This window comes from Diceros bicornis, chromosome 31 (genome assembly GCF_020826845.1).
Source record: "Diceros bicornis minor isolate mBicDic1 chromosome 31, mDicBic1.mat.cur, whole genome shotgun sequence".
NCBI classification, from domain to species: Eukaryota; Metazoa; Chordata; class Mammalia; order Perissodactyla; family Rhinocerotidae; genus Diceros; species Diceros bicornis.
The window spans coordinates 34,486,755-34,605,213 of NC_080770.1; the positions used below are offsets into that span (position 1 = coordinate 34,486,755).

A 118,459-nucleotide genomic window follows, 5' to 3' on the forward strand; every position below is an offset into this window, starting at 1 on the left:
TGTAGTATATTTTGAAATCAGGGAGTGTGATACCTCCAGCTTTGTTCTTTTTTCTCAGGATTTCTGTGGGTATTTGGGTCTTTTGTTGTTGCATATAAATTTTGCAATTCTTTGTTCTATTTCTGTTTAAAATGTTGTTGGAACTTTGATAGGGATTGCATTGAATCTATAGATTGCTTTAGGTAGTATGGACATATTAACTATGTTAATTCTTCCAATCCAAGAGCATGGACTATCTCTCCATTCCTTTGTGTCTTCTATTTCTTTCAACACTGTTTTACAGTTTTCAGTGTACAGGTCTTTCACCTCTTTGGTTAGGTTTATTCCTAGGTATTTTTTTCTTTTTGTTGTAATTGTAAATGGGATTGTATTCTTAATTTCTCTTTCTGCTACTTCGCTGTTAGTGTATAGAAACGCAACTGATTTTTGTATGTTGATTTTGTATCCTGCAAATTTAGCGTATTCGTTTATTACTTCTAAAAGTTTTTTGGTGGATTCTTTAGGGTTTTCTCTACATAAAATCATGTCATCTGCAAATAGTGACAGTTTCACTTCTTCCTTTCCAATTTAGATCTCTTTTATTTCTTTTTCTTGCCTGATTTCTCTGGCTAGGACTTCCAATACTATGTTAAAAAAGTGGGCATCCTTGTCTGGTTCCTGTTCTTAGGGGGATAGCTTTCAGGTTTTCTCCATTGAGAATGATATTAGCTGTGGGTTTGTCATACATGGCCTTTATTATGTTGAGGTACTTTCCTTCTATACCCATTTTATTCAGACTTTTTATCATAAATGGATGCTGTATCTTGTCAAACGCTTTCTCTGCATCTATTGAGATGATCATGTAATTTTTATTCTTCATTTTGTTAATGTGGTATACCACGTTGATTGATTGAACCATCCCTGCATCCCTGGCATAAATCCTACTTGATCAAGGTGTATGATCCAATTGCCTCACTTTTAAGCCAAAGAATAAAAGATGATGTGTAAGATCCTAGGCACTCTTTATGTCCTCCGGTGGCAACTGAAGGAGGCATGAGTTTCAGATGGTGTACCAACAAGATCATGGGGTCTCCATCAGCCTTGCCCCATGTGACTTGTTAAGCAATGTTCCCTTCACCCCAGTGATCAATGTTTGATGTAAATCTGAGAAGAAATACATCTTTACTCAAGAAATTCTTAATTATTGCATTTAATTTATTACCAGAGCATTACCTAAGTTATCCTAGAGATTACCATGACCTACCCTCTCAGATTGTCTAAAAGATAATTCTTCCAGAACAGAATTTGCCTAATCTCAGGTTGCTATGCTCGGAAGTAATGTCTCCTGATTGCTGCTTTTCACAGATCGGGTCCCTGGAAAGAGACTCGGAGGGGGAGTGTTCCATGTGGCAAGTCTGTGGGAGTGTTCTGGAGACATGTGCCTGTGGGAGGTTAGCAAGGCAGGGATGGTTGTAGGAGAAGCTGACCCACAAAGCAGTCGCCATGGAGTCTCGGCCACCGTCGGCGTCTCTGGAGCTGGGATGGCCCTCCGGTGTCATCCCAAATTGGGACAAGGGAACCAGGCTTCTTATTCCCTTATCTGGCAGACATGGGCCTCTGGCTGTCCCTTGAGAGGGCTGTATCCTCGGGGTAGGCGGTTCCCTATGCTGTGGGCATGCCCTGTGAGGTAAAGAGCTGTGAGTTGTCATCAGCCACTATTCCCTGTAGCTGTGGGATGGAGGCATTGGCCTCAAGCATGACTCTGGCCTGAGCTTCAATGTTTCAACTGCACTTCTCCTTCACCATCGTCTTCCTTCTCGCCCCAGGTAATAATCTCACAATCTGAGGAAGTCTGGGATGGCGTATGTCCAGCTTCTGCCTTTCCCTATGATTGGGTAAGAGAAAGGCTTTGAGGAAGACCAGATCTCTCTCCAGAACTCAGACCCTCTTACCTGGGGGCTTTTGTAGAGCTCCAGAAGTGTTCCAATCTCGGGTGAAAATGCTAAAGTTGTTCCTGTAACAGTGGCCACAGATTTGCTCAGAGTCTGGCGGTTGTAGTTAGGGACAGTCTGATTGCCCCAGAGAGCCAAAACAGGGTGCTCTCCGAGGTCTTGTGGACACTGGGACAGGCACTTAGAGACTGAAACCCAAGGACAGGATGGGGAGTCGAGGGGGGCTCTTGTTGGTCTCCTCAATGGTGAAGGCAAGGCAGTACATCTTGGTACTTCTTCAAGAGCCACCTAAAGCGAGGGGACAGCATTTGGGAGAATGGTCAAGTCATGTAACTCAGGGACAAATCCTAAGCCAAGCCAACGGAAAGGCAGGGTTTTAGACTCTGGTTTCCTAGTCAGAGATTCTCCTCTCTTGGCATATAGAGGTGGTGTGAATATGGTTCCCAGGGCTCTGGAAGACCCTGGCGTGGCTCTCTCACTGTGACGAGGCAAATTGTGTCCAGATCACCAAGAGAGGTTTGCAGGGCTCTGTGAACGGGGTGAGGTGGCATTTAGCTGGTGGTATAGCTGTCAGCTGGACAGATTTTTTGTTAGCCCCTAGAAATGGAAGATGCATCAATGTCTGGACCAAATGGCAGGACACTCTCTGAGTGAGTAAGGAGTGCAAACGCCACCTCATAAACCATTGGGAAAGACTCAATTGAATCCCAACGCGATCTTGTTTCCACTTGCGCTGGAAGCCAAGGCGCAAGCGTCTGTCCCCCTCAGCCCGAGTGGTTTAAAAGCACCTGACTTCTCAGCTCCTCACACACTTTTAGGATTTCTTCCTGACGCCATATTCGCCTGAGGCATTTCAAGGGACTTACACTATTATTTTCTCCTCTAATTAGTCAGCTCTTAGGAAGCCAGTTTTGGTAACTTCTATTTTCCTTGAAAAATAAACATTTCATCCAGACTTTCTAATTTCTTTACTCATGGACTTCAGCAAACTGTTTCCAGTTTGGAAACCCAAAGGTGCAATAGATTGTCCCTTCTCTGCCACAGCTGTACCCACAGGCCTTATTCAATGTTGCTACACGCTGGGTCAGCTCTCAGGAGCATCACAGTCCTGCAGGAGACACTCTTCGGACTCCTGTGCCTTTGTCCCAGCCCTGGACTAGCCCTGGGACCTGCCATTTCTCTTTCTTTTTGGAGGGAAAGTACAGCCTTCCCAACCTTCCATTGGCAAGTCACTTTCCTGGATGGCTGCGTAGTGTCAGGAAGGGCCTGGGCTGCCGGGAACCAGGATTTGTCCTCAGCTGCTGGCTGTCCTGAGAAGGCCTCCCTGACAGAGTCCAGCCTGTGTGTCTGGGTGACACTTGCAGCCATCAGAAAGGAGGGGATAACTCAGAAGTGTCAGCAGTTCATCTGGCCCTTGTCTCACAGGATGTTTCCAGGGGATGAGGTTCAAAAGGCTGGGTGGTAACCCCTTAGCTCCTGGTTATGGGGCAGGTTCTCAGCTTGAGCTCAGAGCAGTGTCTGTTTACCAGCCAGATGGGAAGCATTTCAGTATTTTACTTGGTAAGGCTGTGTCTATGCACATCCATGGATCATAAGTTTGGTGGAATTCCCTGTGGGACCCTCCCCACACCCTTCTTATGCCTCATCTTTCAAAGCTCCCAAAAGCAAAGGTTCACACTTCCATGATATAACCATAGCACAAGATTGTGGAAAAGAACACAGCCATCCCAGGGGCTCCATGCTTCATGAGCTCGGGCCCAGCTACCACTTTAGGAAAATTCAGTAAAAATACAACAGAATGTGTAAACTCTGATTGTCCGAGACCATGGACCTCAGAACCACACAGGCCCAGATGTCACCCTGGGCAGCAAGGGAGCCTGTGGGGTCATTTGCTGGTCAGGATTCTGGTCTGTTATCCTGGCAAACCAGAGCTCACCTGGGATCCATCAGGGCCAGCCAGGGAGGAGCGGCCACGACGTACCTGACAGAGAGGCGGGGGGCATCTAGGGAACTTCTACCCTAAGAAAGAATTGTGTGAAGAAGCGCAAGGTGCTGGAAATCCTAGTTCACAGGGAGCATCGTGTTTATGGAGGGAGGCCCAGCTGTGGCCTTAAAAGCTGCAGCACCAATCTTTCCCTTTGGATAGAAAACAAGCAGGAAAAGGACTCCCAAGTCATGGACCGGAATCCCAGGAGGATTCAAGTCTAGGTCAGGGGTGAACACGGAGCCCCTAGAGGAGTCTGAGGAGGGAAAGTCCTGCCTGCCCTTAGTCCACCTGCACAGGACCTTCCTTGGGCCTTGTCCTCTCCACACGCACATTTTGAGCTTTTTACTTGATTGGCCCCAGTTAGAGCTGATGCAATTCCAGAGACTGAATCAGAAAACTAATCTTTGCTCAAGAGAAACCTGGAAAATGTTCCCTCTTCCTCCAGAGAATAGAAAGGCAGCCACTGTCCTGGGCAGGACATGGTCCTGGCAAGTGCTAGTTTTAAAGACACCCCCGTCTCAGTGGCTGTTGCTCTGCCTGAGAAAGTCCCTCCAACCTCTCAATCCCGAGAGATCTGAGGGCCCGTCTCTGCCCCCGGACCGGGGGAACCACACTGCAATGAACCTGTCCTCTGAGTGAGGGGAACTCAGGGGTGTCCTTCAGCAGCCAAGGAGGGGACTGGCCCTTCTCCCTTCTCCATATACACTGAGCTGATGACTCTGCGAGGTCTCTAAATTCAAGGAGGAAATGTGAGACTCTGTGTCTCATTTCCATGAGCACAGGGAGTGAAGGAAGCACACCACCACACCCAGGCCGTGAAAGAAACAGGAATTTAACATAATATTCAAATGTAGCATTTACCATTGACAACAAAAAATATGTTCCCTCCAAATAGGTGCCGGGGAAAAGGTGTGAGGGAGATGGGGCGGTCGTCCCCTCTCTTCAGAGGACCCCAGGAAAATGATCACGAAGTTCTCCTTGTCATCAGAATGGGAGGAGGTGGCCCAGTGGACCCTGAGTGTCCCAGCTGCGTCCCCACTGCTGAGGAAGAGGCTGTAGTTCCACTGGTTCCAGGAGGGTCATCTGCCACTGCCACTGGGCTCCTTGTTGGGGGCCTCGTGTCTGGATAAACAGAGGCATTACCTTGGGGGCCTCCCCCAGAATCACAGCCCACCCTCCCCTCCCTGCCCCCACTGCACTCTGTGCTCCAGTCCCTGTGCTGAGTGCTCAGTCAGCCAACAGCACCCCATTTGTCCCTGACATGGGAGCTGTCACTTAGTATCACCCACTTCACAGAGGAGGAAACCAGTCCCAGAAAGGTGAGGGGAATCGCCCATGACAGGACTGCTCAGCAGTGGAGCTGGGACCCCAGCACCAGCTGTCCGACTCCCCAGGCCCACACTTTGCCTGAATCTTTACTGAACCCCTGGATTCAGCCACTGCTGGTCCGGACACTCACCCAGCCCTGAGCGGGAAGATGACCAGTTCTTCTCGTCCTTGAAGAAGAGCTGAATCTATCTGGCCCCCCGGAACCGGGGCTCAGCTGGCAGGACAGGCTGTAGCTACAGGAGAGAGTGGAGCTGTGAGCCACCAGGAGCCACTCCTCAGGTGTCCCTCCCAGAGCCTGCCAGCAGCTGGAGTCCCAGTGCCCAAGCAGTCACCATGCAGCAAGACCTGGGGCTGACCATGGAGCCACAGCCACGGGCTCTGGACTGGCCATCAGAGAGAGTCTGCCCTGCCCTCACCCAACTCCTGCTCCGCCTCACCGCTCATCCTCGCTAAGGGGCTCCATGGCCTGGAACCAGGCCTCAAACGCTGCAGGTTGTACGGATTTGCAGCCTCCTGGAGCAGCTTGGTCTCCTCCATTAGTCTGAATTCCTGGGACAGAGGAAGGACAGGATGCAGACAGGGCCTGGGTGGGGGATCCTGCAGGGGTCTTGTAGGGGGTGAGGAGAGGAGGAAGGAGCCGGTCTGGGGTCTTTGCCCACTTGGGAACCCCCCTTCCCTCCAATTCCAGTCAGGACTTGCCTGCTCTCACACTTGGGTTGAAATAGCTCCTCCTCCAGGGAGGTGTCCTTGATGCCAGCCCTTCCCCCACCCGCCAATGTGATGGGATCCCCAACTCCGTGTATCAAACTTTCCAAATAATTGTAAGACCCAAGGGATTGGGCTAGAGGGGATTTTGCCTGGCGGGGGGGTCTCTGATTCCCACACCCCCACCCTAACCACAGTGGGGCCGCTGCTGCTTACCTCATTCCATTTCCAAAAGTTGACCACATTCCCCCGGAAGGCAGACAGCCAAAGTCCATCAGAAACAGCCCCTTTAACCCATAACTAGCCCCCATCCCCACCCCTTCTCATGTTGCACTACCACCAGCGGGCAGGCACTTCTAGAAACAAGACTTGGACCTGGGCCAGGCTCTGGGCTCCAGAGTAGGGGGACAGAGGAGCTGAGGCCAGAGACCTTGTAGCCCAGCCCTCTGATGACAGATGGGGAGACTGAGGCCTCAGGCAGGAAGGGACAGCTCAGCCTCTGAAGTGCTTCCTGACTTGGAGGGGCCTGGCTTCTCTCCCGCCATGGGCAGGGCCTGAGGGAGAGGCTCAGGCCAGCGCAGACACAACCTCCTGCAGCTCTGCAGTCAGGCAGCGCTGAGCCTCACCAGCCCAGGGTACCTGGACGGCAGCTTATGCAGAGCCTCCGTGCACTCATCACTGAGATGGGCCTGACGCCCCGGCTCCCAGGGGAGACTGGGAGGTTCTCCCGAGAGGAGATTTGCCCAGTGCTGAGAGCTCAGGGCTCAGCGTGGGGCTCTCTTCTCCCAAACCTCAGGATCCTGATCCCCTGGCCTCACATCCAGGCTCACTCACCTCCAGATAATCCTCCAGTGCAGTGTCCAGCAGCTGCAGGTAACTGAAGTAGGTGCCAAGGAAGGAGATGACACCCTGTGCCATCAAGGAAGGGGTGGTGATGAGCTCCTGCTCTCAGGTGCCCCCAAACACCCTCCCCTGACACCCCTCACCCCAGCATCCTGCCCACCCCAGGCTCCCACATAAGTCAACCTAGGACCCTTAGGGGCCCCCACCACACACAACTCCCTCCTCCCCTCCCCTTAGGAACACCAAACTCCACCAGCCACTTCCCAGGGCTGGCTTTCAGCCATCCCCAGGGTGTGTGGTGTCTGCTCCCCCCCCACCCCAAACCCATCCTGCTCCCAGCACTTCCAGGCCTGCCTCTGCTCACTCCCAATGTAGACACTTCAGGCTCTGTGGCCCCAGGAGCTGGGCTGGAGGAAGAAGGCCCCTCTCCTGGTGGAGGCCTCCAGCTGGGAGGGGGGAGCCCCCTCTTCTCTGACTCCTGGGCCCCTCCGCCACAGGCACCCTCACCTGCTGCTGCTGCCTCTCCTGTGCTCCCTGGGGGATCTATCTGCAGGGTGGCCAACACAGAGGTCGCCTCCTGTTGGTGCCGAGGACAGCATCAGTGAGGCCACACTCCCTCTATGTGTCCCCCAAGGCCCCTGACCTCAGGCTGGACATCTGGCTCCATCACCTGGTGCCTATCCTGCTCCCACCTCCAGGGTGCTCTGATTCTAGATCACTCCCAGCTTCCACTCTCCCTCCTGTGAGACCTCACGCCTGTCCAGGCCTCTCTGAGCCTCTTTCCTCGTCTGGAAAGTGTGAGGAGAACTTCACCGGCCTCCAGGGTCTCCTGAGGACTCAGTGTCATCTGACTGTCATCACTGCTCTCCCCTCACCTCTCCAGGAGGAGCCGGCACACATCTCCCGCACATTCCTCTCCTGCCTTGAACCGCATCACCCCCTGTGAGGCCCGCACCACAGATCATCTCCCTCCATTTCCCAGAGGAGGAGACCGAGGCCCACAGAGGGGCAGTGACTTGCTCAGGGACCCACCAAGGAGAGGCTGCTCCCCCTCCCAGCCAGACCCACCCTGTCCCCCAGCCTTTACCCCACCCCCAGCCCCACCACTGAACAAGGTCCCGGCCTCTGGACTCTCAGAGTGCATCCAGGCCCCCAGCCAGGCTGAGACATGGAGGGAAAGGGACAGGGTGTCTGGGGGCGCCTGGCGGAGTGGCTCCTGCCTGCCCCACCCTCACAGGGGTCTCTGACCCCAGGCTGGGCCTGTGGCCTTGCCATAGGCCTCACCTCCTAGGATCCCCTCAGGATGTTCCCCTCTCCTCTCCCTCTCCCCTCCATCCAGATCTCCAGCCTCCATGTTACCTTCACGAGTAGAGTTTGGGAACTCTCCCTGAGGAGAGGGGAAAGTAAGAAAGAAAAACTGTGGGGTGATTGAAGGGCAAATCCCTTTTGTTTGAGAACCCAGAAGGTCCAAACAGCCTGTGGCCTGGATGAGGGTTTTCACTGGGTTCCTCTCAGACCTGAGGTCCCCCGGGGACTGGGGAGGGGCTCTCCTGTTGTCACTTGGGGCCTCCATTCCCATATCTACTGAGCAGATCTGATTTGAACAGTGTTGGCTTCAACTGGATAGAGAGTTCTGCTGCTGCAAAGGAAACACTTGAAAATCTCCAACTGGGCTCAAGCCAGGATCTGATATTTAAGGAAATGAATTCTTGAAGCAGAACTGCTGGCCTAAGGACCCAGAGAGACTCAGAGACCCAGCAACCAGATCAGTCCATGTCTCTGGGGTTCGCTGTCTTCCAGGTGGTCCCAGCTGACTGAGGGGACATGCTAGCCCTATGCAGGCTGCCTGGTCCACCCTCATGGTGCTTGGATGGAGAGCAGCCTACCCACCTGGAAAAGTGTCCCCATGTCTTTTTCAGACAGTGAATTGTGGGGCTTTACAGAGCAGAAAGGACGGCATGGAGGGAAGAGAAGCTTCCTAGGCCTCAGCACTCCTGGGGAAGGGAAGAGAGTGAGCTGTGAGGGGGAGCTGGAGCCCTGCTTCCTCTGGCTTCTGTCCCCTCATGGACTTCTCCTGTCCTGGATGGGACAGATGCCCAGGGAACCCAGGGAGGGCACACCTGGGACCCGGTAAGTAACACTGTCAGGTACAAGGATTTTTAGCAACACAAGGAAGGAGCCCAGGAAGGAAGTGAACTTGCTACCACTGGGACCTCAAGTCAAGGTCAGAGTGGGCCTGGCAGGAGGGCCCTAGGGACAGTGCAGGGGATCAGAGCACAGACTTCAATCCTGAGAGCTGAGAAAGGAGAGGCAGTTCCCACGGATACAGAGAGGGCCTCCCTGGGCCCCCACGACTCACCTCGGCCACCTGGATCCAGAGCTCCACCCACCTTGCCCTGTCCTGGGCTGTCATGCTTGGGTCCCCGAGGCAGGTGGCGATGACACAGTTGGCCTCAGTGATGGTGTGTGTCACAGTGTCATGGACGGCGGGTGCCAGGTACTCGTGGTCCCTGTCGTCACATTGGGACCAGATGGAACCAAGGCAGTGGTCGGGCATCAACTTCTTGAACAGCTCCTCAGGAAGTGTGGGAAAGGAGTGTGACCCGGCCCTGCCACACCCCAACTCGGTGTCCACAGTCCCCCACAGTCCCAAGCAGGGTCAGTGGCGAGAGCTGGAGCTCAGGAAGCAGAGCATGTGGTCTGAGGCTCGTGGGAGTCCCTGGGGCTTGTCTATGTCCACTGGGGGCACCCAGCACAGGATGACGTAGGACACAATGCTGTGGGCAAGGGAGGTGGCACTTGCTCCCAGTCCAGCCTCACTTCCTCCAAGCACCAGAACGCAGCTCACACCTGCCCATCTCAAGGAGCACCTTCCACCCATTCTGATCACCTTCGGGTCCCACAACCCATTTCGATGCACATTCCCCCGAGGCAGGGACGACCACCGGCCTTGTTTGTCTCCCCTGTAGTCAATACACATAGGGTGCCCAATAACTGCTGAGGCTGTCAAGGCCACCTGGGCAGACGGGGGATGGACCCAAGGACCTGGCCGCACTTCAGTGAGCTCCCCTCCCCCACCAAAAGGCAGACTCTGCCCAATTTCCTCTCTGTTCCACCTCATTCATCTGTACAGACACTACTCAGTGGGTGCTCTTAGCGTCCATCTCTACTGTCCACGTGGGGACAGCAAAGCCTTGGGGGTTAAGAAAGTTGCCCAGGTCATAGTCTTGGTAAGTGGGGGAGCCGGGATGTGGACCCAGATCATCAGATTCCTATCAGGGAGTGGCAGGCCTGGGGAGCTGATGGCACAGGGAAGGCTGGCCCCACCCGCCCTGAGAGCCCCGCTGCTCACCGCATCTATCACTCAGCTGCTCTGCCACCAGCTGGAGAGGGAACTCCAAGAGGCTTAGCTTCTCCTCCCTCAGCAGGGTCCTGGTGGTCACAGCCCAGGGGCAGGCGGGCTCTGGGGCTGGATCTGGTGTGCTCGTTATTCGTGCAGATGAAGCTGGAAATCTCACCAGAGCCCGTGGTCCAGCTGGCTCCAGCATAGGAGCTGGCACTGGGGCTGAAGTTAACGGTGGTGCTTGCTCCGGCCCTGGAGGGGCTGACGGAGGTGAGGTTGTCTCCAGCTCTACAGCATCTGGTGGAACTTGAGCTAGAGCTGGCTCTAGCCCAGGAGCTCACCCTTGCTCTGGCTCTGGAAGTGGCAAGAGCTCTGGAGCTGGATAAAGAAGACGTTTCACCCACATACCCGACTTGCCCTGTGCCTTTCCAAAGACAGGAAAGACTCCCAGAAATCCTGCCCTCGGTCCAGCCAGGTTCCCACTATAGAAGAGACAGCACTGGGAGGAGGCAGATGGGCCGCAGAGTCAGAGGCCCAGCTTTTCCTTCCACACTGCCCTCCCAAGGGAATTTGGTTGGATCTGGGCCCTTGTGCCTGCCCCTTCCCATCCAGGGGAGAGCCCCATCCCAGCCCTAAACCCTGTGAGGCTGTCCTGGCAGTGGCAGGCCTGCTCATCCAGCAGGTTGAACAGAGTCTGTGTGAGTTTCTTGTTCCCACTGACACTCTTCTCCCAAAGGGCCTGGACACAGCCCACACCAGCCCTCCATGCACGTGGGCAACTGGACTGAGGACTGCGGCAGATTTGTGAGCAGCTTGCTCATGCATCTCCTGTTCTGGACCTGGTGGTGGTGGTCAAAAGGGGTGGATGTGGAGAAAGGGAGGCAGAGTGAGATGGGACTCTGTGGGGATGGTTTCTAGGGGACAACTTAGCCCAGCCTCCCCTCTGGTTCCCAGGGGGCCAGGGACCCATCCACAGCTCTCTCTGACTTCTGTCCTCCTGGAGTTGAAGCCACCAGACCTTAGCCTTCCCATGGGAATCAAAAGATAAGTGAGATGGAGGGTTCTCCCAGGCCCGCTCCAGCCACAGCCCCCATACTCTCCCTCCACCTTGTTCTCTAGAGACAGGAGGCCCTCCTTCTGGACACAAAGACCACTCACTTTTTTAGGTGGCCCTGTGGTCCATCATCCCGCTCACAATGTGGGAAGATGCCTCCAGATGTCCAAGAGGGTATGAGAGCATCACACCAGATGTCTGGTGGACAGGACCTGCAAATGACGTCAAGTGTGACGGTCTGACTCTCAGACTAGAACTGAGGCCCAGGGATGGTGTCTGCTTCATTCACTGAGTTATGCTAAGTGTCTCCCAAAGTCCCGCATGGAGTAGGTGCTTAACAGACATTGTTGAATGAACTCCAACCAGAACCATCCCAAATACCTGAGTAGGCCTGGGCCCCTCTGCTGCCCCAGAGAGCCCTAATGGCCACACAAGGACAAGGAGCAGGACCAGCTGGACGGAATCTCAAGCTCCTTGACAGGGTGCTCCCCATGTGCTTTTCCAAACTCGGAAAAGTCACAAGCGCGTGATGGGAGAGGAAGACTACTTTTCATGGGGGACAGAGAAATGATAACGGTGAACAACCACAGCACATCCAGTAGCCCTTTCTGTAGAGCCAGGTACCAGGGAAGCACCTGCCATGGCTGATCCTCTTAGTCCCTAAGAGAACCCTATGAAGTTGGTCCTCTCCCGCCCCACTTTTCAGAGGAGCAAACTGAGGCTCAGAGAGATGTGGTGGTATTCTCAAGACACTCAGCTGGCAGTGGGCAGAGTGTCCACTGTGCTGAGGAGGGCACGGGCACTCACCTAGTGAACAGCTGGTCCAGGACCTTTTGGGATGTGTTGAAGGCTGAGTAGTCGAACATGAAGGTGGGGACATTGCAGATGTTTCTACCTGGGAAGGCTGGGATCATCGACTCCGTCAGCTTCTCCATCTTGGCTGCCTGGAGGGTGCGCACCCTGCAGGCTCACTTAGATAGCCGGTGGACTCATCTTCACTCTGGGCAGGATGAGGAGGGACGTACAGTCAGTGGCACTATCGTGAACCACCAGGAGGATGGAGATCTGGAGCTCACCCAGGAGCTCCCAGGAACCAGCACCCTGGGGCTGTGGATTGGCCTTTTCTGGGTAACCGACCTCTCACTGGTTTTCCTGTCGTCGACATTCTGGCTTCACAGCGGCACTGCTGACTCTTACTATTCACTTAATTCCCTGTAAATTCAAAGAGGACCTTAGCAAAGGCTGGAGTGAAATATACACCTAAAGCAACATGGGTTATAAAGGGGGTGTGAAGTTACAGAGATCATAGGATCCACACAGGAGGTAAACTTGATTCAAGATCCCTGAAATCCATAGGAAGTTTCTGCTACCTTGGTCCAGCCCAAAAGAAACCCAGCAGGGAAGCAGCAGGCATTGTGGGCCAGCCTGCCTGGGTTCATGCCCCAGTTCTGACAGCTGTGTGACCTTTGGCAAAGATCTAATCTTGGGGGCTGCAGTTCATAAAACATAAAAATCATGTTTTATGTTTTAAATCATAAACACTTGGTGCCCACAGTGTAGGGTTCTGACCGGGATTAGGCAAATTCACCTACATAAAGCTCTTACAACAGTCTTTGGCTCATGGCAGGTGTTTAGGTAAGCTTTGACTTTTGTTACTATTATTAAGGACATGTCAATGTGACTAAAGGGAGAGACGAGATGGAGCCCACCTGGGAGATCAGGCAAGGAGGCAGGGATGAGATGGGGGACAAGCACCAGACCCAGGAGATGGACGCGCGAGAAGAATGGAGAAATGAGAGAAAAATGAAACATGGGGTGGGACGGGGTGGGGCGGAGGAGACTTCCAGGTAAGTGAGACAGGAAAAGAGGCAATGCGGCCTTTACACACCAGCAAGAGACTGCACTTTCCAGAGCCTGGCTCTGGCTCCCTTCTAGACTCACCATCCTTCCCACTGGGTAAGAAACCCTGGGCGCCAAGGGATGTGCTCCCTAGTCTCCCGTGTGTGTCCCCCTTCTGGCTGCTTAGGACTCTGGAATTTCCTGTCCAAACCGCAGGAACCCCACTGCAGGGCGCTGCCCTCTTGTGGCCGCACCATCCCAAAGGTACAGACTTCCCAGGTGAGCACACTCCGAGGGGCAGCGGTGGCCAAGGGGTAGCTGTCTGCAAGAGGGGGTGGACAGACCTTTAACGGGGGGCTGAAGTGTCCACACTTGCGCTTTGGGGGCCCCTTAGGGTGCTGGATGGAGCTGGGGGGGCGGGGTGTCCTTGTGGAAGGGAGGGGTCTTCCGGTGGGAGAGGATGGTCCTTCCTCTTCTTTTGAGGTCTTTTCTGACGACCTTCGCGCTAACCGCCAGGTCGTGCTCCTTCCCTGTCAATGTTCCTGTGCGACCCTGCTCCTGAACCTCCCCGTTAACCCGCGGCGCCGCTAAGAAGGGCCGGACTCTTGGACAGCTCGGGAAAGCTAAGGGAAACGAATGTGGAGAAAACCAAAATACATGTAATCCAATTTCCAAGGCACAGTTTGCTCTCTGCGGCTGGGTTTCCGCCAGGTGTCCGCGGGTACAGGTGTCGAGGCCGCCCCGAAGAGAGGTGCTGGGGACGTCGCTCCGGGCCCACCAGCCCCCTCCCACCCTGTAAGACTGCCGGCTTACGGGGTCCCCACTGTGAGCCCCCCTTTCCGAGGGAACACCGAGGCCGTAACCTCGCCCGGGGGCACAAGGATGGACGACTGTATGCGCCCGGCTCTTGGGGGGCGCAGAGGGGGAGCTGCGGGGTCCCCACGGCGTGGCGCGGCAGGCGAGCCGGGCGGCACTGGGCAGGCAGAGCGGGGCCGGAACGCGCCCAAACGGCGCCGGGTCTCCGAGTGCGTCCAGCGCCACCGTCGGGATGTCGCCGGTCACTTTGTCACGGGCGAAGGTGAGGAAAGAGGGACAGGAGGGCGCAGGGGTTGCAGCAACAAGAGAGCCTGGCTTGATATCTGGGAGAGACTCGGGGAGAGGGGTGGTGATATTGGATGGTGCCCGGGGGGCGCCTCTCCAGGACCTCGCCGGGCCCGGGGGCCGGGTTTCGCCAGGTGGCTGCTCGGGAATCCTCCAACCCCGGGGGGGAGCACGGGATCCAGCCAGCCCCGCAGCGCAGCGGGAGAGCTGCGTTTCCAGGTGGAACGCAGAGAGGGACTTGTTCTCTGCAAGAGGTAGCGTTTGGGGACCGGGTACCCCCTCCCCCACCCTGACCCTAACCCCAGAGGATCTGGAAAAAGGCTCTCAGAGCTGCAGGTGCCCAAGAGCAGGTGGGTTGTATGGAGTGGGGGCTCACTGTCCTCTGTCTTCTATGCGGCAGGTTCACACCCTTCCCCACAGACTCCCTTGCCCCAGCAGTGAGGCTGAGGGCCAGGTGCTGGCCTAGTCATGTTCTGCTCTGTGTCCCCAAGATGGGGAGAGAAGTCCTGTCCTCCCGATAACTGGATCTGCCCTTCTGTCCCCCCAGGGCTTCCATCAGTGACTGACCAGCAGAGAGGTCCTGGAGGGCAAGCCCCCTTGAAGTGCTGGGCTTTCAGTTTCTATCTCCAGAGCAGAGCATGTCACTGCCCCAGCTTTGGGCTGAGGAGCCAGAGCACTGCAGGAATCTGGGGCCACTCTGCCCAGCGGGTGGGAGTGCCAGATCCCCCATGGGGAGAAGTGGAGACAAACCTGCTACAGGGACGCTATGATCTTCTGTGAGGAAGTAGGGGGTCCTGAAGTTGGCTCTCCCCTGGTAGGATCAGGGGCAAGGCGGGTGTCAGGATAGGAGTCTTGTGGGTTCAGTGTAAAGTCAAGTCCCATTTCAGGGTGACCCCAAGAACAGTGCTGTCCTTGTTGCTGTAGATGTTGCTGCTGGTTTGTCTGATGATTCGAGTTGAGCAGAACAAAAGGCAAATGCAGAAGGTAGAGGGGGAAGCATACCATGCTGGGAATGGGGAGGAAAGGGGCTCAGAGCCCTCAGTCTCTCCTCAGCAAAGCATCCAGAGAGAGACACAGTGTGTTAACTTGTGGTCTTTAATACCTTCCTCCACTAAAGTGAATCAGGGCTCCATGGAGAAAGGGTTTAGAATTTGGAGAGTTGGAATTCTGTGGAGTGTAGAGATAATACAATTGTTTCACTGTTTGCTAACAATGCAAACTGGGCAAATAAAGTCTGATATTGGCTACACTTCAAGCAGTGGGGAAATCTGCTGTCAATGTAACATGAGTCAGGGTCACAAGTGGTAGGGGAACTGAGTTGGTTGCTTCACTCAACAAAAACGGGCATGCCTCGTTTTATTGTGCTTCGCTTTATCACATTTTTTATAAGACCCTCCACCAACAAAAAGATTACAACTTGCTCAGATGATGGTTAGCATTTTTTAGCAATGAAGTATTTTTTAACTGAGGTATTACATTATATTTTTAGACATAATGCTATTGCACACTTAATAGACTACAGTATAGTGTAAACATAACTTTTATATGCACCAGGAAACCAAAAAATTTGTGTGACTCCCTTTATTGCAATATTCGCTTTATTGCAATGGTCTAGAACTGAACCCGCAACATCTCCAAGGTATGCTGTATTTCTTGAGTACCTATTAGAACAGTACCAGGCAGTGTTCTAGGTACTGAGAATGCAACAATAGATAATGGAGACAAAAGTCCCTGTTGTATTTATCTAACATGTATTTGTGCATGTGTATCTTTGGGATAGAATTCCTAGAAATGAGTCTAAAGGGCAGCTGCATAGGTAGTTTTGCTAAGCAGTGGGAAACATCCCTTCCTAGGTATTGGACCACTTTGAATTCCTATTAGTTGTGAATGAGATGCCTGTTTCCCAAGCCTTGACAAGAGAGTATGTTGTCAAGCTGATAGATGTGAAATTGTATCTCAGTGTAGTTTTAATTTGCATTTCTCTGACTATGAATAAGATTGAGCATCTTGGGCCGGCCCCGTGGCTTAGTGGTTAAGTGCGCGCGCTCCGCTGCTGGCGGCCCGGGTTCGGATCCCAGGCGCGCACCGACGCACCGCTTCTCTGGCCATGCTGAGGCCGCGTCCCACATACAGCAACTAGAAGGATATGCAACTATGACAGACAACTATCTACTGGGGCTTTGGGGGAAAAAATAAATAAATAAAATTATTTAAAAAAAGGGCAAAAAAAAAAAAAAGACTGAGCATCTTTTCATATGTTTATGGGCTTCTTTTTCCATCAACAGTCTGTTCATATCTTTTGACCTTTTTTCTGTTAGGTCCTTGGACACAATCGTGGAAACAAGACAGGAGGCTGTTGCGGTAATTCAGGCCCGAGCTTGTACGGGTCTGGCCCCGGGTGGTAGCACTGGAGAGGGTGGAGAGCGCTCAGACTGATTATATTCTGGAGGTAGAATCAACAGGATTTACGTACGGGGTGTGAAGTAGAGAGAGGAGTCAATAACAAGGTTTTGATCTTGAACCAGATGAGAGGAATTTGCCATGGCTTGGACAGAGAAGACTGGCGGACGCGGTGTGACGGGTAACAGCAGGGTTAGAAACACGTGTTGGGCGTCCCAGTGGAGCAGGCCAGCAGCCAGCAGCTGGATGAGCTTGCTGTCGGGGAAGAGGCCGGGGCTGGTGATGTCCGTCTGGGAATCTACACGTAGTTGGAATTTAAAGCCTGAGACAGGGCGTGAGAGGACAAGAGGTCCAAGGACGATGCCCTGGGGTGCTGCAGGGTTTGAAGGTCCAGGAAAGGAGGAGGAAGCAGCAACAGAGACTTGAGGAGAGGCCAGAGGAGGAGACAACCAAGAGAACATCATCTGGGAGAAGCCAGCAAAGGAAGCGTTTCAAGGAAGAGAGAGTGATCGGCATGTCAAATCTGCTAAGTCAGGGAAGTTGAGGCCTGAGAATTAACCACTGGAATCAGGAGCAGGGAAGTCTTGGGAGGCCTTGATAAATTAGGTAATGTCCTTCCATATTTTCCTTTGCTTATTGAATCATATAATTTTTTTTCTTTTTAACAAACATGATATAATTCAGGTAACCAGTTCTTTTCAGTTAACAATATATTTGTACATTCTCCAAGTCAACATATAAAAACATATCTCTTTCTTACAAATGACAAAATAAAAATAAAGTAAATAAAATGAGGACTTGTCCTGACTGAATTCAGGTCATAAACAGATGACTGGCGTTTAGGGGCGGGGCTGAGGCCAGGGGCGGGGGCGGGGCACGAGGCTGGGGTGCCAGGCCCCACAGCCAGAGCGCATGGAGAAAAGACGCCCCTGTCCCTGTCCTCGCGGGTCCCTCCTGTCATGCCTCACCCTCAACCCGAAGAGGAGGCAGCTGGGCCGGCACCGTCTCTGGGATCTCCCGCCCCCCGCCCTCCGCTCCCCTGCTGCCCCCGCTCGGGTGGGGGTGGCAACGTGGTGCGGGGCGGCTGCCGAGCCCCTGCTCCGCAGAGAGGAGGGCAGCCCGCCGCTGCCGCGGTGCCGCCGGGCGGTCGCCGGTGAGGGTCCCGCTGGCCCTTCCTGAGCCGCAGGAAGGAACTCACTCCGTGGGAATCTGTGGTGAAAAAGACACCGTGCTCAGAGAACACCCAGGATTAGCAGCAGCAGTGGGTGAAATAATTCAGCTTCCCTGTGCTGCAGAGGAAAGGAGGCGGCCAGCGGACCCGAAGACCCGTGTGTTGGCATGGCAAGCCGGGGGCGGCTTCAGACGGGGAGAAAGAAGTGGACCGCCTGACCCCACGTGACCAAACAGGGTCAGGGCCTCACAGAACGTCCTCGCTGGAAGGTCCTCAGGTCGTTAGGCTTGAGAAGGTGTCATCTGTTTAAGAGAACCACAAGAATCCCCCTCCTTCCTGCATTCCCTCCGCAGTGTTAACGAGGGGCTAAGGACGCCTTCCTTCCCGCTGGAACTCAGCCGGCTCCGGTGCGAGTCCCTGTCCAGAACGCGGAGCGGGGTCAGTGGGAGGGGCCATCTGTTCCAGAGCTGGGATGCGTCGTGTCCCGTTCAAGGCCAGCGTTTGCCAGGCGTCCCACACGTGCTAAAGGAAACCCCTGCCATGGGAAGACTAATGTGTCCCCCTCAACTGCCTGTGGTCTGACTGCCCACCCGGCACGCAGCTGAGGCCCAGGCCCGGGCTGCGGTCACTGGCAATGCCGGATGATCGCGGGACACCCTCTCCACGCCATAGTCAGTAGGGGAAGCAGAACTCATGCGGAGAAAACTGGCAGGGCAGCTCGTGACCCTCCAGTCCACGCTGCCTCCGTTTTGGGGGAGGAGACCCTGGCGGTGCCTACTTGCCTCTGAATTACAGGTGGGTCTCTTGGGTTAGTCCCAGACCAGAGGAAACCAGAAATAGAGATCAATGGTGTTTGAAGTGCTCAGGGAGACTGGAAGCTGGGAGGAAGATATTTGTATTTATCTTATCTTTTCTTATCTGTGGCTGGTGGATCCTCTAGCTGCCACAGCAGCAGCCTCAGGCGACCCTCCCCGATCAGGCATTATTGTAAGCCGTTTTCGTGAAGTTTTTTCTCATGAGGGGTGTAGTCTTAGTAGCACAGAGGGGGAAACCGAAGCATCAGTTGGAAGTAGCTTGCCCAAGGTCACCTGGCTGTACCGGGGCGAGCTGGGAACCAATGGCAGGCCTCAGGCTCTGACTCTGGCTACACACCATCAACTGCAGCCACAGGGCTGTAACTGCCAGCAGCACCCAGCCTGTTTGCACTCCTTCCCCTTGCTGGACACGCACTGTCTCACTTCCCCTGCCCTGGGAGAAGGGGAAGGCAAAGACAAACAAGGGGAAGGCATTGGTCAGCCATGGCAGGGACTGTGGCAAATTCTTGTTTCTCTTTGATGTCAGGCGCTCTGTAATCAGAAGTGTTAGATAAGACCGGGCTGGCAGCCAAGGGTAGCTAGATTGGCCAGAGGTGTTCCTGGAGAACCTGGAAGTTAAAATGCATCTCTCCAGGATTCAGCCCAAGTCATCCCACCTTTCCTGGGGGAAGCAGGCGGGTTGAGCCCTCACAGCCTGTGGAGTCTGTTATCTGCTCCACCAAAGCAGACAAGTCAGCCTGGAACCAGCAGGAATGCTGGTCGTGGATGTGTGCTCAGGGCAATGGGTCATCAATGCCTCCGCTAGTCGGGTATCTCAGCAGGCAGAGGCGGGGTGTGCGAGCTGGTGAGACGAGATTTGCAGACCCTGGGTTTTCTGGCTGTTCTGTCATCATTTGCTGGGATGGATGGTGAGCAGTGCCGAGCTCACACTCCCCTCAGTGTGCTCGTAACCCAGGGGACGTGGGCAGCTGAGGGCAGCGCAGGACAGGACACCAGTGCCAGAGTTCAGCCCTTCTTGGTTTTCCGATGATCCTAATTCCCACGGGATCGCAGGATTCTGCAAACTGGGAACGACGGAGCATGCTGCCCCCGCTTTGTGGAGCCTGTGCCGAGCTATGATCTGAGGAATTGGGGGAACTTTTCTGTTGCAGTTGTTTAAGAATAGAGAACTAGCACGACACCGTAGTCAGTTGGATCCAACACCCGTTGACATTTGGAAACGTTTGCCTCAGAGTTCTCCCTCTTGCTTTCTCAGAAGTGACGCACTGCAGATACGGCTCCGGCCGTGTCCGTCCCTGAGAGGAAACACTTTACTGGAGCTGCTGAGTGATCCCATGGGGTTATCCGTTACTCTACAGACAGGAAGCCGACAGATGTATCACAGGACTTTCTGAGATTTCATTCTCATAAAGGGCATCACACTAGGCATATCCCTTTCAGAGCTTCTTACTGAGGCCCTAGGCGCCTTTATTTGTCTGGAATCTATGCCTAAAGTTTTGCAAAGGTAGACGTCAGGGAAGGGTGTGGTAAATGCAGTCACTGTTCCTACAGCAAAAATTTTTTTTCCATGATTTTTGTGCCCCAAGTGCAGTTTGAGTGACAGAAAATCTGAGATTGAGATCTCATTGTCCATAGTCCAGGGGGCCCTTGTGGGATGCTGTGCAACCCGAAGAGCCTAGAAGGGACCAGCCTCACTCTTTGGTAGAGAAGAACAGGCCCAGGGAGGAGAAGTTTCTTGCTCAAGGTCACAAATCAGCCTGTGGGAAAACAGGAACACTCATCCAATCATTCATTAATCATTCACACAAGAAATATTTTATAGAGTGTCCACTGTGTGCCAGGAACACAGGTACCTGAAAACCTCAGGAATTGAAAGAAGGCTATTCCTATTCTTTTTCACTTTCATTCTAGTGGGCAGAAATACACAATAAACCAAAAATATAGTAAATCACTTGATGTTAGAAGGGGTAAATGCTATGGAGAAAAGAAAAAGGAGATCAAGTTCAGGGAGTGTGGCCTGTCAGTGGAGGGGACAGGTTGCAGAATTAAGCAGCATGGTCGGGGTAGGCTTCATGGAGATGGTGAGATCTAAGCAAAGACTTTAAGAAAGTGAGGAAGAGAGAAGAATATTCCAGGCAGAAAGTCCAGCCAGAGCAAAGGCCCTGAGGCAGGAGCTGTAGGAGCAGCAAGGAGGCCAGTGTGGCTGCAGCGGAGTGCCCCAGTGAGGGAGCGAGTGAATGGGAGGAGAGGGGTCAAAGATGTAACCGAGGGCCAGATCTCGTAGGGCCCTGTGGGTCTTGATAAGGACTTCAGTTTTTATTCTGAGTGAAATGGAGAATCCTCATAGGGTTCCAACAGAGGAGTGACTTGATCGCACTTAGGTTTTAATGTGGTCACTTTGGCAGCTGTGTCAAGAAGAAACCAGAGTGGGGTAGGGCATAAGCTGGAGACAGTTGGGAGGTTAGCCTAGCATGTGTGCCAGACACGAGGTGGCCTGAGCTGGGGATGAGCAACGGAAGGGTAAGAAGTGGTGGAGGCTGAGCCGTTGTACCTGCTGTTCCCTTTGCCTTGAGTGCTTTTCCCTGTATATCTGTTGGCTCGTCTTATTCAGGTCTCTGCTCACATAGCAGCTAACCGGAGAGGCCTCTCTGGATCTACCTGTACAAAATAGCAAGGTTGTGCCTATATGTACCCTCCGTTTCCTCCTTAGACTGGTTTTTCTCCATAGCATTTATCACCATCTGGCATATCTCTTTCTCTGCCTTAATTAGCGCCCTCCCTGACTAGAGTAGAAACTCTGTGAGAGTAGAGACTGTGCATTTTGTTCACTGCTGCGTTCCCAGTGCCGGGAGAGTGCCTGGCCTGCAGCAGCAGCTCAGAAGTGTGTTGAATGATGAAGTGAAGGAATGGACCCCATTTTCTGTGTTAGTAACTATTGCTGTGTAACAAATTACCCCAAAATATAGTTGCTTAAAATAAAGAACAGTTATTATCTCACACAGTTTCTGAGGGCCAAGAACCTGAGAGCAGCCCAGCGGATCATTCTGGCTCCGAGTCTCTCATGAGGGGGCAGTCAAGTGGTCAGGCAGGGCTGCAGTCATCCGAAGGCTTGACCGGGGCTGAAGGATTTGCTTCCAGGATGGATGACTCCCATGGTGTGGCTGTGGGCAGAAGACCTCTGCTCCTTGCGTCTTGGGCTGTCTGAGTGTCCCTACTTCTCTCAGAGCCAGGAGAGAGAGAGAGAGAAAAGCCTCAAGGTCTTTTATAACCTAACCTCAAAAGCGACAGACCATCACTTCTGCTATCCTCTCTGGTCACACAGCCCAGCCTTGAGACAGTGTGGAAGGACGCTAGCCAAGGGCACAAACACCACAAGGCTGTGGTCCTGGGGGCCGCCTGGGAGGCTGGACACAGCCTTCCTTTTATTGAGAACTTTGTCCTCCCAGCTGCAACTCTTCGTCTGCAACCCACGCTTAGCAAACGTGTGACCTGCAGCTACACGTGGGGCACATAGGTGTTTTAAAGAAACCATTACCATGTTTTAGGTGATTAGAGTCAGCATTTAAAAATAAGGGGAAAGGTAGGAAGCCACTGTGATGGTCAGGGAGTGAAGGGCAGGTGCTGGACGACAGTTGCAGTTGGAACGAGGAGGCTGTGAAGAATCTGAGAGACAGTTGGAAGGAGCCCTGACCAGCGTGGTGGGGTGTGGGGTAGAGGCTGGGGATGAGGCGAGAGCAAGACTTCACAGGCAGGGAGAAGGGATAAATAACAGTTCCCTGAGCAGAAATTGGGAAATTGGGAAATTGGGAGGGGATATGATCTGAGAGAGAGTTTAATCTGCCTTTCATGTATCTGAGGCAGAGAGAGGCACCACAAGGGCCAGGCCCTGCCACCTGGTAGCACATGGCCTGGTAAAGGAGACGGGCAAGCTCGCAAGACGCCGGCCTGCAAGGCTGGAAGGAATTCACTAGTAAAGCTGAAAATCACATTGCTCACTGCCGGAGAAAGGGGTCTGAAGCAAGCTTGGGGCTCTGATCTTGGGGTGAAGGCAGCCATCAGGAGGAGGTGTTGGGCAAGCTCGGGGTGGGGGGGAGGCAGACTGAGGTGAAAAGAGTCGTTGGAGGGGCTGGAAGCAGCGCTGAGATGGTGCCACATCACTGAAGTTCCGTGGGGGGTGGTTAGGGAGAATGGGGTCAGGATGACAACAGGGAACACCCTGAGCACGTGAGGACATTATTTCATTAATGTTCATGCACCTTTGTGTGGGGAACAGTTATCAGTTCAAGTTTACAGATGAGGAAACCAAGGCTCAGAGAGATGGGAAATGCGTGGTTCAAGGTCACAGACCGGACAGACGTGGGGGTGGAATCTGAGTCCACGTCTGACAGCCCTACGGCCCGTGTGCCCACGCTGCCCTCAGGAGCCTCCAGAGAGGGCAGGGAGACTGAAGACAGGAGGGGCCCTGGGTGTCATGAGGGGAAGGAGCAAGGCGTTGAGCAGAGCTGGGAGAGGAGTGGAAGTGGTGGGGGTAGGGCACCCCTCTGAGAACTTGGCCCAAGAATGAACTGAGGAAAGAGGCGGCAGCTTGGGGGCATGAAAGGGTCATGAGGGGTTTCTTCAGAGCAGGGACACAGGACGTGTTTTCAAGTCGGGAGGAAACGCAGGAGCTGCTGAAGAGGCTGTGAGGTGTGGTTGATGAGAAGGGCCCTTTGGGGTGTGGGAAGGGCCAAAACCAGGGCCACCGCTGAAGGACAAAAGGAAGAAAAGGAGTTTATGGCTGTGCCAGAAGAGCCAGGGGCGGCACCTGTGGGGGCACGCCCAGTCAGGGGACAAGCTGAACCCCGCCTTGAGACACAGGTCTCGGAGCTGGTAGGACACACCCGACGGGGAACCTCAGCATCGGAGCCAGGGCTCGCAGTGGGGCTGGGGTTCTGGGGAGAGAGAGCACGCTGGGTCCCCGCGGGGCTCAGACCAGCCCGTGCTCTGCCCATCCACACCTCGTCCGTCCGGGCTCTCCACGAATTGTTAGAACTACCTGGAGAGTCAAGATTTAACACAACAGAGGTTCTGTCTCCACTGCAGCGGCTCAGTCTGTCGGGGGAGACCGAGAGGTGCGGTACTTATGGGGAAGCGCACGATGCTGGGGGGCACCGAGCGGTCACAGCGCCAAGTGAGGACAGGGCTAAGAGCGGAAGGAAGGCCAGGCGGAGGGTGAAGAAAGCGAGAAGCCGTGGGCAGGGCAGCAGCTTCTGCAAGTGACGGAAGGAGAGCGATACCGTACATTCCAGAAACTAAGTTCACAGCCGCTGGAGCACAGACTGTGGGGCGGGCGAAGCCGCACTTTATTTTAATGAGGCCATTGGGTCATGGGTGTCCCTGAGCAGGGAGAGCCGGGATGGAATTTATTCTGAAAGCTGCCTGTTTCCTCGGTGGACTGGGCACGTGATTGAGGTAGGAGACCCAGTGAAGACTGCGGCCAGCACGCCGGGGAGAGGTGCCCGGCGGTGGTCACGGAGCAGAGCAGAGTGCAGGCTCAGGAATAGTCCCAAGAAGGACTTGGGAGGCTTGGCACTTGTGAGGACGCTGGCGTATCCTTCAGTGCGAGGGGCCTGCTGGTGTTTGTGTGATGGAGGGGGAGAAGCTGTTTTGAAAGTGGGTTTTGGTGCCCACGTGGGACGGCTGGGAGGTCACGCCCAGCACGTGATGGTGGTTTGGAAGAGGTCTGGAAAAGAGCTGATGACTTGGGAGCTGTCAGCACAAAAACGAAGTCCCAAGTCTGGGGACTGTGTGCAGAGTCTCCTCAGCCCCGGGAACGGGAAGGCTGCTCAGCCCTGGAAAATGAGAAGGCCGAAGTTTTGTTTTGTTTTTTAAGGCGGATGAGACTCGAGCTTATGTAGACACTGATGAGAAGGAGCCAGTAGAGAGGGCGAGCGGGATCCCTATGTGGGGGACAGTTAGTGGATGGAGGTGTCCGAGGAGACTAGAGTGGAGCGCAGGGTGACATGTCCCGTCCCGTCCCCTGTCATCGTCCCCCCTCCCTGCAGGAGAGGAGGGGAGGGGCAAGGGCTGAAGATTCCAGGAAAGAGGAGACAGGTTTACACGGCTGTTCTAAAGGCGAGCGACCTGAGCAGAGAAACTGGGAGGGAGCGCCAGGCAGCGCCATGGCTGCGCTGGGCTTGGAGAGCGGCACTGGGTCACTCTGTCACCTGGGGGGGCAGATTTTGTCCACTGAACCCTGCAGCTTAGGTGCAGGGAAGGAAATCGACAGGAAACTGAGGGCTGGCCCGTCCCATACCAAGGGAGGGCCGTGACATCCGCCCTGGGTGGACAGAGAGGTGTGCCTGGAGGAGTGGTGGGACAGCCTGGCAGATGCCCCCTGGGGCTGAGGGGCTCTGGCGGCCCTCTCATGGGGATGTGAGGAGCCTCCTGGGAGAGACTCATCCCGAGGGGCAACAAGGCCGGGTTCTGATCACCGGCCTTTTGACTAGAAGAGCAGAGGAGTACCCGGAGGGTCCCACAGGGCAGCAGCCAAGCTCAGCGAGAGCGGATTTGTGAGAACTCCTGAGATGCTCGTGGGGTGCCCGGGGGAGCAGGGGCTCCAGGTGCCTTTGCAGGAGCAGAGGAGCTGGGGACGTGGAGTGACCGCGGTGCTGGCTCCGCTGCACCCCCGCTGGTGCTGCCTGGTGTGTTCTGTCAACATCTGTGCCCACGGTCACCTTCGACTCAACACTCACACCCCCGAGCAATACCCACCATACGAGGGGCTCCTTATGGACCGGAAGTATTGCCCACAAAGCCCCTCTGTTAATGCTCACAACCTCATGGATGGGGCGCCTTGACACCCATTTTTTAAATGAGGGAAGAGCGGATTGCAGAGGCTAAGTGATTTTTTTCTAAGCTCACGCAGCTCATGTGTGGTGGAATCCACTCTTGGTTCATCCTCATCTCACTTCCTATCCAGAGTGCTTGCTCACATATACCCGCAGCTTCCCACCTTGGGCTTACCTGGCAAGCGGCAACCCAAGTCAGGGGCAGTGCCTTCGGGAGCACAGCTGGAGACGGCTGGAGGAAACCTCCCCGCCCTGACCTTTAACCTCAGGTAGGCCTGGGGGCCTTGGTGCTGTCTGGTCCACCACTCTCCCACTGTCCCTGATGACTAATTGATACCTTCTGCTCTGACCTCGCACCTCCTGAGAACATCCAGGGCCCCAGCCTGCTCGGTGGTTTATGGTGGGAAAGACCCATCTCTAACCAGGAGACTGAGGTCCCATGCCAGCGCAGAGGGCAGCTCCCCGCCCACTGAGTCCATTCAGGGCTGGGCCCGGTACCTGCACTGACCACTCCCCAGCCCAGTCCAGAAGGATCAACTGAGTGAGCAGACTCTCCAGTTTGACGGTAGCTCCTCTGACACTAGTCCACGTAATTAATATGCTCTTGGGAGTGATGGTATTTTGAACAGATGTCCCCTTAATACCGCATTTTTCTCTGAATGTGCAGGGTTTGGGAACCATGACAGCCGCCCTCCACGAGGAAGCCAGTGGTGCCCTGCCCTGCCCTGTCTGTCTGCATCGGAGGAGAAGACTCAGAGCTGCCTCTGGCTCCAAGTGCGCAACCTGGCCGCGTCTCCCCTGGGAGGGGCGAGGTGACTGGGGCCACGTGGGGAGAGGCTCTGTGACTGCGACTTGTCGTGGACACTGCGGGCCAGCGGAGCTGCTGTCTGCTCCTCCCGGTTCTCACGCACCCCTCTGCCAAGAGCGCCTGGCGCCCAGGAGACATGTGGTAACTCGTCTGAGCCTCAGGGCTCGGCCCAGCCCTGTCAAGGTCACAGGGCAGAGAAGTCCAACAGGGCTCCGGTCTCTCCCTCCCCCATGGTCTTGGGCCCTGGTTCACAAGCCTCTTGGTAAACCAATAGTTATTTAAGGAACTTAAAAAAGTATTAGAAAAAAATTATTCAAAAGCATTATAATGTTTTAGAAAAAGACTTCTAATAGCATTCTAGCTCCATAACCACCTAAATGGCTGTGGAAGCAGCTGGGCATTGCCCCCTTAGGCCACAGGTTGAGGTGACCTTGTTTAGTGGTGCATATTGTTTTTTAAAACCACAAATCTCAGAGTTGACTCTGGCAGGTTGAGTGTCCACACAGATGCTAGGCATGGGGATGACACGTCTCTTACCCCAAACAAGAGTCCTTTAAGGGTGAGACCCACCCGGAATCAGAGTTGAAGAAGTGACAGATGTCCATAAGGCCCTCAGTGGAGGAGTTGGTCCAAATGGACGATGTTGGAGTTGGCGTCCTTCTAACAGGAAGACCAGGCTGGGTATTTTGCTGGAAGTGAGCCTGTTGGATCCCCTGGTACCTGTCTGCTTGGCAGCTCTGGGAAACCCCAGTCCACAGGCCCCGAGCCCCAGGAGGTCTGCAGGAAGACGCTGGTGCAGGAGCTGGTAGGCCTGGGTGGGGGATGGTGGAGGAACGGAGATGTGCAGGAAGACCACACCCTGAATTTGTTTCTGAGAGCTAGGACACAGCACCCAGGTTAAAGCGGCCTCCTCAGCAGAGTCACTGTTGAAGGTGCTGGGAAGGGCCCGGAAGGAACAAGGGGAGAGCCGTGTCTCAGCACCGAGACTTTTCTCTCTGAGGTCTCAGACCCTAGCTGCTTGGCCCTCTGCCCTGTCCCTGCCAGGCCAATGCCCCACTTACTTCCTGTCCCAAGGGGCCCTTGCACTCCCCCCGCTGCCGCCCTCGTCACTCCACTCATGGAAGCCTCTCTCGTGAGCCTCCCAAGCACCCTGCTTTCGGAGATCCCGCTGCTTTCCCAAAGCCCCAGAGTCCTGGAGCTTCAGGGACCTGGGAAACGAAGCAGAAGGCTTCTCGAGATACCATGAGCACTGCAGGGGCCAGAGACCGGAGCCCACCCTGCAGACTCCTGGCCCGCCCCTGCCAAGTCTCCTCAGGCCACCTGGCCTGGAGTTTCCAGGATGATGGTAGCAAGCCTGGCTCTCCGCTGAGACTGCTGCCTCTCCGCCTGCTCAAATAAGACAGTGCTGAGGACGAGGAATGTGGGAGGAGCCTTCCCAGGTGAAGGGGGCAGGAGGTGGGGGTGGGGGTGGGAAGGGGGCGCCGCAGATCTGAGGTCCATTTTTTTGCTCACGCTCTGAGATGATCTTCACACCTCTCTCGCTGCTCACACCGCCAACAGCCCTGCCTCTCCTCCCTCTCAGCTGCTACATCACTTCCTGCGTAACCGGGAAGCAGAGACCACCCCTGATTTTGTCCTAGGCGGCTACTCCACGTAAACCCTGGACCCCACCCACTCCCTCCTCAAGCACATGCCTCCTGCTCTTGGCCTCCTTCCACCTGCATCGTGAGTGTTTCCCTCTCGAGGGGATCGTTTTCGAGCAAATGAAGTCCTGCTGGGAGAGGGAACTGTTGACGGACAATTTGGATATAAAATGCACCTGTTGTAAGTGTAAAGTTAAATGGGTTTTGACAAGTGTGTACACCCGTGTAATCACCACCCCGATGTCCAGTTAGAGAATGCTCCCGTCGGCCCCCAAGGTGTGCCGCTGCCGGAAGAGGTCCCTTGTATGGATACAGCGCGATTTGTGCGTGCGCCTGTGGATGTACGTCGGGCCTATTGCTGCTTTTTGGCTATTGTGACTAAGAAGTGCCATGAACGTTCATGTATAAGTCTTGCTGTGGACGTGTGTTATCGTTTCTCGTGAGTGGAATAGCTGGGCCATGTGATAACCTATGTTTCATTTTATTAGAAACTTCCAAACTGTTTTCCAAAGTGGTTGTACCGTTGTACATTCCCCCAGCGGCCTATGGAAGTTCCCGGTGCTGCACTGAGTAGTGTTGGTTTTTCCTCCCTGACTTGAGCCATTCTGTTATGCCCGATGCCCAGCAAGCCACACACTGAGACATTGGTGCTTGGAGATGAGAAAGATTTATTTGAATTGGCCAAAACAAGTAGGTGGGAGCCTGGGTTCGCTCAAATCCACCTCCCCCAGAACAGAAAGCTGGGGGGTTTATAGAGCTAAGGGTTTAGCAGGAGGGGCTTCAGGGAAACAAAGGGGTCACTCCCGATAAGCCCCTGGGCAGTCTGACTTCTGGGCTTCCACAGCTGCTGAGGGCCGGCCTTCCGCCCCGTGATCGGCCATCTCGCCATCTGGTGATAGCAACCTCCCTGAAGGCGTGCTCTTTCTCCTGCAAAACAAGCTCACAAATCTTTGAGACCCCTGAGTCACCCCTCAAGTTAAACAGAAAAATAGCAAATTGGTTTAATATCTACAGAACCCCTCAGGCACCCAGCTTTACTATCACTTCCCCCCTTGAATTACCTTGGCACTTTAATTGAAAACCAATTGATTATATATAATATTATTATATTGTATATTAATTATAATTAATATATTTTATTATATATATATAATAATATACAATTATTAATATAATTAACATATATTAATTATATAATTGTATAATTATAATTAATTAATTATATAATCGTAATTCTTAAATAATATAAAAATTATAATTATATAATTAATAATATATTAAGTATTATAATTAATATGTAATATAATTATTTATCATATATTATTTATAAAATATATAATTGATAATATATTAATTATTATAATTAATATATAATATAATTGTTATTTATTATATATATTTTATTTATATTTATTATTATTTATTTATTTTAAATAATATTTAAATTTATTTTACTTATATATAATAATTATAATAAATAATTAGTTATATAATATATTTCTAGACTATTAGTCCATTGATTTCAATGTCTATACTTAAATCTGCAGTAATCTACTTGATTACTTAATTAAGACTTAAGACTTAATTAAGTCTTAAAATTAGGCAGATTACATCCTTTAGTTTTGTTCTTCTCCAAAATTTTTTTGGCTTTTCTATGACCTTTGAATTTCTATATAAATTTTAACATCAGCTTGTCAACTTGTAAAAAACACCAAAAGTAAGCCTGCTGGGATTTTGATTGGGAATGCGTCAAAAGTGTAACTCAACTTGGGGAAATGCCATCTGACAATACGGAGTCTTCTGACCCGTAAACCTAGTATATATCTCCACTTATTTTCCTCGGCATTGTTTGATAGTTTTCAGGGTACGTGTTTTTCACATATTTCATTCAAATTTCCCTGAGTGTATATTATATTTTTAGATGCTATTGTAAATGATATTTTTAAATCTCCTTTTCCAATTGTTCATTGCTAGAGTATAGAAGTATAATTGATTTTTGTATATTGACGCTGTATTTTGTGACTTAGCTAAATTTACTTAATAGTCTAGTAGATAATTTTTAAAGCTTCCTTAGGATTTTCTATATACATGATCATATCTTCTGCAAATAAAGTGTTGGTCCTTCCTTTCCAATCTGTATGCCTTTTGCACCAGCTGAGACCTCCAGCACAATGTTAAATAAAACCGGGGAGACCAACTTCCATCACCCGTTTCCACTCTAGTTTCCATTACCTAGGAGAAACGCCAGCCTTTCCTGAGGATTATTCAGTAGCTGCTAAGTCTCAATCAAGCGTTCTTAATCATTTCCCCTCATAGAAACATGCACATACACACAAAATTTTGCTTACATTTCAGTTGGTTGACCCTCTTGGAGGCCATATGTGTACCTTATTTGATTCCGTGGACCTCAATTGGATAATCCTTGACTAAGATCAGCCCCTACCTACAGAAATAAGAGGAAGGTAAAAGTGGACTTTTAGCTGCTTTGAGAGAAACGGAAAACAAAGGGGATCCCTCGACCACTGACAGTTATGACCAAACCCCCTGAGCACCAGTCCAGTGCAGTGGACGCCTGCACCCCTTTCTATGAAGATGGCAGGGCGTGGGGCCCCGGGCCGAGTTGAGGACGAGTGTAACTGAAAGACCAGGGGACTAGATCTTCCCTAAGGAAGGAGACAGCGATGATGCCACCTTGAGAAGATGACGTTTTCAAGAGCCGCCAAATCTTCCTAATTAACAAGAGGGCAGACACCAAAGGGAAATATCTGGAACGTGGGAATGCACCAGCTGACTGTGACAGCGTCCCGGGGCGCACAAAGGCTGTCGGTGTCAGTACAGCCTTAAACCCGTGTACGATCATCAAGATGGGTCCTTTATCGGAGTCACTCCCGCATGCTTTATGGCTCTGGTGTTCCCATGTCCTCACCCCACAGCCCACGTTCCAGCGGGAGAAAACAGCTTACCTTCTGGGCGCTGCCTTGGGGGAAAGGACCCCCTTCTCTGTCGGGTTGGCTGGGCAGTGCAGACGGGGTCATTGCTGGGCAGCGGTTTCCTAATAAGGCAGCTCTTTGCCTTGGAAGGTTCCAGTGAACAATGAACGAGATAGCAGACATGATGTTTTGAAAAGTGTGTATTCATTACAAATAAAGGACAGTATCGTTTGGCTCCTTTCCTTGTATCCCCCACCCCATATAAGAATGTGTGACCTGTTAGGACGCTTAGGAGAGAGTTATTAGCCCCCTACTCCTCGGGAGGCCCGGTTGAACAAGGTCTCTTCCAAAACCACCCAGCACTGGGAGAAATGGAGCGTGTACCTAAGTGGTGACCAGATGTCATGGAAGGACAAGGTCACACACCACCGTGCCTTATGGTGTAAATACAGAAGAGGGTTTACGGGGGGCGGAATCCCACGAGCAGAGAAGGGTACACGGCTCCTGAGCTCCTGTTGTCCCTCAGAGAGGTGGGCCAGGCCGGGCAGAACTGGACTGGACAAACCACGGGAAACACTAGAGAAAGCCGGGCCCTCATCTCATAAATCGCCAAAGACATAAGAGGAGGGAGTGGAGGGTTAATGCCGGACTTCTGGAGCTTTCTGGAGATGGGGTTTCTGGGGATCCGCAAGGATCTCCTGACTAGAGGGGAAAGAGGAGGGGAGAGAGGAGGTGCCTCACTCTGAACCCCACTGTCCTGCCCCTCTGGGGTTATGACAGCTCAGACACGCCCGTAAACTGGTCGACTTAGAAGAGCCCCTGCTGCTCACCAAGCTGCGCCCCCGACACTCCGCACCTTTCCTACCACCCGCCCTCGGCCACAGGCCACTGCTGAGGCCGTTCTTCCATCTAAACTTCCATTCCAGTCGGCAGATACTTCCAGGACACTTTCCAAAAGTCACATCTTTTCTAAGTTCTGACCTCGAAAGGCTGACCCTAAGGGAGTTCCCTGGATGGGGCCCCTACACATTCTGCCTCCATCTCTGGTCCTCTAGTCCATCCTGCCCTGAGCGACATCCCTCCAAGGCCCAGCTCACTTGTGTCCCTCCCGGGCTCAAACACTGTCCATGTTTCTTCACCACATCCAGGCTGAAATCCAGAACATTCATGAAAGGCCTCGGTTCCTTGGTTTCTCTATCTGGACATCAAGGTCTGTATCCGTGGGCTGTGCTCCCTTCTCTCTCTGCAGTGTTAGCTCCCGCTGCTCGCCAGGCCTCACCTTGGCCCCACTCATACTGGCTCATGTGGCCGCATCGATCTCATTCTTTATCCTGCTCCTCTGGTTTGAAATGTGGCCCCCACCATCCATGGGCCATTGAAATCCAACCAATCCTCTGCTCCTGCCTCATCTCCAGGAAGCCCTCCTTGACTGCAGCTGCCCTCACCACCTCTCTCACTCCTCTGGATTCCTGGAGCACAGGAGCCCTGAGCCTCAGCACACACAAGGTTGGGATTGCTCTCCACTAAATTTCTGCAGGTCAGTCCTGAATTCTTCCACCAAGGAGGAACTCCTTGAACCAGGGACCACACAGCCCCGAGATCAGAGAGGAGGGGAGGAGTCGTTCCTGGGTGTCCTCTGATGCCAGGCCCAGCTTAAACACGGAAGAGCGTGTGCTATGGAGGAACGAGAGCCTGGGTTCTCGTTCTATCTCGCAGTGATCCCTGAGCCTATTCTTTCTATCTCTGGGCCTCAGTTTCTGAAGCTGTGAAATGGGAGCAGAAGGGCTGGGCGAGTCCTTTAGGGTCCTCAGGATTCCATGTTCTCATTAATGGTTCTTAACGCCCTTTGTGTATCAGAATCACCTGAGAAACTTAAAGACTCACAATACCTGTGCCCCTTTCCCAGAGATACAAGATGCAACTGCCTTGAGGTGGAGCCCAGGCACCCGTGATGCTATCAAAGTTCCGCAGATGATGCTAATGTGCAGACAGGACTGGAGGTCTGAGAGCCACACGTTTGAAGAGTAGCCGCTGTTTAGAAGGACCTGGTTATGTTCAGACAAAGCTATGGTCTCGTGCTGCCCCCTGGTGGTCAGATCGCTCACTACAGGCAGGTTTCTACATCAAAGTGTTTCACCCTGGGGCAGGAAAACATAATTAAGGAGAAAAGGAAGAGGCAGGATAAAGAGAAGAGGAGAGGAAGAGAAAGGAGGAGAAGGAGAAGACCTGGCTTCTCTACGACCTTCCCTTCCCACTTTCCCCTACAACAAATGAAGTACCCTGGAGACTGAGTCCTGGGGGCAGTCATATCTGCCTTATGCGTGAAAAATCTCCCTCGGGGTCCACAGGTTGGGTGCAAGGCGAAGAAGAATTCGGAAGGAAAGCTTCACAGGAGCCCCTGAGACCACAAAGCCAAGCAAGAGACTTGAGATGACGAGATAATGTATGCAAAGGGCCTGGTGTTCACTTCATCTACTTCCCAGTCTCTTAACTTTGGGTAAGATGGTTTCTCTGGGCCTCGGTGACCACTGCCCACCTCACAGCACTCTTCTGAACACCAAATGACACAGGATTCTGCCGATGGCCCCGGAACTTTAACAGGCTCCAGACTGTCCAAACTCCAGGCCCATTTGACATGGACTGAGGCTTCCCAAATGTGCTTGTGAGTATGAAAAATCTAGGGAGTTTTTTTTAAACATAAAATTTTAAAAAATTTTATTACTTAATCATCACAATGTAATCTACATTATATATATATATATATATATATATATTTAACAAAAAAAAAAGCAATTTAAAAAGCCAGTACATCTTGAAGGCTCCAGCTTAATAAGCTTGGGGGGTAGAAGCAAAGAGATGGGCTGCACAGCCCCCAGTGCCTGGAGGCCCAGAGGATCACATGGCGGGTGGGGTGCTTCTGTGGATGAGACCTGGCTGGGCTCAGTACAAAAATTCTGGGGGTCTTTGGCATCAGGCCCCAGACAGGGAGACACTATGTATTGGACACTGGATGATCTCACATGTGACCAAGCTCCTTCCTACCTCTGGTGCCTTCCAACACCAACGGCCAAACCTAGTTAAATCCACCTCATCCTTCAGGTCTCACCTCAAACATGGCCTTCTTAGGGAAGCCTGCCTTCACACCCAGATCGGGTCAGAGGCCCCAGTTTAAATGCTCTCAAAGCATGCTCCATTTCTCCTTGAGGGGTCACAATTTTCATTCATTTTAAGAAGAATTGTTTTGCGTCAATATCCAATGAATATTGGAAATGAGACTTGATGGAGGGACTGCAGAGCCCAGCACAGCGCCTGGCCCATCACAACGGGTGCAGGACATTGTTGAGGGAGTGAGTCCATCCCGAAAATAAACACTGTCTTTTCTTGTTGTTCCAGATCTGTCATCTCAAATTTTCCTACCGTTAATTTAAGTAAAAGTAACTCATTTCAACGTGGTCAGCATAGCTACATTTTATTTATATCAAAAAGAAGACATTGACATCTTAAGCTAAATTGAGAACAGATATCCATACATTAGAAAGAGCAACAAACTTGATACCCTAGCATATTATTGATCTCCGTCTTCTTCCAGAAGTCTCTAGTCTAATCTGCTGCTGCTTGCTGCCATGTGCCCACTAGCTTGCCAGCTTTGTTCTTAGGAGCAAACACATATGCCCACCCCACCCCCTGAATCGTAGTGCACTCACTAAGCAGGCCAAAGGTAATGTCTAGCTTCATGAAATTCCATGCCCGGCCGTAGAAATCCTGGTCAAAGCCCACGGGTAGGAGTTGTGTTCATTTGCCTTCCACAGGCTGGGTGAACAGGACCGTCTGCTCAGAATACGGTCCCAAGACCAGCAACAGTGGCATCACCTCGGAGCTTGTTAGAGATGTGGACTCTCAGCCCTCACCCCAGACCAAAGAATTAGAATGTGTGTTCTAATAAGCTCCTCTGGTGGTACACACGCATGTAAAAGTCCCAGAACTGCTCTTCCAGACTGTGGGATGACCAAGCTGTTCAAAGGTTGTGGACCCCATGAACAGTATTGCGTACTCATTGATCTCCATCTGGTAGAGCCTTTCTCCCACAACTCTTCATGAAATTAAATCTTAACTGAATTTGAAAAGGCTAAAAAAGTTTGTCAATCATTTTCCAAGTCATTATGACTAACAAACGCATACTGCTCACAAAATTTGCATTGGCCCTTTCCTCTGATGAATGTTGCATCCTTGCTTCTCGTTATCTGCTTCACATTTACATCAGTTCAGCAAAGGGGTGTCTGGTCGGTCAGAGTCACTGAGCTGTGGCCACGACGGAGGCTCATTCTAGAAAAATCAGTTACTTTCAATTAACAATTAACTTTCACGGAAAAAAACACCTTTAAACCTTGACCTTTCTGGCTAACACATTCCATGAAGCCACGGAAAACTGGATAAAGGCTAAGGATGAGTAAGCACTAGCACACCCTACAGATGTAGCTTAGTGAAGATAACATCTCTTACATGGGCGATCAGCTCACAAGAGCTTCTCGTGTGAGGACAGCTGGTGGCTGGAATCAGCCACTTGCGAAGTTCTGATTCCTTCCTAACAAGAAACCATGTGAATTTTTTATGGTTGTTGTTGATAGTTTCCACTCCTAGGAAAAAAGTGAATAACTAACTTGTGTTTCTTATCCTTATCATTTTCAGATAAGTTTAGGTATCAAAAACCAGGTTTTGAAGACTTGACTACTATTAAAGAAGATGAAAAAGACTTTATAGATCTAATCCTGTAATGCAGACATATAAGCAAAATCTGAAGGCCACCCTTTCATGTCGAGCCGGCCTCACTGCCCTCCCAACACCGAACGTTACAGACTCCAAACGACTAAGGAAATGTTACAGTTGGCAGAGCTCTAAACAATGTAACACTTGAGTTGAACCATCTTATTGGTTCATATGATACTATGACATTAAGTGACTTGTCCGAGATCACACTTCTTGTTCCTATCAAAGCAAAGACTAGCATCTGGATCCTCTGATGTGGAGTCAAGTGTTAGCATCTATACCAGTCTGCGTGGGAAACGTAGTGCATCTCCTTGTGGAGCAAGAACAGCAGCAACGACACAAACACATGTGGGCAGGGCCCGCGCCTGCTCATCGCCTTATCCAGCATAGCGTAAAATCCTGTGCTTCCTAGCACTCAGGAAATATTTGTTGAATGACTCGCAACAGCTTACAATTTAATGCATACTTGCTGAGTGACCTCCCAGCATATGGGGACGTTTACATCACTAGCTTCATTTTATACTACTCTACTATCACCACCATTACTGTTATTATCAGAGTTGTATCCAGTTTCCACATAAGGTAAAGATAGAGGCCGTTATTTTCTCTCATTTGGGAGAGAAAAAAAAAAGGGCGGTAGAAATGGGTGGATAGTATTTCTTGGAACCTGCAGAAAGAAGGGTTCACCTTAGAGATAACTTGAAAATTGGCCATTTCTGGAGTTTATAAACAATTGTCTTTTTTTCCTGAGTATATTTTCAGAGGATAAATACTGATCTCTGAATTTTGCCCAGCTGATGCAATTCCCAGAGAAATTGGTCACAATTACAGGCAGGAAGTGAAGGCACCCTGTCCATGGGTATTTCCATGGTTAGCTTTTCACTCTTCCTCAGGAGATGGCGCTTATCCGTCCCTTATTTTTCTTTGTTTGCGTTGAACAATCTAGAGTTATGTGAACATAGGAAGAAATGATTTGGAAGACGTAGAAAAGAATGGCAGTTATGTCTAAGGATCTGTGCTGAAGCTGCCTGATCAACATCCTTCAAAAATAGCCCCTTCGGGAGAGGACGGTCTTCCACTGTAGCTCAGGCCTGTCCTAGGGAAGAAATGTAGACAAACTCCTGCCACGTACATCTCCTGCTTTAGCCTGAAGATTCATGTTTACTGTTGAAGCCCTCTGCCTGCCAGAGGCTTAAGTGAAAGAGTAGGTGATATGGAGCAAGACAGAACTCACTGCTACTTAGAGTGGACCCGCCGTGGCGGACGCCACATCAATACCAGCTGTTACCATCAGCACTGCCGGTCTCTCCACGTTACCACTGCGATGGTGGTTCCAGGCCTCCTGCTCCATCTTTGATAGTTTTCCCTGGATCCACACGGATCCATGTGGCTCTACCACATTGACTGCTTCTCCCTAGGTGGGCAAGAAGTCACTTCTGAACTTCTGTGCTTCAGCACTAAACTTCTCATCTAGATTATAAAGGACCTGCTCGGTCTCTTCCTGTCTAGTCAAATTACCAAGAATGATTTTCAGGTTTTTCTTCTAAGACTAATGTAAAATGTTAAAAAAAAAAAATCAACAGCATATGAGACCTGATATGAATACAATACTAATAAATATTACTACAAATAATACAATACTAACAAGTCAGCACGTCTCTTGGAGGCTAGGGCAAGAGACAGACATGAAGGGAGAGAAGGAGTATATCTGCTGCAGACCCCAGAGCAGGCTGCCCTGATCCTGGCTCCAGAGGGGCCAAACCAGCAAAGCCAACCTGTCCTGAGGAACATCTCTCAGCTCCCGAGTGAAGCCTGTGGACCATTTTAGGGTCATTTACGAAAGTCATCAACCCTCTCCACAGAGAAACATTCACACTAATTTTGAATAAACACTAGTGACTGACCTCGAGGTTGATAATGAGACCTGATACGATACCTTGAACCCCATTTTAAGAAAGGCTTGTCTAAGGTTAGCCCCTACCTTTGAAAATAAGAAGACAAAAGTGGGCATTCAGTCTCCTGGGAGAAAAGGGGAAACTAAGGGGTCCGTGGACTGCCACGAGATCAGACCAAACTCTGCGCTGAGGTGAGGAGGGGTGTGAGACAAGAGATGGGGGTCAGCTCTCCCCAGGAAGGAGGAGGTTATGATGCCACTGAGAGGAGGCAGAGCTGCCAGGAGCTGCAGAACCTCCCTCATGCAGGATTCCTACAAACCGAGGTGTGGTTTTTTCCCCTTTTCTTAGAGGAATAAAATTAATAATTCAATCTAGTCAAGTTTTAAGAGTACAGATCATTATCAGCCATACCTATGGCCCACTGTTTATAGAAGTCACCGGTAGGATGCATCTGATCAGGATGTTCGAGGACCCAAGATCATGCATGCCAGTGATGCTGACAGACAAGAGAACAGACACTGACACTAACCATAGCCTTGTGAGCTCTGGTCTCCGGCACACTCAGGAAATTTGGAGCCTCCTTTTACGGAGAGGGAGGGATTAGGGACTAAATCCCAGACCTAGTCCTGGTTCCGCTGGTCCAGTCTGTAATTTTCCTAGAGCCAGTCCAGGTTTTCCTGTTGGACTGGAAGCCTGTCAGTGTTCTTGCCTCCAGGAATAGCGGAATCTACGGCAGGTTTTCCTGTGAGCCCGCAGCCCTGGGCTCTGCGGTGGGCCGCTGCTCTCCGTCCTCTTTGCTTCAGCGCCGCCTCCTTTTTGAGGGCGGGGAGCAGCGTCGCTTCCAGTTTTTCCTTCTGCGACAAATCCACCTCTTCTTCAAATGGCCCACTTGCTTGTGGACTTCCGGGGCTGGCAGAGTCCCTGCTGCCCCTCCACTGCCCTCCCAGATCTCAGAGCAGACCCCAAGCAGCTAGTTGCCTGAACTCTGAGGCCACCTCGCCCGCTCCTGGGCTTGCAGACGCCTGAGGTCCTGGTCACCCAGTCTCCGGCCCTTCCTGAGACCTGACACAACCCCTAAGAAGAGGGGTTTCCCACACCTAAGGTGGCCCAGCTTAAAATGACCAAAAATTAGAGACAGTGTAGATGTGTGCCTTTGTGGTCAGAACCTTCATGAAGAGAACAAGGTCACACCCCACTTGGGCCCCACACAAGTGCCAACAGAGTTCACGGGAACACCGAGGAGCAGAGGAGCAGAACCTACTCCTGCCCCTCAGCTCAGGACACAGAGAGTGTCCAGGAGGGCACTGCGGTAGGGCCTGGCCTGTCTCGCTCTCTCTCTTCCCCGGGACTGGGGAAGGGGGACATTCGGGAGTCCATGTAACAGAGCTTCCTAACTGAGGAAATGGCCTTGCTGGAAAGGAGGCGCCTCTGGAGTCCAGCCAGTCCTTCCTCTGAGAAGGCAGAGTAGGCAAGCCTCTAGGGCTACCTGCGTTGGTCCCTCCTTGATCAAAGAATCGCCTTTCTCACCTCTAGGGTCTTAGAGCACAAACAACATTGCATTCATCTTTGGAGCCCTCTCAACACGAGGAAGTAAAACCCAGCCCTACCATCATCGGGGTGGGATAACAGACCCAGATAGAGACAGCTGCAGAGTGCACAGTGCACAGCATTTCTCCAAGGACACGCTGCGGCTGAAAAGGGCCGTGCAACCACTCCTCAGAGTGAGGAGCTTTCTTACTTTCTTACTGCTTTCTTACTCACTGAGAAAACTTCTGCTAAAATCAAATTGTCAGAAACTTTGCTGTTTAAATTATTTCAGTAAGAAGGAAACCTCTAGCCTTGCCGGGAGGAACGAAGACACTGACACAGAGAAGCAACCTTGATCACAACCCAGGGGCAGAGGTTCAGATAAAGGCGCCTGGACACTATTTATCCTAACTTAGTGGTTTCCAAAGAGATGTGACCCTGTGGCCATTTCGCAGCCCAGACCTAATGATGACCCTTTTATGCTCACCCTGCATTGCTTTATGCACTTTAAAACACTACTTCATTTGAATTTCACCCAGATTCCATCCTTCCTCAAAATTCTGTAGTAATTCTGCTTTTCCCTTTGTTGAGACGCTCCATAGCAACTCTACTGTGTGGTTTTACTCATTGCACTGAGCCAATAAACCTGACTTTGTCAAACCACAGCTTTGTCCCTAGTGGTCTTAGGCTGATGAGGCCGTGACAGCACCAAGCACAGAGACTTGCATGTAATGAGAGACTTTGGATGGATTCGTTCAACAGTCAGTATGGACTGTGAAATAGGTGACGATATGGTGCAGTTATACAGAGACAGGCAGTTTCCATTATACTAAGTGAGTATATTCATTTCTCAAACATTATCCAACTGTTTTCCTGAGAAAATGCAGTAAATGAAAAGTGATAAACTTTGTTTTTAAAGTGTACAGTTCAGTGGTTTTTAGTATAGTCACAGAGTTGTACAATCATAACCACTGTCTAAGTCCAGAATATTTTATCACCCCGAAAGAAACCCTGTACCTGTTAGCAATCACTCTCCAATAGCTCCTCCCGCGTCCTCTGGCAACCACCAGCCTCCTCTCTGCCTCCACAGATTTGCCTCCACTGGACATTCCACATGAATGGAATCATATACTACGGGGCCTTTTGTGATTGGTGTCTTTCACTTAGATAATGTTTTCAAGGTTCATCCACATTGTAGCATAGTCCTTCATTTAACTTTCTCTTTTTTTTACCAAATAATATTCTATTGTATGGATGTACCACATTTTATTTATTTATTCCTCAGTTGCTGGACATTTCTACTTTTTGGCTGTTATGAAAATGCTGCTGTGAACATTCATGTATAAGTTTTTGTATGAGCATACATTTTCAGTTCTTTTGGGGATATACTTAAGCGTGGGATTGCTGGGCCATACAATAACTGTACTTAACTTTTTGAGGAACTGCAAACTGTTTGAGAGGTCTTACAATGGAACAAGGACCCACTATTTTGAGGGAACTCTTGCTATTACATTATATAAATCAGTCATTATCTATATTTATATGTATATAGTTATAGAATTACATATTTATTATTTATTAATATTAATTATATATAAATATATATTATATAGTATATATACATATATATATATACAAGTCCCTTATCAGATATATATTTTGCAAATATTATCTCCCATTATATGGGTTGTCTTTTCACTTTCTTGACAGGCTCCATTAAAACACAAAAGTAATTAATTTTGGTAAAGTTTAATTTACCTACTCTTTCTCTTGTTGCTCATGGTTTTGGTGTCATATCTAAGAATCCATTGCCAAGGTGATGAAGATTTACTTCTATATTTTTTTCTAAGAGTTTTATGGCTTTAGCTCTAATATTTAGGTCATTGACCCATTCTGAACTGGTTTTTGTATATAGTGTGAAGTAAGACTCCAGCTTCATTCTTTTGCCAGTAACTGTCCAGTTGTCCCAGCACTATTTGTTGTAAATATTATTTTTTCTTCATTGAATTGTCTTAATGTCCTTGTTGAAAATTAATTGACTTAAAAGGTATGGATTTATTTCTAGACTCTCAATTTTATTCCATTGATCTATACAACTCTCCCTATGGCAATACCACACTTTCTTGATTGCTGTAGCTTTCTAGTAAGTTTTGAAATCAGGACAAGTAGGTCCTCCAACTTTATTCTTCTTTTTCAAGATTGTTTTGGAATTCTGAGTCCCTTGCATTTTCATATGAATTTTAGGATGAGCTTGTCAATTCCTCCAAAGAAGCGATCTGGGATTTTGATAGGGATTAAACTGAATCTGTAGATCAACGTGGGAAGTATTGCTGTCTTAACCATAAGTCTTCCAATTCACTAATATGGTATGTCTTTCCATTTATTAAGGTCTTCTTTAACATCTTTCGATGACGTTGTATAGTTTTCAGTGCACTACTTTTGTTAAATTTATTCCCAAGTATTTTATTATTTTTGATGCTATTGTAAACGGAATTCTTATTTTTCATTTTTGGATTGTCCATTGCTAATGTATAGGAGTACAACTGATTTTTGTATATTGATCTTGTATCCTGCCACTTTGCTGATGTCTTTGTGTGTGTGTGTGGATTCCTTAGGATTTTCTATATACAAGATCATGTCATATGCAAACATAGTTTTACTTCTTCCTTTTCAATCTAGATGCCTTTCCTTCCTTTTCTTGTTTAATTGCCCTAACTGGAATCTCCAGTAGAATACTGAATAGAAGTCATGACAGAGACATCTTTGTCTTGTTCCTGATCTAGGGGTGAAAGCTTTCAGTCTTTCACTGTTAAGTGTGATATTAGCTGTGGGATTTTCATAGATGCCTCAGTCTACTGATTCAAATGTTAATCCCATCCAGAAACACCCTTACAGACACATCCAGAATAATGTTTGACCAAATGTCTGGGCACTCCATGGTCCAGTCAAGTTGATATACAAAATTAGTAACAACAAAACAATACAAATGTATAGAAAGAAACAAACTAATCATCTTCCTTCATTTCCTCTTATTTTCCTCACTCACCTCCTTGTCCTCTCCATCCCAGGGAACCAGTGTTAACAGCTACTTTTTAAAAAATATCTTTCCACACATTTCTCTGTGTGTTTAGAAACACGCATTTCTCTCTGTCTCTCACTCTCACACACACACACACGCACACACGCACACTTACACACAGGATAACATTGTTTCTTTCCCCCCAAAAAGAAATCATACTGAATTTAGAAGTTTGCACTATGGAAACACTCATAACAACAAGGACAATAAAAAGTATATCTTTCTGGAAAAAGAAGTTTGACCTACCTCATTTTTCCTATTACATTCTTAGTATGTAAAATACTATAACTTAGTTATAGGTCACGCAACGGATAAATTCATAAAAATTTAAAAATACTGAAAAGATTTCTGTCTGGTTTTACAGACTCTCCATTCCTTCACCACGCTTAGATCCGTGCAACGTAACCTTTCCATAGAATAAAGTAGATTTTGAATGCATCTTTGCATGCTAACATCATCAGCTAATGACAGATAAGAAATTTAAAAACCTGTTTAATTTCTATTAAGTTCATTTTCTGCCATAAGTACTAACAATATAAAGCAGGCTCTAAAAATAGACTACCTGAATCAAAAGAATTCCAGCTCTAAAAGAAAACATATAATTAAAAATGATAAGGCTGTATTGTAACATAGCCCTATAGATGTCTAGAACTAATTAGGCAAGGAAAAAAAAATCTTACACTTTGAAAACAATCCCTCACACCCAGACTTCACTCTACAAGCATTTCACTTGGCAAAATCCTACCCATCCACGATGCTAAACTCAGCTGTCACATTCTGTGGGATGCTTTCCTTCACCGGTCCGCCCACCACTAAATTAGTCACTTCCACATTGTGCTTTCTTGACACTCTACTGAGGCTGACATTAACCCAGCTAATCCCGCTGTGTCAGTTAGGTTCGAGTTTCTCTCGTCTTCTGAACTGTCAGCAAAATGTGGGAAGGTTCCATGCTTGTCCCTGCTTCTGTGATCACATGTGAATACACACACATACACAAATATGCACAAACACTTAAACACACATGGGGCAAGATATGGAACTTATCTGTCAATCCCAATATTTTCTATCTTCAATTCTTTCCATTGTGCTTTTCCCTGAATTTATATATATGTGCTTCCCTTGAGTGTATTTGTTCTTTTATAACTTGAGTGGAATGCATTGTATATCTATTTTTCTTCCTTGTTTAATACAGAAAATATTTAAGGTTTTAAACTTGCTTCTAGGTAAAGTTTTGACAGAAAAATTAAAAAAATTTATTATATGCCATTCTGGTTGTCATTACTGTCAAACAATTCTGTAATATCAGTTTTAATTCTTCTTTGTCCAAAAAGGTCAGAGAAGAGGATATTTTTAATTATTTGCTTTTTGAGGTCAAAATGGTGTGGCTTTTGAGATTATACAGTTATTACTCATTTCTGATTTTACTATATTTGAGTCAGAGAATGTGGTCTGTACTACTTCTACATCTGGAACTCAATGTTTTGTCTGTAGCCTATTTTGAGAGCCATTTAGAAATAGGTGACAAACTGTAAAAAGTTTGTAAATTTGGGAGGCTGGCCCAGTGGCATATCGGTTAAGTTCTCGTGCTCTGCATCAGCGGCCTGGGGTTCGCAGGTTCGGATCCTGGGTGCGCACCGACGCACGGCTTGTCAAGCCATGCTGTGGCGGCGTCCCATATAAAGTAGAGGAGGATGGGCACAGATGTTAGCCCAGGGCCAATCTTCCTCAGCAAAAAGAGGAGGATTGGCAACAGATATTAGCTCAGAGCAAATCTTCCTTAAAAAGAAAAAAAGTTCGTAAATTTGATCCAGCAATTCCACACCTAAAATTTAGGTGTGAACGTAACTGAAACAATTCACAAAAATGAATGTACAAGGATATTTATCACAATGCTCTTTATTATAATAAAATTGGAAATTTTCTAAATATCTCACAATAGGAGACTGATTAAATAAAGTATGATGCATTCATATTAAGGAACATACATGTAGTTATTAATAATGATAACGTAGATGAATATTTGCTAAGAAGGAAAAGAGTTACAATTTGTTCAAGAAATGCAAGTTATACAACAATATAAGTATAATCCTTTTAAAAATGTTTATGCGCTTCTTTTGTTTTTGTATTTGTATCCTTATTTTTTATTATCTCTCATTTTTGTTCCTTTACTTTTATTTTTTCAGCTTTACTCAGGTATAACTGACAAATAAATTGTAATACATTTAAAGTGTATAACATGATAATTTGGTATACATATATACTGTGAAAGGATTCCAAATTAACTTACTTAATTGAGTTAGTTAACACATCTGTCACCTTACATATTTACTTTTTTCTTTTTTGGGGGGGGTAAGAACACTTAAGTTCTATTTTCTTAGCAAATTTCAATTATACAATACAGAGTTATCAACTATAGTCATCATGTTATACATTAGATCCTCAGACCTTATTCATTTTATAATTGAAAGTTTGTACCCTTTTAACAGCCGCTTCCCAATTTCCCCACCCCCCAGCCCCTGGCAACCACCATTCTACTCTCTGTTTCTATGAATTTGCTTTCTTTTTTTTTTTTTCCAGATTTCACATATAAGTGATACCATACAGTGTTTGTTTTTCTCTGTCTGGCTTATTTCACTTAGCATAATGCCCTCAAGGTTGATCTATGTTGTCACAAAAAGCAGGATATCTTTCTTTAAGGCTGAATAATATTCCATTGCATATACATGCTACTTTTTTTTTTTATCGATTCATCTATCAACAGACACTTAGGTTGTTTCCATACTTTGGCTATTATGAATAATGCCACAGTGAACATGGGAGTACAGATATCTCTTTGAGATAATGATTTCATTCCCTTTGGATTTATATCCAAAAATGAGATTGCTAGATCATATGGTAGTTCTATTTTTAATTTCTTGAGGAACCTCCATACTGTTTTCCATAGTGGCTGTACCAGTTTACATTCCCACCAACAGTGCACGAGGGTTCCCTTTTCTCCACATCTTTGCCTGCATTTGTTGTCTCTTGTCTTTTTGATAATAGCCATTCGGAGAGGTGTGAGGTGATATCTCATTGTGGTTTTGATTTGCATTTCCTTGATGATTAGTGATGTTGAGCTCTTTTTCATGTACCTATTGGCCATTTGTATATCTTCTTTGGAAAAATGTCTATTCAGGTCTTTGCCCATTTTTTAATTGGGTTAATTGGTTTTTTGCTATTGAGTTGTATGAATTCCTTGTATATTTTGGATATTAACCCCTTATGGGTCATGTGGTTTGCAAATGTTTTCTCCCATTTCACAGGTTGCCTTTTCATTTTCTTGTTGATTTCCTTTGCTGTGCAAAAGCTTTTCAGTTTGATGTAGTCTCACCGTTTATTTTTGCTTTTGTTGCCTTTGATTTGATGTCAAAAATCATCACCAAGATGGATGTCAAGGAGCTTACCCCCTATGTCTTCTTCTTGGAGTTTTATGGTTTCAGGTCTTACATTTAAGTCTTTAATCCGTTTTGAGTTGATTTTTGTGTATGCTGTAAAATAGGGGTCTAGTTTCATTCTTTTGCATGTGGCCGTCCAGTTTTTCCAACACCATTTGTTGAAGAGACTGTCCTTTCCCCATTGTGTATTCTTGGTGCATTTTTCAAAAATTAGTTGACTGTATATGCATGGGTTCATTTCTGTGCTCTCTATTCCATTCCATTGATTTTTGTGTCTGTTCTTATGCCAATACCATAATGTTTTGATTAGTATAGCTTTGTAGTATAATTTGAAATCAGGAAGTGTGATGCCTCCAGTTTTGTTCTTCTTTCTCAAGATTGCTTTGGCTAGGGTTCCATAAAATTTTGGGAGTGTTTTTTTTCATTTTTATGAAAAATGCTATTGGAATTTTGATAGGGAATGCATTGAATCTGTAGATCACTTTGGGTAGTACGGACTTTTTAACAATATTAATTCTTTCAATCCATGAAGGTGGAATATCTTTCCATTTATTTGTGTCGTCTTCAACTTCTTTCACTAACGTTTTATAACTTTCAGTGTACAAATCTTTCACCTCCTTCGTTAAATTTATTCCTAAGTATCTCCTTCTTTTGGATGCTATTGTAAATGGGATTGTTTTCTTAATGTCTCTTTCCGATAGTTCTCTGTTAGTGCATAGAAATGCAAATGATTTTTGTATATTGATTTTATATCCTGAAACCTTACTGAAGTCACATATTCACTTTAACAGTTTTTTGGTGGAGTCTTTAGAGTTTCCTGTATATAATACCATGTCACCAGCAAACAGAGACAATTTTACTTCTTCCTTTATGATTTGGATGCCTTTTGTTCCTTTTTCTTGCCTAATTATTGCTTGTGTTAATTATCTATCTCTAATCTCTTAGCTTGGGCCTGCCCTTACACATTCTGTTCAGCAATGCAGGGCCTGGAAGGCTGGAAACGACATCTCCCTGATGCTTGTGCAGGCTTGGACACTGTCAATTGGGGAGCACTGGCAGGAGACTGGAAGGCAGGAGGGGACAGAGATTCTCTTGCTGTTTTCCAGCCTCTGCAGGGCTTCCTCCAGAGGGTTTTAGGCACTCTGAACCCCAGCCCCATGGTGGCCTGTCAGGACCCAAAGCACTAGCTGTGAGGTTGCCCCACGTCTGAGGTCCAATACCAACCAAGAGGCACCCCTTCAAGTAGCGTTGCCAGGAGTCCTGTAATGATTGTGTCCTGCGTCCTGTACTGACTTTGTCACAACGTCCTCAATGCCCTCTATTCAGCTTTTCTTTTCCCAATAAATTACAAAATATCAGCAGTTTGAGCTATTTTTCCTGCCATAGTAATTGAAGCTTAAGTCACTTAAATGCAACATAGCTGAAAATCATAAAATAAAGTTATGGACAATACCCATGGTCTCTCCTGCAGGTTTGATTGAGGGTAGACAAAAAGGGAGGACTAAGAATTAAGGTACTGATTTCATATCATCACGAAAAAAAAGACTGTTCTTTGGTCAGAGTCCCAAGTTATGAACAAGTAACTATCATTAATCAGAGATAACTTGTGCTCTGGAAATCATCTGATCGGTGACAGCCTCACTCCAATAACCACACTTCTGAAAGTTAGCCAATGACTGATAGCCCCAATTCTGAAGTTGAGCCAATCAGTGACAGCTGGCACACATCAGTGTACCAGCTCACGATGCAATTGTCGAGCGTGTTTTTTCATTAATGAATGTTTAGTGGATAAAAGAATAAAATAAGCTGTATGTGACCACTGTAGAAACTATGATACAATGTAAATAGATTATAAATGCAAGGACTTTTATAACCAAATTCTGCAAAACAAGGAAACATTAGGGAGAGCCAAATCACCAGGGAAGTATAATTAAAGAAAGATGTAGGTAATTTACATATTTATCATTTATTTCACATAAAGAATAAATAATTTTTTAGTATAAATATGTCCTATGTGATATTTTTGTGTGTTTTTTTTTTTTTTTTTGGTGTGGAAGATTGTTGCTGAGCTAACATCTGTGCCAGTTTTCCTCTATTTTGTATGTGGGACATCGCCACAGCATGGCTTGATGAGTGGTGTATAGGTCTGCTCCCAGGATCTGAACTGGTGAACCCCAGACCGCTGAAGCAGACCACATGAACTTAACCACTATGCCACCTTATTTTAATGTATATATACATAACTAGTTATAAATCTTTCAAATTTAACTGGGTTTCCTGTTTGTTGGCCTTTTTCTTTTTTGCTTCTTTATTTTTTGTTGTTGTTGCTGGTGGGGATAGTGGTGTTGATGGTGGTAGTGATGGTGGTGGAGGTGGTGGTGATTATAGTGATGATGGTGGTGGTGGTGGTAGTATGGTGGTGTTGGTGTTGATGGTGCTGGTGGTAGTGCTGGTGATGGTGATGGTGATGGTGGTGGTAATGGTGATGGTGGTGGTGGTGGTGGTGGTGATGGTGCTGGTGCTGGTGATGGTGATGGTGGTGGTAATGGTGATGGTGGTAGTGGTGTGGTGGTGATGGTGGCGGTGATGGTGACGGTAGTGATGATGGTGGTGGTGGTGGTGGTGATAGTATTAATGGTGGTGGTAGATGTATATGGGTGCTAAATCTGGCAACACTACCTTCAAGGCTCTGAGCATCTGCTGTGAGTCAACTGTTCTGAGATCTGATCACCAGCTGTGAGGTGTCCCCTCTCAGAGATCTTGACCTCAGACATCTGAGCACGTGACTCTCAGGGGGGCCATCAGAGCACCAGCCAGTGGTGGCCCTTCCTTCCAGCTCCTCCATTCTATAACCTCTTTTCCATTTTGCTTCCAGAGCCCTAGAGTGGTAGCTGCTTGTGGCAGTCCTCATTTCTGGATTACCTCAGTATTCTTTCTTTGCTCTTTCGGCCTTCTCACATATGTCTAACAATTCCTTTATTAAATCTCATCTTTTGAAATGTGTAGCATGGTTTCTGTTTCCCCAAAGTACTCTGATACATTCCTCAACTCTGTGTTATTCCAACAGATGGGAGTGGGTGGGAGAAGAGTGTCCTCTTCCTGCTTGCATTTTCCTCTGTGCCTGCTCCTTGACTTCTGGGGGCCTAGTTGCTCGGCCAAGGCAGAGGGTAATATGGCAGCATGCAACTGATAAAAAGCTGAAGACAGCTGAACCAGCGAGGCTTATAGAGGCCATCAGGTCATCATTGGACAGACTGGGCTGAGAGCATGAGCTTTTCAGCAACAGTGGCTGCTATATGCGTGGAAATAATTTCCAGCTGGGCATCCCCATCCTTTTGGTGGTTCCTTTAATGTGCTGGGTTCAAGTGTAGATTCAGTGGGCTGTCATAGATAGACACAAAGCCTATATTAGTGGTTTTCCTCTAGATTTTGTCACTTCATAACTATTTCCACAGGGGGTGCCCCATATTGGCTGCATTATTAATGTAGCCTTTGGGGGCCCAATGGCCTGACCAAATTGCTAGCCATTAGTGATGTTTCTGTGTGTGTGTCAGCTATAGAAATATCTCATATTTCCTGCTCAGATCTCCTGCTGCAGGTAGCATAACTGACTGATAATGCCAGTTTGCCACGCACCATGCTTCTGCATCAGTCACACTTCCTCTGGTTACTCCCAGCCCATAAGTGACCATTATGGGGTATTAGTGCAGGCCAGTGCTGTGGGTCTCTGGACTACTCTAATGGGCAGCTTTGGCTTGAGAATTCTCCATTAGCTTGGCCGAGACATTCTCAGAGCTGCAATCCAGTCTGAGATTCTTCCTGCCGGATTCTCCTTCCTTCACCTTCTCTTTTCCCAAGCATTAGATCTGCATCACAGTCCAAACTCTCTTCACCTACTCTCACTCCTTCCCTTTTATCCCTCACAGGCCCCACCCACCACACCTAGTACATCTAATATGTCTCTCACAGCATTTGTTTCTTGGAGGATCTTAACTGACACACTGTGTCAAGGTTGGTTTCTATCAGTCTTGGAGCAGTGGGCCCTACAGCCAAGGAAGCGTAGCCAATTGTATAGCATGTCTAGTGCTGTGGGCCTCAGCAATTTATGCCTATGGCATTCCATGGGGTTTGTCCATCTCAGAAGCAAGCTATTTCACGGGTGAACCATGCTTTTTTGTCACAAGTAAGTCTTGTCAAAGAGGCCCCCAGCGAGCTAACAGCTTAGGTTTAACAGTGGGTGGTTCTCTCGGTGTCTAACGTCTGAAGTTGCTAAGGTATCAGACACTAGGCGTGGGCCTTGGCTGGAAGTACCATTTCCACATTGCTACAGAACCTTCTAGGTAGTTCAGTGCAGACAGTTCAGGACCCACTGTAAGGTGAGAGTGCCAGGTGGCAGGGTCATTTTCCTTGCAGTAACAAGGAAAATGTTCTTCCAGAATGGGCTGGCAATAGAAGGAAGCCCTTGTAGGCTTGGCTGACAAGAAAGTGGAGTCTCACTTCCAAAGTCTCCAATCCTCTGTGAGATTGAACGCTGATACCTGTAATTCCATGGGTCTGAGGAGACAGGAGACTCCAGGACAAGGTTTGCTCTCGAGGACCACATTGCTTTCAAGGCTTCTTGCCACAAGTGCCCTCTTCAAATGTGGTTGCTTATCTGGTGTATAAAGGCTGTAGTAAAATTCCTAGGTATGAAGTGTTTTGTCCGAAATAGGCCAATCAGAGATTGGGTCTCAATTACTATCACTAGCTGGTAGCCACATAAGAAACCCCAAAGAAGGTCACATGAGTAGCAGAATCATTTCTTCTTTTCTATTTTACAGCTTATTGAGGTATAATTGTATACAAAAAATTGCACATATTTAATGTATCATTTTGATGAGTTTGGACATACACATACTTCTGTAATACCATCACCACAATCAAGGTAGTAAATATATCCATCACCTCCAAAAGTTTCCAAGCCAATCCATCTTTGGTCAACTTTTCCAAGATGGGGCGCAATGGAATGCATGTAGTACACCCAGTGCTTGTGTCATCAGTATGGTGGAAGGTTTGGCCCCGAGCAGCAGTTCTCACTGTTTTAGCGTTAGTTCAACTCACTGATAACGTCCCACTGGGTGCGTGTGACAGTATACTGCTTGCCCAGGTAGGTGAAGGCAAGTGACATCAGTCAAGGTCCTATAAGGAAGCTGACAAAACTTTCAAAGGGACACAAGTGAACAGAATTCAGTGAGGAGATTACTTACAGAGATCTGAGCAGAATGAGGGACCAATAAGGGATGATGAGGTGCCCAGGAATTAGTAATAGAGGGGAGCTGTTTCCAACCCTGAAAGAGCAACAGAGGGGAACAGTGTTACCTGCAGCTGGACAAGCCAAAGATATGAAAGAGGGCCCCAAAGGGAGCGGTCTCCATAGAGAAACACAGCATGGCCAAATCCCAGCTGGTGGAGATAAGTACCCTAATACCTCTTTTCTTCCCTCTTCCCAATCTCCTGCCAATGCTTCTCACTGAACCCAACCAGAAACCAGATGACAAGGGAGCCTAGGTGAAGGAGTTCATAAGATCAGCCTCCTGGGGCACAGAGCAGAGCATAGGTCAGAGGCTGATTTTCCCCTTCTTCCTGGAGAGCATCCCCCAGACCCCCCAAAAAGAAAAAAGCATTAGCCCAACTGAGCCTGCATTCCAGTGTCACTGGTTCAGCCACTCTTGTGATGTCTGTCAGGCACTGGAACAACGGTGGACAAACTGACCTGTTTAAGCCTCAAAAGGACACAGTAAGACTCCAAACACTAACGGTTTCCCCACCCCTACAGGCCACTGAATTGGTGAATGGTATTATTTGGCACCCTGGTCTGTTTTACATCTTGTATGAAAATACTGCACTTTCTCTGCCCCTGGTAGGAGTTATTGCTTCAACCATGCAATCTTGGCAAGCTCTGTGATTACAGGCCATTCTTGGCCACACCCTCAGTATTCACTATTTTAGAAGCCACCAGTAGAGGACACTTCAAATGTATCCAATGAGCAGGTCCACTCACCATGCATCCAGAAGGTTCATATCAATTATACAGGCTGCAAGAAAATAAAAAGCGTGTTCCAGACAAAACACAACAGACAAACAAACATCTGTTTACCAAATTCAGGAATATTTAAAGGCTCGCCTAAGAGAGGAGCAGGGGCCAGGTCCCAGAACCTAGTTTGTATGACTGCTGGCACTGTGTCTTTCCATCTCTTCAGCCCTTCCAGGCTTCTCATCAGCCACAAATTTGTCTGTGTTTTTGCCCCACAGGAGCAGCCGAATCCAGTCCAGATTTTTGCATCAACCCATCAGGCAGGCTGCCTTTCTGAGCTGCTGTGGCAGCCCTTAATCTCCACACATCCCGGTAATTGTATCCTTCTCCCTGCTTTCAGCAGTAAAGCAGGCGCATACTCCTGAATTTTCCTGGGCTCTGCTGAGGCAGGCCTCCTTTTGACCAATCACCAGGGGCCTTTCGGCCCAGGGTTTTTCTTTGGATGACGCACTTGGCCAGGGGAGTTGGTGTCTGGCAGTTCCACCCTGGTCCTCCCACCCCCTCATCTCCTCGGCTCCCGGATGCAGGATGCCGGGGCTCCGTCACCACAGCTAGGAGACCTGACCCCCTGAGAATCTCCTGAGAATGTTTCCTGCCCTGGGAGGCCCAAGTGGACAAGGCCATTTCCAAAAACACTCAGCATGAGACAAAGTGGAGTGTGACCTTCACGTGTCCACCCTTCAGGGGCCTAGGACACACACCACCAATGCCACGTGGTATAAATACAAAATGCTGGGGCGGGGGGTGGCTGCAGGCAGAGAAGGAGCCTGCACTCGAGCCCGTCGCCCCATCTCACTCCCCGTCACAGCTCTCAGCTTTCACTGCCCCACTTAGAGGTGCACGTAGGCTGGGCAGAAGAAGACTGGACACCTCCCAGAAAGTGCTCCATAGAGAGTGACCCTAACCTACGGCGGTTTACATATGGGGGGAGGAGCACAGCTAGGCCACCACTGAGCAGGAGCCTCCAGAGCTCAGTATCTGGTGACTGCCCCACCTGCCTCCCAGCAAACTCAGATCTGCTGAGGCAGCTAGCCGCCAAACCATGAAAACAGGGAGAAAGTGAGACTCCAAGGCCATGTGGATTTGTCTCTCCCCAACCAAACCCTTAGGGAGTGGACCTCTCACCTTCTGAAGAGTAATTGCATCAAAGCAGGAATACACTGTGTTCCTCTTGATCCCTCAAAGTCCAGAGCCCAGACCCTCGCACCTGAGAAGATGGAATGAATGAATGAGGAATTTACCGGAACAGCCAATGGGAAGCTGTTGAAGCTGATGAAGCTACGATGTAATTACCTAGAGGTGGGGCGTGTGTGCTAAGAACTACTGGCCATAGACCAGGTGACACTGGGGTTCTAAAGAAGACAGGTAAATATATTTATATTATCCATTTCTATAAAGATGGATAATATATATATTATCCATCTTTATTCCTGAAAGAATAGAGAAACCTGTTGTTAAAATGCCACATATGAACTCTTCTTTCAAACCTTGTTCTTTCTGTTCTACCATAGGCATATTAATGGCAAGCAAACACTATTTTAGTGAAATGATTCTCTGCCCTTTGGAGACTAGCTTCCAAATCAATTAGCAGACTTGGAGGGATGTTTCTCCCACCCAGGCGCACAGGCTCTGGGGCCCTCACCCTCAGCCTTAGCCCAGGGGACCCAAATAGCCAAGTCGTGGGCCTCCTCTTCCTACCCCTTTCCAGCCATTATTGGGGGTGTGTGTGTGGGGGTGGGGGTAATAGGAAGCCACAGCCCTGGAAAGGGCTATCCTGGGTCCTGCCCACCTGCGTTGCTCCCCCAACTTCTTCTACCTGCTTCATATCATGTTGGGGAGGAAAATGGAGCCTAGGTTGAGATCATCTCCCCAGGGAGCTGTGGGCTGTTGCAGAAGGAGCCTGCAACCTGATGGCATTCTCCAAGGTGGGCAGTGGCGGAGGCTGACAGCCTGGGAAAGAGAGGCTGGGGAGGATGGCAGGAGCTCTGATCCCAGTCACATGGAAGAAGCAAGTCCTCCACCTGAGTGCCCCTTCTGGGGAAAAAAAAATAACCATTTAAAAAGACATAAAACCATTTATTTAGGGTGCACATTTTTTCTTTTTGCCTTAGGCTCCAATATGACTCTCACAGCACTGTAGGATCCTGTTTTATTTAAGATTTTGGTATTTTGTTCATCATGGATTTTTTTTCATTAATTTTGATTTTCTAAAATATCGCATTAAAATATTATTTATCTTGATTACTGAGTTTTTTTGGCACCCCCTTAAATTTTGTGCCCTAGGTGAGTGTCTCTCTTGCCTGACCTGGCCATGACAGTAGGGTAACTTCATACTTTTGGTCTCATTAGGTCATAACTGGACCAAGTCCAATGGAAGGGAAATGCAGTAGGAGAGCAGAAGCAAACGCAGTGTATTTGAAACTCCTACCGATAAAGTAGCCCATGTGAAGGAGAAACAGACACAAACATAAATTAGGATCAAATGCCTTTATAAGCATTTACTCATATAAACAGTTATGCTTCCCTTATAAACAGAAATGACTGTTTTGTCTTCATCCGTTCAAGCTAAATTTAAATTTTCTATTTGTTGAATGCCATGCTAGGTCTTGAGGTTACAAAAATGAACAAGACTGAGAATTTACAGTCTGGTGAGAAAGACCGACAGGGAACAACTGACCTGAATCCAATTTGAGAAATGACCTAAATATGTGCATAAATAGTTTGGAAGTACAGAGATATAAGCAGAAGATTTTTTTGTTTTAGTTTTTGGTTTTTGCTGGGTGAATGTCTCATTTGTACCTGTGGGGTTTTAATTTATGGAGATGAGTGAGTGACAACATGGCAAAGCCAATGCCATTGAAAGAAGATTTTTATTACTTACATTTCCCTAAAGAGAGTCCACCATGCCACAGTGGAAGCATCTGGTTTTGGTCAGGAGGCAGAAGTAGGAGCGAGGGGGAAGTTTAGGCCTGAGCCTTTACTGGGGTTTCCACAGGAAAGGCAGGGAAGAGTAAACAGCTTAGGAATGGCTAGTTTGAACAATAAATGGTGGGCTTTAGACTATAGGGGTGTTCTCTACCACCTGGTAACTGGCCCTGGGATGATTCCGGGCAGAGGAAATATGGGCTTGGTGTGTGAGAGTTAGATAAAGGGGGTGGTTGGCTTGCATATGAGAGGCGTGCTCCCAAGAAAGTTGTTTCTCTCTTTAGGAATTAGCTAGCTGGGAGGGCAGTCTCTCCCCTGCCAGCAAGATTTTTAGGATGTCAAAACATCATAAGATACAGAAAATAAAATACATGATTAATACAATGGGAGAGGGATTATAAATATTAGACAAAACCATTAATTTAAAGTATTAATGGTATTATGAATTGAAGAAATGGAGTGGTGTTTTTTTCCGGGGGAGAGGAGTATCATTTCCACTTTTCCAAATAGTTGGGAGGACACTTTCTCCAGGGTGTGGAAAAGTTTGGAAAACTTAGTGATGGGTGCATGTATAGGCTTGGGAAATTAACATTTATTGAATAGCTAGACACGTTAATAAAGCTCCATTACCATCCATAAACCACCTAGGGGAAGGATGGCTTTTAGAGATGAGTAAAGAGGCTCATCGATTTTAGGCACAATTAACTAGTCCCCCATCTCACTTCTCTCAAGTCAATGGCAGATGTGTGAAGTCCGGGTTGACGGGACTCCCCAAAGCCCCGTACACCATACTGCCTCTGCAAAAGCAGTGGAAAAGAAGAAATCAGGTAAGTGATGTATGCCTTAGCTCGCAATCCATGACACATCTCCCACCCTCACTTTAATCCCACTTTGGCAAAACTGAACAGCGGCCAGCCTCATGCCTCAGTTACGCCCACTGGGGGGAAGGGGCTCTCAGCTCATCCCGTCACACCCGGGGTACTTAATCCTCCGAGATTAAACCTTGGGGAAAAAAATTCCATTTTCCATACACTTCGCATTGCCTTACTGGGCTGAAAAACAACCGTAACGACCAAATTGAGTGAGAGCGGCTGACCCTTAGATCCAGTCCTTGTGCACCTTTTACTTGGGGAGGGGGTTAAAATTGTGCCCTCCACGATCATTCTCCCAGTTTAGGAGCAGAGCCTTCCTCTTGCGATTCCCAACTCTGCGCTTACAGAGTGCACAAGGATCGGAGCCGCCCTGCTGTGCTCAGGGGACACGCGGGGCGAGGGGCCCTTAAGGGGGGAAATGTGGGGTTTCTAGGTCGGAAAACCAAGAGAAGCGTCGGATTTGGGGGCCAAGGGCGGAGAGGACTCAGTGTGAGATTTGGGACCAGGCTTCGAAGATACAGGGTGTAAAATTTCCCATGAGGGGCTGGAAGGACCCACGCAGAAGATTTGGGAACAAAGACTGAAAGGGGTCCGGGCTGGACAAATTTAGGGGCCGCAACGGGAGGAGCGAGCTCAGGAGACCCGAAAAGGAGCGGGAAGGGTGCCGGCCGGCGGCGCACGGCGCGGGGAGCGGGGACTAGTGACGAGGGGCCTCGCCGGGACCGCCCCGCGGCCCGCCCTGTGGGCGGGGCGGCCCGTTGGTCACAGAACAAACCTGCGGCGCGGCCGGGGAGCGGCTCGGGCGGCGGCGGGGGCGGGGCGGCGGCGGGGGCGGGGCCGGGGCGGGGCCAGGCCTGCACCGGGCCAGGCAAGATGGCGGCCGTGGAGCCCGAGTCGGCGCCGCTGACCCTGGAATCGCTGCCCACCGACCCCCTGCTCCTCATCCTATCCTTCCTGGACTACCGGGACCTCATCAAGTAATGGGACGCGGCGCGGGGCAGGGGTGGGGCCTCGGGGCGGGGAGGCGGGGGACGGAGGCCCGGCTCGCCGACAGGATCCGGACTCGCCTAGCCCGAAGGTGACGCCGGGCCGCCCTGAGCTTGCAGGGCCCCGGCCGGTGCGAGCCGGGCGGAAGGGCCCACCTCGAGGTCTGCCTCCCGTCCAGGGCCCAGGCGTCCGGAGCCGCGAGGGCCCGCTCCAGGCCTCGGCAAGGCCCGGCTGCGAGGGGGAGGCACCGCGCCCGCCGCCCCCCGCGCCCGCACCCTCGGGCTCGCGGCCGCGCCCCACCCGGCCCCGCCTGGCGCCGCGGAGAAGCCCCTGTCCGGTCGAGGCTCCTCCTGCGGGGCCCCGGGCCAGCGCAGCCACGACCCCCTGAACCCTGGGCGCGACTGCGCCGCCCCGGGACGTCGGGCAGGGCGCGCTTCCGGACTGCTGTGCCGGGGGGTTTTCTCCCGGCCTTCCTGCTCGGCGGCGTGTTCCATTTTGTGTTTTGGTGCTGACTTCTGGTGGCGCGATACGGGGAACCGTCTTCTCTGCTGTACGCCTTGGGATTCCTACATTAGCAGCATGTGTTCCAAAAATAAGCACCGGTTGCTGGTAAGGGTGGTTAAATGCCCAGTTCCTTCAGCGCTTGGGACTGTCCGGGATGGTGGAAGAAATGACGCTGTTTACACCCCTGACAGCTGGAGGCATGGCTCTTTCTTGTGCCACCGTATAGAATTGCAGAGGAGGCGAAGTCGCCCTCTTAAGGATGGGTGGGCGAGATCGTTTTGTTTTTTGGATTAACTATTGGCTTCTAGACATTTGATGATTGTGCCCTGTGTTATCAGGGATCCTTTTAGAAATAGTCTTTTTGGTAGCTGTTGGTCGGCCTAGCTAAGCGGCGGTGGAGGGATAACTCCAGTTTCTGGCTGCTATGTTAGTACCTGTAACACTTTTATTTTTCTAGAAAATAAATTTTTCTCTACTCAGGCTTGTACTAAAGCAGAGAAATAAAGTTTATTTTTCCTTTGGAAAAGGCCATTCCAGCTGCAAACTGTTTTCATCTGAAATATTCTGTTGCTGTAGCCTCGTATAGATCTGACATACACACACACAAACACATCCTTTTGATCTATGGGCTACGTTGCTGCAGAGATCTTTCTAAGACAGACTGGCTGTTATTCTCCTTAAAAACTTACGATGCCTCTTGTTGGGTACAGACTATAACCCTAACTTCTGAGAGCATTTAAGGCTCTTATCATTTGGCACGGTCCACTCTAGCCAAATGAGACCTCTGCCAGCATGCCACACACTTGTGTTTTTTGTTCTGTGGCATAAGCTCTTGACCCTGCCTGGAATGCCTTTCCCCCCTCTTTTCAACCTTGCAGGATGGAATTCCTTTAGGACCCCCTCTCTTGATTCCTCTACCTTCTTCCTTCCTCTGCAGAGTTTATTTACCATGCTAGATAGATTGTGCACTTTTTAAATGTAAAGACTGTCTATCTTTGTATTCGTCATTTATTCAACAGATTTTTTTTTTTTTTTTGAGTACCTGCTGTGTACCAGCCTGTTAAATGTTGGGGATACAATAGTAAACAAGACAGATAAGGCCCCTCTCATGGAGCTTACAGTCTAGTAGGCAAGATGGAAAACAAACAAGTGCATGATTATACAAGAGTTGCTGTGTGCTATGAAGGAAATAGACCTACTGCTCTGTTTAGGAATGGGAGGGAGGGACCATCAATTAAAATTGGAAGGAGCTGCTGTATATGAAGGATGGCATAGAGCAGTCCTGGCAGAGGGAACCATGTGCTCAGAAGCTGATTGGACAATAGCATGGCTTCTTGGAGGAGCTAGAAGACTGGCGTTCCAGGAGGTAGGGAGTGACTCACAGGCAGAGTGCCTTGAGAAGAGACTGGTGAGATCATGCAGGACCTTGGAGCCAAGATGAAGAGATCAGATTTTATTTTAAATGCTTTAGGTTGTAATCAAAGTTTTAAACAGAAATGACATGATCCCTCCATAAATGTTTGTGAAAGTGAACTGAGTTGAATACTGTATTAGGGTTCTTGAGAGAAACAACCAATAGGATATGTGTGTGTATGATTTATTGTAAGGTATTGGCTCATGAATTATGGAGGCTGAGAAGTCCTACAATCTGCCATCTTCGAGCTGGAGACACAAAAAAGCTGGTGGTGTAGTTTGAAGGGCTGATAGCTGGAGAACCAATGGTGTAGATGCCAGTCTAGGTCTGAAGGCCTGAGAACCAGGAGCACCAAGGGCAGGAGAAGATGAGTATCTCAGCTCAATAGTCAGGCAGAGCAAATTCAACGTTGCTCTGCCTTTTTGTTCTGTTTAGGCCCACTCACATTTGGGAGGGCCACCTGGCTTACTTAGTCCACCAATTCAAATGCTAATCTTTTCCAAAAACATCCTCACAGACACACCCAGAAATAATGTTGAACTAGCTATCTGGGCATCCCTTGGCCCAGGCAAGTTGACACATAGAATTAACCATCACAAATACCATCGAATTTTATCCACAGAAAAGTTGCCAGTGTACTGCAACTTCTTTCCTGCACTATACAGCCCAACTTTGCCAAGTGCCCTGCCCATTGCTGAGCTCCGGAGTTTTGGGTACATATTTGCTGAACTGGATAGGATTGGATTGGATTCGTCCGTTGGGGTCGTTGTGTAATATCAGCTGCATAGTTTGAATCTCCTGCATTCCAGGGTGATTTATTGTATTCCATTTATGCCTAACCCTCACAGTGTATCAGAATTACATGTGGCACTTTTTAAACATCCACTTGCTTGCGGTACAGATCTTACACCCCAGGCCCACTGAGCACAGTCTCTAAGAACGGTAGTTCTCATGCTGAAAGTGCATCAAAATCACTGTGGGTGCTCATTCCAGGGATTCTTTTATGTTGTTTAACTCTTGGGACAGTGGAGAGAGAGGGATCAAGAAAAGAGAGAATAGACTCTGAATTCACAAAACTGGAGGGATTCCTATGTTTGCAGATGTTAGTTTGGGCATCTTCTGAGTTTGGCAGAAAAGGATGAGGATGATGTTTGTGTAAAATCTGAAAATCGAACAAAGGCTATTTTGTTTACCATCAGGTGGCTTTTAACATGCCCCACTCATGGCCTTGACAAAGCCCATGTGTTTAAGATTCTCTCTGTTGATTAGCTGTTGCCCAAGTGAGAGCTCTGAATACCTGTTTTCTATAACTGTGATTCCTCTTCTGAAAGGAGAGAAATCCATTTTCCTAATTTTAGGTTCGTTCTTTTTGAAATGAATTATGTAGGGTAGGATTTACGGGATGGGAGCACTATTGTATTAGAAATCTCTGTATAATGAGGAGGGTATTTGTTTCTAACATTCCCTGTTTTTGAGCGGTTGATGCTAACTTGAATAGCTATGGATATTGAATCAGAACTGTTATGGATCTGACACCTTTTATAGGTGGGCTCTCAAATAGTTGCTATAGTTAAAAAGTGTTTTTGGCTGCAATATTTCATTCCTTAAGAAAAAATTAGAACAAGACAAAAGGGCTGTGTATTTAATATCAGATGTCTCACAGATCTTAAAAAACGAAAGATGGGGCTGGCCCGGTGGCGTAGCCGTTAAATGTGCAGGCTCTGCTTCGGCGGCCCGGGGTTCGCAGGTTTGGATCCCCGGCGCCCACCAATGCACTGCTTATCAAGCATGCTGTGGCGGCGTGCCATATAAAGTAGAGGAGGATGGGCACAGATGTTAGCCCAGGGCCAATCTTCCTCAGCAAAAAGAGGAGGATTGGCAACAGATGTTAGCTTAGGGCTAATCTTCCTCAAAAAAAAAAAAAGAAGAAAGGAAAGCCACTTTGTTTATTCCTGAATAGCATTTCTTCCTATGTGTAGAAACGATTACTGTCCCAGTTATAAATGTAGGAAAGCTCTTTGATTTGAAATTAACTCCAGTGGTTTATATATTTTATAGACTTTCATGTGAAAATTGCAGTTTTAGAGGTTTGGGGGTTTATTTGTGAACTCAGTTAAGATTTCACTACTCACAAGTTAATTATACTAGCTAACACTTTAAACAGGTTTTAGAAAATATCGTTTTGCAGTTATAAGGGTAGAAAGTAGAAAATAAGAAAAGCAAAAGGAATAAAACAGAGCTTAACATTGAATATTTTCATCTTTATTTTTAAATTGTTTTCTTATTTTCTTTTATACTAACTGTGAATCTGGTTACTGCCAGTTGTTGCTATGTCAGTCGAAGACTTAGCCAGCTATCAAGTCATGATCCACTGTGGAGAAGACATTGCAAAAAATACTGGCTGATATCTGAGTGAGTATTTGGGAACTATGTATTCTTGAAATTCAGCCCTTGGCTTACTTCCACAGCACTAGTCTGTCCTGAGTCTCCTCTCTGACCCTTGTCTCTCTGTCTCCTTTGACGGCTCTTCTCCTGCCTGCCTGTAAGTGCTGGTGTCTCCAAGCTTCTGTCCTTGGCCCACTGCTCTTGTCCCTCTGTGAATTCTCCTGCATGCGCTGTTGCAGTTTATAGTGACTGCTTGTGTGCTCCAAACTCCTAAACCTCAGTGTCCACCCCTGACGTCCCCACTGAGCTCCAGATGTGTTTGCACTGCTGTCTGCTGGACCTTTCCACTGGATGACCCACAAGGGTTCACTGAACTCAGAAAATGTTAATACATTTGACAGAATAAAAGTGTAGATGACAGAAGGTGGGAGTTGGGAAAGGTGAAAGAAAGGGTAGGATTGCTAAAACCTTTTCTTAGATTGAGAGGAGTCAGGTAGTGACTAAAGTTGGTGTAGTAAGAAGCAGAGGTTTAAGTATATTATCTAAAGCTACAAGCTACTCAATAGAACTAAAAGTAATAACAGACTTATCTAACATTGGGAGGAGGAAGAATGGGGAAGAGGGAATTTTAAGTATTCCTGTATCCTGATCTTTTGCTTTTGGAGTATCAGTAGGTAGAAGTAAAATTGATAAATCCAAAACTAGAGGCATAAACATTTAGAATTATAGAGATAACTTTCAGAAATAACTAAAGTTTCCTTTGAGGGATTGGGCTAGAATTGGAGACTAGTTTTTCATCATAAGATCTTTGGTACTTTTTGGTTTTGATAATATGTTTATGTATTATTTAGATTAATAAAAAGATACTTCCCTTCCAATCCCCAAAAAAACCCACCCTGAATTGTTCTTTTCCCTATCCCTAAACCTGATCCTCCTGCATTCCTAGTTTTCAAGGCAGTACCATCCACCAGGCGTCCAAGCCAGGAACAGAAATCATCCTAGATCTCCTCTCTCTTTCTCTCCCAACGTTCATTCAGTTACCAAGGCTTTCTGATTTTAGCCTCTGTAGAATTCTTGAGTCTTTCTCCTCATTTCATCTAGCTACCACATTAGTTTAGTTCATCATCTCTTACTGAGACTACTATAAAACCCTCCTAATTCATCTCTGTGCCTCTAGTTTACAGCCCTCCCAAACCAAAACTACAGTTCTGCTCTTTTAACTCCCCTGTTAAAACCCTTCCGTGACTCTATTTCCTACAGGATAAGGTCCAAGCTCATTAGTATGTTCCCTAAAGGCCCTTTGTAGCTGCCTTATCCTGTACCACTTCTGACTCTTAAGTGTACACTTTAGTCTTTCTCCCTGGTTAGACTATACATTTTTTGAAGGCAAAAAAATGTGCCTTATTTTTAATGTCCTCAGCGGCTAAGTAGACACACTCAATAAATGTGGAATTGTACCCAATAGAAATATTGAGTCATGTGATCACTTTGATGCTATATGATTCTTTGGCTGATCCAGTGTAGATAAATAAGATTAATATTATCGTATCATTAGATTCTAAACATTCTCTAAAACAGAACAACTACATGTAAGTTTTAAAATTTTGTAATTCGTGTGTTTTTAGGAGTAAGTTGAAATTTATACCCCATATACTATTCACATTAGAAAACTTAGAAAGAAAATAAGTAGAAAGTAAGAAAATAAGTCACTTATAATCCCACGATGCCAGCAATAACTCTTGGTAAATTTTTTGATGTATGTATTACTTTTTGCTATCTAGTCTTCATTTGTGGCTAAAATAAATGAAAAGGAAGGCAAAAGTAACCACAAATTCCCAGTAAAGTATGTTGGTAAGTGTCTAAAATATAGGCTAATATATTTTATAAAAATATATGCTATGTTCATTTTAAAAGATGTTTAATCTCAATGTTTTAATCTATTTAGGGAAGAGAAAACACAAAAGAATCAGTGTTGGAAATCTCTCTTCATTGATACTTACTCTGATGTAGGAAGATACATTGACCACTATGCTGCTATCAAAAAGGCCTGGGATGATCTCAAGAAATATTTGGAGCCCAGATGTCCTCGGATGGTTTTATCTCTGAAAGGTACTGGGAGTGCAGGGTCTCCCTTCCCCATTTTGGGGGAATTATTATATATTATTTATATATAATAATATAAATATATTATAATATATAATATATTATATTATAATATAATATAATATAATATAATATATAATATATTTATATTATAAATATATATAAATAATATAAATATATAGTGTAAATTATATATTTACACTATATTACACTATAGTATAAATAGGTTAAATAATTTTGGGTCTCAATCATCTGTGCTAGTCTGTGCTAATCCCACATTATCTGTAAGTCGCTATTCACATTTGGCCAAGGAAGTAGAAAGCATGTATTGCTAAAAGCACCCTTGCTCTGGTGCTTGCCCTCTTTTTGTCTACCTCAGGACCCACGTGATTATTTATTAGAAGAGAAAGTGGAACTCTTTTTATCCTTATGTTTGTTTTATATAAAGAAACTAGTAATGCTAAGATTGCTTGAGGATAAATATTGTGATTTCTTTTAAAAGATTTTTTTTTTGACTGAGAAAAACTGCCTGCTGTATCACCCTCTTTCCTATTTTCAGTACACGTAAATGTTTGTTTGACAGTCTAATATTTGGGGAGACCAGATATTAAAGACCCAGGTCTTTAAGAGTGTAAGAGCAGCAAAATAGAGTAAGGAAAACTTTCATCCCTCTTTTCACATTTGACCCCAGAATCTGCTCTTTCTCCTGCACTATTATTGTCCAATTTTGGCAAGAAGTATTTCCCATTAAGTTGGTTTGTTAATTTATGCCCAAGAGAGTGCATGAGTAGATTGCAGATATATTGCTACTTATCTGCTTTAGCTTCCAAGTTTTTTCAAATTTCTCTACTAAAAGGAATTTTACATGTTTTGGTTTTGCTAAGCTGAAATTGGGATCATTTCTTCTCAAATGTGTTCCTTTTGAAGTAAGATCTTTTTTGAAACAGCATTCCTTTTACATTATGTATTTGCACTGTAACTTCCCATGCAAATATGAATTTCATACAAAGCATGATTGTATGACTTAAAACTGAATTGCTAGGGGCTGGCCTGGTGGCATAGTAGTTAAGTTTGCACGCTCTGCTTCAGCAGTCCGGGGTTCGCAGGTTTGGATCCTGGGTGCAGACCTGCGCACCCCTCATTGAGCCATGCTGTGGCGGCATCCCACCCACAAAATAGAGGAAGATTGGCACAGATGTTAGCTCAGAGACAATCTTCCTCAAGCAAAAAGAGAAAGATTGACAATAGATGTTAGCTCAGGGCCAGTCTTCCTCACACACACACACAAAAAAGCTCAATTGCTAGGAGGTGGGAAAGAATGGCAGAGAGTAGAGCTTTGAGAGAAACTACCCTTGATTAATTTTTTTTTTTTTCCTGAGAAAGATTAGCCCTAAGCTAACATCTGTGCCAGTCTTCCTCTTTTTTGTATGTGGGTCAGTGCCACAGCATGACTGACAAGTGGCATGTTGGTCTGCACCTGGGATCTGAACCCACAAACTCAGGCTGCTGAAGCAGAGCACGCTGAACTTAACTGCTAGGCCACGGGGCCAGCCCCTGAAGAATATTTTTAATAGCTTTTGTTCTTGGAAGAAAAGAATCATATCATCCACTTGGTATGTGGGGTTAAATAATTTCAAGAGGAAAATATTCTGAAAATAAGTATTTTGTGATGATAAGTAAATAGGTAAGGGTTTACAATAGCTATTATTTATTAAACACAAAGCTAGGCATTAAGCTAAGTGTTTTGTATTATTCCATTTAATTTGCCAAAATCCTATTAGGTTGGTAATTACTGTGCTCCTTTTATAGGTGAACTGCCTAAGGCATAAAAAGCTAAGTAAGTTGTTTGCCATCACAAAGTGAAAGGCAGAGCCAAGATTTAAATATAGGGCTGCCTCCAGAGCTTTGGTCTTACCAGCAGTTGCAGGGAGAGAAGACCTGTCCTATTGTGTTTAGGGTGTCTTAGGATTCTCAGAGAGCTAGTCCCATATTAGGACATTTGGAATATGAGAATGTAGACGTGGTTCTCCTTTTAGGCACAGAGCTACTAAGAAAGGAGGAAACTAAGGATACGTAGCAGCTTCTTTTTTATTGCACTCGATTGGTATTCCCAGGCTCCTTGCTCTCTCCTGCACCAGGTGGTTGGAGGTGAGGTTGTCAGAGAATTCCTTGATAGCCCCTGTTTTACTCCCAGTTATCAGTTCTCTGGGGGCTTGGCCATGAGTTAGAATAGGATAGAGGCTCTTTGAGATCTAGAAGTCTGGGGAATCTAGGAACGCTAGACCTGTGAGTTTTAGGACTGAGTTGGGAACCTAGCTACTCACTTAGGGGCCACAGTCCCTGACTCAATTTCAAGGTTATAGAGATGGCAGATAGAAAGGAAACTCGGAAAGCAGATAGGCACTGGGCTTGGGGAAATTTTTACGAAGTATCTTGAAATTATGGTACATTAATATATCTTCTAACAATCTATCTAATGGTGTATATCATGTAGCTTCAAATTGCATATTTACATGATATTCAGAATTTTAGAGCTGAAAGGGACCTGAGAGATTATTTAGACCAGGGGTTGGCAAACTTTTTCTTTAAATGATCAAATAGTACATGTTTCTGTCTTTCAGGGACAGATGATCTCTGTCATAGCTCTTCAACTCTGCTGTTGTTGTGAGAAAGCAGCAGTACATAATAAACAAATGGGTGCCACTGTTCCAAGAACACCTGATTTACAGAAACGGGCGGCAGGCTGGGATCGGGCCTTTGGGCTTTAGTTTGCAGATCCCTGATTTATACCCGCCCCCTCATTTTACAGGTGAAGCAACGGGCTCCGAGAGTTTAGGTGACTTATGTAAGGTTCCATAACTAGTAAGTGACAGAGATGGAGCTCTAATCTCGGTTTCTTGGCTCCTAGTAGTATTTTCACTGCTTCCTCAGACAAGCAGGCCAGGGGGCAAGGAAAAGAAATGAACATTTCTTGAGTGCCAGTAAAGCACTTTATTAAGCACATGACGCTTATGTAATCCTCACTCTAATTCTCTCAGGTAGGTGATATTAGCCCCCTTTTCACAAATGAGGGCGCAGGATTAGAGGTGAAGTAACTTGCCAGAGATCACACAGCCAGTAGGTGGCAGAGCTGAGATTGAACCCGCTCTGCCTGGCTCCCAAATTCTGCTACAGTAGGTTGCCTGTCTGCACCTTGATTTTCCTGTATTGTACATACATATTGCCTTATATCTCTCTTTTGCTATGTTTGTTTGTTTGTTGTTTTACTTTTTGTTCTGTCTAGCTATCTCCAGGAAATTCTTGGTTTCTTAGTGTTATATGCTAAATGTCCAGCGTGTAGCACTAACCATACAGATGTTACTTTCCTTCCGTATCCACCTTCTGGTTCAGGCAGCTGTTCAGCTTGATTTCTTTTGTATTAAACTTTTTTTTTAACAAACGTTTTATTTTGAGTAATTTTAGATTACAGGAAAGTTGCACAGATAGTGCAGAGAGTTCCTGTACTCCCTCACCCGGTTTCACTGTCCTCCAGTGTATTTCCCTGCGAGACATTTGTCAAAACTGAAGTCTCCATTGGCGCATTACCATTCACTAAACTCCAGACTTTGTTCGGATTTTACCAGATTTTCCAATTAATGTCCTTTTTCAATTCCTGTATCCAGTCCAGAATGCCACATTGCATTGAGTTTCATGTCTCCTTACTGTCCTCTGGTCTGTGGTAGGTTCTCAGTCGTCCCTTGTCTTTCATGACCTTGACAGTTGAGGGAATACTGGTCAAGTATTTTGTAGAATGTCCCTCAAACAGACTTTGTCTGGGGTACTCATGATTAGACTGGAGTAATGAGTTTTTAGAAAGATTACCACATAGGTGAAGTGCCCCTCTCATGACATCATATCTGGGGGTACATGGTATCCACATGCTGTCACTAGTCATGTTCACTAACATACATAAATGTGCACAGATCATAAGTGTGTAACTCAGTGAATTATCACAGTGTGAACACATCCATTATAACACCCTCCAAGTCAAGAAGTAATTATCTGTACCTAGAACCCTCCGTCTTTCTCAGAGGTAACCGCTATCCTGATTGCTAATGCCACTGAGTAGTTTTCTCTCTTTTTGAACTTTATATAAATTGCATGATTAAGTATGTATTTTGTGTGAATTATTTCTATTTTGTTTGTGAGATTCAACTGTGTTGTGTGTAACACTTTCATTATATGAATAGACAACAATTTATAGATTCATTCTATTGTTGATGAATGTTTGGGTTATTTATAGTTTTGGGTTATTACAAATAATCCTGTAAATCATTTTTGATGTACATATGAGTACATCAATTTCTATTGGATAAATATCTAGGATTGAGTTTGCTGGGTTGTAGAGTATGCTTATATTAAATTTCAAAAGATACTGTTAATTTTCCAAAGTGGTTCAACCACTTTCCATTCCTACCAGCACTTTAATGTTGTTATTCTTTTTATTTTAGCCTTTCTAATTAATGTGTAATGGTGGTTTTAATTTGCATTTCCCTGAGGATATAGAATAATGACAGTTTTATTTCTAGCTTTCCAATCCTTTTATGTCATTTATTTCTTTTCTTTATTGCAGTGGCTAGGGCCTTCAAGACAATGTTGGATGGAAATGATGATAGTTAGCATCCTTATCTTACTGATTACAGAGAGAAAGCTTTCAACATTTCTCCTTTAAAGATGATGTTTGCTGTGGGTTTTTTGTAGATATTCTTTATCAGGTTGAAGAAAATCCCTTCTGATCCTAGTTTGGGAAGATTTTTGTTTTTGTTTTTGTGTTTTAAATGGATAATTGAATTTTTGTCAAATGACTTTCCAGCCTTATGATTATCATGTGATTTTTCTACTTCATTCTGTTAATGTACTGAATTACATTGATTGATTTTCTGAATGTTAAATAACTTTGCATTCCTGGAATAAACTTAATTTGGTTGCACTCTATTATTCTTTTTATATATTATTGGATTTGATTTGCTAGTATTTGGCCTTTTTACATCTGTGTTCATGAGAGAGTTTGGCCTGTAATTCTCCTTTCTTGCAATGTTCTTGTCAGGTTTTGGTATCAAGATGATGCTGGCCTTGTAAAACAAGTCGGGAAGTGTTGCCTCTTTTTCTGTTCCCTGGAAGAGTTTATGTAAGCTTGATCTTATTTCTTGCTTAAATGGTTAGTAGAATGCACCAGTGAAGCCATTCAATCCTGGAGTTTTCATTGTGGGAAGGTTTTAAATTAAGGATTCAATTTCTTTATTAGATAGAGGACTATTCAAATTTTCTACCTATTCTTATGTCAATTTTGTTAAGTTGTGTTTTTCTAGGAAGTATGCGCTTCATCTACATTTTCCAATTTATTGCCATAAAGTTTTTCATAATATCCTCTTATCTTTGTAAAGCTTGTTGGATCTGTAGTGATTTCACCTTTCCATTTCTGATATTTTGGTTTCTCTGTGTTATTCTTGATCATTCTTGCTAGGCAGGGGCTAATCAATTTTATTAGTCTCTTCAAAGAACTGACTTTTGCCTTTGTTAATCCTCTCTATATTCATTTCTTAGTTCATTAATTTCTCTGATTTCTTCTCTTTGAATTTACTTTACTATGGCTTTTTTCCTGACTTGAGTTGATTACTTAGATCATAAATTTTCAGCCTTTCTTGTTTTCTTCAAATTCATTTAGGGCTATAAATTTCCCTCTAAATGTAGGTTTAGCTCCATCCCACGAGTTTTAATATGTTGTATTTTTATTAACATGCAGTTCAAAATATTTTCTGATTTCTTTTGGTTTCTTCTTTGACCCATGGGTATTGCTTGATTTTCAAACATTTGGGGCTTTTCTATAATCTTTTTTATATAATTTATACAGGCATAACTCGGAGATATTGAGGGTTCAGTTCCAGGCCACTGCAATAAAGCAAATATGGCAATAAAGCGAGTCACACAAATTTTTTGGTTTCCCAGTGCATATAATAGTTATGTCTACACTATACTGTAGTCTGTTAAGTGTGCAATAGCATTATGTCTAAAGAAACAATGTGCATATCTTAATTTTAAAATACTTCATTGCTCAAAAATGACACGAAGTGAGCAAATGCTGTTGGAAAATTGGTGCCAATAGACTTGCTTGACACAGGGTTGCCACAAACTTTCCATTTGTAAAATGCACAATAAAGCGAAGCACAGTAAAATGAGGTATGCCTATATTTTAATTCTGCTATGATCAGAGAATATACTCTAGTTAGTTCAGTCATTTAAAATTTATGATTTGTCCGGTGGTCCAGCATATAATCTGTCTTGGTAAATGTTTCATGTACACATGAAAAGAATGTATATTCTGCCGTTGTTGGATTCAGTACTATATGTATAATTAGGCAAAAATTGTTAATCTTGTTCAAATCTTCAGCAGTCTTACTGATTTTTTTGTCTACTTGTTCTATTAGTTACTGAGAGAGGTACATTAAAATTTCTCACTATGGTACACAGAATTCTGAGGTAGCTCCCCAAATTCCCACCCCCACTGTACATGCCTGGTATAATAATAGCCTCCCCTTGAGCATGCATGGTACTGTGGATATAATTGATTTCAGTCCTGGGATTAGGTCATGTTATATGACAAAGTTGAAGGGGCTTTTCAGGTGTAGTTATGGTCCCAAATTAGTTGAATTTGAGTTAATCATTAATCAAAAGGGAAATTATCCTGGGCAGGCCTGACCTAATCAGGTGGGCCCTTAAAAGGAACCGGGCCATTCCAGAAGTCAGAGAGATTTAAAGCATGGATGTCTCTCCTGTTGGCCTAGAATAAGCAAGCTGGCATGTTGTGGAGAGGGCCAAGTGATAGGGAATAGCAGGTGCCTTCTAGTTGCTGAGGGTCTCAGTCCTGCTACTGCTAGGAACTGAATTCTGCGAACAACCAGTGAGCTTGGAAGAGGACCCCAAGCATGAGATGCATAAGATGAGATAGAACCGCAGTTGACACCATGATTTCAGCCTTGTGGGACCTGAGCAGAGGATCAATTCAGTCATGCCCAGACTTCTGACCTACAGAAACTGTGAAATAATAAATGAATATTGTTTTAAACTGCTAATATTGGGGAATCAAAAACTAATACACCCCATGACTGTAGATTATCTTTTTTCCATTTTAGTTCTGTCATTTTAAAAAATATCTTTTGAAGCTGTGTTATTAAGTGCACAAAATTAGAATTATAGTATCTGTGTAGTGAATTTTTTGCCATTATGAAAGATTCTCCGTTACCCCTAATAACGCTGTTTGCCTTAAAGTCTGTTTTGGGTGATTTTAGTAGTGCTGTCCTAGCTTTTCTGTATCTGCATCTTTAAGATGTGATGCTTGTATATGATGATGTTTTGTTTTTTATCTGGTCTGTCAGTCTATCTTTTAATTAAATTTAGTCTATTTGTATTTAATGTAATTACTCATGTATTTGAATTTAAATATACCATGTTTCTATTTGTTTTTTATTTGTCCCATCTGAGCAGGTGTTTCTTTTTTGCATTCTTCTAAATTATATTTTACTCCATACCCCCCTTTCTTATTTCTCTTTTAGTGATTACCCTAGGGATTAAAACATGCATCTTTGACTTAATTAAAGTCTGTTGTAAATTAGTATTTTTACCTCTACCTGGACAATGAAAGAACCTTAGAATACTTTAATTACCTCCAACCTGTCTTTTTTAAATAGTTTTTGTGATTAATTTTATTATAGTGTTGTGATTAATTTTCAACGTATTTTATATCCCTGAAAACATTATTATTATTTAATATATTCAACTTTATCTTAGATTTATCTTTTCTGGTTGTTCTTCATTTCTTCTTGTATCTTTATGCTTCCATCTGGGATCACTTTTCTTCTGCCTGAAGAATTCCTTTTAGTACTTTTTTTAATGAGGGACTACTACTACTGAATTTTTTTGGTCTAAAAATGTATTTATTTCATCTTTACTTTCAAAGTATGTATTCACAAGATATAGAATCCTAGTCAGCAGTTTTTCAACACTTTGAAGATACCATTCTTCTGGCTTCTGTTGTTTCTGTTGAGAATTTAGCTGTCAGTCTTGTTCCTTTGCAGGTGATTGTGTGCCTTTGCCCCTTCTCTGGCTGCTTTTAAGATTTCTCTTCGTCTTGGTTTTCAGCAGCTTTCCAATGATGTGTCTACATATGGTTTTCTTTGTAATTATTCTCCATGGAGTCTATAGTGTTTCTTGAATCTATGGTTTGACAGTTTTCATCAATTTTGGAAAATTCCCTCATCCTTGTGGTACTGCTGAAAACTTTGCTCAGCTTCTCGGCCTCTCAGCCTCATGTTTCCTTTCAGAATTGGCAAGTGCCTCAGGACAAGGTGGCTCCAAAGGCCTGGCTCACCTCTCAGCTGCCCTGTTCTTCTGGATACCCCCAGTTCTCACTGTCTTTGAGGTTTTCCAAAAGCCTTGAAACCAGTTTTCTGTTGTTCAGTTTTTCTAGTTGTTCGCAGCAAGAGGTTTGCTCCAACAACCTGGTGGGCCGTTGCTGGAAGTGGATCTCTTCTCTTGGTATTTGTAGTTACTTCCTGCTTTTTAAAGCTAGAATGTATGGCAAGCTTACAAATGTGCAAAATTGAATTCAAGTTAATGGCATCCTCACAACATGAACCTACACCTAAGTCCTGTATTTCCCATTAAGAAACTACGTTCAGACTCTTGAACAACATCAGCTTTGAGAACTTCTGGGGAGTTTTTTTTAGTAAGAAGTGTGAGTATATTAGATTAAGAATAGTAAGATATACCCTAAAATTTGCATTGTAACATGAAAAAATTATTGTGGATGTCATGGGTGTCTACCTTGCCATATTTTACTTAGTGCTAGTGTTTTCCCTGTTGAGAGGAAACTGAGGAATTTGCTTGCTCAGTGCTTCAAATATCAAGTCCAATCTAAAGTCATGTCATGTTTCTCTGAATTTTCAGTTCATTTCCCTATATTTCAGCAATACATTTTGAATGGAATTCACTTGCTCTAAGATTGTTTCATTGGTTAGCAGATAGATTGTGTTTATTCTTAGATTTAAATCTTATTGTGTCTTCATAATTTGCTTTGTTTGTGCATTTGCAGAAGGTGCTCGAGAGGAAGACTTAGATGCTGTGGAAGCACAGATTGGTTGCAAGCTTCCTGACGATTATCGATGTTCGTATCGGATCCACAATGGGCAGAAGTTGGTGGTTCCTGGGTAAGATGGTCACTGTTTGGGTTATTTTTAATGATACAAGTTATTTTCTAGAATGAAAATAAATAAACTGTATTTGTAGTTACTCTTAACTAATTAAAGGAATATAGGAATTCCCTCTTCCTCCTTGTAGGAGTCTGTTAGACAAAATCCATTGCTTGAATTTGATTTTACCAAAATAAATATGTCTCATAAAACCGTCATTTCCATCCACGCATCCTTGTAGTTGAAATGAGGTCTGGTTGGGATGGGGACTGCAGGATATGGGGTGGATGTGTGTGAGTATGTTTTAACTAAAACTCTTCAGACCCTTGAAGTGTTTATCGTGGTCCAGGCCGGGCAAATTGTTTTGAAGAGCTTGATGCAGATTCTATTACCTTAGATGTAAAACGCAATAATTTGTTAAGCACTACATATACTAAACTAAAGAAAATATAGATTTGTCTTTTTCAAGCTCAGCTTACAGTTGAATGGCCTATTTTAAACTTAATCTTTTAAAAGATGAAGTATTCATTGTGGAACCTTTTGGTAAAAGCAGACCATGCAGTAGCTGTCAAATTCACTCAGTTTTAAAAGCTACAGGCTTTGAGTGGGTCTACTCCTTTTGTACTTTTATGAAATTAAGCTATTTCTGAGACATTGAGCTTTGAAATAAGAATTTAGGGAGAATTGGCATTGTTCTTATTGGAACCTGGTGTCCCTTTGTGAAGAATCATATGAGGCTCTGTTAGCATTTCAGGTCAGGGCTGAGTGAGAACAGGAAGTCTGGGAGGTGATCATCCTGAGATACAAGGTGTAGGATTCAGAAATCAAATGTGGGGCAGTTAGGACTAGATAAGCCTAAGTTATTGGCTGTTTTTTTCTAGTCTGTTTTCCTGTCAAACTGAAACTTGACAAAATTGAAAAATTGTCGTATTTCAAGAGCAAACAGAAGACAACTTTATTAAAAGAGTTGCCCAGAACTGACATGACAGACAGGTCATGAGTTTCACCCCAGGAGTTTTTATATGTCCACAGCCCAAACAGTGAGGCTTAGGGCAGGAATCTCATCAAGGACTGACACCTGTGTTGCTCCCGTGTGTGTGCAGTGAGATGAATTTAGACCCCACACTCCAAGTTTATGAAAATCTGGACAAGGTTTAGGCTGATGTCCATTTATACTGTCTGGTAGGACAGGGTAAGCTAAAGGTTGTATCAAGGTAAAGGTATCAGAATTTACCCCTTTAAACATCACATTAGTCATACACACATGTATAGCAAAACACCGGCAAATCAGTAAATCATGGCAAGATAGATTCTTGAAAGCAATAAAACTTTTTCTTTTAAAAAGGCTGACATTTAGCATTATTCACTATAGCCAAGAAGTGGAAGCAACCTAAGTGTCCCTCGACTGATGATTGGATCAAGAAAATGTGGTATATATATATACAATGGAATACTACTCAGCCATAAAAAAAGACAACATCGTCCCATTTGCAACAACATGGATGGGCCTGGAGGGTATTATGTTAAGTGCAATAGGCCAGAAAGAGAAAGACCAACACTGTATAATCTCACTCATATGTGGAATATAAACCAACACATGGACAGAGAAAACTATTGTGGTTACCAGGGGCAGTGGGGGTAGGGGGTGGGCACAGGGGTTGAAGGGAGACATATATATGGTGATGGACAAACAAAAATGTACAACCCAAAATTTCACAATGTTAAAAACTATTGAAGCATCAATAAAAAAATAAATAAATAAAAAGGCTGACATTTAGACATTTTAGGCATTTAGGCTTTTAATTTAAATCAGAATCTTTCCAGTCAAGAGTTTGAGTTTATTATATAGAAATTGTAGTGTTTTTGGTATTCTTGTTTTAGAATTGACATGTTAATCAGTCTTTGTTAAAGTCAGTGTGAACTTATTATTCATTAGAAAGGTGAAGCGCAGCTGTGTGGCGCTCTAGTCGATACAGTGTTTGAGTCTGTGTTCTCCTCAGGTTGTTGGGAAGCATGGCGCTGTCTAATCACTATCGTTCTGAGGATTTGTTAGACGTCGATACGGCTGCTGGAGGCTTCCAGCAGAGGCAGGGGCTGAAGTACTGTCTCCCTCTAACTTTCTGCATACACACTGGTTTGAGTCAGTACATAGCGGTGGAAGCTGCAGAGGGCCGAAACAAACATGAAGTCTTCTACCAATGTCCGGTAAGTAGGAGTGTGCGTAATGGTGCTTTAAGATGTACTGTGGTGAACGTGTAAATGTGTGCGTTAGGGATTCTCAGGGTTGTGGAGTGGGGACAGAACATTATGCAATTTAATTATAGACCCATCTAACTAGAGGGCTGATACTCTGATATGATGGCATGGAATGTGCAAAGAAAATTTTACCAGTGGACAGGCAGTGCAAACTATTGTACCTACAGAGGGAAAGCTGTGACTTGCATTAAGGCATTTTAAGTTTAAGGAAAACTAACAAACTTTTAGTTGAAGTAATTAATTATAATATACATTTCTATCTTAAAACATTTAGCTTTGGAACATTTGATTCGAGTTCTGAGTGCGGTAGAAACTTTTTAAACTCTTTTTTCAGTGAGTATTTGAGTTGTCGAAAAATGTAGATCCTTTTTAGGAGGCTTTTGTTATGATTTTAATGTGATCACAGGAAATGTCATGCTGTTTGGTTTCATACTTATTTTTTCAGTTCTCAGTAATCCCTTGTCATAGAGCTTCTGCTTTCCTTTTTGCCTGGATGTGGACTGTTGACTTAAAAGAGGAATTTAAAATAGCAAATACTTTTCAGAGTTATCTGGGACATAAGACTCCATAAGACTCCGTTTAAAGAGCTTTCATAGCTTTTAGTGTTTTTCTAAGCATTTTCACATCTTTTATCTCATTTTTGACTTGATAACTCTGTAAGGTTGTAGGATGTTGGCTTGGTTCCTCCGTTTACGAAGAGAAGTCACTAACCTAGGATTGTTCGGGTCTCTTGACTCTGAATCCAAAGTCCTTTCTTCTAGGATAATAGGACATATATCTTTTCACTAACTTCTTAATTGTTTTCTTGAAGGATAATTTTTTAGTTCATTGTAATAGTAATAGCATTATATAAGTTTTAATTGTCATTGAGAAGTACCTGGCATTCTTCTAAGGACTTTGCAGGAGAGCCTAAATATAGAAGTCTTAAGAACAGGAACTGAAAAGTGTGAGGAATGTCCAAGTATTGGTTAGAGCACTTAAGTTTTTTTTTTTTTTTTTGAGGGAGATTGGCCCTGTGCTAACATCTGTTGCCAATCTTCCTCTCTTTCTTTTTTCTCCCCAAAGCCCCAGTACATAGTTGTGTATCATAATTGTAGAGTTGTAGCTCTTCTGTGTGGGATGCCGCCTCAGCATGGCTTGATGAGCAATGAGTAGGTCCGCGCCCAGGATCCGAACCCAGGAACCCCAGGCCGCCAAAGCAGAATGCACGAACTTAACCACTACGCTGGGCCAGCCCCGCACTTAAGTTATTTTTACCTCTTTTGCCCTGTCTCTGGGGAGGGATACAGACCATGAACAATGAGAAATTAAGTAAAATGTATTTTTCTTAATTATAATATTCTTTTTCTCACTTAGGACCAAATGGCTCGGAATCCAGCTGCTATTGACATGTTTATCATAGGTAGGAGAAAAAAAGTCTTTTTCTCTTCTTCCTCCTGGTCAAAAAAATTAAGTTGGTGAAAACTTTTCAGTTACGTAATCGGTTGGCAATTTTATACTTGTATTTCTTAAGGCTTGCTGGTTTATAAGTATGCATCTAGGCTCTCATCAGAATAGCCCTTATACTTTGTGTGAATTTGGTTTCTATTTGGAAAAAAGCCATGCCCTATACAATCTTGTGCTCTTAGGACTCTGCTGTAGAACAGTGAAATGTATAGAATTGCTCTGAGGTTGTATATAGTTCCCTTACACGCACATGCATTTTCCATCAATCATATTAATACATAGTGAGCAATATAGATATAAAAACAACTTTAAACTTTTTCTCTTGGTGCCAGTGCTATAGTAAAATACGGGTAAGTCACACTAGAGACCTCAAAGCAGCAGTCTTCAGAAACCAGTGTAAACTGGGCTTCATAAACTCCTTGGCACAACTCGTTTTTCTTGGCCTTAAAAGGGTATTTCTCGTAGGATTTTGAGAACAATTCAGTATGTATGCAAGTGCAACTCACCCCTTTGCTATTCATCCAGTCTTGTTTTGCTTAGATTTTGCTCACCTAAGAGAAGCTTCCTGACTCTCCATTCTGGTTTTTAAAGGCTTTTCTGGCACATATTAAAGATCCCCATAAATATACTAATAAACAGTGAAGGGGCCTTGCATTTTAATTATATCTCCTAAGTGGAACCTTGAGCAGAGTATAAGCCTCCATTTGTTCCATACTATGGCACATTCCAGATTTGTAGTATACTTCACCATATCAAGAAGCTCTCGCCCTTGCATAGGAGGTTGTAAGAAGTTTTTAAATGTAGCCCCTAGCTTTCAGCTCGCCCTGATCCATGTGGTCCCTGGTCTCTAAATTGAGCATGCGTTGGGGGTTATGCCCTGCTCATTGCCCTTTGGCACCTTTGCGTGGTGCACGCTTTCAGAGAGGATCGTCCTGGCTCTTGGGCTAGTGGTTCATACACTGAAGGCTGCCTGAGCTCTGTGGTAGGCAGCCCACTAGGCTCTATGAGTTTCTTACTCCTAGTTTAGTGCTGGTCTGACATGGTGGGGAAGACCCCACCACTACAGCAGAGTAGTAAGGTCTAATAATACTATTCTGGTAGCTGGGATTGCTCCTAGCATGAGAGAGCAAAGCAAAAGATTTGAGATGCACTGAGAAGGGATGAGGTGGGAGGTTAGTGCTGGGAGGAAGGATAAGAAAGCACCTTCCTTTAAGCTACCTTGATAAAACCCCAATACTGTCAAGAGACTCCAAGACATGGGCTCACTTCAAAAGGTAAACTTCCTTAGAACATGTAAGTTACATCTTGATTCAGCTAGGTTTGACTTGCTTGGATTTTTGGTAAGACACAAGGTGGAATCTCCTGGTGTTCAGTGCATTGTTAATAGATATTTAAGAGAACTGGAATCTATTGTCAGATAAGTTTAGTAGTGAAGATTGCATAGAAAATTCTGTCCTCATTTTAAAGGAGACACTTTGGTATGTATTGTAATAAATTAAGGTACACTAAAATACACCATGCCAAATTCTTTTCTATATAAACCATAAGAAATTTATTTTTTTCTTATATAAGATTTTATTCCATGAAATATACAAAGTGATTTTTTAAACTCTACAGGGAAATTAACTAGTTCTAAAAACATAAAATTGGACCTTCTGTGAATTTTAATGACATTATTCATGTGGCTCCTTACTATCTTGCTCAGAGTGGATAGATGATCAGTGATCATTTGAATACAATAACATTTAATAAATAAAGAGTCAGAATGGGCCATTAATAGGCATTGAGAAAAGAACCAACTACTGTAGTTTACCTTCCCTCAGCTGATGCCTTTAAAATTTTAAAGCATATACCCTCAGACCCAAGCTCAAATCCTGTCTACTATCATTCCCTAAATAGAATGATAAGTAAATACTATAAATTTAGCATCTGACATTCAGTGTGGCAGAGTGCAGGAACTGGGTTAATAGAAGATTACAAAGAAATTCATTGAATAACATTGATTAAGGGACTAATATGTGTAGGCACTGAGATATATTAACAGTAGATATGTGGGTCTGCGAAAGTTGTGTTGTATCACCTAGACGGGGCAAACATAATTCATGTAAATACGCATTATTGATCCAGTCACTAGATCATGGGTGTCTGGTCTGGACTGGCCTTGGAGCTGGTCACTGAGCATATGGGAACCACTATGCATTTGAACCTGCAGTGGTGGACCTAGACTACTTTGGAATTGGCCTGATGCCCAGAACTCTGTCTGCAGTGCCACTCGCTCTTAGATGTCCAGACTGAGCCTGGCTTCTGCCAGACGTGGCTGTATCTCCTAAATTATGGTTTCCTTGTTTCCTGTATAGACTGTACAAAAACTATTTGTCCTTTTCTTTTTTTCCCCCCTTCCTGGTTTATAGGTGCTACTTTTACTGACTGGTTTACTTCTTATGTCAACAATGTTGTGTCAGGTGGCTTCCCCATCATCAGAGACCAAATTTTCAGGTATTTCACTTGGGACTTTTTGGATTCAGATGATTATAAATTAGAAAAAACCATCAGTTACAGATCATAGACATGAAGTTTCCAAGAAGGTTAATAACAGAACCACTCATTTTCTTAATTAAATCTCACTATTTTATTCTCACTTTAAAGCCACATCCAAACACTTGAACAGCCAGTATTTTTCTTACCTTAGAGAATCAAGAGAGAAAACTGATTTTGATTTAGAAGTTATGGCTTTATAGTATCTTAGTTTCTTTTTATGTATAGTTTCTTTTTGGTAAAAAACAGATGTTTGCTGATTAATAGATTTATTATGAATAGCAAGTCAGTAGCTGTTAACTCCTGGCAGATATTACTTATTATCTCTAAATAGAACATCAGGTATTATAGATAGTATTAGAGGTAATATTTTGGTTCACAGTAGCCTGGTTGGCAGAAATGGTAGATCAGTTATACATTAGGAATAACATACTAACACATTTTATTGTCGGAGCCACTGTTGATAGGGTATAGCTGGGTTTTAAGATGTCCCAGAAGTTTCCTTAGCTCTGAAAACTGAGATAAGCTCTTGTTAGTTTCCAGGTTAATTACTGAATCGTTATTTGAACCACTGATTATTGAACCTTGACTGCTGTCCTTACTGATCCAGAGTCTTCAAGGTTTTCTAATTGTAATTTCTAGTTTTTTCCTAAGCTTAATAGGACTATACCTTTAAGGTCCCAAATATGATTTAAATTTCTGATCATAAAGTAAAGTATAACCTATTTTGCATTGTATCTTTAAATCTTTTATCTTACAAAATTGAAGTTAGTTGATTAAAAAATGTTTAATTTTTTAAATTACCTAGATATGTTCATGATCCAGAGTGTGTAGCAACAACGGGGGATATTACAGTTTCTGTTTCCACATCGTTTCTCCCAGAACTTAGCTCTGTCCATCCACCCCACTATTTCTTCACATACCGAATCAGGTGAGAATTGTAAATGGGGTCGCCTTTCAGTTAACAGTGGGATGTAGCCTATGGATGTGTTGTTATTGCCCCATCAGACATGATACATGGCAGCTTCTTGCTGAAGTCTGGAAGAAGGTGGATAACGAAAAATTTTCTGTGATACAGTGTTTGTAAAGTACCTCGAGTTTATATTAACCTCTAAGTTATTTCTCGCAAATATACTGTGTTTAAAGTATTGTGCCAGGTACTTTGCGAGGTAGACCACTAAGTTGTAATCATCATGAAAGCTCTATGTTAGAGTTGTAATGCATTCTAGAAGCTATCAAATTGCCCAAGATAAAACCGTGCATGTTAAGTTTCACCTGGTCTTTCTATATTCAGGTAAAAGTCTAATAAATGTTTATTGAGTACTGCCTGTATATCAGACATGGTGTTAATCATTGCATGTGGTTAAATAAAAAGCAAATACTGAATTCACTTTAATTAGAAGTACTCTGTGCTGTGACATAAAGATAACTCATTGCTCTAAGGGAGTCAGGATATTTTGTTTTTAGATATTTTTTATATATTTTATATGTTATACATATTTTAAAAATACATATACGTGCATATATACATACTGGAAGTATTTTAGTAATGTATACTTACCAGGAAGCATCCTAGGATTTTGGTATTACGTGTAGCCTTTGATATATCCAGTTACACATGTACAGGTATTTGTTGTTTTAATTGTTTAATTCAGATCCTGCCTAGGATTGAGACATGCTTTAAATAATAACACCTACATGTGCTTATAGGGTACTTAAAATGAAAATAGGAGACAACAAGTTTCTTAGAGAAAGAGAGGAAATAATAGTATTGGGACACAGAGTCAGAGTCTAATCCCAGTAACTGACTAGTGACATTTTGCTTTGTACTTTCTAGAAGTTAATGGAAGAAAGAGAAAAGAGTTGCATAGCCTTGTTGTGAAAAAAGACTTATCAGTGTTTTAGAACAGAAGTTTTTCACGGCACTATATTCTAGAAAGCATTTCCCACACTCATCTTTACTTGAATAGCAAAAGATTGTTGTCACCCTTGTGTTTATGAATTTGTACGTTGCCTTTTCCACTGTTGATTCTCACTGAAAGGCAAGCGTGTCAGTTGAATGAAAGCATTTCTGTAGGGGAGTCAAGTAATCAGGCCAAAATCTTTGGGAACTTACAGAAATAGATGGGTAACACAGACTTTGGGTTGGGTTTCTTAATTTCCTTTGGAAATTCTTTTCATAGTCTTAGACCAAACATTGTAGCTCTTGAGCAAAAGAAACAGATTCCATTCTTTCTCCAGGATTGAAATGTCAAAGGACGCGCTTCCAGAGAAGGCTTGTCAGTTGGACAGTCGCTATTGGAGAATAACAAATGCTAAAGGTGATGTAGAAGAAGTTCAAGGACCTGGAGTAGTCGGTATGTAACCCAAGTTTTGGGTTTATCCATCAGTTACCTCTGTGACATTTTGGAGAGCATTTATGTGACACACAGCTTGGAAAATGGATGATGTAGTTAGTAGATAAGACTGCATCTTCAGTAGCTGTGTTTACAAACGTGAAAGATATCATAGATTCTGGCCTTCTAACTACAATACTTTGTGTCATAAATATAATGTGTAAAGGTCATTATCCTGTCAGTTTGGTACCTTAAACATGAACTTGTCTAAAATTATAGCAAAATCAATTATTTAGGGATTGATTTTCCACTTTGTGGATCACCTGGGTTCCTTGCTTTTCCTTCTTAAGTTCTTTATTTTTTTTTAGCTAGATTTATTATCATATTCTGTAGGGTTACAAGCAGAGGGCAAAAATAGAAAATAAATTTCATATTGGTCACCTTTTTGAAATTTGGGGGGAAATGTTAAAATTAATAGCACAGATTTTTATTTGTGGATTTCAGTCATCTTTAGCTCTGATTACCATTGACATTCAGCTTTTTAAGAGATTATGATTATCTTAAGTTTCTCAACCCTCAGATTCTTTAGTTTTTGTATGTATGCTTCAGGAAAATAACATATTATTTAAGCTATGTACTTCTGTTGCCGATCCTAAGTATATGCAGATTTCAGTTTAAAGTTGTTCTAATTCATTGCCACGAATAGACTCATGTTCTACATGTTTATTTAAGGAACTTTTCCTGGATATATTTGAGGATCTAATGCTAAGGAATTTTACGAAAGCTGTAATTCTGTTTCTCTTTGGTCCATTGGTGTAAGACCTCTCCCTTGTGACTGCCATCTCATCTGGCCTAAATGCTGAGGATGCATTGTCAGAGTTTTATGTTTTAGTCTCCTGCTACTTTTAAACATTTAGATTACCCTTATCTCTGTTTGAACTAGTGTCCAACTGTGACACTTTTTATTACTCATGTCTTAAGGATGGTGTCTTCCATGCCTCAAAGCATTTTGAAAAAGAAAATATTCCTATTTTGTTTTGTTTTATTTTACTAGATATTCTTCCCCATCCCCCACACACACTATAGAGAATTAGGGGAATACAAAAGAAAAGTCAAGAGGAATAAAATACTCACTTATAATACCATACCTTTTAACGTTTTGTTATATTTCCTTTTAGATTTTTTTCTAATTGTGCATTTACTTTAACATAGTTTACATAATCCCGTAGAGGACATATCTTATTTGCTATAGTGAGGAACTGAATTTTATACTATGATTATTATCACTGTTTTCTCTGCAGGTGAATTTCCAATCATCAGCCCAGGTCGGGTATATGAATACACAAGTTGTACCACATTTTCTACAACATCAGGATATATGGAAGGATATTATACCTTCCATTTTCTTTACTTTAAAGACAAGATCTTTAATGTCGCCATTCCCCGATTCCATATGGCATGTCCGACGTTCAGGGTGTCTGTAGCCCGATTGGTGAGTTAAATTTTCCTCTGGGGCTGATTTACATGACGGTAGAATTAACTCCACAGAGGGCTTTTGTTAATTAGCCAGACAGATTGTTTATAAATGGTTCCAGAGAACTCTAGAGATTGTGAGGAAGTATCATCGGGGGCCCATGTCAATATGTTGGGGGAGGTAGACAATAAGTAAGCTAGACTCTATATACTTCAGTCAGAGTAACTCTATTGTTATCTGTTTTTCGTTTGTTTTTGTTTGTTTTCAATAGATGTCATTTTTTGAGCAGTTTTAGATTCACAGAAAATTGAGCAGAAGGTACAGAGATTTCCTAAATACTTCCTATCCCCACACATGCCATTCCCTCATTATCAATATCTCCTACCAAGTGATACCTTTGTTACAATTGATGAACCTACATTAGCACATCATAATGACCCAGAGTCCCTAGTTTACATTAGGGTTCACTCTTGGTGGTGTACATTCTATGGGTTTGGACTAATGTATAATGACATGTATCCACCATTATAGTATCACAGAGAGTAGTTATTGGTTTCAGAGGTTCAGCCTCTTTTCCGCTGTTTTCAAAAACAATTCTGTGGCCTAATGAGAAACACCACACTAGACCAGTTAGAATAGGCTTTATTTTATTTCATTAAGACTGGGAAAACAATTTCTTACAGTGTTTTTGCTAAAACTCCCAATTTTGTAAAATAATACAAATATCTTATGGAGTTCATTACAAAGAGGATGTAATGGGTAGACTTGTACTTTAGTAGTCTGTCTTTGGGATCATTTCCTAAGTCAAGTAGGTATTATTTTTAAAATCTTGCTTTGAGGGTTACCTTATGACAAATGTAGCAGTAACCCAATCTTATGGGCTATAAAATGATTGAAGAGAATTATGAAGCTCCAGTTATACAATAGGAATAAAATATGAATTTTATACCTGGAATGTAATTGACCTGCAGGCATTGAATGTTCAGAAAGTGCCTCTGGCTCATGGGATGACTCTAATGGGTGGGTCTAAAATAAGTCTGGGAGGATGGACATGATGTTAATCTGACCCAGAGCTGACACATTCCCAGCTCCAGTTTGGAAAAAGAAGGATGATGATGAGACTTGAGGCCATTATACTTGTGGTGTGTCTGGTGAAAAGGATCTACAGTCCGGGTTTGGAAGTGAAGTTAAGCTTCCCTCCCAGTGGAGGAATGCTTTCTACTGCATATTTCTAGTACTAGGAATGTGCTACTTCCTGTAACAGTCTTCCATTTTTGACTAACCCAATTTCTGTAGGAGATTGGTACCATCTTACCCTTAAATGTGTGATGCAAGCCATGTGGCTGTGGAGTTCTCTTTGTGGGAAAGTTTTGAAATATGAATTTAATTTCTTTAATATTCATATTTTCTTCTTGTTTCACTTTTGTTAATTTGTGTCTTTCAAGGGATTTGTCCATTTTGTCTAAATGTTGAATTTATTGGCATAAATTTATACACAGTATTCCCTCGATACCTTTTTAATGTCTGCAAGAACTATAGTCATATTGTCCTCTTTTGTTCTTCATGTTGGTAATTTTTATCTTCCCTTTTGTTGATCAGTTTAGCTGGGGGGTTCCATTTAAAGGAACAACTTTTGGTTTCACTGATTTTCTCTATTGTTTGGTCATTTTCATTGATTTCTGCAGTTACTTTTATTTCTCTCCTCCTATTTACTTTGAGTTTAATTTTCCTTTTTTCTAGCTTCTTAAAGGTGGTTCAGATTATTGATTTTAGACTTTTCTTCTCTCTAAGCACTGTTTTAGCTGCATTTTACAAATTTTGATCTGTGTGTTTTCATTAACATTTAGTTCAAAATATTCTCAGATTTCCCTTATAATTTAGTTTTGATCTATGACTTTTCTAGAAATGTGTTAATTTCCAAATATTGGAGATTTTCCAGTTAACTTTTGGTTGTTGATTTCTAATTTTGTTATGGTTAGAGAACTCACTGAGTCTAATTTCAATCCTTTTAAATGTTTTATGGCCCAGCATTATGATCTGTCTTGGTAAGTAATCCTTTTACATTTGAAAAGCTTGTATATTCTGTATTTGGGGGAATATTATTCTATAAATGACAGGTCAAATTGGTTGACTGTTTCAAGTCTTCTGTATGTTTACTGATTTTTTTTTTTGTCTTCTCAGCGAGATGATTGTTGAAATCTCCAACTATAATTACGGTTTTGTCGATTTCTCTTTAATTATGTCAGATTTTCTTCATGTATTTGAAGCTCTGTGATTATATGCAAATATCTGCAAATATGCTTAGGATTGTTAAGTCTTTTTAAAGAAGTGCTTCTTTTATTGTCATGAAATCTCTATCTCTGATAACATTCCTTGTCCTAAAGTTGCTAACGTTCCTGACCTAAATTGTAAAGAGTGTTGAGGTTTGTTTGGGCAGGCAGTTAAGGTACTGTTGGGTCAGCATGATACTGTTGAGGCTTGTTTTATTGTTTGTTAGGGTGGGCATAAAGTAGTCTTTACTTAAGGACAGTAGTTCTCAAACTTTTTGGTCTTATGATGCCCTTAAGCTCTTAAAAACTGAGACGTTTTATAACATTTACTTAATCCTTTTTTAAAGTTTTAAAATTTATAATTTTAAATTACAATAATAAACTCATTACATGTTCAACTCTCTTTTACTTATGTTCTTAATTGAGAGTTTTAGTTTCCTCCCAACCACAAGTAAGCATATAAAATCTTGACCTGCCTGTGTCAAATGTTCACTCTCTCAAAGATGAGCAATCAATAAAAAGAAATGAGAATTCTGGACTTCTTTCTAATCGACATGAAGAGGCAGTGGGATTGTGTTTGTATTGTACTTCCTGTTGAAATATTTGCTTTCTTGGTAGGGAAGCTGAATTGTTCTCCTGTTTTGTCCTTTAACCATATGATAATTATTGTACTTAATACTTCCTTGTGCGTTATGCTTTGAATGCCACTATAAAGTATACTTTCGGTTGGTCTTAAGCCTCTTCTTGGTCTGGGTGGTTTGTTGATTGGGGACGCTTCAGAGGCTCCTGCTGCTGCTCTATTTCCGTCCTTGTCTGTGCTCTTCCTCCCATCTGTTGGGGTATGTACACTTCTGAGGGCATCAGCAGGCTCCCTCCTTAGCCACATTGATTTCTTTAACAGTTTGTCTGTTTTTCTTCTTCATTAAGATAATTGATAATCATACATCCTGGATTTAATGTTTTAGAATTTTCTAAGCCTTCCCCCTCCCCTGCTTTTGGACCTTCTGCTGAGTTATAAAGTCTTCACTCCCTAGATTAAAAAAAATCAAAAGATAAAAATAATGGAATGTCTTATGTCATATTTATGTATATTTTCTCTGATTGTTATTATTGTTATAATAAATCGTGACAATTCCTTTGACAGATCCTAAAGGACAATTTTTTTCTCTCACATTAATTAATTTGCTTGCTCAACAAATATTTACCTAGCAGTTGCTGGGGAAAATACACTGAACGATACAATCAAAAGCTCTTTTTGTTTTCGGGGATGTAATGTGCAGCATGGCAACTATAGTTAATACTGTATTGCATATTTGAAAGTTGCTAAGAGAGTAAAGCTTATAAGTTTTTGTGAGAAGAAGAATAAAATTCTGTAACTGTGTAGTGACAGATGTTAACTAGACATTGTGGTGATCATTTTGTAACATACAAATATCGAATCATTATATTGTATACCTGAAACTAATATAATGTATGTCAATTATACTTCAATAAAAAAGAAAAGAAGTAGAAAGTTGAGGAGATAAAAAATCTCTGCCTTGGAATTTACATTGTAGTATGAAGACACAAAGTGTAGCAAATAAACACTATGTACTTATGTCAAGCAGTAATAAGTGCTCTGGAGAAAAATCAGAGTAAAGGGGATAAGGAGTGTCCTGTTTGGTTGTTCTGATTTAAAGATGTGTCAGGGAAGGCCTCAATGACATCTGAGTTGAGACTTCAAAAAAGTAGAGGAAGCCAGGTGGATATGTGGGAGAAGGCTGTTGCAGGCAAAAGAATAGCAGGTGCAAAGGCCCTGAACCACTGATGTGCTTGGTCTGTTTGAAGAGCTGCAGGGAGGCCAGTGTAGCCGAGTGTAGTGACCAGAGGAGAGTGGTTAGAGGTGAGATCAGGGGGGTCAAGGGGTACTGGACAGGTAATGCCGGAAAAGCTTCATCATGGAAGGACTTTTGCTAACGTCACAACCCAAGTTTCTCAAAACTTCCCACATTACCAGCTAGGGCCTCCTTGTGTTCAGATCTCTGTCCACTATAGCAACTCCTCTCATTGGGTCTTCAAATGTATGAGAACACATTGACAGCAGAGTTAAGTCAAGACTTGATCAGACACTGCTTAAGCAGAATTGAAGTTTCCAAGAGATGTTCATGTTGCGTGTTCAACATCACTACTGCCCTGAGAGCCTTCAACAAGTTAATTTCACAGTAGAGGCTACCGATGGCAGTTGAATTGAAATGGTGTGTCTTTACAGTAGGAGCTCAATACAAATATCAGACCTCTTGTTGACAGTACATAAAAGTTACCAGTAGAGGTCATACCTTATTGCTGTTTTCACATCCTCTTTTCTATAAGCATATATATTAATAAAGAATTGTTACTTAACACAAATATGATAAATTCAGTAAAATTGTATCTTGGGTTGTTAGGAATGATCTGTTTGCTACCTCGTGTAACTTATCAACTACCGTGTAAATTATCAACTACCATATAAAAAATAAGGATTGTATTAATGAAATATATTTACCATGAAGACCACATTGAACATTTTTATTTTTTATTTTTTTATTTATTTTTGAGGAAGATTAGCCCTGAGCTAACATCTGTTGCCAATCCTCCTCTTTTTTGCTGAGGAAGATTGGTCCTGGGCTAACATCCGTGCCCATCTTCCTCTACTTAATACGGGACGCCACCACAGCATGGCTTGATAAGCTGTGCGTCAGTGCGTACCCAGGATCTGAACCTGTGAACCCTGGGCCACCGAACTGGAACGCCCACACTTAACTGCTGCGCTACCAGGCCAGCCCTGCATTGAGCATTTTGAAACATATGATAGAATATGCACTCTAGAATCTTGCATCAGCACGTGCATTATGAAAATGCACCGTTCAAGTCTATAAAAATTCATATTTTGGCATGTCTGGTTGTTTAGATTCCAGATAAATGAGAATTTGCATTAAGTAAGTATTAAAAACTGATGGAAGTTCTTATCAAAAGATTGTTTTCTCTTTCAAGGAAATGGGTCCTGATGAATATGAAGAGATGGAAGAAGAAGAGGAGGAGGAGGAGGAGGAAGACGACGATTCAGCAGATATGGACGAGTCTGATGAAGATGAGGAGGAGGAGAGACGCAGGAGAGTCTTTGATGTTCCCATTCGCAGACGGCGCTGCTCACGCCTTTTTTAGCAAGCCTCTGCTGATGGAAGCACCGGGATGAGTCCAGTTTGTTAAATAGATTTCTCGATAATGTAAATAAATTGTTCTCAGCATATAGCAGGAAAATTAGCATGAAACATTGTTCCAGGCCCTGGGTTCTATGCGACACTACATTAGGAATTGGATGGTTTTGATTTGCTTTGTGTTTTTGAGGTAGAGGAGGAAATGGGAACTTTTTTTTTCTCTTCTAGAAGTCATTGGTGGACTAGTTCTCTAGCTAAGCAATAGACATTTCTTTGTTTTAAAATATTTTATACTTATAAAAATAGGGAAATGGGAGGGAGTTGTTTTGAATAAGGATTTAAAATGTAGCAGAAATACCTACACAAGAATGGAGAGAAACTCTGTGACTGGATGATTCTGTGAAAAGACCTCTTAAGTTGTGACTTATTTAGAAATGAACAGAATTTGTAATTAGGCTAATCCATTTAGTGATTCCTATATATTTTGTACTCGCAGGGAACTAATTGACTAAATAGCTTGACTGCTAGTTGTTGGTCCTTTCTTAGACAATCTGTCCTTGAATTTAAAGTCTTTATCATTATGACCTTGACCTTGCATTTAGTCTTTAACTCTACCAACCTTGAATTTAATTTAAAATCTTCAACAACCTTGAATTTAATTTTAATGTCTTTAGCACTATGACCTTTATCATATTGTTCACAGATGCATCATTTTTGAAATGTGTGTAAAAGTATGTATTGTGTTGTTTATTAACAAAAGCTTCTTGACAATGTCTCATGTAGTCTAAATTTGTAAATACTGCTTCTGTTTTGTTTCTGCTTTATACACTTGACTAACTTTGTGATAAGTGACATGAATTTTACGTTAAGTATGTTTTCCTGAAACATGGATTTTTTTCTAATTATATAATTCAGAGTTTGAAATGAAATCCTCCAAGTGTCAAAAACTCACATTTTAAAAACAAACTTTAGTTCCGATCCTGTATTGTGTGTAATTGCCTATTTTCCATAAACTAGTATTAGTAAGCTTTTGCTCTTAAGACTGAAGATGAGATCAAAACTCCTTGGCCTGTTGCCCATTTAGAGTCATTTCCTGGCTTTGACTATATCCTGTCCTGTGCTCTGCCTTCCATTTTCCCAAGAACAGTTCTTTTGTAGGGAAGCTGTAGGAAGAGGGAGGTGCAGACAGGGTTGGGCAGCTGCCATCAGGGATCACAAAGGTAAACTCACCCTTTCATATTGGCATACGTCAAAATGTTCTGAAATGGACTAACGGTTTTTCCTGCTTATTTTTTTAATAGAGTATTATCAGCATACCACATTCTTCTGTTATGCCCATCTCTCTGTTTTTTAATCAATCCACTGATTTTTCGAAAAAAAAACTTTCCTAATAAAACAATAATTTAAATAATGTTGCAAGTTAAAGCTGGCCCCAGGATTTCTTGCAATTCTTTACCTCTCTTTTCCAGATAACCCCCCTCTCAGGTCCCGGAGTACTCCTGAGGCCCCCGTCTCCCCACAGCTCCATCCAGCCCTTGCTCCTCAGGATGCTTCAGGTGTGCTCGTCCTCTCATCAAACTCCACATTCTCTTAGTATGTTGAATGAATAACGTCTAGCTCATACCAGGGTGTGATTTATGACTGATGTTTTATTTCATTGGCAAGAATGTATATTCACACACAAAGGGATCTCACAGTCGGTCAGACTATGCTTTTGGTGGAGTGAAGGCCATTTCTGGCTCTGAGGTCCCTTGCGAACACCACTTATCTTTTACTCAGAGGTAACTAGTTCAGGGCTGATATGGTGGCCCAATAGTGTCAACGTTTCAGATTCCTTCCATCTTTCTGTTCTGCCATCTCTAGCACGAGACTTCAATGTTAAAGGTCACCTAATGGTTGCAAGATGGCAGCTGCAGTCATATTGTATTCCGGGAAGGATGATGAGAAAGGGGAAAAATTAAATAGAAAAATAAAAAGTCACATAAGGCTGGAGAGGTAAGCCAGCCAGGTCTTCAGCAGTCATGTGGAGGATAGGTGGAGAAGGGGCAGGGCATGCAGGAATTAACCTGGGCAACATGGAGACCTGGTCAGAAGGAATTGTAATGGCCCAAGGAAGACATGCTACAGGCCTGAATTAGGGCAGCAGTAGTATGAGTAGAGTGAAGAGAAGAAATTGAGATATCTAAATGATGAAGTAGGCAGGAGTTGGTGATTAGATGTGAGGGAGTGGAAGAAATCAAAGTTGATTCCCAGGTTTCTGGGTCCCTTTATGAAAAAATACCAGGAAAAGCATTTGAACAATGGAGATGAATTGAGATTTGGACACGTTTTGAGTTCAAGATGTCTGTGGTACATATAGGTGGAGATGTCCAGCAATCACTTGGGTATGAATATGAAGATCGAGGAAGCAGTCAGGACTGGAGAATAAAGATTTTCAAATCCTGTGCAAATATACACATCTCTAAGGTAAAACAAAGTGGATGCACTACAGTCTCCCAGGGAGCACACATAGCCAAGGTTCTCCATCCAACCCAGGCAACACCAGATTATGAGTGGTTAGGGGAACAGATGAGAGGATGGCACAAAAAGACCAGGCAGGGTTCTGCTCTGCTATATACAGGGTCGCTAAGGGTCGGAATCGACCGGACGGCACTAACAGCAACCGAGTGGAAAAGAATCTCAAGACTGAAAGGTCAAGGAACTGGAAGCAAAACCAGGAGAGAGTGCCATCTCAGGATCCAAGAGAGCTTCAAGCAGGAAACAGCTAATAGGATGCATATAAGATAACGCATGTGAAAGGGCTCTTAAGCCATCACAGGAAATACGCTTGGTAGCTGTTTTAAGCAGACACACTTTAAATATCACAGCAAGTCCTGATTTGAGACTCTCATTTGTATAGAGGAACCCCAAGATCTGGGCACCACCAGATGAGACTTATTCCCTGCCATTCCCAAGCCATCAGAGGATCCTGGTAGAGGCACATGCCATAATCAGTTATCACATGATATCCCCTGCTTGAATTTTATCTCATTCGTTCTTCCCCTCCCGAGTCAGCACAAGCAGCCCTGAGATGCAATACCTTCTTAGCCTGATCCTCAGCGAGTGTCTCATGGTCCCCCACAGAGGTCCATCTCTTGGAGAAAGACTGTACTTTGGGCCTGTTGTTCCTCCTGCTCCTTTCCATGGAGCTCTTAAAGCCGAAGTGATACATGGAAACTTCAAGTTACATCTTCACATAAAAATAACGGTGACTCTGGTCCTAGACTGGCCAATGTAAGCTTTTAAACCCATAACAGAGTTTTATCTTGGTTGCAAACAAGTCACAAGGCATGGATGTGTCCGGCTGGAGAGCAGAAAGGAGCCTGCGGCTGCAGCAGGACTGCGTAACCTGACAGTCGGGCAAGTGGAAGCTTGGCATGGCCACAAAAAAGTTTTGAAAAACATTTTAATAATTTCTTTTAAAAACGAAGAGAAAATCAGAATTCTTGGAGTTTCATATTGTTTTTGTTTCCGGTAAACGGAGGAGGACACCTTAAACTTTCCGTTCCCGAGGTTTTAAAGGTCTTAATCTAGTCCTGGCCACACGTCTTCTTCCGGACCTGGCCCGGGGTCCGAGCCGCCTTGCGCGCGGGGCCCGCGCCGGTGCCCTCAGGCCCGCAGACCGCGGCGCGCGGGCGCGGGGGGCGGAGCCGGCGCCGAGCCCGTAAGGACGCGCTGGGCCGGGCGCGCAAGCCGCGGCTGGAAGCGGGACCCGGGGCGCTGTCAGGTAAGGCCCGCGGCCGGGGAGGGCCGAGCCGCGCTGCGGGGGGTCGGAGGGTGCGAGCAGGCCCGGCGGCAGCCCCGCGCCCGGGCCCGCTCGGTGCGCCCACCGCCGGCCCCGGAGCGCGGATCCCTTTGTTTCAGCAGAGAAAGGGGGAGCGGCGCTCCTTCCGAAGCACCCCAAATTCCGCGGGCCGTGCTCTTATCCCCTCAGGAATCCAGATCTCCCTCGACTTACGATGGGGTTACGTCCGATAAATCATCGGAAATTGAAAATATCCTAACATGAAAATGCATTTAATACACCTAAGGCCCGAACGCCCCGGCTTAGCCTCGCCTGCCTGAAACCGCTCAGAAGAGGGACATGAGCCCGCGGTGGGCACCGTCATCGCGCACGAAGCCGGTTTATTGTCAAGTGCTGGATAGCTCACGTAATTTATTGCATACTGTACTGAAAATGAAAACCGGAGCAGCTGTAAGTGTGGGGGTCGTCTCCTCTCGCGGTGGCCTGGCTGGTGGGGCTGCCCGCCAGTAGCAGGGGGGTCGTCTGCGCCGCGCACCCGCGGAGCGCCGGCCCATCCTAAGTCGGGGCGCTGTGCCTTCGCCGGGGACCCTGCCCTGAGCCCTCGCTGTGCTCTGAAGGGAAGCTCTTGCAATTTAGGGAAAAGAAATCGGGGCTTGGAAAGAGGTTAACGCCACCCCTAACTGGTCACGACATTCTTCGTTGCCCTAGAGGTCTAAATTTTGGATTTTAAAAAGCAGGGCGTGGTGTAAACCTCGCCATTATATGTCCAAGTTTGCTGTGAGGTTTTGTTTTCTCGGGCTGGCGGGGCAGCCGACTCGTAAAGCGGCGGTGTCTGGGGGTCGCGCTGCCGTCCAACAGAAGCAGGCTGTGCCGGCCCAGGCGCTGCGCCGGGGAACGCACTCCGTTCTTCTCTCCGCCGCGCCGCAGCGGCACGGACATGGCTTCTCGGGGTCGCCGGGAGGCCCAGTGAGCAGAGCTGGTCCGTCGCTCACCCGCGGTAGTTGTGTGACTTCGGACACTTGGGTCTCCTCTCTGCCCTCGGAGTCCCTGTTTGTGGAGAAGTGAACTGACCTGGCTGCCACCTCCAGCAGGCTCTAGCTCAGAGGGCCCCTCAGGTTTTCCTCTGTGCCAGTGCTTTCCTTTCCTCCTCTACTAGCCACCTCCACTTGGAAAGTGCCTCCCGCTGTGACCAGCTGATTGTTTTAAAAATCGTGTTTTTACTTGGTGGTGACTTTCCTAAAGAGGTCAAGGGGCCCCAGCTGGGACCTGGCTGCCCACCTCTCTCAGCTGCATACTTCTCCTTCATTCCAAACAAAGCAGCCCAAATTTTGGCAAACTCAGAGATGTAGCCCACACACAGGAGAGGTGACCAGAAGATTACTGTGTGTGCAATTCTTAGGGAAACGTCCCTTTCCCACCACCTTGCCCTGCCTTATCTAACTTAATGGTCTGTGGGTGACATGTCTGTGGGTGACTGTGGCTCTGGAATGTACCTAGAATCAGCACAGTTTGAAGTGTGGCGTGTTTGAAGAGAAGTGCAGAGTTCACATGCCTTATCAGGTTCCTGTGTCACAGTGGAGTGGGCAAGGGCCCGCGCTTTGGCGTGAGACCAGGGTTTGACTCGGCGCTGCTGTTTGTTGGCTGGGTAATCCTGAGCAAGCTGCTTAACCTCACTGTCTCACCAGTGACATGATAGGCCTGCCGTGGTAGAGCGTTGTGAGGACTAAAGAGAATTCATGGAGAGGGCTCAGTTTGCCTCGTGGTATTTGGAGAACAAATGGTGGCTCTTAATATTTGGGGTACCCTTGTGACCCCACAGCAGTTATTCATGTTCCCCACTGTTCATGTTCCCGCAGCTTACTCCCAATTCTCCAAGGAAGGCACACAGAGCTCAGAATGTTAATTGAGAGAGGTGGCAAAATTTTCCCAAATGTGGTTCTTTACTCTGGTGCGAAATTGGTCACCGCAAGGCAGGTGGGGGCTGCGTCCCTGCGGACCAGATAAGCCTGCGACTTGGGGTGTCTGTGTTTTCAGGGTAGAAGCAGGAAGCTGTTTGTTGATCCTGGCTGTAAGGAAAGCAACTCATTATGCTGAGTGGCTTAGAAATAAAAGCCCTAATAAAATGGATTTTAGGGTGAGGAGAGCAGGGGTATAATGGAATTCGTCTTTGACAGCTGCAGGGACAAGCTCTTGGGAAGAAGCACATTAAAAATTCTGGGCCAGCCCTGGAGGAACCTCAGCCCGACTACCACAAGCAAAACCAGGCCCAGAGGTGCTTGAGGTTTTCCAAAGGGAAGACGAGTTTGTACCGATGCCCCATGTCTTTGTGAAATATCTTCGTTAAACAGATAAGAGTATAACCTCAAAGGCTAGGGCCACGAGTAGGCTCTTTGAGGAGAGGCCCTCTTTGGAGAGCTGGGGACCTGGCGTCCTGGAACAAATTACAGAGAAAGCCCTTGTAGGGGAAGCTGCAGATTTGTGTGGTTTAGCGAGTTCTGGGTGGTTGTCTCTGGCAGTGGGACCTCAAGGTGGCTGGGAGGGGCTGCTCATTATGATGTGGCTTTCTCTTTGTCTCTCCCTGCTGATGTAATTACTTCTCTGAACTGAGTAACTGATCTTGTCTAGGCAGCTGCCCCAGGCACCGTGTGTGTGCAAAGTGATAGGGAGGCAGAGGTCCAGGCCCCCGACACCACTAGCCACGGGGTGAGGTGAAGCTACTTGTGAGTTACCGGCCCCTGGTGAATGGAAGCAAGATCCACCCAAGGTGGCTCTGCAGCTAACCTGTTGCCTTGGGACAGGTAACTTCATCCCCCGGGGCCTCCATTAACATCCTATACAATGAGAACATTGGTTTTACTTTTGAGGACACTCACTAGCCTTAAAGGGCAGCAGCCTCTAAGGCCCCCGGCTCCCAGGAGCAGGAGCTGTACTCCTGGGCACCTGTGAATCGTGTGGAAATACTGCCGATGGAAAGCCTCTTCTCCGGTGGCCTCAGCTGAACTCATTTATTTCAGCAGCTGAATTCACAAGAAGCCTCCCCACCAGTTGAACTATGATTAGGCACTCAGACCCGGGGTTTAAACGCTGCTCTCCCACGTACCAGTTCTGAGGTCGGTGTACACATTGGTTATTTATTGTTGCTGAAACAGATCACCACAAATGTAGCAGCTTAACACAACACAACTTGATTCATCTTACAGTTCCGTTCATCAGAAGTCTGGCACAGGCCTTGCTGGGTTCAAATCAAGGTGTCAGCAGGGCTGTGATCCTTACTGGAGGCTCTGGGGGAGAATCTGTTTCCTTGCTCATTCAGGCTATTGGCAAAATACGACCCTTGTGATTGGAGGACTGAGGTCCCATTCCCTGGCTGAGTGTCCGTTGAGGACCATTCTTGGCTTCTAGAGGCCACCTGTATGCCTCGGCTGTGGCCCCCTTCCTCTGTCTTCAAAATCAGTAAGGTGGGCGAAGTCCGTCTCACTCTTCAAATCTCCTGCCTCTTCTGTTTTCACGTCCCTCTGACTGCCTCTGCTGCCTTCCTCTTCCTCTGCGATTCCCAGTGTAGTTACACTGGGCCCACTGGGTAATCCAGAATAATCTCTGTACCCTTAATCTCATCCACAAAGTCACTTGCCATGTCTGGTTGCCTGTATTCCCGGGTACCCGGGCTGGTAGGGTAGGATGTGGGCATCTTTGGAGGAGACAGGTGTGATTTATTCTTCCTACTGCAGCTGCGTAAGTCAGTTTCCCTCCTCGACCCTCAGCTTCCTCTTCTTGTAAATGGAGGCAGAGACTCCATTTACCTGACAGCATTGTGTGAGGATTAAATACAGGTCACATGTCAGAAGCACCTGGCATGGCGACTGGCCATAGTGGAAGTTGGCTCGGTAAGTGGAAGTTGATGCAGAAACAGGAGCTGGCCTGATGGCTGCGTTCAGTGACCGTGGGCCCAGTGTAACCTCATGGGCCTTTAAAAGGAAAGGAGGCCCCTAATTATTCCGTCAAAACTAACAGCTTCTTTACGGCCCTGTTGGGAGAGATACTTCCAACCCTATCTAAGGTAGCCTGTCCCCTGTCCCAGGTCACTGCTAACCCAATGGTTCTCAGGGTGGTCCCTGGTTAGAAATGCAGATTCTTGGGCCCCACCCTAGACCTACTGAATCAGAACCGCCAGGAGTGGGGCCCAGTGCTCTGTTTAACAGCCCTCCAGGTGACTGATGCCCACTAAAGTTGGAGGACCAGTCCTGTCCACCTCGCTAGATTGTAAGGTTCTTGAGAGTGCGGCCTTGCCTAGCTCAGCAGTCACGGTGGCCCAGTGCCTAGCCTGGCCCCTGCTCACAGTGGGCTCATGGCTGGTCGTTGTGAAGATGACTGGGGAGTAGGCGTTGGAGACTGAACCTATTTTGAAGTAGTAAATATGCCCACCGGTGAATTCCTTAAGTTACGTATTAAATAGTTGGTGTGTTAAATGTTGTGGCTTGTTTAGATAGATAGAAAGATGAGTAGATATTTGGGGGACTAGCTGGGGTTTTTGGATGGACAGTAACATGTCTTTGTTTTCCTATTTAAAATAACGGAATATAGGCTCGGACTATCCAAAATTTGCTGCTCAAAACATTTCCAGGAACTTGACTGGGGATGCCTGAGTTTGTAAATCACCTTGTGACTTTTTAGCTTCCCCTTACATCTCAAGTGGGTGGTGATGAATACGTAATTATCAGGTTGGTTTTATTGTAGAGTGAGTCTTTAGTACTTCACAGGTCTTTTGTTTTAACCCCTTGCTGCTTTCTGCAGGAATCTTTCTCAACATCTCTGCTTTGTGATCTCTACTCTCTGAGCATTTCCAAGTGGTGGGGAGATTTGTACTTTTCGCCGGGGGACTTGCTTTCCAGATGTGCTGGCTCTTTGCACAGTGCCTGGCACGTGGTGAGGAGGTGGTGGGGAGCTCTTTAGGAAGCCCAGAAGGCCTCCCCCCTTGACCCTCATGCTGTCCTGGGAAATTACGCAGAAGAACCTCTCCCTTCCTTCCTCAGTGGCCCTTACCATATGTGAAGACAGTAACTGTCTCTGACTAGACTGTTTCATATAGAACAGCCCTGAGTTCATCAACCATTTCTCCTGACTTCTACCACTGTTTATTTGCTATCCTGATAAACTGGAAGAAATTCGGAAATCTGGCACCTAGAAGTAAAGATATTATCTGCAGGTCGGGTCTGAGCCCAGGACAGAGTAACCCGCGAATTGTGTGTGCCTTTGTCTGCTTGTTGTTCCTTAACTGCCACTGACATTTTAGTCCGTGGTGAGCTTTAAAACTCTCAGGTCTTATTTTTATATTTTATCATTCTATAAAATTATTACCACTTCACAAATTGGGAACCGAAGTAAAGGAGTTGACTGTTTTAAGGTTGGCAGCAAAGTGGGGTTAGAATTTAGGTCTCTCTCTCACGACCACTAGAAAATCACCACAGCCTCATTTTTCACAAAGACAGGGTGGGACTAAACTGTTTTCATACAGACATAGGAGAATATATTATACATGAAACATCTTTTAACTCACAGTAGCCAATTTTGAGAGGTGGTGTATATGTTTTATACCTAATCAGGTTGAGTAGTAGAAAAATAAAAAGTTAAGAAACTGCAAGTGAAATGATACTTAAATACATTAAAGTAGTCTTCTATCATATTGAGAGCTCTTTCTATAAAAATGTTCATTGTTAAGAAAATATATTTAAGCTTACATAAGCTGCTCATAATTCTACCATTCTGTTAATCACATGTTCCAAAATGTTCAGAAAAGTTGATGTGATATGCCAAGGCTTTTTTATATGCATGTGTGTATGTATGTGTGTATATATATGCATTTTTTTTTAAAGAAAAAGTAATAAAATTATAGCTATTTTTAAACTGGCTGTTGTCTTAATCCATTGTGAACAAACTTCCTTGTCTGTTACTCTTCATGGCTGTGTCATTCCCCACCATGGAATTGTACCAAAATTTATTCATCTTCTTGTTGGACATGTAATGTTGTTAAATTTTTACTCTTTTAAACCATGCTTATATATCCTTGACTGTTTACTTATTCCTCTGATGAAAAGCCTATCTGGGCCGGCCCGGTGGCGCAAGTGGTTGAATGCGCGCGCTCCGCTGTGGCGGCCCGGGGTTCGCTGGTTCGGATCCCGGGCGCGCACCGACGCACCGCTTGGCAAGCCATGCTGTGGCGGCGTCCCATATAAAGTGGAGGAAAGATAGGCGCGGAGGTTAGCCCAGGGCCAGTCTTCCGGAGGATTGGCAGATGTTAGCACAGGGCTGATCTTCCCCACACACGCACAAAAGCCTATGTGGAGCACCCCTGAAGGAATTCCCTTCAGAGTCCCTTGCAGAGCCACCCAGGAAATCTGTCCACCCCTCCTGAGGCTGGCTTCAAGCTGTGGGGTGGCTCCTAGTGGTGCTGTCCAATCGCCCCGTCTTGTTCTGTGTACCTTTCTCAGGAGGACTTGGGCTGTTTCCAGGAATTAAATCCACTGTTGCCGTGAGTCCTGATGTGTTCAGAGAAGAGTTAGAGGGGCCTCTGGGGCGCTGCGTGTGAGTGTTGGTCCCGCTGCGTTGGAAGCGGCACTGCAGCCTCCTTTGGTTGGTCCACCGTCTGGTCTACACTTGACTGACGGGCGTCATTGTGCATTTAGAGTGGAGGATGTTTTAGACCAGGGAAAGAGCTTCAAACTTGAGGTTCAGTTTGTTTCTGTTTCAATTCTGAAACAGATTTGCCGAAAGACAGATGATATATGACTACTAATGTAATGTGTGGATTTTCCTGATGTTTCTGATTATTAAAGTAAGGCTTAGTTCATTATAGAATATTTGGAGAAAGTATGGCAAAAAGTAAAGGGTCAGAAAAATTAAAAATCATAAATAATTCTGCTTAACATTACTACTGTCAACATTTTGGGGACACTTATAAAATAACTTGAAAACCATCACCTATTTTATGCCCCACTCCCCATTCCATAACGATGGTTTGCTCTTGGAAATTCGTATTTTAGCCGTGGTTAGTGAACACCTGGTCTTATTTTGGTTGGAACAGCTCAAACTTGTCATCAGCACCCTGGCCACTTCCTCCTTCTGCCTCTTTGCCCTCCTGCAGCCATGTCACAGAAGCAGCTACTGGGACTACCAGCTAGTTGTGTGGAGTTGAAGCTGAGACCATCCAACCTGGTAGCTGGGTGCTGCCTTAGGTTTGGGGCCTGAGATCTCCACCACTCATCCCATCCAGAGTGTGTGTCTGGCTTCCTCACCTAATGCCACCCTCTGTCCACACTCCCCACCCTTCACCCCCCAACAGCTCCTCCCTGCCCAGTGTCTTCTCTTGGTAACCTCAGGACTTCCCAGTAAGGCTAACAGTGGCTACTGCTTTCCTAGTGCTTTCTTTGAGCAGGCCTTGTGCTGTGCAGTACATGTAATTTTCCCTTGTTTACTGGATGAAGAAGGGAGCCTCAGAGGTTGAGTAACACAGCAAGTAAGTGGCAGAGCCAGAACTATTCGAGGCTGTGGCAGAGCCAGAACTATTCAAGGCTTTGTTCAAAGCCCTCCAGACCGGACTTGAAAGCCTGCCCCTTAACCAGTTCACTGTATTGTTTCTGCTGCTTTTATTAAGACATGAGCCTTTCTTAGTGGGCTGGTTCTCTCTAATGTGCTTCCTCAAGGGATGGTTCTCTGTAGGCCCGTTTGTCTTTTTTTTGTGTGTGTGTGTGAGGAAGATCGGCCCTGAGCTAACATCTGCCAACCCTCCTCTTTTTTTGCTGAGGAAGACTGGCCCTGGGCTAACATCCATGCCCATCTTCCTCTACTTTATATGGGACGCGGCCACAGCATGGCTTGATAAGCAGTGCGTCGGTGCGCGGCCGGGATCCGAACTGGCGAACCCTGGGCCGCCATAGGGGAGCGCGCGCACTTAACCGCGTGCGCCACTGAGGCCCGTTTGTCTTAACGGTGTTATTTATGTCGAAAACCACTCCAAGGGAAGTCTCCTGGAGCTGGCAGCCCCTGCCAGCCTGACACCTTTCCAGCGCTCACCCCAGTCAGGAGGTCCCTCCTCCTCCGATGGGGACACAGCAGCTATTCTTAACTTTTAGGAAGTGTCGGAAGCTCCTGCCTCCCTGTTTGGGGACCTCAGATGGGCACCTTCCTCTCCGCTTTCACTTGCAGCAGCTCTCAGACCCAGGCCCTGTCTAACTGGAGTGTGCAAATCACCCTTTCTACCCGGAAACCTCTGAGTGTGAGGAACCAAGCGGGCCAGGGCCTGGATCACACTGCCTGGGGAGACAGTTATGGTTCCTTCCCTTCACGCGTCTGGCTCCAGGTAGAGGGTCGGCGCCAGCAGGGGGCCAGGGCCTCTTCCTGATCTACCACAGTACAGAGACCTCAGTCGTCCATCTCTCAGGGTCAGGGAATAAGAAGAAAGATCCCCAGAGAGTCAGATACTCAGACTTGAAGGTGTAGACATGCCTGTCTGATTTGGGGCAGGAGTCGGTGTGTGTGGCTGGGCATGGGGCTCCAGGGTGAGGTAGAAAGGGGCAACATGCACCACTTTCCCATGACTGCCTGTGTCCAGCACACTTTTGTTTTGTCTCACCTAATTCTCGTGGTGCTGGGAAGCTCTTGTGTACCTGCATTGTTACAGGTGAGAAATGAGGCTCGGCCTCAGCAGCCTACACCCAGGTCTTCGCCACTCCATGGTCCAAGCTCTGAGCCACTGCCCTGAGGCAGTGTCAGATCCTCCCTGTGCAGGGTCGCTATGGGCAGCCAACCCTCTGGAGGGTCAGCACGGGCAGGGGGGCATTGGTAGGCTGTTGGATTGGAAGAAGCCAAAGTAAAGTGGGGTTACTCAGCTACAGAAAGTCCAGGCCTTCCTGGGTCCCACACGTCAGAAAGCCACTGTCTCTTTCCCCAGGCATAACTCACTCCAGGCTTTCTTCTATGGGCAGTGTCAGACCCCACCCTTTCCACTTCTCAACCCTCCCCTGGCCTGTGTCAGCCAGTTCCTGAGGGGCACATGACCTTCGAAGATGAAAGATGACGTTCCTAACAGAGAGGAGGGCAGAGCTCACCCATGAAGAGCCCCATCAGTCGGCCAGGCAGGAGCCTGGCCCGCAGGCCTCAGGAGAGTAGAGCGTGGAGCTCCCTAGTTTGGAGGAGCTTTCACTTCCTGACTTCAAAATGGATTCAGGGGTGTAGGGGCAGGGCTGGCAGACTTCCTAGGTCTGCTGCTCACAGTTTGGACTTAGGCAGTTAAAAACCTCCCTGTGGGCCAGCCCTGGTGGCCTAGTGGTTAAGTTCAGCGCGCTCTGCTTCAGTGCCCTAGGTTCAGTTCCCAGGCACAGACCTACACCACTTGTCTGTCAGTGGCCGTGCTGTGGCGGCAACCCACATACAAAATAGAGGAAGACTGGCCACAGATGTTAGATCAGGGCGAATCTTCCTCAGCAAAAAAAACAAAACAAAACAAAAAAACCTCCCTGTGCCTTGGCTTCCTTAGCAGGCGAAGGGAGGGTTGGAGGCATTTCAGCCTCCCCGTCTTCTCCCTTGATGTTCGCTGCTGCACATCTAGGCATTAATGTAATGGGGACTGGTCATCAAAGTTGCCTGGACCCCCTCTTTACCTCCCCAGGGTGAACAAGGAGGTATCCCCATCGTACTTGCTAAGGGCGGAGCCAGAGCTTTCAGGCATGCTGCTGCTGAATGCATACTGGTGCCCTCCAGAGTCACCCTTTTGCTGAGGCACTTGGTGACGTGGCCTGGAGAAGTGGCCCTCACTCGGCCTGCTGGGCCAGCAGCTTGGGGTGGTGCTGGCAGAGCAGGGGGTGCAGGTGCTGTAGGAAGTACTTTTCTGGTATTCTCATTGGACTGAACAACCTTTTTGGGGAAGACAGCACTGTCCCCACTGCCCCGGAGTGAACTCGGAGGCTTCTGTGGGTGAGAGCTGGGGCCGCCCGGGTACTCCTGCCTCTGGGCCCGGCGTGCTTTGACGCCTCATAGCTGCCCCCTCACCAGGACCAGCAGCGTCTCTTCAGTAAGCTGAAGTCTCAAGGCAGGAGGTGGGGACCAGGCACTGCTCCAATGAGAGCACTCCTGGTTCATGCCACCCCAGCCTGGTAAGTTCCATACTTTCTTGGTCTGCTAGCTCCATCCCCATGTTTCCTGCAGCCCCCAGCTCCTGGTTTCTGAGATCCTCGGCAGTCCTTTCTTGGTTCCTGATGACCCTTTGTGTCCTTCCTTCCAGATTCTGTGACAGTCACAATGGGAAGCAAAGAAGGGTTTGTCCTGCTCGGGCTCCTGCTCATCCTGGCTGTCCTCTGCCGTTCAGGTGAGTGGGCCAGAGGGGTGGATCTCGACCATCTAGGCTGCCAGGAAGACTGAGCTGATGCCTCTGGCCTCAGGCCTGCTTTGGTTCTGTGCTTCCAGTGTTACAGGTCCAGGGTTGTGTGACAGCTCCTTCCTACGTTACGGCCCTGCCCTCACTGGAGCACCTTCCTGGGTTACAGCCCGTCCTGAATTACAGAGCTGCTCTTTAGGGGGAGGAGGGTAGACTCAGCAGTTGAAGTGTCACCCCCCCACACACACACACACACTGCTGGGCCCCTCCCTGGATGCTGTCTTTAGAGCGCTGAGCTCACTCCTTCAGCCCGGGGCCTCCTGTCTGGTGACGACAGGCTGCTGATGACCGTAGTGATAGCAGCAGCAACTGGTGCCTACATCTTCTATGTACCGGTCACCATCCTTAGCATGGACCTGTATTGACTTATTTAATCCTCACGTCAACCCTAAGGAGTAGGTACTGTTATCACCATGTTGCAAATGATGAGACTGAGGCCCAAAGAGATTAAATAACTTGTCAAATATCACACAGAAATGGTCCAGCCAGAATTCGAACCCAAACCGCCTGGTCCAGGAGTGTCTGCTCTTAACTTCTTCGCTGGGCGCCCCCCGGCTCCCAAGGGAGCTGTGTGTTCCTGAGTTTTACGTCTGCAGCACAAACACCTGTGCGACCTGCTTTGCTGCATCATAAGGGTCAGATGTCATTTTCTGCCTGTGTTGTGCTGGGACTACAAGTTTTATTTTGTGGGGAGAGAAGAGAAAGTAGCACTACAATGAGCAGCAAAAAAGACCCCTGCCACGTGGGGCGTGCCTTGTGTATTAGTAGCCACCACATAGTGGACAATTACTATGTGCTAGGGACTTGCCAAACCCCACCTTATTTACTCCTTCCAGCCACCCCAGGAGGGGTCAGTGCTGTGATGCCCATTTTAGGGTTGAGGAAGCTGGAGCCAAGAGGAAACTAGCCCAAGGCCACATTAGAATACGCCCTGCCCTTCCGAGAAAAAGTCGTGCTCCTCGCCCTCCCCACCTCTGCTGATGCTAGCCAGGGTCAGTTGTAATGTGGCTCACCTGTGTCACAACACGACTTGATTGCCTCAGTGCTTCTACCCAGTGTGTTTCCCGTTATTAGAGGAGCCTGGTCATGCCCGATTGCCCGCAGTCGGCATTTGTGTACGGAGCAGGCTTGCGTCTGGGGCCATCAACTGTTCTGTGACGGGTCTTGGGTGCATGTAGGCCCTTCCTTAGAGAGTCGGGTATGAAGCAGATCCCCTCCACCCTGGCTTAGTAGCTGGAATATTGAACAGTCGTCGCTGGCTAATTGCTTGCCCCTGACCTGGGTATTCCCCGCAATTTGTGCTGCTTCCTTCTCTTTCCCACTTGGGACGATTAGAAGAACGTCACGGTTGAGCCAAGCTTGGGTTCAGAACTGATGGCCTGGGTTGGAGCCCCAGCTCCCTCACTTAGTAGCTATGTGACTTGGGACAAGTTAATATCTTCATCTTAGTTTTCTCTCAAAAAATGGGGATGGAGCCCATGGAGCCTGCCTCTTGTAACAACTCTGTGAAGATGGAGAGCCTGGCACAGAGTTGCACAGATAGGTGGACACTGAGTGACCGTGTGACCTATGGCCGTTTCTGCCCCACAGAAGTTCTGGACGTGAGCTTTGGTTCCTCTGTCTAAAGGTTTGTCAAGAAGCCCAGTGGACTCTGGCTCTGACCAGGAGAAAGTTCACTCCTGTGGGCAGCCTTTCCAGACGGCCAGCTAGAACAATGCCTGCCCTGCGTGCTGTCCTCTCGTGCGTGTGAACACATGTCTGGAGCAGGGAAGAGACTGTAGAAATTGCGCCTTTGTCCTCATCGTGGCTTCCCTCACGCAGAGATGGCAAACGCTGGCGCTGGGGGAGAAGAGGCAGGGGTGGCTCTGCTCTGCTGCTCGCAGTGCTTTTGGTGTCCGTGGGTCATCACTGCCCCCCTCCGGGCGTCTGTCTTGTCCTCTGCAGACAATGGGGGTGGCGTTTTGGCCTGATGTTTCAAGGGTTCATCTGTTAATCCTGACCTGTAATGAGACTGTATGCATTTCACATTTGAAAATACTTTTTCACAGAGATAGGTACGCCAAACACTGATTTTCAGTCCATGAGAATGTGATTTAATGGAGAATATTCGTTGCTGGGAAGGCATTTATAGAATTCTGTTAGTTTATTCTCTTGTTAATTTCCTTTTTGTCCGTCATTACATTGCAGATTAATCTCTTCCAGGTGAGGAGGGAGAAGGCTTTTTGAAATATGGAAACTTTCATATTTGCACTTGCACCAGGGCCCAAAAAGTGCCGCAGGGACTATAGTTTGAGCTTAGAAGTGATGCGCGGCCGACGTGCATGGGAACGGAAGCTCGCTGCGTGGGCTGGCTGCCGGCCCATGCTGAGGGAGGTGGTGGGCTTTCTGTCCCTGCCGGGAGGGCACGTCAGTGCTGTCTGACAGGTCCTGACGGGTGTTCTTCCTGATTCTAGGTCACAGCCTGCAGTGCTACTCCTGTATTAACCCAGTGAAGACCTGCAATAACAGCATCACTTGTTCACACAATTTTGACTCGTGTCTCTTGGTCAAAGCCGGTAAGAGCCTCCCCCTTCCCTCCCTCCTGAGTGTAATGGGATTGTGAGAGCCTGGGAAAATGTGTGCCCCTCTCGTCCTCGGTGGACTTGGATCTAATAAGTCAGAGCTGCCATTTCATAGCACCAGTTGCATGTGGCACGAAGCGCTCTCCATCCATCTTTGACCGCTTCCCACCTGCCACTCAGGGTGATCCTTTATTGTTGTTTCATAAATGAGGAAACCAAGGCTCAGATTAAGCAACAGACTAAGGTTAGTAACCAACTCAGGATTCAACGTGGGAACCCATCTAATTCCAACGCTTGTGCTCGCTCCAGCCGCACTGGCTGCCTCCCAGACTTTTGAGAGCCTGCTGCGTGCCAGAGCCCGAGCTAGGGGTGGGGATGCAGGGATGAAGAAAGGAGGCAGTTACAATTAGGACAGAAGCCTGTTAGCTATCACAAATGGCTTCATTTATACCTCTGTCTCATCCCTGGGGTACTTAGTACAGAGAGAGACCTGAGGGGGCTCAAGCTGAGGTTGAAGGACAAGTAGGAAGTAAGGGGCTCGGAGGGAAGGGTGTTCCTGGGAAAGGGAACAGCAGGGTCAAGGCACTCATGGGCAGGGGTGGGGACTGCTAATATCGACGAGTCCTGTCAGATCTGCTTTTTCCAAATCGGTTAGACTGTGGAATCTCCACATCCATAAATCCTATTGAAATAGAATTTAGGAAATGGTAGACAGGGGAAGGAAACCAGCAAAGCCGTGCCCTCTTCTTGCTGGGTGTGGTTCTGGCTTGAATCAATGTGTGGAAATGACACTGGTAAGGAATGGCTATTTCAGGACCTCCTTAGTGCACCAGGTAAACCCCCAGACTTACATCTCTAGGAAATAAAAATAAGAACACCCTTCAAGATTATTTCACTCTAGTACCTTCTCCCACAAACTCGCCCATATCCACACCAAGGAATGCTGAACATATCAGGTAAGTCCATAAAAGGCTTGGGAGACCCACAGGTTCAAAACAACCTGATCGAAAGGACGAGAAGGTTAATTTCCCCAAAAGGAGAAATCCCTCAATAAGTAAGGACAAATTAGAATTACCCTGTCTAAAAAACAGAAGTATCTGATAATTGATATAAATTCCTGGAATGCAGCTAAAATTCCAAGCCCTACATTCGAGATCCTCAATTCTGTAGGGGACAGTTCCTCTGCCGCAGCTAGAGGACCATATTAATGCATTGTTAATGTAGAAAGCGTAGTAAGGCTCCAGAGAGAACCTCGTCGTTCACTCCACAAATATTTGAGCACCCATTACGTGTGAGCACGGAGACCTGGTTCTTAACCTTGGTTGTTGGTGTCTCTTGGACCCCCACTACAAAAAGTGTAGTTTCCAAATGAGAGAATAAAGGCAAAAGTACATGTAGAAGAAGTATTAGATTAGCAATTAGGAGCTCTGATCTCTGTCCTGCCACCAGTAAGTTCTTTCTGCCTCTGTTTTTATTTATGAAAAGTGCGTGTTGGATGGTAGAGGTGGGGGAGAGGAAAAGAGAGAAGGAGACTAGAGCCAAAATCTTTTTCCAGCTCTCAAATCCTGTTGTTTCTTATCTGAATTGTTAAACTTTTATTTTAATTTGTTCCAACTTTATCGAAGTGTAATTAACAAATAAAAGTTGTATCTATTTAAGGTATATAACATGATGATTTGATATATGTATACACTGTGAAATAATCAATCTAATTAACACCTCCATCACCTCACAGTTACCTTTTTTCAATGTGATAAGAACACTTAAGATCTACTCTCTTAGCAAATTTCAAGTATGTAATGCAGTATTATTAACTGTAGTCACCATGCTGTACATTAGGTCCCCAGAACTTATTCATCTTATAATGAATTGTTAAGTTTTAGAAATGGTTAATGTAAATAATGAGACACTCCTATTAGAAAGGCTAAAATCCAAAATACTGACAACACCAAATGCTGGCAAGGATATGAAGTGACAGGAGTTCTCATTCGTTGCTGGCAGGAATACAAAATGGTACTGTTTGGCAGTTTCTTAAAAAACTAACCATATTCTCAGGCCGGCCCAGTGGTGTAGTGGTTAAGTTCTGTGCACTCCGCTTTGCCGGCAGCCGGGGATTCATGGGTTGGGATCCTGGGCGTGGACTTAACACCACTCATCAAGCCATGCTGTGGCAGGTGTCCCACATACAAAATAGAGGAAGATGGGCACAGATGTTAACTCGGGGCCAATCTTCCTCACACACGCACACAAAAAACTAAACATACTCTCACCATAGAATTCAGCAATCATGTTCCTTGATATTTACCCAAATAAGTTGAAAACGTATCTGCACAAAAACCTGTACACAGATGTTTATAGCAGCTTAATTCTTAATTTCCAAAACTTGGAAGCAACCAAGATGTCCTTCAGTAGGTGAATGGGTAAATAAACTGTGGTCCATCCAGACAATGGACTAAAAAGAAATGAGCTTTCACGCCGTGAAAAGACACGGAGGAACCTTAAATACATATTACTAAGTAAGAGAAGCCAATCCGAAAAGGCTATATACTGTATCATTCCAACTATCTGACATTTTGTAAAAGGCAAAACTAAGGAGACAGTAAAAAGGTCAGGGGTTGCCAGGGGTTGTGGGGAGGAGGGAGGGATGAACGAGTGAAGCGCAGGATTTTTAGGGCGGTGAAAATACTCTGTATGAGATTATAGTGGTGGATTCATGTCATACATGTGTCAAACCCCATAGAATGTTCAACACCCAGAGCGAACCCAAAGATAAACTATGGACTTTGGGTGATAGTGATGAGTCCGTGTAGACACATCACTTGTAACAAAGGTACTGCTCTGGTGGGGGATGTTTGGGATGGGAGGTGGGAGCGCCAGGGGGCTATATGGGAACTCTGTATTTTCTGCTCAATTTTGCTGTGAATCTAAAACTCCTCTAAAGAATAAAATCTATTTTTTAAAAAGGATAATGCAGGAGCCAGCCTAGTGGCATAGTGGTTAAGTTCACGTGCTCTGCTTCAGCAGCCCGTGTTTCACAGGCTCAGATCCTGGGCATGGACCTACACACCACTCATCAAGCCATGCTGTGGCAGAGTGCCACATACAAAAAATAGAGGAAGATGGGCACAGATGTTAGCTCAGGGACAATCTTCCTCACCAGAAAAGAAAAAGGATAATGCAAATTTTAAATATTTTTCTTCTTCTCATGAACATAAGTCCCAAAACTTCAGCTAGACGTGTGAAAACAGAAGTTCTTGAAATATAGCTATTCTGACCTTATGGTCAGGCAGATATTGACAGAGCATCTCAATCCCCCTCCAGCTCTGATGGACACCACCTGGGGGAGGCAGGGCACACTGCGAGAAACAGGAGTCAGGGGCCAGGCACTACCTCGGAGAAATCATTTAATACTCTGGCCATGTTTTCCCCCAGCTGTTAAATGGGATACTTATCTCCTGGGGCCAGTGGGGCAGTTAGAAGGGAAAATGGGTATGATAATGCTGTGCAGATTACATCTAAAAGAGAGACAGGTGTTGCGTGTTAATTCAGCCACTATTTACTGGCGTCCTGGCCACGTCCTGGAAGTATAAACTGTGTACTTAGAATCTGGCAGAAGCCTCTGATGACGGTGCCAAGCGATCATTGCTGTAATGGCCTTCTGAATAAGGGGCACACTTAGGGGTGCCTAGGATAACTAGGGACTGTTGCTTGGTAAAGGTGTACTCAAGCCAAGCCTTCAAAGAGAGTGGAGAGGACATGCCAAGCAGAGAGAGGACCTCTGACATTCCAGTGACCTGTAGAATCTATTTCTGTTTTGGTGACTCTAATAGCAGCTTTGGTGGGACACGCCCCATCATATAGTTGTTAGGCAAAGACCATTCAGGTAAAGTGCTTGTTCACTGCAGGACACGTAGTAAGTGATCAATTGGTAGCAATTATTTTTTTTTTTTTTTTGTGAGGAGATCAGCCCTGAGCTAACATCCGCCAATCCTCCTCTTTTTTTGCTGAGGAAGACGGCCCTGGGCCAACATCCGTGCCCATCTTCCTCCACCCTATATGGGACGCCGCCACAGCATGGCTTACCAAGCAGTGCGTCGGTGCGCGCCCGGGATCCGAACCAGCGAACCCCGGGCCGCCGCAGCGGAGCGCGCGCACCCAACCGCTTGCGCCACCGGGCCGGCCCCAGGTAGCAATTATTAATAAATTACTCTCTGCTCTCCCCAAGCTGTTAAATCTTCCTTGATTAAAATTCTGGTAGCTTTAATGGTTTCCCAGTTGCAATGCCTCATTAGTATTATCTGAAGAAGGAACTCGTCCTACTCTCCAGCAACTTCTAGGACGGTATGAGAAGCATCCACTGAAATACTTATGACCAAGCAAGTAGAGCCATGGGAACACTCTGTCTGACCTCTGTCACTGGACCAAACTTCGTTAAAATCTCATCCAAACACCCATCCCCTATGAGTGGGGGACAGGACAGGTAAACCTGCAGTTATGAACTTAGATGTTTTGTTCTGCACTATAAATGAAATTGGATAAATTGGTTATAAGTCTTAAATAAGGAAATGGGCATCTGTATTTTTTTTCTTTCCAGCTCAGAAGATAAGAAAATGATTCCAGGGCAAGGGCCTACCTTCTCTATCTTTCTGTCCCCAGCATCTAGCATATAGTCTTGGTGCATAGACAGCTATTTTTGGAGAGGACAATGTACCATAACTCTTCTCTCTCAACTAACACTTTTTTTTTTTTTCACTTATAATTTTTCTAAATATTAAAAAGCCACTATAAGAAACTTGGCACGTATACTTTGGGTCTTTATTTTCCTGTGTGTGTAAAAATTGGGACCATAGTGGCATGTTCTTTTGGAAACTTTTCCTGGTTACTGAATAGTCCAATGATTTTTTTATGTGTGTGAGGAAGATCAGCCCTGAGCTAACATCTGATGCCAATCCTCCTCTCTTTTTTTTTTTTTCCTGAGGAAGACTGGCCCTGAGCTAACATCCGTGCCCATTTTCCTCTACTTTATATGGGACACCGCCACAGCATGGCTCGACAAGCAGTGCATCAGTGCGTGCCCGGGATCCAAACTGGCGAACCCGGGGCCACCACAGCAGAGCACACATACTTAACAGCTTGCACCACCGGGCCGGCCCCAGTCCAGTGATTTTTAAATGAAGTTTAAAATATTTTTAAAATAAATTTATGCAATGGCTTTTTTAAAAATCTCAATCCATGCAGAAATGTATAAATGGAGAATAGTCCTCTGAGAAGATAATACTGTTAAATTACTTGGGAATCCTTCCAGAGAAAATGAATGCATTTGCCCCACACATATACTTTCTTTACACAAATGGATCACATTCTACATACTGCTCTGCATCTCGGCTTTTTTCTATTGAGATATAATTCACATACCAGAAAATGTACATTTTAAAGTGTACATTTCAGTGGCTTTTAGTGTCTTCACAAGGTTGTACGCTATCACCACTATCTAATTCCAGAAGATTTTTAACACCCCAAAAAGAAACCCCTTACCCGTTAGCAGTTGCTCCCCATTCCTCCCTCTCACAGAACGTGGCAGCTACTATCTCCTTTCTCCGGGGATTTGCCTATATTGCACATTTGATATAAATTGAATCATACAGTATCATGGTCCTTTGTGATTGCCTTCTTGCACTGAGCATAATGTTCTTAAGGTTCACCCACTGGCATGTATCAGTACTTCCTTCCTTTTTATGGCCAAAATTTTTCCATTGTATGGATCTACCACATTTTGTTTACCCATTCACCAGTTAATGGACATCTGGGTTGTTTCCGCTTTTTAGCTATTTTGAATAATGCTGCTGTGAACATTCATGTACAGGCTTTTGTATGAACATAGTTTCCAGGTCTCTTGGGTATATATACCTAGGAGTGGAATTGCTAGGTCATGTGGTAACTCTCTTTTAACTCTTGGAGAAACTGGTAGACTTTTCCAAAGTTTGCACCATTTTACCCTCCCACCAGCAATGAATGAATTTCTCCCTATCCTTGCCAAACTTGTTATTTTCCAATTTCTTCATTACAGCCATCCTAGTGGGTGCGAAGTGATCTTCATTGTGGTTTTGATTTGTATTTTCCTAACGACTAATGATATTGAGCATCTTTTCGTGCACTTATTGGCCATTTGTATATCTTCTTTGGAGAAATATCCACATCCTTTGCCTATTTTTTAATTGGGTTATCTTTCTATTGTTGAGTTGTAAGAATGTTTTATATATTCTGGATACTAGACTCTTATCAGATATATGATTTGCAGCTATTTTCTCCCTTTTTGTGTATTTTTATTTATTTTTTGATAGTGTCCTTTGAAGCACAAAAGTTTTTAATTTTGATGAAGTTCAATTTATCTATTTTTCTGTATTTTTTTAAAACTCAGACTCTTTCCGCATCAACACACGCAGGCCTGTGTCACTCCTTCCCTGCATGGAATTCCGTTGTATGCAGCTCTGCCATAATTTCTTCAAACGCTTTTTTAAAAATGGACTGTTTGTCTTTTAGTTTGTTGATGTTACAGATATTACAGGGCCCATTCTTGAGCACATATCTTCATCTTCTTCACAAGTAACTTCATAGCATAAACTCTAGAAGTGAGATCTGTTTCACGGGGTGGGGCATGTGTTTGAAAATCTCGAAACATCAGTTTGGTAAATCTCTACAACATCAGTATGATTGCCTGTTGTCTGCCCTCCACACACAACTGTACTGGCTCTGATGAGACTTTGGTTTTATGGAAAAGTTCCACTTGGAGCTGTGTCATCATTTACTTCATTGTTCCCCTTGACAACGCAACTGGGGTGCATGTTCTTGCCCCAGTGTCTCCACTTCCGCAGGAGAGGTTCTGAGAAGTAGACCTGAGGGTTCTGGGGTGGCTACAGAACTTGACCCACTTGCTTGCTTACACTTGCGTGTGTGCTTCCCCACAGAGCCAGGAAGATATTACCACCAGTGTTGGAGGTTTGAGGACTGCAACTTCGAGTACATTTCCAACACCTTAGGGGAGAAGCAGCTGAAGTACCAGTGCTGCCGGGAGGACTTGTGTAACAAGGACGGCGGGATGAGCGCGTCAGGGAGAACAGCTCTGCTGCTGATCCCGCTGCTGGCGGCAGCCTGGAACCTTTTTCTCTGAATCAACAGTGGGAGGGCTTCTCCTAAACTCCCTGTTTCTGTAAATATTCCTTATTTCCTCTGCTGCTGCATCCCAAAGGCTTTCTGTTTTTCAGCTGGACCCTGTTGGGAAAGACTAAAACTAGCCAGAGCGGCTTGGATGAGAGAGAGGGACGCAGAGAGTGTGAAGAGCAGTCCTGTTCGCAGAGAAGACCCATGTGAGGGAGGAGGTTAAGAGTGACGTGGTTGGAGCGCGGTTACGTGCTTCCTCCTCTGCCCTTGCACTGACAGCTTGAGTAGATTCTCTGTGATCCTCAGTTACTTCCCCTCTGACTCCTTGGGTGGTTAGACAGTATGATCAGTGCTGTTCTGGGAGAAGAGGGCAAGGGTTCTTTCCACAGTCTCGCTCAGAGGGAGTGCTCCCGTCCTCTCCCCTCACGGCCCCTGTGTTGCATGTAGACACGAGGAGTGTTCCAGATGTGGCTGTCAGTCAGGGGCAGCGAGATTCGCACTGCAAAGAGGTTGGAATGACTTGTCTTCTCAGCTGGAAGGTGTCGGGCAGGGAAGGAGGTCAGCTCTCCAGACAGCAGGGTGTGGAAACACAAGTCTGTCTGTAGAGAGGTGCCAGGGACTGAAATCCAAGTTTTCCTCTGTCCCTAAATTTTCTATTGGCTTTGCTATCTTGCACTAGAAAGACTTCACAGCAGTCAGTGAATGGTGTGTTAAAACAGTCCCTCCTCTTATTTATTGGAATAGTCGGGTAGCTTGGCTTTGTCACAAACAGTTAAAGACTGAGCACGTGTCTGTTACCTGTGACTGGCAGTATTAAGTGTACTTATTGTAAATGTTCCTGGTGGGGAGTTACTCTTCCTGTGTGTGTGTAATGTACGAATGCCGTGGGAAGAGCCTTTGGGCTGCAGTTTGAGGCCTCCAGATGTCATCATGAACAGCAGCACATCTGCAGGGTTGTGCTTGGCCTGCCGACGTCCAGCCTGGTGGCTCCCTAGCTAACTGGACACAGGTTGTGTAAAATACATTTGCAAAGGCTGTTAGCATAATCACAAATGTTGAAGCTTTCAAAAGCTCTAACAGTTTCCTAAAAAGTGACTTACCTTTTCAGGAAGGCAGAGTTTTGCTTTTTTCTTGTGGGTGTTGGTAAATAATCCTCAAGATCTGGTTGACTTAATGACATTTGTAATCTTATAATCTCGACTATATTTAACGGCATAGCCTGACTTTTGCAGATGAAGGTGGAATTTCTTCATTAACATTATTTTAAAACCCCTTGCTTATGTAATCTGTTAGACAAACTGGAATGAATGATGCCTTTCTGAAAATAAAATCTAATCAAATGCACGCGTGTGGTTATTGGCCCACAAGGGTAACAGCGTATGCAGCTTGCCCCTTGGTAGCAACCGGAGGAGGAGGTCTCGGGCAGGACCAGTTTCTTCTGTGGATGCCATCACTTGAACGTAGACAAATAGAGGCTTCCTCATCAAACCTAGCATTACCTGGTGCTCTGTGTTCCCCATGTGCTCAATGTTTTTCCTGACATCATCTTTAAATCTCTGTTCCAAGACAAAATATTAGCTCTGACTCTCTCCTCAATGTGACTTTTTCTGTCCGAGGAAGTACTGACCATGCCCAAAGCCGCTGGCTGAGCAAAGCAGCGCATTTCATATAGGGCTTTTTTGTTCGAAGGAACAAGAGCCAATTTTGGCTCACTTAAGCAGAAAATAAATTTTGAGGAACTTTTTTAGGGGAATTCAACCAGACTGCAAAAAGCCAGGTGTTGGGCAGTCCCAGAAGCCCCTCTCAAGATTCAGATTCCAGGGTGAGACCCTCTGACTGCCATCTTGGTCATGTGCCCATTTTGCGGTCAGAGTATATTGAGAAAGAGGTAATTCTCTAAAGAAGCATCTATGTGCTGCTAAATGGAGAAATGGAGAGAGGGCTGCTAGGAGTTGAAATCAGCAAAAGTCATGTAAATGGCCTTAAGCTTCTAGGTTTCTTTCTGCAGAACGTTGCTGTGACTCATGCCATAGACTGCAGGTTGGATGTCTGGACCCAAAGGCAATACTGCAAAGGCCAGATGAGTGGAGTCAGTAGCCTTTGTGTGGCTTTATGGGCTCTTTCGTATTGGGTTCAATACTGGGTGGTAGTAACTCCATTGGATCTTCTCTTTTGGGGGATGAGCTATGGATGCAAGGCACCCCCAGTGAGTAGGTAAGTGGAACTCATAATTTGTCCGGAAGGATGCTGACCCCATTGTCCAACTTAATTTTGGAAGTACTGAGCTTCCAGGTTTGGCTATATTACTCCTGTGTCCTTGCGGTCAGCCCCGTGACTCAGCATCAGGCTGTGCGTGTCCTGATAAAAGGCTACCCAGCGCACATGTTTTGGACTTGGGGCCAATTGAGAGTATGAACCGTGCTTTCCACATCTGGACCCTCAGAAGGGCCACGTGATTTATCTTGCACATCCTAAGTCCCTCATCAGTGTTCAAAGACAACTAGCTCACATTGCTTTTGTTGCTGGCAAACAGATGTGAACCAATGCTAACAGTTCTCTCTAAGGGATTCTTGATGTGCTGGGAAGGCACAGAGCCCGCCGCTGGTAGTACTCACCTGATGCTCACTGTATTGAGGGGTAGCTTCTGGTGCGAGGCTCTAGGCTCCAGTTTTACAAGTATTTTCATTGGTCCTATCATCATCTCACTTTGCTTAAGAGGAAACTACATTTGGAGAAGTTAGCTGAATTGCTCACAGTCACCAAGGTAATATGTTGGCAAGTCCAGGATTCACACTCAACTCCCCAAGTCGGCTACTTGGCTGCCCCCTATTTTGCACACTCCTTTAATGTACTCCAATCTGACTTTGGAAAGAAGCCTGAAATGAGACCCTGGTGCTTGTTTGCTTTGAAGAAATTGATTCTTGCCTTTTCTTAGAAAAGAACACAGTAAGGACAGTTGTTTTCTACTGGACAGTTAGGTTACCCAACAGTGTGAGCTTTACAGAACCCAGTTAGGCCTTTCTGGAAACAGGAGATAATTTCAGAACACTGTGTTTGCCACAGTCTGTTTCCAAAAGCCCGCTGCTTCCTGTAAATACTTCATTTCAGGAGAGTAGCAGTTAAGTGTGTGGTTTTGTAGTTGGGAACCTGGGTTCAGATCCTGTGTTCTCCACTAATTGACTGTGTCTCTGGATAAATTTTTTGTTTTTTTTTTGTTTTTTGTTTTTTTTTTGCTAAGGAAGATTGGCCCTGAGCTAACATCTGTGCCCATCTTCCTCTATTTTGTATATGGGGCACCACCACAGCATGGCTTGATGAGCAGTGTGTAGGTCCGTGCCTGGGATCTGAACCTGCAAACCCCGGGGCTGCTGAAGCGGAGCGCGCAAACATAACCACTACGCCACCGGGCTGGCCCCTCTGGATAAGTTTTTCGAACCTCTCTGAGCTGGGGCTTTTGCACCTACCTCAAAGAATTGTTGTGAGGCTCGAGGTCATGCTTTTGTAAAGTGTGGCAGTAGGAAGTGGGCACGAGGCCAGAGTTGTTAAAGGCACCGGAGTCTAAGAATCTACAGTGACCCACATTACTTTGGGTCAAGTCCACTGGCTTTGACATAAGTAGAAACTGACCAGAGATCTTTCTAAATTACTTATAGGATTATTCGCCGTAAATTTTTTATTTATCTAAACTAAAGCTTCCTATTTATACCCTCTTATATTATTTTGGAGTAAGATAAATGACCACAGGGCTTAACTTCTGGTGGGTGCCTCTGAGAGTCGGTTGTAGATGAGGATGTTCTCCTTTTGCCAGCGGCTGTGGAGGCCTAGAGCCTCTAGGAGGGGGAGGGACAGTGTGCGCCCTGCAGAGGGCAAGTGCACTGGACTGGAAACTCAAGATTCTGGTCCTGTGGGGTGGGCAGCTTCTTTTCGGTCATCAGCTTCCTTTGTGTACTGCTCTTCCCATCCTTGGCTATATGCAAGTCAGCCAACCCCAGTATGTCGATCCCATGTGCAATCAGTGCTCATGGTGGCTCAACTAACCCCACTCAATCTGGCTGTAGGTTTTGCAGATATGTAAATCAGGCAACCTAAAGTGTTGATGCTGATAAGATGTGGTGGCCCTTACTGGAATTTAGGCACCTCTCATGTGTCAGTGTGATAAAGTGCTGTGGCCAGAACTGGAACTTAGCTTTATACTTCATAAACTCTGCTAGTGTAGACAAAAATAGAACCTGGCACTAAATATTTCCACAGGGAGTGTAGCGGTCACAACACGAGGGCTTTCTGTGTGCCAGGCACTATTCTAAGTACGATATCTGTACAAGTTCACTTCACTTTTCCCAGGAACTATGAATACTATTGTCTATTCCCAAACCCCTCAGTATTTACAAATCACAGCTCCATGCCCATTTCACCGACCGGGACAGGGGCCCGGGCGCCTCTGCCCTGGGATTCAGTAAGGTCTCTCCAGACCATAACTCCCTCTGCCCCATTTTGTTGCTTGAACTAGTTTGAGAAAGTTTCTGTTCTTTGCAACCAAGCACCCCTGACCAAGATAACTACTAGTGAGAAAGATTAGCTGACAATTGCTCACTAAACTGCCCTTCTCCGGAGCTATAGGAAGCAGTTAAAAAACACTGAAGATTGGAATGGGAATAATGTGTATAAGACGTGAATAAAGTAGCCTCAAGATGTTTTTTTAATTTAGGTTTACAGTAAAATCTAGCCACAACAGACCTTTACTTAAATGCCGTACATTTGCAGCATGATTGTAAAGGGTCCTTTTTCATGCTTCTGCCACTGACTGGCTCTGAGGCCTTGAGCATACTGCCTCCCCACTCTGAGCCTCAGTCTCATCATCTGTTGTAACAAGGGTACCTACCGTAATGGACATTTGATTTGTAGCCACTCAGTATCTGTTCCCCTCCTTTCTGGTAACAGAACCACAGTTTCCTTTTGGGTACCACTTCTACTCTTTAAGTGCAGTCTTGGTGGGACTGTTAATAAAGGTGGCCTACCCTCCTCTAGCCAAAAGATGGGCATGTTCTCTTCTGGAATTTAAGTCTTGAGTAGAGTTAGGCAAGGACTGAAAAAAATTTTTTGGTTGAAGTTGTGAGTCTCTCAGGAAGGCTACAAGTGACAGACAACCCACTTCAAGTAGCTAAATCCAATAGAGTCTGGTTTTCTCACACAAACAATCTGGAAGTCGACAGCTGCTGGCATTGGTTCAGCTGCTCACTGATGTCTGGGCTGGTATTTTTATGATATTCTTGGTCTTTCCCTCATGATCACAAAGTGACTCCAGAAGTTCCAGCATTACATCCAGTTCAAGGAAGGAAGAGGAGATGAAGGGAAAGCTTCAGTTGTTTCTGTTCTTCTTGTCAGGAAAGTAAAATCTTCCCCAGAAAGCTCCCAGCTATCTTCTGGCCTTATCTTCTGGCCTTATCTTCTGGCTGGAACTGTGTCTCATGGCCACCCCTAGCTGAAAGCGGAACTGGCAAAGCTACTATTTAATTTTTCCAGCCTCTATAAGGGAAGGCAGCAAGGGAAAAAGGTTAAAAATTGTCATTGAGAATAGCCAGCCAACAACGTCTATCACCCCAGTGGCCATACTGAAGAGGCTATTGATTCCTTTCAGTTACCTAGATCCCTAAAGTTGTCCTGTACCTTCTAAACCTAATTCTTAAGCTTTCAATCCCACAAGCTATCTCATAGCCCTCCGTATAAATTCTCAGTATCAACCTCTGTTGCTCATGAACAGAAAACTCTGACAGACCTACCCTAAGTGTTGGTGTCAGGATAACATGAGAATGCGTTATAGTAAGGGGTCAGTAAGTGTTAGCTACCATTATTTTACCCAAGGTTGCACAGCTAGTTGATGCTGGTTGATGGGACTTAAATTCAGCTCTCTCATCTTCCAAGTCTCTTCATTCCACCAAACTGCCTCTCAGGCTGAAGTTTATTAAAAAGTTCGCCTCCTCTACAAGTGCATAGGAGCACATCTACCAAGGGAAACAGGAATAAGGGTGGGGCTGCGACTTTTCAGAAACTCTTGAAACAGTGGGCCTTGTGAAGGGACGTGGGAATGCGTGGGCCCCCAGGTCAGACCAACACAATGGTTAATTCAGATGACTAATAAAGAAAAGACTGTTCCATGCTTCCCAAAATAGCCGGGCCCTTAGTTGTGGCACAAACAACTTTTAGTTAGAGCCAGCCCCCTGCCAGGAAGAGGATGGGAGGCCAGAGGCCCTGAAGGTGGCCTTGCCCTGAGGGCTGGGGGACTGTTGGGAGGCTGTGGGAAGGAGTGGTGAAGAGGTGGAGCACTGGGTCCAGCCTGCCTGTCTGCAGTGCCAGCTCTGGTGCTAACAGGCCCAGGACCTCAGGCAAGTTACTGAACCTTATGTGCCTCAGTTTCCTCCTCTGGAAAATGGGGATAATAACACCCACTACTTGGGGTTGTTAGAAAGATAGAATGAGTTAAGACAAGTACCTGGCCCATAGTAGCATCTACTTATGTGTTTACCATCACTGTCCTCAGCAGGACCACAGGTAATCAGCTTCTAGGATAGAGGGCTCACTAAATTGTCTGGAGTGGGTTTAGTTTTCCGGGAGGGACCCCTGCTCCACATTCCTCATCAGTTCACCAGGGCTTACTGATGAATTTAAGGAATTCATGTATCACTGTGTAATAATCATAGCCACAATTCACTGAGCACCCACCATATGTCCCAAGTACTGCTTATACATATTTTTATTAGATACATCAATCCTGCGAAGTAGATATTGTCTTCATTTTATAGATCAGAAAATTGAGGTTCAGAGAGCTGACATGACTTTCCTAGAGTCACAAAGAGTCCTGGGTTCAAACCCGACTCCTGTATTAGTTCATTCAGGCTGGTATTAAACATTTATTTCTCCCCGTTCTGGAGACTGGGAGGTCCAAGGTCACAGCTCCAGCATATTTGGTGTCTGGTGAGAACCTGCTTCCTGGCTCATGGGCGGCCATCTTCTCACTGTGTCCTCACGTGGTGGAAGGGGCGAGGGAGCTCTCTGGGGTCTCTTTTCTAAGGGCACTAATCCTATTCACAGGGGCTCTGTCCTCATGCTGTGATCACCTCCCAATGGTCC

The 118,459-nt window shown here is 45.7% G+C and overlaps 2 protein-coding genes across 3 annotated transcripts; both read left to right on the forward strand.

The window, feature by feature from the left end:
- Nucleotides 1-56,148: 56,148 nt before the first annotated feature.
- FBXO3 (F-box protein 3) lies at nucleotides 56,149-88,388 on the forward strand. The gene is made up of 11 exons (XM_058527174.1): nucleotides 56,149-56,275; nucleotides 60,526-60,615; nucleotides 62,534-62,697; nucleotides 71,819-71,933; nucleotides 73,916-74,120; nucleotides 75,528-75,573; nucleotides 78,029-78,113; nucleotides 78,961-79,083; nucleotides 80,394-80,509; nucleotides 81,790-81,980; nucleotides 87,242-88,388. The coding sequence occupies exons 1-11, from the start codon at nucleotides 56,172-56,174 to the stop codon at nucleotides 87,410-87,412; spliced, it is 1,410 nt and encodes a 469-aa protein (XP_058383157.1). The 5' UTR covers nucleotides 56,149-56,171; the 3' UTR covers nucleotides 87,413-88,388.
- A 2,688-nt stretch (nucleotides 88,389-91,076) lies between these two features.
- On the forward strand, nucleotides 91,077-112,678 carry CD59 (CD59 molecule (CD59 blood group)). Of its 2 annotated transcripts, none has more exons than XM_058527176.1 (4): nucleotides 91,077-91,171; nucleotides 101,463-101,546; nucleotides 104,069-104,170; nucleotides 111,142-112,678. In XM_058527176.1, exons 2-4 carry the CDS (start codon nucleotides 101,480-101,482, stop codon nucleotides 111,342-111,344), a joined length of 372 nt encoding a protein of 123 aa, XP_058383159.1. In that variant the 5' UTR covers nucleotides 91,077-91,171; nucleotides 101,463-101,479; the 3' UTR covers nucleotides 111,345-112,678. The 2 variants fall into 2 exon arrangements, with proteins under 2 accessions (XP_058383159.1, XP_058383160.1); XM_058527177.1 differs by lacking the exon at nucleotides 91,077-91,171 and adding an exon at nucleotides 91,307-91,639.
- Nucleotides 112,679-118,459: the final 5,781 nt, after the last annotated feature.

What these genes read in the sequence shown, in the direction of transcription:
- FBXO3 (XM_058527174.1), top strand. Translation starts at nt 56,172, where the DNA reads ATGGCGGCCGTGGAGCCCGAGTCGGCGCCGCTGACCCTGGAATCGCTG. An exon ending in GACTACCGGGACCTCATCAA is followed by an intron (nt 56,276 to 60,525) that starts GTAATGGGACGC and finishes GGTTACTGCCAG; the next exon opens with TTGTTGCTATGTCAGTCGAA. An exon ending in ATCAGAGACCAAATTTTCAG is followed by an intron (nt 78,114 to 78,960) that starts GTATTTCACTTG and finishes TAAATTACCTAG; the next exon opens with ATATGTTCATGATCCAGAGT.
- CD59 (XM_058527176.1), top strand. Translation starts at nt 101,480, where the DNA reads ATGGGAAGCAAAGAAGGGTTTGTCCTGCTCGGGCTCCTGCTCATCCTG. An exon ending in GGCTGTCCTCTGCCGTTCAG is followed by an intron (nt 101,547 to 104,068) that starts GTGAGTGGGCCA and finishes TCCTGATTCTAG; the next exon opens with GTCACAGCCTGCAGTGCTAC. An exon ending in GTGTCTCTTGGTCAAAGCCG is followed by an intron (nt 104,171 to 111,141) that starts GTAAGAGCCTCC and finishes GCTTCCCCACAG; the next exon opens with AGCCAGGAAGATATTACCAC.